The 144,179-nt window shown below is 37.8% G+C and overlaps 1 protein-coding gene across 1 annotated transcript; it reads right to left on the bottom strand.

Annotated features, from left to right (window-relative positions):
• Window positions 1-53,287: 53,287 nt before the first annotated feature.
• LOC149782707 (uncharacterized) lies at window positions 53,288-114,314 on the bottom strand. The gene is made up of 7 exons (XM_089935170.1): window positions 114,206-114,314; window positions 111,184-111,294; window positions 110,142-110,539; window positions 93,805-93,859; window positions 90,493-90,603; window positions 89,435-89,833; window positions 53,288-53,937 (listed from the first exon to the last, which is right to left on the bottom strand). The coding sequence occupies exons 2-7, from the start codon at window positions 111,257-111,259 to the stop codon at window positions 53,615-53,617; spliced, it is 1,362 nt and encodes a 453-aa protein (XP_089791296.1). The 5' UTR covers window positions 111,260-111,294; window positions 114,206-114,314; the 3' UTR covers window positions 53,288-53,614.
• Window positions 114,315-144,179: the final 29,865 nt, after the last annotated feature.

Here is a 144,179-nt window from a genome sequence, read left to right as displayed (position 1 = left end):
GATTTCGTTTACCAGCCGATTCCTTGTGGCCTCTTTACGATGAGTACTTACCACCTAAATGTCCTTAAATGGTCACGAAAAACTCCTTTTGCTCAAAGCCTTGCGTTTTCATCTGGATACTTCTTGACCTCAACAAGAAAAAAGATTCGTCAACTTTTAGCTACCCAAGACGTGTATGACGATGTGTGTGTAGCTTGTGACTTACACCCCCATTGGACAGATGTCCGTGTCTGGAAAAATGGGGGTTTTGAGTCTTGGACCCAAGAAGTGGCCCAGTATGCACGAGAGTTGTCCAAGGAAAAAAGTTACTTTTCAACCTGTGTTAGTGACAGTGCCAGAAGAAGAAGAAGAAGAACCCGTCATCCAGGACAGGACTGTCGTGGACATGCCTGAAAGACCCTTTCGGAAGGACACTTGTGTGACCTTACCCCCTATAGAACTGGTCAGATTATTACCCAAAACATGTTGTACAGACACTTGTTTCTATTCCACGTTGATGATTTTGATGTGCCTTTTATCGTTGTACTTAAGCCTTTGGCTTTTATGTATTTTTGTCTTTCGTATTCATGTTTAAAACATTCAATAAACGTGTCCTGAAAAAAGTATATAAACTCTTGTCTTGTTTGTTTTCGTGTGAAAAGTGACATTCCTCACACTATGGCTACCTCTGCTGTCTCTGCTCACTCTTCCTCTACTGTCAAAGTCATCGACGAACACTTAGATCGTTCCAGTTGGGAGGCTTTGTATCTTCGCCATCCCTTTAACATGCTCATTGCTGGACCTAGCGGTTCAGGCAAAACCGAATTCGTCAAACGTTTGATCGAACATAAACATCATTTGATCGATCGTCCACCTCAACGCATCGTGTGGTGTTACAAAGAGTGGCAATCGGCGTACAGCCTCTTACGAGAAAGTCAAGGCGATTCCATCGTGTTTGTGGAAGGCATTCCTAAAGAAGACGACGGCATCGTCTCTGACTCCCGTCAAACCCATTTGGTCATTTTCGACGACATGTTAGGAGAAGACGAAGAAGAAATTAAACTGTGGTTTACGTGCAAAGGCCATCACCGTAATGCCAGTGTCGTTTACATCACCCAAAATTTGTTTCAACAAAGTAAAGCCCATCGCACCATCAGTCTCAATGCGCATTACGTGGTCTTGTTTAAAAGCCCTCGAGATAAATCGCAAGTGCAAGTCTTAGCCAAATAGTTAGGAACGCCTTGGCTGACTCAGGCGTACGATGATGCCATTCAAACTCCACACGCCTATTTACTCGTCGATTTGAAACCTACAACCCCCGATGATTTGCGATTTCGTACCCACTTGTTTCACCACTGGGGCCAAGACGGAGGGCCTGTCCTGTACACGTCTCCGTCCTCGACTTAATTTCACTCAACAAAAAAATCTATAAAAACCTCAGACACTTTTCGTCTGTCTCACACACAGTTTGAACATGACGTCCCTTCAGTCGCATCTTCCAGTCAAATTGATTCGTGCCTTGTATGGCATCAGTCGAGTAAAAAATCCACAAATACGGGCTCGTATCTTAGAAGCTAGTCTCAAAGAAGTCTTACGATGGTTCACGGTGACGGCACGTCAATTACTACAAGGGATCATTCAGATTCCTCATCAAACCAAACGCTTTTTGATCGAAACAAAGTCGCTTTGACCCAACTGGCCGATCCTCGCATCGACACTCAAACCAAAAAAAAACAAATCATTTTGGAACCTGGAGGGAGCGGTACTCTAGGAGGGGTCATCATTAGCACTCTCTTAAGATGGCATCCTAATGCTCCCAAACTTCTCCCCAAGAAAAAAGAAGCCAAACGAAGCTCCAAGAAGAAGAAAAAGAGCCACGGTGTCAAGACCAAGTCCCCAAGGAGACCCGTGTCTCCAAGAACTTCTCCAGTGGCGGGACCCTCCTCTTACCAGTCACCCCGGAAAAAGAAAAGAAGCCCCCAGAAAAAGAAACAGAGAAAAAGTCCCCAGAAAAAAGAAGTCCACAGAAGAAAACTAGTCGTAAGAGAGGCACTTCGGCCTGGACGCAACCTTACACTCGCAAACCACGACCTGCAACGGCGGTGACAGCGTCTCCTGTAGCCTCAGGTTCATTCACTTCCCCGTTGATGACACCAAGAACTGAAGAGTAGTTGGAGACGTTGATCACACCAAGAACTTCTCCGTTAATGACCCCAAGAACTTCCCCAGTGGCAGGGCCCTCCAATTTAGCGGCAGTGGCCGCTGCTCACATAGGACCTTCTCCCAAAATCAAAGTCCAAGAATGATCAGGCATGTTACAAAGTTTACTGGATTTGTCCAAGCAAGAACTGGCTCGATTTAGTCCGTTGCGTACCCCTGCACGACCTGTCATGGCTGTCCTGAAGTTGATACGACGTAAAGACAATCAGTGCCGACGCGTTCCAGTATAAAAAAGACCTGTGACTAAGTAGGGGTATCAGTGTTTTGGTGCTCCTGAAGATGTCACCCTCCAGAAAACATCCCTCTTCTAAACAGCCCCAAGGAAAGAAAAGGAAAGGACTGCCTCCTCGTTTAGTCAAACATGGGAACATGTTATCTGTCCTGTCCAAAGCTTCTCCACCTCTACGAAAAAAACTCATTCAATCGGCCTCCAAAGAGGTCATCGATACCGTGTGCGAATGTTGTTTGAACGTCTTGAAAGGCACGATCCCTTTGTCCAAACACCAGAAACGATGCTTAAGCAAACATCGTCACGTTCTTCGCCAAATGGTTCAAAAGAAAATTCCCATTCGTCAAAAGAAGAAGATGTTAGTCCAACGTAAAAGAATTTTACCCCTTTTGCTAGGCCCATTGCTGAAAGGAGTCTTGGGAACCATGTTGGGAGGACTGGTGGGAGGAAGATAAAAAGGCCCTCTGGAGTCCCAAGATCTCAGAATTGACCCCTGACATCCCATGGAAGGACGAAAACTAGCTTTAGTGCCTTACAAACGATGGATTGAATACCATCGTTGGCAAGAACAACGCACCCCGCATTTACCTCCCAATCCCAATTTGAGCGAGATGTCCCAGTTACAACACGAATTGTAGTCCTTGATGGATCGCCAAGATTTGTCCGAAATAGAAAAATCGCAAAAGTACGGTCAACTCTTGCAACGACTGCAACTCTTTCACCAGAAAGCCTCAGACGGAGCAGCTCTTCCCACTCTGAAAGATTTTAAGACCTTGATGAAAAGTTCAGCACCATCACTAGTATCACTACCACCACTACCAGTGACCAAGACAGAAAAAGAAGAAGAAGAACGGTTTCAAACTCCACCAGAAAAAGTACGCAAGTTAACAACACCACCTACCTCCAGAATTGGATGGATTAAAAAGATGATGACCACCCCTTCTTCATCACAAGAGAAAAAGAAGGTGAAGACAGAAGTGAAGACAGAAGTGAAACAAGAACCGATATCCCCTGTTCAGACATCCTCCTCCTCGACACCTATTGCCGGTCGCACACGCAAAGCATTGCAATCCAAGAAAGTACCCCAAGAGAAAAAGAGTAGCATCCTCCAAGAGTGGGTGTCTTATTAACAAACAAACAAAAAAAAAATGGAAAAAGTGTTAGCCAGTATTTACTACGATCCCTCCCATCCTGCAAGGTTATGCAGGAGTTCAAAAATTGTATCGTGCTGCCAAAACGCGACTGAAAAGTCTCCGTTTACCTCAAGTGCAACGATGGTTACAAGAACAAGCTACCTACACTTTACACAAACCCATTCGACGCAAGTTTGCCAGAAGTCGCACCCGAGTGGAAGGCATCGATCATAATGGCAAGCCGATTTAGCCGATGTCTCTCATTTGGCCAGCTACAATCGTGGCTACAAATATTTGTTTTGTGTCATCGACGTCTTTTAAAAATTTGCCTGGGTCGTACCCTTGACTTCCAAATCGAGCAGCGAGTTAGTGCGAGCCCTGCAACGGGTGTTGAAACAAAGCGGTCGTCACCCTCTTTGATGGCAAACGGACAAAGGTGCCGAGTTTCTGAACCAAGCTTTCCAAAAAGAATAAAAGGAACGTGACATTCATTTTTTTACCACCGAGAATCCCGAAACCAAGGCCAGCATCGTTAAACGTTTTCAATGCACTTTGAAAGAACGCATGTGGAAATATTTTACGCATCACCACACTCTGAAGTACATGGACATCTTACCTCACCTAGTGCAAGCGTACAACCAATCTTACCATCGAAGCATCGGACGTGGCCCGCAAGAGGTGACTCCCGAGAACGAAGTGCTGGTGTTTGAGCGCCTGTTTGGTACGTCCCCAACGAGGGCTGTCCCCAAGAAAAGTGGAGTGTTGGCAGTAGGAGATTGGGTGCGCATTGGCAAAACCAAACACACTTTCGACAAAGGTTACTTACCTAACTGGACGACCGAATTATTTCGTGTCACTGGACGAGTGCATGGCCGTTATCCTGCCGTCTATAAATTGGAAGACATGAACGGAGAAGTGCTCAAAGGAACGTGTTACTTGCCCGAGTTCAACGTGTCACCAAAAAAGAAGACGACGTGTACGACATCGAAAGCATTCTCGAACGCAGAACCCGTAAAGTGGGCAAACGACGTGTCAAAGAAGTCAAAGTACGTTGGAAAGGATATCCACCCAGTTTTGATTCTTGGATCGACGCTTCGCAAGTCATCGACTATAAAAAGAAGTGACCACCATGCCCTTTCACACAGACGCAGCTACTACTGCTACGAATCCTTCACCCAGTTCTTCTCTGCAAGATTTGTAAAAACAACCCTTGTGGGTGTGGTGTGGAAAACGTGTGCCTAAAACGCAAATCGTCTTTTTCTGCCAAATCTTCGTGGTGTATTGTGTCATCGGGGCAGCCATCGCTAATTTGAGTTTGCAACAAGGAGACAAACAATTGTGGACCATTTTATTAAGCAGTTGCATCGACTACCTGCTTCCCAATCCCTCCCTGAAATTCTCTTCGAACGGGAACCACGGGAACCTTGTGTCCAGTGCCAGTGCCATTAACCACTCCAACAACAACAACAACTCCATTTTGGGTGGAGACACGCCTCTGACGTCCAGTAACCCCTCGGACAGCCACAGAACTCTGGAATTGTGAACAATAACAACCAATTTTACTTAACCTTACCCAGTGACAGTTCCATGGAGGTGTTTCCCAAGAACATGTTGTGCTGTTACACGTTCAAATTACCTCAGACCATCCAATTAGATCACGAAGCCCATTGGGAAGTGGCTTTAGTGGAAATCATTCACCCAAGCCAAATCCTCATTGTCCTTCCTAATCAAAATTTTTTTACGGTGGAAGTTCATGACGAACCCTTGCAAAAGTACTTGAATAGCCATGCCAAATATGATCACAAAACCTATGATGACAAAACTCAAAAGTGGTCCTACCACTTGTTCGTTCCCCCAGGCTATTATTTTAGTGGTCAACATTTCGTCAGCACCGTTACCTCCAGATTTAATGTCGTGTTTCTTAAAGCTTTGGAAAGTGTCAAAAAAAGTGTCACCATGGAATACCACAAAGCAGCTCGTCGCTTCTTGATGAAATTTGACGGTGGTAAATTCATGTCTTTTTTATTTTGTCCTGAATTGTTTGACATGTTGGGTCAGGACATGGACATGAGAATAACCATGATCAAGAAAAACGAATTACCCGTCATTTCCGACAACGATTCTTTGACCAAGTTATTTCGTTCCCCGGTAGAACTGAACCAAGGACGGAATTTGATTTTTGTGTACTCCGATGTGGTGGAGTACAAAGTGGTGGGACACACCTCTGTACCGTTACTGCGTGTCATTCCTTTCAAATTGGATTCTGCCACGAACGCTGACGAGGAAGGTGGAAACACTTACCACGTTCACCGCGAATTTGTACATCCTCACTATTTGTCTGTCAGTAAGTCTTATTTGGACATGGTCAACATTGCTATAAAAGGAGATCTGGGACAAAATATTTCATTCACCAAAGGAAAAGTCACAGTGAAACTCCATTTTCGAAAACGGTTCTCTCACGAGTTGTAAGTCATGTATCCAGTGTACCGAGGGGTTGCTCGACAGCGAGGACACGGTTTAGGAGATATGTTAAAATCGGCCTTTCGTTCGGTGGCCCCGGTGTTGAAACCGATGGTGACACGCGGATTGCACGCCTTGAAAGATGCGGCACTGACGCAAGGCAAAGAATTTCTCAAAAAAGTCATCATCGACAAACAAAACCCTAAAGAAGCCTTCATGAGGGCAGGCAAAAATGTCTTGCTGAAAACGGGCAAAGACCTTTTGGGCCGACGAGAAACACCTATAAATGCTCTGCACGCTACCGAGTCAGGCATTCAGCAAGGACAAGGCAGAAAGAGACGACGAAGAAAACACCCTTTCACCAGACTTTACACTTCTAAAGCTAGAAAGACAAAGAAAAGAAGAACCGTTCGAGACTTAGACGTTTTCGATTATTAAAGTATTGAGACACAGAAAAAATGATGCACCGAGAGTCTTGCGCCTGTTCCAAGTCGGAACTGGATCTATTTGCCATGCCCCCCACGATGATGACCATGCAAGAATCCCAGTCGGTGGAATTTCATCCCGTCTCCTCTTTGACGGATTCCGCTCCCATCGAGTTTGAAATCAAAGGACAACCCGAAGATTACATCGATCTGAATAGCAGTTACCTGTATTTGAAAGTCAAAGTGATCAAAACGGACAACACCAATCCAGGAGCCGATGCTAGAGTAGCTCCTGTCAACAATTTCATGCATTCCTTGTTCATTGAAGTGGACTTGAATAACAAACTGTTCAGCAGCAACATGGATACTTACCCGTATCGTGCCTTCTTGGAAAATCTCTTGACGTACGGAAAAGAAGCCAAAAATACTCATCTGGATGCTTGCGTGGTATGGAAACCTGACACGGCAGGTGTAGCCACGTTTAACGACACAGCCCTAACAGAAGATGACAATCCTTACAATGTGGGGTTTAACGACCGTCGTAAGAAAATTCTGCAAGGGCGAAGTTTAGAACTGATGGATCGTTTGCATTTGGACATGTGGTTACAAGAAAAGTATTTGCTAAACGGGGTAGATGTCCGCATGAGACTGAATCGTAGCAGTGCCGCTTTCCATGTGATGGCCCATGCCAGTGAATACAAAACCATCATTCAAGAAGCCCGACTTTACGTGCGTCGTGTGGAAGTGTTACCCAAAGTGGGAAACGACGTCAGTCAGACGTTGAGCAGAACGACCGCCAAGTATCCGATACGACGCGTAGAAGTGAAAACGTTCACCATTCCTGCTGGACAGCGATCTATTATCGAAGATCATCTGTTCCAAGGACAGTTACCCAAGCGTTTGATTGTTGGTATCGTCAGGAATTCAGCTTTCAACGCAACCCTCGAACAAAATCCTTTTGAGTTTCAACACTTTGGCGTGTCCAAGATCGAAGTCAGTCGCGACGGCAAGACCTTGTGTACCCGACCCTTTGAACCTAACTTTGGTGCCGCGAAGAATTACTTGAGATCGTACTTGTCCTTGTACGAAGCTACCGGACAGTTAGGAACCAACAACAGTCACGGTATTTCGTACGACGATTATGCAGGAGGTTATGCTTTGTGGGCTTTTGATTTCACTCCAGACCAAGGCAGCGACGAGGGACATTTCCACCCTATAAAATCGGGTCAGATTCGTGTGGAAATTCAGTTTGCAAACCGAGACCCTGATGTAACAGTAAACGTCATCCTGTATGCAGAATTCGATAATACGATAGAAATCAACAGTCTGAGAGAAGTCATTCTAGACTATTAGAAGCCATGGAAGATTGTTATCCCTCTTTACAAAGTGGAGAAACTTTGGAGATGAAATTTGAGGAGACCGTAGAAGAAGAAGTTATCATGATGAAGTCGAGATGGCCAGAACAAGAAGCCCATTTAGTCTCCTGTTTTGCCAAACACTTGGTCGAAAAAATGACGGAATTGATCAAGAAAGATTGCTATGGATGTCAAAACGATCATCCCAGTCAAATTCAACACGATAAATGCCTGATGCTGAGTCAAGAAGAAAAATTGGACGAGTATCTGGACGAAGCTTGGAGTCTTATCTCGGACGAAGTCGTGTTGCATCAGTGGTATAAAGACTTGCGTGAACATTCTTGTCCACCATTAACCACTCCAGAGATCCATCGTATCGAAGCTCTCCTGAATCAGAGTGGGGAGACGAAGCGAAGAAACGGTTATTTGTGAGACAGTTTCAAGCAAAAAGTCAGGATCGTATTGATCACTTATTATTACCTGTGAAGAAGAAAACCACACAAATCAATCGATACCTGGGAACTTTATTACCTTTTGAACCACAGCTCGTACACGGCTTCTTGGAATCCTGTCGTCTGTGCTAAAGATGAACTCCCTCATCGCAAACCTCAAGACCATTTAGCTTATGTGATCAACACGGACGACAGTCATCTCCCAGGAACCCACTGGGTAGCCGTCTACTTTCCTCAAGAAGGATGTGCGGAATATTTCGATTCGTATGGATTGCCTCCTTTGGAAGACGACATGATTGACTTTATGAGAAGAAATGCTCAGACCACCCAATTCAATAATGTGAAATTACAAGGCACAGATTCCTTGGTGTGTGGACAACATTGTGTGTATTTTCTGCATCATCGCAGCCTGGGCTATTCATTAGAACATTTAGTGATTGATTTTGATCCTGGTTCTTCTTCTAGAAACGATGTGAAAGTAGATAAATGGTTTTGTGACCATTATGCTTATCTTTTGTCTCAAGCTAGGAAACGTAGTGTCCATCAATGGCCTAATGACTTCCAACAGTGGAAATCACAATTTCATTCACAACGTTGTCAGCCTTGTCAAAAATAATGTGTTAGTTGAAAAAAATGTTTGATGTTATATTGTTGGATTGTTGTTAAAAATGTTAGAGTTGTTGTTAGTGTTAAGTGATTTTTGAATAAAAAATGTTGTGTTTTGAAAAAAAAGGGCCTTTGTGGTTTGTTTGGCTATAGGAATCTTGATTCATGCTCTTTGACTTCTTACTATCCCTCTCATGACACTCATTGAACGTTGCGGCTCGAAAACCGTGGAGGGATGTTTTCCTTCACGTCCGCGCTTTGACTTTAAAGCCGGGATAGCCTCCAGTCTAACCATCCATTGTCGACTCATCCTCCTACGAAGATGTGCTCCAAACTAGCTAAGCTAAACGAATCCTACGTGAATTTGCATAGGGTCAGACACAGTCTGATACCGAAGCCAGAAGAGATAGAGAATGTGAGAATGTTAAAGGTCACTGAAGACCTGATAGAAGAGCTCTTCAGAGAAGAAGTGAACAGGGAGAAAGAAGAATGGACAGAGAAGTACAGACTTCAGATACAACATAGAGAGCAGCAACAACAACAACAACAGCAGCAGCAGCAACCTGAACCTGACAGAGGCTTTGTCGATTGTCGTATCGACACCAAAGAGTTCTTCTTCTCTTTCCGATGAAGCAGACCTATCGTCAGAAAGTCTATCGTCAGAGGACGTCGCATTCTTAGAATATAAAAGATCGCCCTAGCTTCAACTTCGCACACAAAAAATCAGCCCTTTTCAGGGCTACCCCAATCTCTAGAAAAGAAATAACAATCGATTTGCCAATGTGTGTATTTAGAGTAGTGTGAATATAAACACTGACTCTTTTCTGGTGTGATTGTGTGTGTTTGTGTTTGTAAGCACTCAAGTACGTTTTTGTGGATAGTAGATAATAATTTTTGATGTTTGACGTGTGGTAATAGTAGATTTGGGGTTTGTTCATTGCTACTCCGCGTATGTGGATAGTATATTATTTTTAATGAAAATTTTTAAAATAGTAATGGGTAGTAAAAAAAGTGAGTGAGTTTTTCTTTTAGGTCCGCGCGTTGTTTGATTATAATCTAGGTAAGATAAATTTTGTTTTAGGGGATGTTTTCCTTCACGTCCGCGCTTTTAGTATAAATTGAAAACTAATCGTCAGTTGGGCTACCCATCGTTGACCTGTTAACAGTAAGACAATGAATACAACAATTGTAAAGCTTCTAGAACTCCAGATGCACCTGGAATATGCCAGGCGTATAGTGAATGAGCTGGCTGCAGAGGCCATAGTAGAAGAGGCAAGGATAAAGAAAGAAGAGAAGGAGAGAAGACAGAGGGAAGAGGAGGAAAAGAAAATAGGAGAGAGGATGTCGTACAATATTCCAGAGACAGAGGATTGGGGTGCTGAAGCCAATCATCCTCCCTCTGAGTTCCCAGTCAAAAGAAGAGTGAAAGGAGATTGGAGTCGGAGATGTGTGTGTGGTGCCAGGCCTGGAAGATGCCATCATTAACCAGGTGCCCTGGAGTTCTTAAAAAACAGCCCTTTTCAGGGCTACCCAAACCTTTAGAAAAGATATAGTAATCTATTTGCCAATGTGTGTATGTAGAGTAGTGTGAATATAAACACTCTTTTTTTCCTAGTGTGAGTGTATGTGTTTGTGTTTGTAAGCGCTCACGTACGTTTCTGTGGATAGTAGATTATTGGGTTTTGTAAGAGCTTAAGTTGGTATGTGTGGATAGTAGATTTGGGTTTCATTTTAATGCTTTGCGTGTGCGGATAGTAGATTTGGGGTTTGTTTATTGCTGCTTCGCGTATGTGGATAGTAGATAATATGAGATGAGAAAAGTAGGGGATGTTTTCCTTCACGACCGCGCGTTGTTTGGTCATGATCTAGGTAATATAAATTTTGTTTTTGGGGATGTTTTCCTTCACGTCCGCGCTTTAACTATAAGAACCCACAAAGTTCGTCATTCACACCATTCTGCAAAGAATAAAAAAGAAGATGGCTTCGAACCACCTTGATAAAATGAAAAAAATTGCAAGACGTCCTGGACAATTTGGGCATGATGGAGCAAATGTTAGTTAGGCTAAACGAGGATCACTATTCTTATAGTCCACATCGAGTGAAGATGGAGATTAACAACTTACGAAAACTAAAGGAAATCATCAGTGATCTGTTGAAAGAAATAAAGGAGGAGAAGGAGGATGAAGAGAAATGGATAAGGATGAGAGCATGGAACGAAAAAATTGAAAAAGAAGAAGAAAATGAGAAGAGGAAGAAAGAAGAGGAGGAGAAGCAGAAAGAAGAGAAAAAGAAGAAAAAGGAGGAAGGAAAGAAAGAAAAGAATAGAAAAAGTGTAGGACAGAAAATAAGAAGTTGGTGGTGAAATAGAAGAAATTAGAAGAAGAAGAAGAAACCCAAAGGCCCTTTTCAGGGCCACTCCAATCTCTCGAAAAGAGATAGACTTTCAATTACCTACCCCCCTTTTTATTTTTTAAAAAAATAGAGACCCCTCCCTGTTTCAATTTTTTTTCCCTGTTCCATTTCCATAGACCCATCAGGTCGGGACCTTATTAAAATAGGGTCCCGACCCTGTTCCATTTCCCCCTTGACGCTCAACAGACCCACAATTTATTCCCATGTTAATTTCCCATTGACACCAAAGTGACCCAGGGGTTTTCGTAATGTTAAATTTCCCATTGACGCTAAAGTGGCCCAGGGTGTTTTTCAATGTTAATTCCCCTTGACACAATGCCATGGGAACGTTGATGAAGGTTGCTGCTGAAATTGCGGGACTTCATAATAGATTCACTAATCATTCCATCAGAAAAACGACAGTTACCACAATCTCAAAAAGTGGAGAATCTCCAAATAAAATCATGCCATTCACAGGATACAAAATTATTCCATCAGCCATGGTGTACGACTAAGTGCAAATGAGCAGAAGGAATATTCTTCAATCCTGGCGCACACTTCTGTTCCAGATCTACCTTCCCCACCCCCACATGTACTTCTTTGGCTATGACAGCATCGTCTGAAAACGACCAAGTCAAGACAGACTACGTTTGAGGAATTTTTTTTCTGGCGGATCTTTTCGTATTCTTTCTTCAATTTCCATTGATGAAACGAATTATTTTTTCATCATGTAACTATTTGTTTCTTATATCAGTATTTCGTTGTTTTTCTTTGCCTACTTAACATTCCATTCTCTTTTGCAAGCTAATTTTTGTTCAATACTGACTCGCGCTTTCATAACATTAAAATATAAACATTAAAATATAGTATATTAATGTGCGGTTCTTCGGTTTCATTCATTTTTATTCGGTTTGTACATCATTTAAACTATTAAAAAATAAAATAATGTTATTGTTTCAATTGTATTATTCTTTTCATATTACAGAAAAGTTAATATGATTGTTGTTAAGTATATAACGAAAAGGTTATTGATGGACTATTAAAAAATATTCGGCCCTCTTTCATGTGGCCTAGGATGCCGTCGCCAGCTCGCACATTTTTAGGAACATGCACTCGGGACCAATATTTTTCAATACTCATTCAATAACACACACACACACACACACACACACACACACACACATATATATATATATATATATATATATATATATATATATATATATATATATATATATATATATATATATATATATATATATATATATATATATATATATATATATATCTGTTCGCTTCAATGGTGCGAGAGCAACTACAAGCAAAACAATTTTTACGCTTGCATATGGACATTTATGGAAGGGCTAATATATTTAAAGTTTAAGTTCTTCCTCATCTGCCATTCGCTTTTTGCGCACTAGCGCGAAGGTATATCTCCTTAGGTGCAATAATTATCGCACGCAAAGTTCTTAAATTGTAACTAATGCGGGTGGCAAAACTAGTTTTGATTATGCAATACTTACCTGTAACTGTTGTAAGTGTATCTTCTCCCACCCACTCTGATATCCTTCAAGTAGCTTGGATCAAATTTAAAGAGAATGGCTATACCGCGGAGGTCAGCCTGAGACAGTGTTCCTTTCAGTTTTATACTTCCTGGGCATTCCCATCTATGGGATGATACAATTTTATAATATGGAGGAGGATAATTCTTGGGAAAGGCAAGCAAGGCAATATTGACAGGTAAGTATTTAATCAATATAATTATCCAAATTCCCATTAAAGAAAGATCAGGAATCCCCACTAGCCTCATACGCTTGCATAGTATATGCAATCTAGATAATTCGAATAAAGCTCATTAAGGACATGCATACTACTGACCGTGATGTCTTGTCTTGGACTTGGCTATGAAATAGATATTCGGTGCGTGATCTTGGAGCCACGTAAGCATCACGTTTTATTGGATAACCTTTTGGTTTGAATATTTTATAAACACATTAGATTTTTAAATTAGCATCTGAAATGCCATCATAATAATAGTTCTAACATTCATGAACCTTATAATTAAATCGGAATAGCTGATAAATATAAACTAATGCAGTAGTATTTGAGAATGTTTTAACTTGTAAATCACACACATACTAAATATAGGAAACTAACCTTAAGCTTTTGCTTTCGAACAAAGGACTTCATCACCAGAATGATCTATTCTCCACTGACCTTTATCATCACCAGAGGTAATAGGGAGCGATATTCCCATATATTCGGCAGGCTGTAACCGCCCCCGTCCCTCTTGGAGTCTGTTTGTGTACATGGATGTCCGTTTGTGTACTTGGTGTCTGTTTGTGTACATGGATGTAAGTGGTTTCTTTAACCACCCGTTCATATTAGGCGGATTCTTGATCGAAGATTTTAACTGAGACCCAAGATACGGTATGTCCAGGACAAACATTGTGGGTGTACCCTGATAACTCACACTTGCTTGAACTTGGTCTGCTGTGTTAATTAAATCTCGCTTCAATGTTCTTCCGTTTTAGCAATACAGTCATGATGGCACTGACTATCACCCTGTTCTTTTTCACACTTAATATGATATATAGCTTCAAAATATATTTCGTATCAGTCTTATCCTTTCTGTGAATTTGCAACTGTCTTCGTCCCTGTATGTTTTAATATACAAATTAATCTTGTGTCCTTCAAAAACTCGTTTCATTCATTTTCATTTCCCTTTCACATATAGCAGGATGATGCTACATTTTAAGTTTATTTTCTAAGCTAGTGGTCGACTCTTCCTCGAAATGTCATTATGACTAACGTTCAGTCTGTTAGAAACCTTAACAATCGCCTATTCCGGATAACTACACCTCTTGAGGCTAGCACTAACATGACCGTTGTTGTTGTTGTTGTTGTTGTTGTAGGGTTTAACGCCATTTTTCAGCACACGATAGGCTATACATAGCGGCCAGTATTAATGGTGGAGAAAGAACCCGCGAAAGCGCCCCCCCCCCCCCCCCCCCCCCGCCGGAAAGAACCACAGACCCATGAGAGGCTACTGGCAAGCTTTATCATATACCCACATTGGTTGAATCCGAGACTCGAATCCAGGCAGACAGAGGTGAGATGGCAGTGATCTGTAACGGAGAGCGCTTTAGACCACTCGCCCACTCGGGGCCCCCTTACATGATTGAGCTCTTATTTCAAATCTGTGGGATCAGATGTAACGAATTTTGTTCAATGATGTAATGTGCTAGATGGTGCGAGTCAAAAGCGATGTACCGGTCAGTATGTGTACGTTTACAATAAACAGTAATTTTGAACGTGCCGTCGATGTTTCGGACGGTGTTTCTGTTCAAAAATGCTCATCCGCACTTTTCTCCTTCTGTATGGTTAAAGTGATATCTGGGTCAACGCTAATAATGTGATCCGTCTGCTCATGAAGGCCTTAACACGAGGACGAAAGCTTCAGGTTAGCTTTCTATATTTATTTTATGTGATTTTAAAGTTATAACATTATAAAATATGAACGGCACAACACAGTTAAATTTCTACGAAAACGTAAAGAGTACATATTGGTGGACATTTTTCAGTTCAATGATGTAAGTACTTCACATCTTGCACGGGAAGGGTCTGTCTCCATTCTACAAACGTGTATCGACCCTTTATAGTTAATTATTTACTTTCGTTTTCATCGACATTCTGCTTGAAAACAGAATGTTAATTTTTTGATGACGATAAATGTTGTGAATTATATATATATATTTTCTTAATCGCTTCTCCCACCCCTAACTTCATTATTATTGAAGACTCCTCTTTAGAATTATTGGGTGTTTTAATGGTCTTGAAATCACAAAGACATTGTATAGTCAGTAACAAAACAATGTACAGAATAATTAAAACGGTTATATCTAGCTTATAGTAATAAGCTGACAATGAAAGCTCAGCGAGAAAGATACCATGTGCAAAGGCAGACATGCAGGTTAGGTGTGTGTGTGTGTGTGTGTGATTTGGATTTTTAACGTAGCTTTAACAATGTTTTAGTCATATCACTATGATGCCTGCAGTGTGGCAGCTTATTGTGATGTCAAGTACTAGGGCATCATGCCACAGACATGTCGCATGATGTCCCACCCAGTCACATTATCCTGACACCAAGCTGACCATTCCTAGCACTAACCTCTTAATGCTGAGCGCCAATCGAGGCAGATGTTAATACCATTTTTGTAAGTTTTTGGTATGACGCGGCCGGAGTTCGAACCCACGACCTCGCGCTCTAACCACTGGACCAATGTAACAGCACAAGACGATGTAAAAGTCAAGCAAAGATTCACGTTTTCCAAAATATTATTTATTTTCCTACAATATAACATACTAAAAAGAAATAAAGTAAAATAATAAGAAACAACTTACCTTGTGTGAATTCCTAGCATATTATCATACTAATTTTAAATTGTCCTATCAAATTCACGTATTCGGAAACTGCCCATGGTATTCCAAATGAAAGTACTAATGCGATTATGTGCTAGAACAAGAATCAGAATTCTAAATTCTAAAGGTGTTAGTTCAATGTACATGTCAGTGAACGTAGATTACCACCAAAGTTCGGGAATGTTTCAGACATTCCAACATAATTAGTTAAATGTTAAAAGCCTTGAATAATTTCACATAATCCTATAGGTACTGACTGTTTAAATTACAGATTTTACGCTAAATCTAAGAAGCAATATTATAAATACATAATTATTTCTTCTGAACGATAAAAGTGGATAAATTGAAGAATGCCTACGCGGTGCGTGCATTCTCATTATATTGTCTCTAATTATGCACGCATTCATGAGATTCCAATTCACCTTATTATATTTTTTCAACATGATTCAAACAGTCGCATAATGGCCTTCTCAAACTATTTAACCAATCAAATGCTCTGGCGTGGCCTGATACGTTGGATCCAATCTATGGTTAGACTCTTTGTATAACGTGTTAAAATTGCATTTACATTCTCGAATGTAGGTTTAGTGCGCATATGCGTAACATACGACCTTGAGGTAATTCATTGGATTCCGGTAGTGCGTTCAAACATTGAATGACGTTTTTACAAACTGGAAAGTCTTATTACAGCGACTAGCCCATTTATCTATCAAACACATGTTTTATGGCAAGAGATAACCCCCGAGGAAGTGCAAATTGTCAAAATGAAAATCCCCATATGTCATCGGCAAGATTTACACCCCGATCTTTGGCCTGTATGGTGCTCTTCATCGTCAATATATTTTGCTCTTAGTCGTGTAATTAATACAGCCCAGGCCGGTATATAGTATTCAATATGTTCCAGTATGGCCAGCTAAAATTATATTTTACAAACCCATGCGAAAAATAGGCGTTAGCTGAAAAGAATGGTAGTATTTAGCATCATTATAATAAAATGAGGTACACCAAATCCATGATCATTTCGTTTCTTGTGTGGGAGACTTGACACTGTATATTGATATGCATAATCTTCTATGTTCGAATTGTTTGTTCCACCTTTGTACTCTGATTGAAGACTACTATTGTTGCGTTGCAGTTCTTGTGTCTGAGAAGTTTCCAAAGAAATATTTTGAGGGTTTGTTTGAGGGATTAGAGGGCATAGGTATAAGATATATAGCTGGGCCATGGTAGCAAAAGAACCTGGTCTTTAGGACTTGATTGTAATGGTGATATTACTGACAATATAGGTGTCAGAAGAGGAATGTAAGTATCTCGAAGTTGTCAACCCATAGAGAGGTCAAATAGATACATCAAACAGGTCGCATTCAGCGAAAGGCAGCATAGATAATGCAGTTTTATTTTGATTCCAGAGCAAGCGATCATTACATAAAGGGTGAACTGAGAATTCTCTGTTCGTGGTACTTTAAATACGATGGGATAAACTGATGTTTTAAGTTACTGAAGTTTATGTTGTCTGTATGATGATGAAACAGATAGTCAAGTCTAGAAAGTTCTAAGAAACATAGAAGTATTTTAGTAACATTAACATAAAGAAAATTGCGAATGGAGATGATGCTTCTTAACCCCATATTTGCTGCCTTGCATGCTTTCGTCACATGTAGGTGTAATTAAAGGGTAATTTTTAGACTGACACTTAGGTTTTGTATTGTTTTTGTGAATTTAATGTCTGTGTTCCTGATACCTATTGTTCGAAGTAAGGGACTTGAATGAGAAAATAATCTTGAGGTGATCCGAAATGCTTCAGTTTCATGATCATTAATTTCGGTTGTTAAATTTCGTACGTGACTTCATATCGGAAATGCATCTCTGCTTTCTAAATGATAACATCGATTTTAGTTGAGTGGCCCGAATTGTATATTTGTTTGTCATTTTATTGATGAGACGATGATTTATAGTAGTTGCGAGGGGTTGAACGAAGAGAACGAAGAAAACAGGTACAATAACAGAACATTGCGGAATATCAGAAACACAAATGAAATGGACTCGAATAGTTGGTGTGTGCGGATAACAATTTGTGTCATTTCTAGTAAGCACGAATTGATAAAACCAAATCCATACTGGAGACATGAAATAATATATCATGGTCTATTGAGCAAAATACTGCAGGTAAGATATAGAAGATAAGAACAGTTAATCTTTCCCCCTTCACAAACGGAGACAAGGTCATTGTCTGAAGCATATTTTCGGTTCCACAACAAGAGCGATATGCAGTTTGCCAATTGTTACATCGAACAGTTAGACAATTTGTTAATATAGATTATAAACATAAAAGAAAAATCAATTTAATTTCACGCAATAAAATTGATAAGTGTTTACAACTCGATACGTATTATGTTCTGTATAGTAGGGACCGATTAAGAATCATTTAAAAAGTCCACGTTTCGACAGGTTGCAGTCGAGAAACATCTGGAAAATAAATATTGTAACACGTGGTAGATAGCGGGGTCTAACATGCCGACATATATCACATTTACTTTTCAATCGGCTAAGGTTTGAGGATGTACTTAACACAATACATGAGATGATTATGCACATAGGGTCGTTTATGTATATGCGAATTACGCGAATACAATGGTGGTGGCTGTGGCCATTTTTCCACTTTGGCACACCAATCTAAGATACTTTATTTGAAGATATGAATGCAAGTCCGGCTTTTAGTAAGTATAATACTTTTTGGCAATCTGTTAAAACTATGAGAGCATAGTTAATAACAGATTGTATTGACAACGTTTAGTAGTCACTTCAACATTTGATTCTATATGATGAAAGAGAAGATACTATTGTGCCTCAAAATAGAGGTGACACAACGGATTTGAGAAGTGTACGCTCATTTTTGTTAGAACATTAGATCAAAGAATTATGTTGTTCCAATTATGTGGCAGATTCAACAGTATTATTGTCTCCGAGTAAATCTTGTATGTGATAAATTGGATGGGGTTAGGAGAGAGTCTGAAGAGTGAAACATCCGGAGAGGATAAGAAGTATTACTTAATAATGCCATCGTGTTTACTACATTACGTACAGTTTAAGCAGCAGAGAGGGCGAACAACCTCTAATTGACTCACTCTCTATTCGCACGAATAAGCCTTCCTGAAATTTGGAGAAAAAAGGTTCGCAATAATTGAAGGGAAGGATTTACCAATCGAGTGCCGAGTATGAGACTTCACCCTCTCTGCTGCTATAGTTAAATAAAATTATAACAAATAATTCCAGAGAGAGAGGACGAACAGATTCTGATTGACTCACTCTCTATTCGCAAAAATAAGCCTTCCTCGAAATCGTAAGAAAAGGGATTGCGGTGACTGAATGCCGAGTAGGAGACTTCATCCTCGTTGCTGCTATCAATTGAAAATTTTATCAAGACCGATTCGATCTCGTGACCGTGGGTCATGCATGTTTATCGTTATATAACCACGCGGGGATAACTGAGCCTCACTAAATAAATTTTTAAACTTAAGTATGTCCATTTCTCCGCTGCACCAAGTCTGATGAATATTTCTCAAAGTATGTGTATCAACTCCGTTAAACACAGCAAGAATATTACAGTTATCCCTGATCACTTTTGGTATTTGTGCATACCGCTGGGTTGCATAAATCACATCCGAGTTTTTATGCCTGCCTCGGGAAAATATCCGAGCAGAGTTTGCCTGTTTATCCAACATCACATCATCGTACACAACTAAATTATTAATAAACCCGTCAATATCATCTACAGACGGTGCTTCACTCATGTCCGTGATACATTCAATAACATCATCACCGTTTTCATTTAACGCCTTTGCGTTTTCATTAAAGTCTTTAAGTACATCATAGCATCGCTGATCATCAACTGACGGTACAACTATGTACAACTTATCCCATCTCATACACTTCATTATCAAATTAAGTAACAGCTATGTCTTACCATTTCCAGATGGACTTATGACAATCATTCGGATAGATGATGTTTAACCGGTTCTCGTTTTCTTACCGCCGAAAAGCCAGTGACCTCCATGTGATAGAAATATAATAAATAATATGGATTTATGTTGTGTGAAATGGAGGGCGCGTACTCCCACAAGTACACTGACAACTATTACAACAAAAAATAACAGATCAGCAGTTACAGGTAAGTGTGAACGATGCGGTGCAAAGAAATTTAAGTTTATTTCTGATCCAAACAATATAAAAAAGAGGAGGTCATATTGCCGCCCAGTTAGGCAAACTACCAGAAACTCCGTGGTCTAAGTACCCAGGAGAAAAACACATCTCAGGATATAATTACTGTGACTTTGGAACCCGACTTAATATCAGACTTGATAACCAAGACCAACCAAAACCAGGTGAATATCCAATAAATGCTATTGATAAAGCGTGTCATACCCATGATGTAGCTTATAAAATTAATGATCTGCAGCATAGGCACATATCAGCTGTGAAATTAATTCACGCGTTAAATTCCATAAAAAATAAATCTTTTAAAGGATCATTAGCTAATTGGTTGGTGAGATCTGCAATGAAGGGTAAGCTTGATTGGGAAAAGATAATTAATCAACCGATTATTGAAATAATGGAGTCGATTTATTAGTCCCCAAGAGGATACTGGAAAGGTAGAGCAGCGATTAGTAAACTCGCTGAAGCAGCAGGTGTCGAACGTTCAACTGCTGAAATGGTTAGCCCGAAAGGCAATGTGGCAAATTTTACTACCACCGCCTAAACAATACAGTACGCGCATTTTGATGTCAGCGTCCCTAATGAAGTTCATCTGGCTGATATTCTATTTTTACCACATGATACTATCAAAATTGAAAAACGCCAATTAACGTACAAATACGCGTTAACTGTCGTTGATATTGCAAGTAGATATAAAGAAGCAGAGCCGTTATCAACAAAGACAGCTGCTGCAGTAGCTTCTGCGTTTAATTGAATTTATCAACGTGGAAGGCTACGATGGCCACAGCTGCTACAAGTTGATACTGGCAAAGAATTTCAAAGCGCAGTATCATCAATGAAGAAGCAACATAATGTCAAAATACAAAATACGACGAGGACATACTGCAATTCACCGCGATTAGGCAATTGTTGAACGATTTAATCGAACACTTGCTGAGCCGTTATTTGGATGTCAATACAGCAAGGAAATCATTGAAGATACAAGATCTCGCAAATGGGTTGTTAGATTGCCAAATGTAATAACTGCATTAAATAGTGAAATTACTCGAACAACCAACATGAAACCTATTATTAATTACAAGCGCGCATATACCAGTTCAACGACGTGATTTTTCAAAGCAGCCAGTGCTGGGTACTGTCACTGTAAGATATTTATATGAACCCGGCGAACTTGAAGGCGGTAACAAAAGAGCGACTGATCCTATCTGGAGTATTACAACACACAAAATTTCCAGCGTGGTAAGATCCACGTGTAGACCTACAATCTACAGATTAATTCAACGTGGATTTACACGTGAACAGTTGCAAGACACGCAATTACCACCGCGATCACTTAACTAGCGCCGATACGTCGATTACACTCAGGATAGGTCAACATCGTATTTTCACGTGTATGACCGCGACTGCTGTCTTTTCTATCTACGGTAAATTGTTTTGGATTAATACTCGAGTACTGCCATAATATTATACAAGTACAGCTTGCACAGTGATTATTCTGCTGCTGCTTCAGCGCTATGACAAATTCAACATCTAGATCAAAGTCGCGGGGGTTTTTTTTGTCACTTTGTTTATAACCGGCTAATTGTTTCCTTACTATATCGTTGTCAATAAAATCATTGATGGTTTCTCTAATTCTCCACAGCTGAAATATTCTTCTGACTTGAGACACTGTGAGATAAACTAAATTTGACCATTCGACACAATCGTCGACAATCCAAACTCGAGTATCAGAGATGGTTAACCCTTGAGTTGAGTGAAATGTCATTGGGTATCCTAACGTCCACGGGGATTTATACGTACTCAGCGCATCATCAACAACATTGTCAGTCTGTCCTGTTATATCAACGTTGATATTCTGTCGCCGAGTATCAGCTGGTTTATAACACAATGGCACACATAGATCTGAAAACTTTTCTTTATGCTTTTCAAATAACCGCTGTCGATGTGTATCACGAACTATCTTTCTAATCGCCGCTATCAAATCATTTGGTCTCCACGTTTGTAGAAAGTCATTTACTGAAGTTTCTGAAATTATTTTACGCATTTTTTCACACTGAATTTTATTCGGTTGTAGTCTGATTAATTTTTTTAATTCTCTTAATTCTGCATCAAGAGATCTGTGATCATCAGTTAAATCCTCGTAATAATATACAAAATTCTTTAGCCAATCATGTGGAGATGGTCCAACAAACGGTGGTGGTTGACCGTGATCGCCGCATGCTATCACAGCTGTATTTTTCAATAACAGCCAATCGAGAAACATTTTAAATATATCTTTAGAAACTGTACATATTTCATCCCAAAAAATAATTTTTGGAATATATTTCTCTCCCATTCGGTCAGGAGTCCATGTGTCACCCTTGTGTCGAAAAAAGCTGTGATAAGTACATGATTTCACTCCTCGTGTTTTCATTTCTCTTGCGAGTCTGTGTGTAGGTATTAAAACAACCATATCATCTGAATTCTGTCGAAATAATTCGATCACCCGATTTGTCTTACCAAACCCCCCCCCCGGTACGCTTAGATAAATAGTCTTCTGTCTGGATACTGGATCATACACGGATGCCGCAGACGATAATTCTGATATCTGATTGCTGTAATAAATATCTTTAATCGCAACATCTGCGGATTCAAAATAATTATATAACATTTCTTGTTTTATTCTCCACGAACCCCTTGATGCATCAGTACTTGTAAAACGAGTCAGTAATTCTGAATATTTTTTATCGATATAAAATGAATCCGTTTCAACTCTGTAGTGTCAGGGAATATATTTGTCATCGATAATAAATTTATAGATACATAAGCGAGCATTGAAGATCTTAACTGAGTATACTGAGGCGATTCGCCACTGATATAACCAACAATTGTACCAAACCGTGTTCCGTCTGATAAGTTAGCGTTTTCTCGACTTACAAACATATTTCTCGCTGTTGCATCAGCGATTATATAATCATATTCAACATCATCTAGAATTAATCATGCATAATGTCGTTTGTGATCATATGATCCACCCTGAGTAAATTTACCGATTATTTTTCTACGGAGATCTTTTGCTGTTTTATCATCATTAGGTGTTGGTAACCAAACTTCGGTCTGCTTCCGATATGATATAATTTCCTCACTTACAATCAACGAAGCAGCAGAGGGGGCGAATCGGACATTTTGTCCAATCGTTATTTGGCTTAATTAATACTTTCTGCAACTCAACGATCTAGTGTCGTCAGCGCCTGGTAAAAAAAAAACGACGACGTCGTTGGGGGATCGTCCAATCGTCATTTGGTTTAATTAACACCTTCTGCGCGCCGATCCCCAGCGTCGTCAGCGTCCGGTAAGCACATCGACGACCGCGTCGATGTCATCGCCCCCTCTGCTGCTAAGTGGTTATTTACAATGATCTTACAAACAGAGTGATCACTAACTCCTCCTCCTGTAGATCAATTAGGTTATTTGACTGATCGGTGAGTTTAAAATTAATTCTCGTTAAAAACCGATCATGGCATCGCATATAGACCGGATTAATCGGATTCTCAACGATTAAAAATCCCGGAGGGGCTGTTGGTGAAAATGAATAAAGGATATATCCCTGTTGAGCTTGATTTGATTGATTGGTATCTACCTGGTAACTCCCTTCGATAACATCACACACTAGATTGATTGCTATCACCGATGCGATATTTACGTTGTATGGAGCAATATGCCTACCATCATCCCCGTTATCGTGTCTGAGGATATAAGTTGATGGACTGATAAAATCATTAAGAGACTTTCTTAGTTCTGGCGCGTTGTATCTTGGAAACTTAAAATCGGGTAAATCGGCTTCTGCGATATTATACTCGGTTAGGAATTTTTGTTTATCATTAGTTCTGCTAGCGGATATTACCCCGACGATTCGTTCATTGATATATTCCATGTCTGATATAAGTTGATTTAACACCTCAACGTGTTTTTGTGCTTTTGTTTCCCGTAGCTGTTCTAGTTGTGATTGGTAAATACGATTAATCTCGATAAAAAACCTATCGATATCATTTAAATTAACATCGGCCGTCGAGACCGATCTAGGAGTTTTCTCGTACCTAAAATGCCAATACATGGTATTCCTGTCTTGAAATGTAAACCAGTCGGGGGGTGACGCGTTTTTCATAATAAACAAAACATCTCGATAACTGGGATTAATCTCATGATACGATTGCTTGTCCGCGGGGTTTTCATGAGGTGGATTCTTAGGCCAACCTAGTATGGTTCTTATTGAACTGTTATAGATATCAACCATATACCCCGGTGTGCTTATTTCAATCGTCGACGATAACGTCGGTTCATGAACCGTAATAGCGATTTTTGATTCTTTTCCTGTGATCGATTTTATCCTGCGTTGAAATTCTTTATTGATTTGTTCTATTTGGTATGACCCAGTTGGTATTGTAACCTCCTTCCAGTCTGGGGTTCCATCGGGTTTATTTGTCCGTGCAAAAACCAGCGAGTTATTAGGTTGTTGTCCGTTAAATGCGTCCGCTCGAATATTAGGCCAACTGTGATATACTCGCAATTTTGCCAGCGCTATTTCCTTCACTGGAACCGGCGACGGGAAGTTCACACTGAATTCGGGTTTCGTTGACGTTATTGATATCATATTTGTTTGTACCGGAGTGGTGTTCTCCGCGATCCGCTGAAGTAATTGAAACCCTTCGGGGTTCAGCGACATTATTATTATTTGTTGTCTTTAGTGTTTAATATTAATAACCAGAGCCCATTGAGGTGGTTCCGGCTTCCAGTTGAAAATCCTCGATTTTTGACATCGCGGAGCTATACAACTGGACCATCGTGGAGAATTCAACATCGGATACGAACAAATTATCAATCGATAACGAGATCAACCCGGATAATTTCGAGTACGCGTCGGATACTATTTGATGTTTTACTGTGTACTCGTCGAGTTTTTTCTGAAAACACGATGATATCTTCCTAGTGATTGCGTTGGCGACTCCAGCAATTGTTGTCATTGCGGAGACAGCGATTGGAACAGCGATCGGGGCTATCGTGGTTACCGTGGATAAAATAACACCGGCGCCAGCTACTATGCCCGACACTGAGTACACGACCGCGTCGATGGCGGTTATTTTTCGACGGTATTTTTTTATTTTTGCACGGTATTGTTCGGAAAGCGTTTTTAAGTTCGCGGAGAATTCTTTTGCGGTATCGAATCGATATTGATGTGACGTCGGTGATACCTCTGATTCAATTTCCTTGGTGGTCATTTTTATTTTAAAAGAGCTAGTGTTTTTAATTACTTAGATTCGCTGCAAATTCCACATACCATGTAATGTTTGCCCCGGCTAGATTTCTATCAACGGCATAAATTGTAAACAGTTCAGTTGCGTTCTTGTCTATAATTGTTGATATTGTATTGTTAAACCCGGATGAACTCGACGATAATATATTAAACTGCATCATTGAAACCAGTGTCAATCGATAAATACCCTTAACAGTTGCGGTAATATTTACTGTATTATTCGTAGGAGTCCAATCGAATGATCCATGCCGAATTGTGTATACTGTGTTGATGATGTTCTCATGAGGGGTTTTTATTTTTTCAAATTGCTCTGCTACTCTCGGTAGTCCGTCTTTAATCGTTTCAACATCAGTTCTGATTATTCCTACTTCCCGCTAATGCGCGTCTATATTATTCTTGTTCGCTGCAACATTAGTTTTGATTGTTTCTATTTCCCGTGTATTCTCGGTTATACTTTTTTTGTTCGCTGCAACATCAAGTTTGATTGTTCCTATTTCATATGTATGCACGTCTATACCTTTTTTGTTCGCTGCAACATCAGTTTTGATTAATCCTATTCCCCGCCAATACGCGTCTACATTTTTTTTGTTCGCTTCAATATCAGTTTTGATTGTTCCTATTTCCTGTGTATGCGTGTCCATATTATTTATGATCGTTGTAACATCAGTTTTGATTGTTTCTATTTTCCGTCCATGCGAGTCTACATTATTTATGATCGTTGCAACATTAGCGCCGATTATTTCTATTTCCCGTTCATGCGCGTCTACACTCCTTTTGTTCGTTGCAATATCAGTTTTGATTGTTTCTATTTCCTGTCCATACGCAGTGATATCATTTATAGTTATTGTGATTTCATCCGGTTTGGCATTTTTTTTACCAAGGAATTTATCAAAGTTGTCATCGATCCTGTTAACATCTTTTCGTAACGAGGTAAATTGGCCCGACAGCGTCGTAAACTCCAAAATAGTATTTTTTATTGTTGCAAGATTCGGTTCGGTTACCGTCGGGGTTCCAAAAAAACTAGCGGTAGTGAGTTGTATATCGGTGACAGATTTTTTCACCTCGGCGACAGATTTTTTCACCTGCGCGTCAAGTTCGGTCACCGATCTATCTAACCTTTTAAAACCGTCCTGGACTAATGTTACCCTATCCGTCACCGCTGATATATGTCCACCCGGTTTGAGTCGTCCGTCGGCGGTATACAACGCGATAGCGCCCTCGTCGGTATCACGCTGTCGTATTAAAACGTCATTCAGTGACACATTACCGGATTTCAATTTACCCTGGCGGTCTTGAAATACAACTATTTCGCCCGGGTCAACACTTGTTAGATTCAACATATCAGTGATTTCATCCTCAATTAGTTTTTTTATGTCGGCGGCGGCCGTTTCCGTGGATTCTTTCAGCGCCGAAACCGGTCGCCCCCAGATATCAATCATTATTATTGTAAATGTTATTCTCTAAAATCCGTTGAGCTTCTACGACCCCACTAGTGTATTCGTTTACAACCACATGAGGTGGTTTCCGCGATGATGAAATCGCCGCGAGTACGTTCAATACCTCACGGCCACATATCGGCGGGTCACTCAATTGCTGTGTTGGCAGCGTGGAATAAAAAACCCGGGCTGAACACGCCCGGATATACCGCATGAACTCTTTCGGCGGGGCTAACCCGTATGAATCAAAATAGACGATTGCACGCGGATCAATCGCGTATGCAACCCAATGAGTTGCCGCTCCGGAGGACCCATCGAGGTTAATTATGCCTGTTTCAGTATTCCTTGGGTAATTGATCCCTCATAAAAACACCTCTGAAGTTTTTTATCGCTAACGCGCTTGCGGCGTCTATTAAATCAGAATTAGACATTGGAGTCATAGACTCTTGCGTTAATAAACGGTTCCCGGTAGTCTTAGACCCTTTCCCGAGTACCATGAATACGGGGTTCCCGGTAGTCTTAGACCCTTTCCGGCCACGGGTCGTTTTTTTTTGTAGCCTTTCCCGGTTGCCTTCTTTAATGCCATTCCCGCCGTGGTACCAACGGCCCCCAACGCCGCCGCCTTAGCCACTGCTGGTGCGGCCGCGGCAATCAACGCTGGAATCGCAGCTAACAGCGGAAATATCCCACCGGTCTTTTCCATGTTTTTAATCGCTGCGGCCGAAAAATCTATTTGAACACCCTTTTTATTCTTCATCGCATCATTGAAATGTTTTATTTGACGCGCCGTCAACGATATCTTATGATTACCACCCGCCATCTGTGACGGCTTCAGCGTTATTGTGGTCCCGCATTGTTTAGCCGACTTTGATCGTAATTTCTTGACTTGACCATCAGTCAACTCTACACTGACGACACTATACGACATTTTATTGTAAACGCGTTTGTGTTTTCAATTACATGTTTTCCACTGGCGCATCAACGATTCTCATTCGTCCACCAACACCTTCTAGCAGCATTGATTTATCGCTGAGAATGACAGCAACCGCTCTATAATTAACATTACCCGGGGCTATATGAGCTCGGAAGTGTATATCAACGACGGATTGTCTCGTTAAATCAAGATGTTCCAGCGAAAAATAATAAATCGGATACAGGTTTTTAAAATCAAGTTGTGATATTTGCAAACCAGTGTCGACGTTTTGATCACGACCCATATACGACAGCAATCGATGATACACACGTGCGATATGGTTGTCGCCGTAATTAAGCTGTATATCCTCGGATGGTTCCTGTTGTCCGTTTATTCTCAGCGAAACATCCCTGACTCCTAATTGATCAAATATCATATGGCTGCGTTCTTGACTACCCAATCGTTCCCTATTCTGTAGCGCTATGAATATATGACGCGGGGCTGAAACACCCTGTTTTGACGCCAAGTGCCATGTAAACGTATCGGCGACGTTATCCTCTTTAGCATCAGTTGTTACCGCTAGCCAACTCAACAACGATTTCCCTCCCTGTTCCATAAATGCTAACAATCGTGCTTCCGTGGTAACTGATGGAGTCAGCACCGGCATCCACAATGCCATTTTAGTTAAAATGACTTTACCGGCAGCGACGCCAGCAGCACGCCATATTGCATTGTTATCATCGCCCCTTCGCGTCAGCGCGATTGTATGCTTAGCCCCATAGACAACTTTTCTGACATTTCTGCAGAATCCAAATATGTGATGGAGTGGAATCGCGCATGAAAACTGTCGGCGTGGTCCTTGCAACATTCCTACTCGTGCTGCGAATCACATATTGTAATTACCGTTAAGATTTTTTATAATATTGAAATCAGCGCCTAGTTTTGCTCTGCGATCTGGATTGGCTGCTTCAGCCTGATCACCTGCGATATTTTCCTTCGCTAGCACGTTGATGTACTGAATATGGTCAGCGTTATTGGTGGTGTCCTTCGCAAACATCATAGATGGGCCAGCCGATCTTGTATAATCATCCGAATATCTCGCTAACCCAATTATCGTCGTTGCAACATCAACCTCGCGTTCTATTGATTCAATTTCTCGCCCGTCAATAAGATATCTGGCGCTCTCAAATAACGCCATGATACCGTTGTTAACGAAGCCAACTCGAACACGATGGTCATCTGCGTATGGTGCATTATCGGCGGCATTTGTCACGAGTTCTCCCTCGATTTCGATAAACGCTTCACACGGCAGAAAGTATTTACTGGTATCTTGGACCTGAAGTTCAATTCGCGATCGTAGGTCAGGTTGCGCTGCATAATAAGAATAAAATTGATAATCACGGACAGAATCATCCCTGCGCACTGGGGCGTCCATATCAAACGCGGGATCAGCGGTACGCGCAAACATTCTATTATTTATCATGTTGATGTTTTCAATTGCGATTTTTTCGTCGTAGACCACTTCCCGCTATCGCGTTCATGAGCGACTCTAATTTTTCTTCCACGGCGTTATTTATTACTTTACTGACATTTGCAGGCATCACTGTCGTTGATGGCATTACCGGTGGTTTCTGTTTTCTTTTTGAAAATCTCTTGGATTTCACCAATGACATTAGTTTGTTCCTCGCGGCTGAAAGCGCCTTTCCGGCAACATCTCCAATGGCACTAATACCCTTATCACGAATAACATCAATAGCCTTCATTCCTAATTGTTTGGCTAACGGCGCTACTTTTGGAGCCATTCTTGTAAATAACCCCGCAATGGTGCTACCGAGACCATCTCCATAGTACGCGCGGTAAACAGGCAATCGCGAGTTTACCACGTAGACGAGTATTGGTTTATCATGGTTGTAGTGTATGATCATCCTTATTAAAAACACCAGTTTTCCAATTAAGCATCCACGAGCTCGTCTATGAGCGTTCGATATGCATTAATGTCCATAATACCGCCTGCAAATAACCGCTTGCAAATATCAGCGGCCTCATTGATTATTTCCGGAGAGTTATTTCCGGCTCGTTTTCCTCCAATTAGTACCTCTAGCCGTGATATATCACTGAGAACACTACCAGGACAGGTAACGCCGTAGGATTCTTTACCAACAGAGTATCCTTTTCCTTTTTTTGGTTTTATACTTTTTACTTTATTGTGGAATATTATATATTTATTATCACGCAGTGGTAATGCATCTTTATATTTACTCGCTAAATACACCATTCTTGTCCAATCCTTTAACGACTTTATATTTTTCTCGTAACCGCTATTGATATGCTTCTTATCTCGTATGCTCTTAGCAAAATTGTTGGCAGCAAAATTAATTAATTCTTCATGGCTGAAGCCTCTAATTTCATCTATTGTGCTCTTCTTGAGTACAATACGGGGTATATTCTCCTCTTTTTCTTCCGGTATTTCTTCTTCTGGTATTTCTTCTTCTGGTATTTCTTCTTCTGGTTCTCTTGCGGTGGCGCCTAGTTCTTCTTCATCGGCCATTGTAACATAGGGTTCTTGTGGTTCGGTTATAGCGAGTGGTGGTGGCCTCCGTGTTGTAGCAGCCGCTATTTTTGCAGGGAGTGTTTCTAAAGACCTTTTTGTTAGTTTTGTCTCTGCCGCTATCTTTTCAAGCGCACCAAGAACGGGCACAGTTGCCGCCGTAACATCTTTGGTCGCTTTAGTTACCGGGGCAAAGAGTTGTTCGCTTCCAACAGTAAAATCGGTTTGCATTTGTTGTCGCGTTTGAAGTTTCTCTCTCACTCTGTCTCGTAACGGTATAAACTTTTTAAGCGCTGCTAGCCGCTCTCTGGCTAGCCGAGTAGTAAGTGATTCACCTACCATTATTGTAAATTGATCCGCAATTTTCTAATTTTCCGCCGAGTGTACCATCGGGGGCTCCACGGAGTTTTCGTCTATAATCCTTCTAATGTTTTTGATCTTACTAGAAATCTCCCGGCGTCGTTCATAAAAACGTCCGAGTTTTTTTCGTATTATTTCAACGGCAGTGAATAGTCCAATGAATGCATTTGCGTAATTGTGGTACAGGTTCTCATTAATCGTATGTTGTAATCGTTTTATAAAAAAGTACTCGCGGGCCAGGGTAAAACGCCCCCGTTTCGACTGTTCGTTAATAATCTCATAATCGGATAATATTTTTTCACTGTCGAGACCATCAGATAATTCAATTCCTTGATTTTTTAATTTTGAAATCTCAGTTAATATATTATTGATGTCTTGGGAATCCATATTCTTATAAACATCTTATTTCTAATATCAAAAATTTAAATAAAATTTAAGTTTAAAGTTTAATAAAATTATTGGGGGTCATTTTTGACCCCGTTTTTTGTATGGACAGTACAATGCCGTAAATCTCCACTCGAGTGTTGTGGCAGATTACAGGCATACATGGACAGTACAATGCCGTAAATCTCCACTCGAGTGTTGTGGCAGATTACAGGCATACACATATACTTAATTAAGGACATTCACATCTTGGAACCCCAAACATACATCTCCGGGAGGGAGGCCTAGGGTGACAAACGTCATCGTAGACCGCCCAGAAGATATGCTTGGGGGACATCACTACATGTACTTAATTAAGGATGAATATATTTACAATGAAATGATTGATGGATGATGGGACGGCACAAGACAGCACAAACATAAAACATCGGGGCGGAACTCTACGGCCAATTCAACCAATCAAAAGCAACCCAATTAAATTAACCCGGTTGCATGATTGTGAACAAAAGACAACCACACGCCCGGGTCAAGAGCGTGGGTTAGTTTTGATTAGTTGAATTGGCTTTCGAAAGCCCCAGGCTTATAACGAGTCATCTTATATATAAAGTGACTAATACAGCGGCGTCAGTCACAAGGTGTGTGTTAATTTGAATTCCCTTGAATCGTTAAACCCTTAAATACTTATTAATGGTGTTTCACGGCATTTAAATGAAACCAAATACTCAAATAAAACATTAAAAAAAAGAATACAGCTGTTAGATAACAGCGTGTATTTCATTAGTTTTCATCGTAAAATGATTAATTAATCGCAACATTAATTGGACTTCAAGGGACATAACTCTTGTCATGCGACGCTATCACAAAACGAGTTATCTCCCTTTGATGTTATATATGAAAATCGAATTCTGTGTCCGGTCCTTTTTGAGATCGCTGTTTGATATACTCGTTCTGCTACTCTTCGTATTGAGGCGATACAAATGTCAAAATATTTTCCTGCCTCATTCATCGACTGAAATATTTTTTCCTCGTGAGTTGTTGTATCAAATGACTTTACGGGTTTTGCTTTCTTTGAGTATTTACCAGTTTCCCCTTTTTTGGTATTTTGACTTTGCGAGATAGCTTGCAAGTTTGTAAGAGAATTATCAGTCTTATTATTATTAATATGATCAATAACAAGCCCATTCTCGATTAATCCGTTAAATGCTTCAAATACCGCCCTATGAACAAAATACTTCTTTTTTCCGACACCAAACATCAAATACCCCTGATTATTTTTCCATCCAACCGGCTTCTTCAGTCTGCGGTTTCTAACAATGCCGTCGCGAGATGCCTCGTAATTAACAAACACAGGGTGAGGTCTGAACTCTTGGTCCATTTGTATAATAATACTACTTGTCTAATTCATTATTTGGTTTAATTATAAACCTTTCAATGTAGTCTTGAGGAGTTTTGATGATTTTGTCTTTGACGGAGTCGGCGGTGGGGTCAATGACGGCGTTTTTAATTCGTTTGTCGTAATAACGCTTTAACTCTCTGTATCGCTTTTCGCCACAATTGATACACAACTGCGATTTTCCTCTTACACCAACGTGGCAAACCAAGCACGGGAGGGGGCCAAGAGAGCCATTACGAACGCTTTGTAAATGATACCCGCAGAATTCACCTCTGCATGATTTATTGCACGGGGTTGTCGACCCAATCATCAACCATTTGCATTTATTCATTATACTATATTCTTTTATTTAAATACTTGTTTTAATTATATCGATGAGTTTGAGAGATTAGCAGTAATTAAGCCCTGGAAAAATATTAAGTTCAATCTCGATAGAGTCCTCAAGGACACACCAAAAGCGTTAATAAACGATAAAACCCTGTTGAGTAAAATACGCGATTGTATCAATGAATTCAAACGTGATGGTGCATCTCATAGTTGGTCAACATTTCGAATTGATGGTGTTGTTGATGCTACCATGAACGACAACCGCGCAGCAACGATAATATCACAACTTGACGGTAAAAGGTATTTCTTCAGAGTAAAATTCATTGTCTGGGTGGAATCAGGCGATTGGATCATACGTGATAAATTTGAACCAGTTCTCAGCGACAAGAAAACAGTCACTGTCAGCCGCGACTCCAAGCCGGGGTTGTTAACCGGAATTGACAGACCATACTATGAACGAGTGTATCCTGAAACAGCAGTTGTTTATGGAATATACCCGTTAAATAAGAAACCTGATATCGGAAAACTGAAACCGATGAAACAGTCAACGGGGATAAATTGTGTAGCAGAACGAATAATAGAGCATTTTACAAATGCATGTCGAGGAAACAAATTGACTGATTTACGACGTAGCAAAATCAACCAGTGGGAACTAACCGTAAAAGAGCGTGGAGCAACCATCAGCGACATAGCGAGATTAGAAACATCGCTGAGATTTCCAATAACCGTTACAACGATAACCGGTGAAGTATTATACGAATCAAAGTATAAATCGAAGGGAGCCCCAATCAAAATTATTGATCATAACGAACACGCATGGACGCCCGCGATCACAATATTTCCACGGGATAGAACAGTAAAGTATATACCCGAAGAATTCTCCCGGGATGGTTTTCTCGCGGAGAGGAAACTATTTGATGCTATTGCCTACTTGTGTAAAAACGACCCTGTATCAGTGTGGTTACTTCGCAGCGCTGAAAACGATGCGGATACCTTTGATCAGTTTGTAAGACCAAACGGCGAATTATATCGCACTGAAGCATTTCACAACAGGATGAAAAAAACCGCCATGGAATTTGAAGAGCATGATGAACAACTGTTAACAAATTGTTTTACGATTCCATCGGTTGTAGCTCATGTTGCAGCAAGGAAAAATGCGTGGAGACCAACGCGCAGGGAATTTCTACCGGATGTACAATCCAGTTGTTTGGAATACTATCACGGTGGACTATGGAACACTGAATACAACCGCGACGCTATGATCTCGGTTGATATGGTTGCCTGTTATCCAGCGAGTTTTCTCGGGTATGGATCCGCCGCTGAGTACTTTAGACGATTTGGACACCCCAGTCATGAAATGACTCGTGTTGCTATTAATGGACCACTGCCTGATTTTGATTTAACGGGATTCGCTCGCATAGTATCATTTGAATTCGCGGCAGGACTCCATCGCTGTTGCTATATTTGGATCGGTAGACACATGGCTGAAAAGAAGTGGCTGCCAATAGCGCTGCTACGGTATGTGATTGATTGTAGCATGCTAGTTTCGTTGATTGTCAGTGACGCGATTATATCATACCGGGCACAGACTGAAGTCTGGTTACCAGAACCGGAGCGTCTAGATAGCATAATTGACGAGTCCAGAAAACACATTGATGCCGACGAGGAATATATCATCGAATGGTCCAAAAAGATATTCAACCAACGAAACCGCGAGGCAAAAGATCTCGGTAGAAGAATAATCGGTAAGTTCACACAAGGTGGAAAAAACCACGACTACAAACGATATTGCTCACGGCTGATTATAGATGACGCAGAATATGATTTCGTAATCAAGGACGCAGTGGCAAAAAATAGATACGTGAACTGCAAAACAGCTTTCTTGTCCAATGGAACAAAGTTGGGTACAGTTGTTACCTACAGCGATGGAGACAGCCCAGCATACCCGCATTTGAGGGCGTCTATGCTGGGTTATGCTTGCATAAATTTATTCTCGATGATAAATAAATTTCCCGACACCGCGGTTAGAGTAGCCGTTGATTCGTTTTATGTTGACGTAGCGTATAAGGAAAACGTAGCCGTGTTTACTAGTCCGGACGAGAGTTGGGGTACATGGAGAATTAAAAATGAAATACGACGCGATTATTCCCCGTCAGCAGATGTCACCGTTGAGAACAACTACTTACGCGGTGATAAATTGTCAGAATGGTCTAATGCACCATCGTGTTCTGATCCAATTTGTAGACATAAAACAGTTTATTTAAGCGGCTGTGGCGGGTCAGGAAAGACGACTCGGGCAATTGAATTATTTCGAACGCGGGCAAGTATAATCGTGCTTACACCGACCCATAGACTAGCGCGAGAGATAAAACAACGAAATGTTGACGCCGTTACTTATCACAGCTTTTTTCGATACAGCGGCGATGAGTGGACTCCTGATCGAATGGGTGAAAAATTTATTCCCGACATTATCATCTGGGATGAGATATGTACTGTTTCGTTAGATACTTTACAAATGTTTCTTGAGTGGTTGCTGCGCGCGAATACAGCGGTAATCATGTGTGGGGACCATGGCCAACCACCACCATTTGTCGGCGAGGGTCCACATGATTGGTTGAGCGGGTTCGTAGACTATTATGAAGAAACCGATACTGATTACCGAGCACTTGATGAACAACTGCGCGAGGTTAAAAAACTAATCAGATTACAGCCGGATAAAATTCAATGTGAAATAATTCGCGAGGTGATTCCGGAAACGCCGTTAAATGAATTCTGGGAAACATGGAGACCAAACGATTTGATTGTAGCGAGTAGAAAGATAGTCAGAGAAACACTTCAGCGGAAGTTGTTTGCGTTGCATAAGGAAAAGTTTCCAACGCGTCCAGTGCCGTTATGTTATAGACCCGCGGACACACGGCGGCAGAACATTGAAGTTGAAATCCCGGGCCCGACAGCGTCAGGGACAAAAAAACAAATTCTCGTGCTGAATGATATTGTGCTCGTTGATATCAGCGTCGTCGAGGACGCGCTACGTGCTAATAAATCCCCGTGGACGCTAGGATACGCAACAACAATACATTCCTCGCAGGGACTAACCATCACGGACACAATTGTTTGGATGGTTGATAATCGCATCGAATGGTCGTATCTAGTCTATCTTGCAGTGTCCCGAGTACGGAGAATAAATCAGCTTCGAAGAATTGTTGTTGACGAAGTCAGTGACGGAGTCACCAACGACAACGACATTATCGATGCAAGCGTCATTGATAGAAAACTCTCGGGTTACCGCCAACAGGATAAAAAAAAACAGCGGCGTTTTGATATTGATGCCGAATTAATAACTGCGTTACGACAACAACAGAATAATCACTGCGCGAGTTGTAATTGTGTAATGCGCTGGCGTTATTCGGATAAAGACGCTCGCCAATTTACCGTGGACAGAATCGATAACAGTCTCGGTCATGTTAAAAACAATGTGAGGTTGACATGTCTTGAGTGCAATAGACGCAACGGCGCTAGTTAAAGACCACGCGGGGGTAATTGAGTATCGTCAGGTATCACTTGTAGTTGCTCGCGTGTAAATCCGCGCTGAGGAGCAGTTGAATCCAGTCTGTAGATCGGTGGTCTACCAGTTGATCGTGTTATCGTTGATATGTTATGTGTGGTAACACTCCAAATAGGATCAGTAGCTCTTTTTTACCGCCTTCAAGCTCTCCTGGTTCATATAGATATCTAACAGTGACATCGCCAAGAATCGGCTTGGAAACGCTATTTATTTTTGATTTTCCGGGTATATACTCGTATTTAATCGCGTCGCTGGGCTTCATGTTGATTGCTCGGGTAATCTCGTTATTTAACGCTGCAATTACACCTGGCAACCTTTTAACCCATTCACGAGATCGTTTTTCTTGGATGAATTCCTTCGCGTATTGATATCCAAATAACCGTTCAGCGAGAGTCCGATTGAATCGTTCAACAATTGCCTGATCACGATGTAGCGCAGTATGACCTCGTCGTATCGCGACGCTATGATGTTTCAGCGTTGATAAAACAGCACCGCGAAATTCACTACCGGGATCAACTTGTAATAGATTTGGCCAGCGCAGAGGGCCTCTTCGATAAATTCTTTCAAACGCAGCGGCTACTTCAGTTGCCGACTTTGTTTTTAACGGCTCCGCTTGTTTGTATCGACTCGCAACATCAACTACGGTTAGCGCGTATTTGTAACCGTTGTCATGCGGCAAAAATAGTATATCAGCCTGATGAACTTCATTAGGTACGCTGACATCAAAGCGCGAGAAGTTGATTTGTTTAGGCGGTGGTAGATAGATTTGCCATATAGCCTGTTTGGATAACCAATTAGCCGCAGTGGTCTTTGTTACCTTTGCAGCGCTTGCAAGCTTACCAATTGCGGCCTTCCCCTTCCAGTATCCTCTCGGAGAATAATAGATGGATTCCATGTTGTTATTAATTACCAGCGCCCATCATTAATTTACCTTTCATAGCCGATTTTACCAACCATGAGGCCAATTTTTCTTTGACGGATTTATCAGGAATAGCATTTAATGCGTGAATTAATTTTACATCCGCGATATGACGCTGTTGCAGATCGCTACTTTTGTAAGCAACATCATGAGCATGACACGCCTTATCGATAGCGTTTATTGGATACTCACCGGGTTTGGGCTGATTTTGATCATCGAGTCTAATATCTAATCGTGTTCCGGGGCCACAGTAGCTATATCCTGGGAGGTGCTTTTCTCCTGGATACTTTGCCCACGGTGTTCCGGGGAGTTTTGCCAATTTGGCTGCGATGTCACCTCCTCGCTTTTTTTTAAAACATCTCCGGGTCTAATAGAAATAAATCTAAATTTCTTTGTACCGCATTGTACACACTTACCAGTAAGCGCCGATCTGTTATTTCTTGTTGTAGCGGTTGTCATATCATTTGTGCCAGTACGTACTCTACACTTCACACAATATAGATCCATAATTTATGTATAGAAATATGAATATAATTGATTTTTCGGCGACTAAAACAAGAGAACCAGTTAAGCATGTTGCAGCGTTACCAAACTCGATCCGGATGATTATCATCGGACCATTTGGATCCGGCAAGACGCAATTGTTACTCAATTTAATAATGAGATGGATGAAGTGGGATAAGTTGTATTTGGTTGCTCCTAGCGTAGATGATCAACGATGCTACGAGGTGTTGAAAGATTTCAACGAGAATGCATCAGCGATCGCTAAAAAAAATGTCATCGAGTTTATTACAGATATCAATGATGCACCGGGTATTGATGATATTGATGGCGACGTTAACAATCTAGTCGTGTACGATGATGTTATGTTAGACAATCAAAAAAACCCAGCTAGGATATTTTCCAGAGGCAGGCATAAAAACACTGACGTGATATATGTCACTCAACGATACACTCAGATTCCAAAAGTAATTAGAGACAACTGTAATATTCTTGCTGTGTTCAACGGCGTTGATACACACACGCTACGAAATATTTGGCAGACATGGTGCGGCGGTGACATGGACTTTAATGTTTTTCGAAACTTTTTTAGTCATGCTCAGTCGACCCCACATGGATTCGTAACGATAAATTTACATGATCCTCGGACACGATATCGTATCGGACTTGACCAAATATTCGGTTAGTTGTAAATAATTTTCATTGTAAATAACCACTTAGCAGCAGAGGGGGCGATGACATCGACGCGGTCGTCGATGTGCTTACCGGACGCTGACGACGCTGGGGATCGGCGCGCAGAAGGTGTTAATTAAACCAAATGACGATTGGACGATCCCCCAACGACGTCGTCGTTTTTTTTTTACCAGGCGCTGACGACACTAGATCGTTGAGTTGCAGAAAGTATTAATTAAGCCAAATAACGATTGGACAAAATGTCCGATTCGCCCCCTCTGCTGCTAACGATATTAATATTTTACAATCAATCATATATCGTAATAAAACTATTGGTGCCCAGCGTTTTTCTGAAAGTGTCTACTAAACCAAACATAACAGATCGGATGAAGACCTTTAGGTATTTCGAATGATACTATACGAGCGAATCTGGTTAGATCAAAATCAGGTAGTGGTCCATTTATCGATATTCTTGTCATCTCGTTTGTGGGATGTCCAAATCTTTTAACATATCCAGAACACTCCCCCAATCCAAGAAAACTTCCCGGATAACAAGCGACCATATCAATCGAGATAACGTCACTGTAACTACACTTGGTATTCCACAATCCACCTTGTCCGTATTCACAGCAACTAAGCTGAACGTCTTCGAGAAATTCAAATCGTGTTGGCTTCCACGAATTTTCCTCTCTGGCAGCGTGGGCAGCAACAGATGGAACTGTAAAACAATTATTTAATAATTGCTCAGTAATTCTCTGTTGAAAATTTCTACGCAAAATTTTTCATTTCTTCATGAAGAGATTCTTTACAATATATTTCGCCGTTAGGTCCTACAAATTGATCATATTTCTCATCATCTGAACTTTTAAATAACCATACTGATACAGGATCGTTTTTACTTATTTCGTGAATGAGATCAAACATATTTCTTCCAGAGTCTGGGTAAAATCTTACAGTTCGATCTCACGGAAATATTGTGACTGTGCTGGTCCACGCGTGCGCATTATGATCAATAATTTCAATTGGAGTTCCCTTCGACTTATTCTTTGATTCATATAAAATCACTCCGGTTAACGTTTTTACTTTTATTGAAAATTTTAATTTACTTCCTAACTCGGCAACATCATTTATTGTAGCTCTGGTATCTTTAACCGATTCAGCCCATTTGTTTATTCGCTCACGTCGTAGATTTGTTAACCCATTTCCACGCATCGCATTTGTAAAATGTTCGATTACTCGTTCCGCTACACAATTCAGGTTGGAAAATCTCATTGGTGCAAGATCATTAATATTGGGTTTATGATTTAGCTAATAAATTTTATAAACAATCGCTGTTATAGGATACGCTCGTTCGTAATATGGTCTGTCAATGCCAGTCAGTAATACCGACTTGGAATTTTTACTTAACACAGCGGTTTTTCCATTAGCAAGAACAGGGTCACGTTTGTCACGGATAATCCACTCAGCGGAATCTTTTTCTGCTAGCAGAATAAACTGTATTCTGAAAAAATAAATATGATCGTTGATATAATCGATAATCGTTTTCGCCCGCGTATCGTTCATTGTAGCATCAATAACTTCGTCGATGAATTTGTCATCCCATATAATTTTGAATGTCGATCACGTGTGAGATGACCCATCATCACGAAATTCTTATTTAGCATCCTTGATAATATTAATCAGATTAATCGTCGGATCAGTCAGAGTTCGCCTCCGCAAGTCAGGTGTTCTTCTTCTGTCAAGATCGAATCTGGAAATTTTCCAAGTCTCGATTGTAGATAATCTCTCAAACTCTTCCATATTATATTTCATACAAGTATTTAAATAAAAATATTATATATATATCATGACTCAAATAAGAAATCATTGCAAGTGGTTGACGGTAGGGTCTTCAACTAATTGTAACAAATCCTGCGTAAATGAATTCTGCGGTCAACATCTGAAAAGTGTATGGAGAGGGAGTATTGGTCCACAGCCGTGTTTAAGATGTGGTGTTTGAGTTAGACGAAAAACACAGCTGTGCGTGCGTTGTGGTGGTAAAAGATACAGAGAGTTAAAGCGTTATTATCATAAAAAATAACAACCCTGACATTGATACGGTTATAAGAACCCTGAAGAATATATAGCCAGATTTGAAGATAAATTATAATTTGTACAAATAATATTATATATAAATGGAGGAAAAAGAATTTGTCAGATATCCCATCATTAAAAATTATGAAGCATATCCTGATGGTGTAGTAAGACAATGACAGCGGAAAAAAACAGTTCTTGTAGTTGATAATGCCGGCTATCTTAGATTCACCACTGGAAAAAAGAGGCATCACAATCACAGGTTCTTTTTCGAGGTTTTTATGGGGAGATCAAAGACGTATTTGTGATCGATCATATTAACGGGAACAAACTCGACAATTCTCTTGAAAATTTACATGCTATTACACGGAGCGAGAATTCTACACAGGAAAATACTGTAAATATCCGAAAATTGCAAGACTTATCAAATCTTTAATTACAGAGACATGGCAGAGAAATAATATTTCAATCAATGGATGTAGCTGCCAAATATTTTGACATCTGCATGCCTTCCGTAGAACGTGTTGCAGATCAAATAACCAGATCGGCCTTTTCTCAGAAGTATAAACAGGGGATCTTATTTTGGTATTTAGATACAGGCAATGACCGGAGATAATTCTACAGTGGAAATGTAACGCACTTGATAGAATTATCGTCTTTTCCTGTACTGATTAAACCGCATCCTAGTTTCATTATCGCATAGTTGTATATACATTACACCAAATCAACTGGACTATTACAGTTTCTTAGACTCAACTGTAAATTATCATTCTTTTTCTTGATTTCAGAATGCCTCTGCAAGAAATTTTTTTGTGGTGACGGTTCGACAACACACGGTCGTAAAATAACATGGGTCTATCTAGCAGTTATCTCCGATAAATTCAGGTTGGTGTTCCAACGACGGTCCAGTCGGGGGTTCCATCTGGTTTATCTTTTTTTGCAAACACCAGCGAATTATTTGATTGTAACCTACCAAATGATTTCCATTTGATATTTGGCCAACTGTTGTATATTCGCAACTGCGCAAGGGCGATCTCGCTTACCGGAATCGCAGCTGGAAAATTAATACCGAATTCAGGGTTAGTGGAGTTTACTGTTATCACTGTGGTTTTCCGGGGAGTTGTATTTGCGGCTATCTGCAGAAGTAGTTCGGTCATTATTCTTTTCATTTTCTTCCAAATGGTGGTTTTCTAAATCAATTACTTCATTGTATATCTTCACCATGCTGGCAAATTCGGAATCTGATATCTTTTTGTCGTCGAGGCTGGATGATATCAGCAACGATAATTTAGAATATTCTGCTTTTGCCTTATGTAACCGCGTAGCATAATCGTGCAAGTTTGTACTCGTGCACGTGGATATCACTTTCGCGATAATATTAAAAACACCTGCTGCTCATGATGAAACACATATTGTTGCTACTGCTACTGTTATCGGATCAACACTGATAATACAACCCCGGTGGAAGCAACTAACGTAGACACCGAGTATACTACAACATCAATGGCAACTGCACGCCGCTTGTATTTATTTTACTTTCACGGTGTACTTATCAATGATGGTTTTCAACGCTGATTGCCATTCACGTAGTTGATCATATCTATATTTCTGAACACTTGACTCTGTCAACGCCATTATTATTTTACACAAAACCAATTGAGGCATTTCAGCAACAAATTCCAGACACCACCAGTAAGATGTTGCGGTTAATTTCTTATCAGCTACTTCCAGTATAAATGTTTCTTCGGTTCCGCTATTTAACACAACAGACACAACCCCAGAAAACATATTGGTTGAATGCCGCCAAGGATATGTAGTGTATATACTAAATTTTGAAGCGTTGAACACAGACAACATGTACACACCAGTAACTGTTGCGGTCTGTTTGATAGTATTATTTTGCTGTGATCATGTTGCGAACCCGGATGACACTGTGTATACGTTATTGATGATCTGGTTATTAAGAATGTTGATCAGATTAATTTTGTTATCGATATCAGGAATTCCACTTACGAAATATTTCTGTGTTCTCTTAATTGTATCAATATTTGTCTTGGTATCAGAGAGTTTCATGTCAGCGGTCATTGGAGTACCAAAGGAAACATCGTGGATAATTTACCATCAACAGTGCTGTAGTTAACGTCCACATATTTTTTGTTGCGGCATCTTCATCGGATGTTCTCCGAGGACTACTATTTTATTTTCGTTCATGCTGAGTTCACCTGTCATTGTGTCACCGGTATTCTTCAAACGATTAGCTGCGCTTCTTGCAATTTCATCTCTGATGGTTGTAAACGATATACTTGAGTCTTTGATTCTACCGCCGTCAGTAAACACATGTATGTTATCCATGGCAGCACAGAGAACTCGTTGAACTATAGCATGCCATTTGATATTGCTCGTTTTCAAAACGCCGTATTTATCCTGAAAAACAACAACTTCATCACGGTCAAGCCCAGCCAGGTTCATGAGATCATTAAGATCGTCTTTGGTCGCGTATTTTGATAAATCTATGTCAGATATTTTTTAACTCGCAGTAATACCACCGTGGGATCTTCCGTAAATATCTACCATTATTCATTTCTCGTTGATCTAAATTAATGATTAGAAATCGCAGATTTCCAGCGCTGACTTGTATAATCGTGCACAACTTTGTGAGGTTGTAATGATGATTTTGATGTAAACCCGAGTACAGCAATCGCTCCACGGCCGCATATTGGCGGATCGGTTAATTTTTGTGTTGGTAGTGTTGAGTACCAAACTTTTCGTGAACGGGTGTGACATACTTGATAAATTCCTGCGGTGGAGCTAACCCATACGAATCGAAATAAACAATTCCACGAGGGTCAATCGCGTATGATACCCAATGAGTTCCAGGTCCAGTGCTGTTATCGAGTTTAATAATACCGGTTTCAGTATTGTTTGGTTGTTGTGGTAATTGATCTCGCATAAAAACACCTCTGATTTTTTTATTTTTAGTTGTGTAGCAGCATCGACTAAATCAAAGTTTGACATTGGTTTTATTAAACTCTCCCGGGATGTCTTAAGCTTCCTTACGTGAAATGACTCCCTGGTAATCTTGGGCCTATCCCGTATGTAAAACGACTCCGTTGGTAATCTTAGGCCTTTTCCGGTTTTTTTTTATCCTTGTCCCGTTGCTTTTTCAATGCCATTCCAGAAAACGGTTCCAACAGCAACTAACGCGGCCGCCTTTGCAACAGCTGGGGAATCAGCAGCTATCAGCGCTGGTATTGCTGCGAGAAGTGGAAATATACCACCTGTCTTAGCAGTGTCGCTAATGACAGCAATGACAGCGGCGGAAAGTTTAAGTCGTACTCCGGTTTTGGATTGTTTAGCGTCATTGAGATGTTTCGTTTGGCGCGCTGTCAACGATATTTTCGCCGCCAGTAATTTGATCGTGCTTTAGCGTTATTGTGGTCCCACACCTTTTTGCTGATGCGGATTGTTGCTTCTTGATGTGACCAGGAGTCAGACTGACACTAACATGATGGTAAGACAGTTTTATAAAATACTTGTGTTTCAAAATAACGTGGATTAAGGTAGCACATTACGATTTTCCACTGGCGCATAAACGACTCTCATTCGACCACCAACACCTTCAAGTAACACTGCTCTGTCGCTAGGTATAATCGCGATTGCTCTGTAATTATCAACATCCCCAGGATTCACGTAAGCGATGAAGTGTAAATCAACGACAGATTGCCTAAATAAATCTAAATGTTCTAGTGAAAAGTAATAGATTAGATTCAATGTTGTAAAATCCAACTGTGATATTTGTAAACCAGTATCTACGTTTTGATCACGTCCCATATACGACAACAATCGATGAAACGCGCGAGCAACATAATTGTTTGCAAAATTTAAAATTATATCCTCGGATGGTCCTTGAGGTCCATTTATCCTCAAAGAAACCTCACTGACTCCAAGGGTGTGAAATATCATATGGGAGTGTTCTTGACTATCCACCCGATTAACATTTTGCAGCGCAACAAATATGTGTCTCGATGCAGAAATGCCCTGCTGAGTCGCTATTTGCCATGTAAATAACCCAGCAACATTACTTTGGATACTATCGGTGGACATTGAGTACCACGACAACAGAGACTTACCACCTGTGTTCATAAAAGAAAGTCATTACTGGCATCCACAGCGATAGTATAAAAAGTATATATTTAATAGCAGTATCAGTGGCTGGTCGCCAAATACAGCATTATCGTTACCTTTTCGTACAAGCGCTATTGTGTGTTTCGCTCCAAAGATAACGTTTCGGACATTTTTGCAAAATCAAAGATATGTGATAGTGGAATCATACATGAAAATCTTCTACGGTCACTTTTAGCGATAATTTACGTGTAGCAAATCCTATGTTGTAATTAGGGTTGTGACTATGTGGCATCAAAAATGCATCAGCAGGTATATCTATTGTTGTAGGTGGACCTGGTTGTGGATCAGTCGAAGTATTACGTGTCGCTTGTACATAACGAAATTGTTTGGGGTCAGGATTATCAGATGTATCTTATGGCAAACATCATCTCCGGACCGGTTGATCTTGTATAATCGTCAGAGTATCTTGCTAACCCTACTATTGTGGTGTTAACGTCAACGTCGTTTTGAATTGTTTCTATATTTTTCCATCAATCATATATGTGGCACTGTCAAATAACGCCATAATACCGTTATTAAGAAAACCAACTATGACATCAACTCCATATGGTGTATTGCGAGGAACATCTGTTATAAGCTCACCTTCTACTTCAGTAAAAGCCTCAGCGGGTAGAAAATATCTACTTGTATCATAGACCTGCAATTCAATCCTTCCTCGTGCATTAGGTACACGTGCTTCATAAGAATAATACTGACAATCGCCTACGGATTCATCTTTTTGGACTGGTTTATCCATGGCAGATGCTGTATCGGATATACGTTTGAACATCTGTATTATACTGCGCATTTTTTAAATCGTGGTTGCCTAGATCTTCGGGAAACTCCGCTTCCTGAAATAAAACTCGGGTTTATTTTTTTCATCTCCACGTTGATTTACCAAGGCTGCTAGTTTTTGATTTGCGGCTTGGTTTATTATTTTACTGACATCCGCGGGCATAACCTCTGTGGATGGCAAGTTTACTTGTGGTTTAGCAGTCTGACGTCTGCGTAATAGTTGAGCTATTCTGTCTTTGATTGCCGTGAAGGCTTTGCCAGTCGATTCTTTTTCCGTTTGTTGCAATGGAGGAGGAAGTTGATAGGAAGGATCTTGCTGGAAAGTTTTTTGTTGTCGTTCTTGTCGTCGTTTCTGTTGTTGTTCTTGTTTTTCTTCCCCTTTCTTTTGGATTTGTTCTCTTTTTGTTCCCTTTTCTTTTGTGTTTGTTCCCTTTCTTTTTGTTGTAGTTCTTTTTCTTGCTCTCTTTGTTCGTTTGGTGTTTTATTATGACTTTCTGCTCCTGCTGAATAAATTTTATAATCAACATTTTCTTTGTCTATATAACCAACATTTTGATTTATTTTAAACGCCCAATCGTTCCATGCGTCACTATTTACTTTTTTAACGTATTCTGGTTTTTTAAAAATTGATCTCTGAAAGGAAAACGTTTGGCAGCAAACTCACCAAACCTGGCTTTATCCTGTCTAGTTTTCATTTTATATTTTTGAATTTCTTGTATACCTTTTTAAGGAAATTTCTCCCTAAAATCAATTCCTCTTTTTCCTTTTTTTTTTTTGGTGTTTCACCAACATCACCTTCAATTGTTTCTTCACCTTTATCATCAAGTTGAGGTTGAGTTGCAGCTATCTTTGCAATTTGTTCGGCGGTTTGTTTAACTGATGGAAGAAGACCTTCATTAGCTGTTGCAACTCTTTCAGTAAATTTTGTGATGGGTTTAAACAATTGTTCTGCACTCTCTGCAAATTCAACTTGAGATTCTTGTCGCGAGAGAAGTTTTTCTTTGACAGCATCTCTTAACTGCCAATAGAGAATGAGTAAATTACGGAGTGACTCTCAGTAGAGTGTGAGTCAATAATCTGCTGCTGTTTAAGACGGTGGTGAGTCCTTACGCCTTCCACCAACATATTTAGACGCATTGCAAACATGTTACACAAAAAGAATGATATAAGTGCAGCAGAGCATAACAAACCACATTTCTAATTTAAACATCTGATACATTTCGAGACTGGACTAGGTAAAATATCTTAGATCGGTATGCAGATAGGAGAATGTATGTGTTTGTCAATAACTCGAACATTAATGGCGGCCGCTGTTGGGGTACCCATCTAAGATATGTTCTCTAGTTAACCATTGAATAGTATCAGATGTGATTTAATGTGTATTAGGACAAGCCGAAGTGAAATTTTCTACCGGTCGACGTCTTACTTGCAAAATATATTTTCCGTCTGCTTTTAATAAATAGTTTAAATGTTCTCTGCCATGATGTGGACGGGTGTAGGGGGCTTGCGTTAAATATAAGATACTTTTTGCGTTTGAAGACTTAAATAATGAAAAGCATATTTTTTGTTTGAAAAACAGGGAATAGATATAATAAAATGAAGATATTAGTCATCCTCGAAACATAAACTGCATGTGTATACTACAGCACAGCACACATAAGGACAACTGAACATCATAGAACAGTAGATAATCAGATACCGCATAACGTATAATACAATACTGTTACGTTTTAGGCTCTTTAATACAGCAACAAGAAAAAAAGTGAAGGCAACAAGCTTTGTCAAATTTAACAAATAATTTATTTTCCTAGAAAAACAAAGTAAAAATGAGAAAAAGAACTTACGGTTCTATGAATCAAATCCAAAATTAATCCAAGAATGATCCAAGAATTAAAAATTAGAAGTCCTAGAAATAAAAAGTGCTAAATGAATCTGAGTTGGAGTACTGAGAAAAAATCCAAGATGGATGACAATGACGTATGCAATAATTAGTGTTGTCCAGATGAGTCAACAGTTCCTTGTTGAACCACTGAAAATAAAATTCTAGTTTTGCGTTCAGAATAAAATTTCAATAAATTACTTTGTCCAAGAATTATGTATGGGCACTTAAATATTCCCAGGTAAAGAATTAATAATTCCATAAAATAGAATTTCAACTCAAACTGGTCACAACAAAACATCTTTAAGTGTGAATGGTTTTTATCACAACTAACTAAATTCTATATAGTAAAAGGTTATACACTAATTTAAGACGCAAAACAGATTCCCGTATGAGGGTCACGTGATCTCTTTCTAGAACAACATAGAAACTTTTTACATGCCTAACATCACGTATCCCCAGTATAGACCTGACTAAAACAAATGATTTTACTCTGGGAAAGAATAAGAAAAATGTTGTTTTCTTCATCTTTTACTGATTCTGAATCAAGTTCGGGAACTGGGTCAGCATTAAATACAAAGTTTCTATTATTAGTCTTTACGAAAAAAATAGCCAGGTCAAACTAATTTCTGGAAAATGTCAAATCCAGTAAATAAAGTTACATTACAATAGCATGTAATGGAATAAAACATTAAAACTAACAAACAAACAATTAAATTGAAACAAATATAAATTAAATCAAATATACATAACGATACGGACGTATCCATATTAATGCATATAGTGCCATTGCACAACACTACAGACATCAGACAAAGGAAAATAAAGATAATATAAACACGAAAAATTGGATAAGTACAAGACTTGTCATGAGGAATCTTTTTTCCACGATCACCTGTCCTCTATATATGGCTCAAAGATAGTGCGCACAGTGTTATAAGTAAAACCTTAAACTAATACCATGTGAAGTTGATATGGATCAAGAGCTGAGTATCAGATCTGGGACCCATCAGTTGTACTGTTCAAGTTAATTATGCAGGTTTGAATCATCGTTGTTTTGCATTCGCTAATTCACATTGTGTGCTATACTATATTACGCTACATAAATGGTCTCCACTGTTTAGTGCGATCCACGTCATCATTTTGGCGTACGATTTTCCTTATGTATATCAAAAAGAAATTAAGCCTTAGCATTTGATTCAAGAAAGTGACTTAAAATCCTTGATGAATGGTGTCAGATTCTAGGTTAGATGGTTCAATACTAAAACAAGAAATTTAAATGTAGTTACTGTCATATCAATAACTGAGTAATATTTAAAACAAATAGTCCAGACCGGACTTTAACGTTATGGTATATATGTAATCGTTTGATCCAAATGAACAACAGTCTAATGTGTATTTCCATGCAGTGTGGATGATGTACAAATCTGTCTGTGCAATAATCCTAAAGTGGTTGCGGCTACTAAAGGATGTGATGTACACAAAACGAAGGGTATTAATTTTAAGCTTCTGACCAAGGACATGTTGCAATTTTATAGCACCGAAAAAAATATGAGCGTTGAACGGTGAAGGTTAAGTGTGAAACTATAGAAACTTAGACAAATTTAAAATGATCCCCAAACTGTCGTTCTTTATCACTAAATACATTTTAGAGATATTGCATTTTCCTGATGTCAGTCCCTTGTCCAAGAACTCTTTGAAATAATTCCGTGGTTTTAAAATTGAAATCGGGTGATGTAAATTTATTTTCATTTTCGGTGTTAAAGGGTTTCAGCAAAGTCGGAAAAACTGATGATACGACATTCACGGCATCCCTCCTGCACATAAAATCAATTTTCAGGGAATTAAGGTATACCGAGGGTTTGGTTTTGCAGTGTTTTACATTACACGAATTCACATCAACAAAAGTACAACAATCGAATTTTAACAAATATAGTATCTCCGTGATTTGTTTATATTGATTTAAAATTTTGTGGGTGCAGGGTTCATGAAGTGATTTGTGCTTAGTATAAGAAATGATACAATTCCAGACGAAATGCAATAAAAGTTAGGCTTATGATTATGTGGAAATTTTCTATTAGCAAGAAAAACCTTGCAAATTCCCATTGTGTCGGTTAAATGTAAAACTTTAGAAACTCATTCAAATCTATTTTGTTTCAAACAGCTTCACAAATGTATTTCGTCATCAACACTTACTTCAAAGATAACATACTTTTCATGAATATTTCAAATTGCCCCAGCACTTTGGAAGTGTTTCTCAGCTTTCTCTAAAATATTATAATAACATATAACGTAGAAACAGCGAAAATATTTATTTTGAATAATTTGTATTGTAAGAACCTTCCTAATGCCTACAACCACCCACTCTACAGTGGTTGAAAATCTAAAGAATCGATATGTTTTTTCCTTATTCCAGTTTGGTAGAACCTTGAATCAAGAGCATCCCACTATACTTGCATTAAGGTCAGCACTTCTCCCATTACGGTCAGTTTAGATATAGATTTTTATGGCTCAATGCCAATGCGAGAAATCATTTTGTTTTATATTCGTATATGAATATGACTGTATTTCAAATGTACAACCGTGACACGGGGTATATCTTTCCTACCTTGCATAGCACATATAGCCTGATGGTGATATTGACGTAGTGCACACAAATAGCAAAGCGTTCCCGTCTTCATTATCACTTAAACATTCTTTCGCAATAATGAAGATAAACTTTAATTGCAACAGATATTACGACATAAAATAAACTTATTCGAATGTTAAGTCCTTCAGAAACAGGTGTGTTTGCATTGATCGTTCTAGGTATGTTTCCAGCTTCGTTTGTAATATTTCCGGTCTAACATGCCATTGAGGTATTAGTTTCATTGTGCAAGCTCGCTGCAGTACACACTTTGCAAGCGTATTACTATTCTAAGTCTTTGGTCTTTAACAAGAAAAGTGTTTAAACGTTACTTAAACTTACACTGAATTTTTCAGCGCAAACTTAACTTGAACAAAATGTGTTTAATTATTGTTTAACTTGTTGCGCTCTATCTTAAGGACATGATGCTTTCAGTTCAAGTTATTTGAAAAGTCACGTCATCATTCGCCATATGACAATGATACTTCGACCATCTATTTTCTATCAAGAATTTGCAAAAAAATAATTCTTCATGATGCATCTGTGCTACACATGAAAATTGAACTGCGTGGTAATATTGTCATGCCGGTTATATCAAATCAATGGCTATTATTTCAATATGTAGAAACAATCTTGAGAATCCCTTTTCTCCCCCTGTTATGTCTTTCGATGACTATATAAAAAAGGAATATTGTTTGTGGGAACAAATTAAACATGACATAGGTAATATACACTATTTAAAAATAAAGGAATCGTTATCCGAACTATCTATGTAACCATTTAAACGTAAGGAAGAAAAATGACTTTCCTATTGAAGGAATTATGTTAAGAAGCTTGGTAATGAATAACACTTCATTAACATGCAAGTATCTTTGACGGAGCTATCTATAAATGCAAGCCTATCTTGAACGTGCTATATTTCTTTGCGAAATGCACAGTGACTTAAAAAACGTTAACAAATGAGGGGACGATAGACGATGACGTTTTGAGTAACTTTAAAATTTGAAAACACGAATAAAGTTTCTGAATAAATATATTTTAAAGGGAAGGGTAAAAAAATTACATGAGAAAAGAAATCTCAAATATTTTTCCACTTAAAAGACAAAAATAAATATCTAATGCAAGGGCTTAAAAGAACAGTATAGAGTAGGATATTAAAATAGTTTGATAAACGTGAAAGAATATTGCAGATTGATAAGCATTCCGCCGATTAAAACTAGTGACCCTACAAATAGGTGTGTGATTAGGATTTTTAACGTAGCTTTAACAATTTTTCAATCATATCTTTACGATGTCTGCAGTGTGGCAGTTTATAATGATGGCTAGCACTGGAGCATCATGCCGCAATCGTGTAGCATGATATCCCACCCAGTCACAGTATCCTGACACTAGGCCGACCAGTCCTAACGCTAACCTTTTAATATTGAGCGCCTAGCGAGGCAGCTGTTAGTACCTGTTATGCAAGTGTTTGGTATGACTCGGCCGGGATTCGAACCCACGACCTCCCGCTTCCGAGGAGGACGCTCTAACCATTAGGATACCGGAGCGGTCCTAAAAATAGGTATAATGATGAATAAACGTATTATTCTTAATCCAACAACTGGAACACATGGAACGCATAAACAGAAAGTAGTTTCAAAAGTTAGGATTTCGACATTGAAGTATGTTTGTACTAAATACATTGTTTTCTAATTTTTCAGATGAGATTGCTACAATCGGACATTAATTTAAGGAGAACCTAATATATATAATTGGAAAGAGATTAACTGAGACAATATAGAAGGAATAAAGGACGGAACGTTATCATTAACCGACATAAACGCTGATATTCAATGCTGAGACAATTTTGAAAGCTGAAAAAACGGCAAAATTGGACGACTATGATTCTTTTAACAATTAGAAGCCATCAGACAATTTAGATTCTATACAAAAGTAATAACAAAACAATGACAAAATATAATTATGACACAAAAAGCCTTGTCTTATCTAATTCCAGAAGAATTTAGTGCTGGCAAATTCAGAAAAAAGGTCTGAAAAAGTGATACTGCAAACACTTGTCTCGAAAACAACAGTTGTGAAAAAAAAGCGTGATCGTACACGAATTCTCACTAAGTATGATCAAACAAAAATTCAGAATTTAATCTGATAAGGCAGAACCCAAAGTTTTTTTTTAAAACAACTGCTATATCAATCGTTTCACGTTAACTTACTACCATTGAAAAATCAAAAAAAAAAAATAATCAATTATTACCAGCTTTACGTAAGATTGCTACAAGACAGGATATTGATTTAATTATTTGTAAAATCTTTAAAAAACATTGTAGTAGAATATGCGCGGAATTTTGAAGAAAAATATACACGAAAAATAGATTTTGTGGAAAAATTAATAGAGAAATCGTATGATGCTGAGATGCGGATTAACGAAAGAGATTCCAATGTTGTTATATATATTTAAGTCATTTTGTGTGCTTCACCTTTGTCCATGATTTAGGGGAATTAGTACATACATACATACATACATACATATATACATACATACATACATCGTCAAAACTAGTATATATACTACATCACATCACAAAGCAAAAGGTTGACTATGCAACAATATCCATATATATATATATATATATATATATATATATATATATATATATATATATATATATATATATATATATATATATATATATATATATATATATAGAAATAACGCAGAACATAAAACGTGTTCTTATTTAATTGTGTTATTCTCTACGAAACAATATTTGCTCGTGTGTAACTCATCACCGATTAGATTCCAAGAAATGACAGAGAGGAAAATGTAGTAATATAAAGCACCGAACTCTGTCAGGCTTTAAATATTGAGACAAAAGAAAAGCAAAAATCAGAATGCCTCAGGTGGGATAGTATGTCTAATTAAATAATTATGAAAGCCTCTAGGATGGAAAGAATGGACTTGCTAGTGTTCTCATAACTGGTGTTCTGCAGGTGAACAAAATATATGTAGAACCCACTGAATCTTTAAATATTCACCTGAATTGATAAGCGTCGACTATCCATTTTAACCTGAACTGGTATTTTTTGATCAGTGTGAGACATACTACTGCAGTCGTTTTCAAACGGAAATCCTGCTAGCAATATTCTGCAATACTGATGCAGAAACCTCAAATATTCTCTAACGTTATGAACCTGGTATATTAACAAAACTATTTTTAATTATTCTTCAGCTGGAAATACCTCTATTTCAATTTGAGTTTATTAATGAGAATGGAATAAAACAATAATTTGTCAGAGAATGGTGTACTTGTAAAATATCGTTTAAGAGACGTATTCTATAAGATATCAATATTTTATTTCATGACTTTTAAGAAAGCACACCCTCATTTTTACTTTATTTTCCGTGTTAGGATAAATATTGTTGTATTTTTCTTTCTAATAATCTTCATCCAGATGATAGATCCGACTTTGTAGATCATGGACAAAGATCTGTTTAACACCTTCAGGAAATATAAAAAGGGAGATATTGCACGCAAGAAAATAAAAAAATAAAAAAATGACTGAACAACGTATACAACTTTATGCAAAATATTGAATGGATCACACAAGTTGCAGTTTGATGTATACGTGCAAAATTTATTGGCGACAGAATTTGCGACTGAAAAACAGACCCATTATCCTTTTGCTATAAAAACCCAAGCCATGGACATATTACAAGCATGGATAAAATACGCTGGTAAAATTTCGATGAAAAGTCGATTTTGTGTATTTGTCTTGAGGGTCATGTTCTTTTTCACTTTAGTCACGTTAATTGAAAGTCATGGATATGTGATGTCCACTCGTCCATGTCGTTGAAAGAAGACCACGGCCAGCGTTGGTGGTATTCACTTAGCACACTTTGCCATTACAGCACTTTCGTATGGCTGCATCGTATCCCGTGGTTCCACAGCACGAAGGTTGTTGTCCTGAGCGAGACTGAACTATTCCGGAGCAGCACATGTAAAATACTGCATCATATCCAACTGTTTCGCAACAACTAGGCCATAATCCTGAACGATACTGTATAGTGTCTGAACAACACATTTTGAATGCTGCATCATATCCTTTTGTTTCGCAACAAGAAGGTTGCAGTCCAGATCTTGACTGTACCACTCCGTTGCAGCACATATTCAGTATAGGCTGATAATGTGTTTTGCCGCAAACACCTTGAACTGTTCAGAGAAGAATAATTAATGGCATCATACAAACAAAATAGATGAATCAATGGATATAATTCACAAAAATTACTTAATCTATACCTGACGTTTACTCATTAACACAATAGTTGCATGCAAAAGAGTTTTTCAAAGGACACATGCTATATATCCCCGCTCTCTTTCTCTCTCTCAAATAGTTGAGAAAAGTTAAGTTTTTCGTCTTCAAAATATTGTCAGGCACAATAAGGTGAATTATGACAAGGCTCCATTACCATCATTGTCTTTTAGTTGTTGAATCTAATGTTCATGCACGAATATTTAAATATAGTACACGGGTTTCAGTGAAAATGATCATTACAAACCTCTGGAATATAAGTATGACTGGGTACATTACATTACATGTTCTTCATGCATCATTCATTAGGTTCCTTTACATTGGAAAAAAAATTAACATTGTATTTTTGTTACCTTAAAGAAATTAGAGATATATATTTATATATGTATATTAATTTAAAAAGTTGCAGAAATGGATATTAGGAAAATGCATTATGTTGTGTCCAGATTAATATAAAAACACACCTGTTTTGAAAGAAACAATTTACCCAAAGCGGAGAGACAACTTATATTTTGCATATTTTTCATAGTTCCCCTCATCATATAAATTTGTCCTCCTTTGAACGTTGAGTGCGATTAGCTTCACGTGGCTCTTTATGCAATCAATATATGTTTCCAGCTCATTCATGGGTGACCTCGTTCACTTCATTTTATACATATGGTGGCCTATGTGTCCAATGGTTGTGAGTGTTATAAAGGTTGCAATCTGATTTAATTTGCACAAGACCAGAACATGCTAAGAGCTTCTTGTCTGTCTTGAAAGCTTCATTTGGCGTTCACATAACAACGTATATGTTTTATTTTTATATTATCTTTATATGCTTTTCATGCCGCCTCTAAACTAGGCACAAATGTTTTAAAATTAAGTGTCGTTGGTACTTCTCATTCGTTTATATATACTTTAATTTCTAATTTCTATATAAGGACTGAAAACATTTTCTGTCTGTTTGTTAGCTAAGGTAACCAACTTTATTTGTATTAATATCTACAGCGAAGAAGTCTTATCCTGCAATATAGTTTATGATATCGCCATAATATTTCCTTTTCAAGAATCCGAGCATATATTTAGTTTATTTATTCAATAGTAATTTACAATACTAACATTTTAATTTGCTTAAAGTTTCTTATTGTCACAACTATTAAATTAATTATAGTAACATTCTTTTAAATCTGCTATTGATAACTATATATCACCCATTATACATTGTATTTGAAATCATCTTTTATAATAGTTATATTGCAAAATGTAAATGTTTTCCTTACTTCACAGGTGACAACAAAATTAGCATGTAGAAAAGCACCCGGCTTTCCGCTTAGTACCTTATTGCTAAGGATCACCTATTTCCGCGTATATACAGTCCAAAGCGCGTCTGAATCTATCTATTTATTTCTATTAAAAGCCTATGACATTTCAATGCAAAATGTGTGCTTAGAAGAAATGTTGCGATTTACAGTTATCTGAAATATACACATTTTAGGGAAACATGTACTAATAGTATTGTGTAGTGACATGTTTTCTAGGCTCATCATCCTTTTGTAGTATTTACTATTCATGTCGCATCTTAATCTGCTTATTTCTGAACAAATGTGTTAAGAAAACAGCGTAAAATATGCCTACAACCAGTGATGTTATCTGTATTTATCTGAAATAGCATCCAGTTTGGAGGTAAAATTATTGTTGATTAATGTTTAGTATTTAGATGACCTGTACCAATAATAATAACTTATAAATTAAATAATGTACAATGATTATGCATTAACTAACAATAACCAAATACTTACTGCTAATATCGTGTTGGAACCTCCACGGAACATTTAGCATATAAAATATGCTCGTCCATATAGTACAGTTATTTGATTATAAGTTTAGAATGATACCAAACCCATTAATATATTTTAACAGAGTCATATGAAACTCCAAAATATCAAAATAATTGAGAAAGTCAGTTCGGTTTCTGATATTCATCTTTTATGCTACCTAGGTTTTCTTTTTCAAGTTGATTTTAATCCATAGAAATAATGTCAAATGACGAAAGGTTGTTATGACTATATGACTGGTAAACCTCGTCCTGCGTCTAATCATGCTGATCCTCGTCCAATGCCCATTTCTGGTGACATGTATATCCATATTGATTGTCACTCCTGGTACATGAGTTCATCTATTATTTTATAATTTTTATTCATGATTTAAAATTGTACAGAATATCGTAAGTAAAATTTTGCATACGTGACCGGAGTCTCTTAAGAGCCTATTATTACACAGAATCGATAAATAGACTTTTGCATATGTGTTGATAATTATTTATAATAATCATAATAGCAATATGTAATGGTGCCTATGGCTTCAGTTCTCGCTGGTTGATGACGTATGTTCCGTCACCTGAGGTATATTGCGAAATATAGTCGCAACAGACGGTGTATATAAAGAGAGAACTGATCAATCAGTTTGATTCCGACTTTTGGAGTCATAAACTTTTCTTGTGTTCCTGTTGTAAATCTGCAGACGTGTTTTATGTTGTAGTTAGATATTATTTGAGAGAAGAAAAAAACCCATTTGTTTGGACTGTTAAGTGGAAATAGAAGTGTTCATTATTTGGACTTTAATATAATTCCGGAACTGTTGTGAATTATTGCAAGGTGTTCTGCACGACACCATCCTGACAACGTCACAGTTGTTGGCGGACCAGTACACTTCCGGTTTTGAAATGCATAAATAACTTTTTATTCATTTAGGACTTTCATAGAATTTTATCAGGATTATTCTGGAATCACATCATAATAATGTAAGTTTCTCTCACATTTTCATTTATGATTTTGAAATTGAAATTAATTTGTAAGTTTTAAAAAAAACTTGTTGGTTTTGCTTCTTTATGTTACTTAGTTTGTGAGAATAGAGTCGTAACACTGATCATTTATCACTATTTGTTAACCGTACACTACCTAGATCAACAGTTCATCAAATAATTATTGATCAATAGAAATAATAAATCAAACATAATTTTAAATAACATGAATAGGACCGGCCTTAGTTAACATTACTATATCATTATAAATGAAACACAGTATTAAAAAGCATATGATAATCAAGATATTCAATAATCTAAAATATATTCATTTAACATTATAGATAATAAAACAGGTTGGATTAAATTTCTGGAAGATATTGGTTGGAAACGTAAAGGACACATATGGAATAAGCTAGAAATAATTCTCAAAGGAAATGGTAAAATTCAAATATTGATTTTTAAACACAGCTGTTGGATTATTTATCACAGAAATGCAAGAGAATTTAAAAGAAGGGTAAAGGTTATTCTACGAATCCAATTAAAACATCCAAAAGTGACATAAATGTAAATGGTATCAGGTTGTTTATCGACGATTAAGAACATGTGCAAGTAATACTGATGTAAAGTCAGAAATATTAGAATGAAAACATATATCAACTTGATGACCGCCATGTACACTTTAAGAATTGGAGAAAAGTAACGAATTTATTCTTAAAGGAAAAGGTTCATCCAAGAAGGCTAAATTGTTTGAGATTTTGTAATTATAAATACGTCTTCACTACCAACTGCATTTTTCAGTCTAAATTTTGATTTATATATGACATCTTCTAGGCTACCACTTGTCTAGTTATAAGTTTCCTTTATGTGTATCAGTTCTATCGGTTCTATCCTCTGTGTTTTGTAATATTTTATATGCCCAACAACAACACTAATAAGAATCTTTGTTAAATATATTGAATCATAATGTGGTGGCATATTAAAATCACAAAATAATTAACATTTAATTAAATCTATATTTGTATTTCGTGTAATAAATAGTTATCAGGTGATAATGGTTTCGACTATGCATACAACATGTTTTTTTTGGTCTGAAAGTACACGTGAAACATTTGCCCTGCTTTTACTAACTCTAGTATCTTTTCCACAACAAATGGTAACAAGATGTTCCACGTCTCGCTTGTGTCATCCATTATCAAATTGAGTTTTCTAAAAGGTCATATCACACATTGTGCCTGTACCTATTTACTAAATCACTACTATCAGATTTTAACGTTAAGATTTTAAAATTGTTTAGTGAATTGTGTTCAATTTAGTTTCTGTGCTTAGGTCGGTGGTGCAGGCTGTTTGAAGGCCAGTTGCACATTATATGGGCTAGGTGTAAAGTTTGTAAGGAGTTGCCAACATTTAATACAAGTTGCCCGGGTTTTAAATATCAGTTTCTAGGTGAAATTGTCAGATATTTTATGGGACAGAACCTAAACCATATATTAAGTGGTTTATGACTCGTGCACTTTTGAAGGCCAGTGGTCAACAGTTATTTTAATAACATGTGTAGGTCAATGTCCATTCGTGGAGGTCAGATTTAGGGTGAAATGTTAAAGGTAAAAGGTCTAATTTCATGTGGTGCCTCTCTATCGTTTTTTTTTTTTCCTTTCCTGTAATAATTTAGTTGTGGGCCAGTTAACACAAGGGAATTCATAGTTTATAGCAACATGAAAAACATAACACACTGTCACCCAATAAGGATACTGAAGGTGTAATCCATGACAACAGGCCACACAGCAGGAGTAAATGAGATTTCCAGATTCCTTTCATTCTCTTCCAATTAGTATATTACAACTCTGAAGAATATTCCTGAAACTAAAAAGAGTTTCCATGAAAAATGTTTAAATAAATTCAGCATTTAAAATACCTCTACACCTTAATCATTAACCCTAGGAAAATATACGATTAAAGACGAGACATGTATACTTATCAAATGAAAATAGACTTTGTGTTTTGAAATATATAGAATTTGTAAGCCATGTGACCGACTTTCAGTCACCGTCAAGTGTTTTAGTGTTATAATTACATTAGACAAGTGCCGGAGGATTAAGGTTGGTACGCAGGGTCATGTGTCCGAACCCCGCTTGGATAAATTACATATATAAAAATAACCAAATATAAAGCATAACCCCCCCCCAAAAAAAAAACTGGCCTTTAAAAGCTAGTATAATTTATGCATATATATGCCAATTTTAAAGACAGCTTTCAGGGTCTACATGTTGATCTGTATCCTTAGTGTCCCTACCTTCAAAGACTTATCCGACCCTGCGTCAAGTATTGCTTGTACTTACCATACGTGGTGTACATTACACAGCAGTAATACTGGCTAATAAAATCTTTGTTTCAACTGCTTTCCGTATTATGTAATTTAATGTAGTGCAAAAAAAGGCACATAGTGATCAAATGTTTGATAGATTGGTTTGAAGTTTGGCAGTAAGCCATTACCGATTCTTTTTCATGTACCTGCACTCTCTGCAGGTAAATTCATTTTCTCCATCCATGCGCAACCATTAAGCGTGCGCGGAAACCTTTATAAGAACATTAAATTTCACTTACGTCGCGGATTTATAAGTTGATGGAATGATTGATGTCATACATCATTTAATACAAAAGGAAAGTTAACATCGCCTAGTTGCACGCTCCACTCATGAATAAATTGCCCTGTCTACAACACTTAGAGCTCTCATATTTTACATCGCAGTGGTTGCCTCTTGTTTGTAACAATATAATATCACCGTAACTCGATTATGTCTCTACTGATTTACCTGTGTTTGTCTTTTTTTCAAGAACGAATTAATTTGAAATTGGATAATATGAGGATGGTTGAAAAATAGCATGGCTGACTGAATCAATGAGGCATATCACGTTCTGAATGTATTCCATATAAAGCATTATTTATATTAGAACACGGGAGGGCGATTTTCAAAATATATCTAATTCATCTAATTCCTAATTTACAGTGGATTTGCGACACAATTACTTACAAATACGAGAATATAAAGAGGTGCCTTTCTATCTCGATTGATGTAGAAAGATGATGGCATTCGATTCTGTATGAGCGAAAATAGAGTTTTAGAACCGTTCCTTAGAGATAGAAAAGCACGGTATCAAATATGGCACATACGTGTGTGTGTGTGTGTGTGTGTGTGTGTGTGTGTGTGTAGACAAGGAACCAATATTCTTTAATTAAGACCGGGAAAGGTATGGTGCTGACTTATTTGCATCCCAACTTCCTCCCCAAGCCAGACCCCATCCAAGCCATGCTATCACGTTCAATGTACCCATAATATATTAAGACTGAAGTCTATGCCCAATATATCAATATATATAGGCCTATTACACTTCACTTGGCAATATACCATTGAAGGATAATACATGTACGGTGTTGCTAAAATACTCGAAAAACTGCGCTATAATTCAGCTACCGGGCACCAGTCCATTAGGGGCAGCAATTCAATTGTTCTATTTGTATGTATTGATTTGGGTCAATTTCTATTTGAAACATATGTAGACTTATCCTTTATTTGGTTAATGCTCTCACACCATATTTAGGAATACTGAATATTAAGTATGTATGCTTGCGAATATTTAGTAATATAGCATTGACGTAAGACTTATTTATAATAATGGGAAAATTATTAACATGTTGAACTATCACGCACTTCAGAAGTTATTTCGGATTTTATAAGTTAGGAGCTTTACAGGGAATCTTACTCTATATCCTTCTTGTATTAACCCGTCCCACGACTGATCTCCAAGCTGTTCAAAGAAATGCTATGCTCTTTGCCAGTAGTATGGTGTGAGGCATTTATGTATATGTGGGCAAGACTGGATTTCAATAGGATCCAATCATTACTTGCAAAAACTACTACTACTACTACTACTACTACTACTACTATTATTGTTATTATTATTATTATTATTATTATTATTAAACGTTTTGAATGGCTTGGACGTGGAGTAAGAAAGAAGCCGAATAATTTAATTTTTCACCCATGTCTCTTCTCCGAAGATTATGGCATGCTTAAAGCTTAAAAGTGTAGTAGTTTTCCCTTATGATAATAACAAAGCGATAGAATTTATTGCTTGAACTTCAAAGTTACACTGTACGAAATTCTAAGAGATAAATACTGGTTTCTGCATCATAACCTTAGTACAGCACTGCATGTATCAACTGTTTGGGCAATAATAAGTCAGCCATTTCCCAACTGTGATCCTTTAATTGTCACAGTATGGTTACGTATGCTACTACAATACTAATATTTCCCGTTTTCGTTTATTCATAGCTTACTTTAAAATATCAAACTCAACAGTACAATAGACTACAAACGAAGAGGTGATAAGAAAGATTTCAGAAGTTTTCAATTGGTCTAATTCGTAAGTAATGTTTACAAAACTTTGAATATGTTTACATGAAACAATTAATCAAATGGCATGCCAGAACAGGCAGTCTCTGGCAAATGTGAGTCGTTTTCAGTAAAACTACTAACTGGACATGAAATTCTTCCTAATTCAGTCTGAAAATAAGTACTTACCTCAAACATTCAGATTACATGAAAGGACAGTCAACTTCTTGACTTAACTGAGAATCGAATGTTGACGAAACAACGATTGTGTGTTTTTGTGTGGGATTTGGATTTTGAACGTATCTTGACCAATTTTCAGTCATATCGCTACAATGTCTGCAGTGGGGCAGCTTAGATTGATATCTAGCACTAGGGCATCATGCCGCAGACATGTATCATGATGTCCCACCCAGTCACATTATCCTGACGCCTATGCGACCAGTCCGAACACTAACATTTTAATGCTGAGCGCCAAGTGAGGCAGCTACTAGTAACATTTTTATGAGTCTTTGGTATGACTCGGCCGGGGTTCGAACCCACGACCTCCTATATATGAAACGGGTGCTCTAACCACTAGGCCACCCAAGCAGTAGAAAACAACAACTGCAATTGAAAGTAATTTACGGAATACAAACTGCTCAATTTACCAGATACTCCAATGGCTCGATCAAGTTCATCAATATTACCAAGATGTTAAAATAATAACACCTGCTCTTCCATATCCAGAGTTGAATCTGACCTGTTGCGTACATTTTTTCTCACACATCAGTTGCATATTAAGACAAAAGGTCCACCACAATGGTATCTCTAACTCCATGCAGAAATGTACAAATTCAGTCACCTGGAATTGAACAGTTACTGACACCGCATATTTCCTTTTAAGTGTTCAGTGTTCAATAGCATTAGGAAACTGAGCCATATTTCAGTTTGACAGGATTTATAAACTTTGGAGGAGGGCAACATATATTATTGTAGACGGATCAATTGATTACTCATATAAAGAACTCTTTCCCTGCCTACATTTCCTTACAGTATGTGGAGGGATTGATTTACACAAGAGAGGTCAGTACTTGCTTATCAATATATACATGGACCTGCACCAGAGTATCTTCTTTATTTATACAGGTATTAATAAACGCAATACCATTTGAAGTTCGAAAGACATGGATACTTTAATCCACCAAAAGGAATTTAAAAAATAGTCTAAGAAAAGCATTCAATACAATGGTAAAAGCTCTGCAATCAGATTTCACTGAATGTAGATTCTGCAGAAAATATTACAGCATTTAAGAAGGGATATCATCTGTATACTTATGTTACTAATTGACTATGGATTATAATATGGATTATAATATGATTAATTTTTAGTCTGTTTGTATAATGTCATTTTATAGTTTTCTTATTCGAGCGTCAATGGAATATTCCTTAAATAAACGAGTCGCCCTTTCTAATTGAATCAGTATTATTATTATTAACAGGTCGGATAAAATGAAATCAAGAAACGCTAATATCATTTTACGAAAGATAAAATGACTGACCTTTCTAGTATCCTCATGTTAAACTATGGTTTTCGCTCTGATCAGCAACGATCACCTCAAAATTTATCTTTGGTAAAATAATCTCTGAATACATATCATAACTCCGACTATTTGCCTGTTTCGTGAAAACAAAACCATTCTAGAAAGCTAACTATTGGTTTTGTAAACGTTTGCGGGACCAACGTAACACAGTGTTCTTTACACTGGTAAGCGTGTCTGTGGTACTAATCAGAACATTGTTTTAGTTAGTCAGCAACTACATACAGGTTGACAAAATAGTTAAAAACACACTGATGCCAAGACAAATCGAATTCTGAATTTGGTGTGCGGATTACACGCATACTAGGACAGTCTAGTTTCTCTGTTTGATGGTGTATGATGTACAGCATTTTCCCTTATCACGCTAACGACATAGGAAACAACTTATTGATGTAATGAAATGAACTACCTGTGGTTTGTATAGTACATATATTGGTAAAAGTTTGTTGCGTTAAAAGCTCTGCCACTATATGGGTATATAATTAGCAAAACACTATCTGTCCAAAATGGACATGGCAATATAAATATAAAAACAAAACATTTGCTTATTGAGCTGTTACGCACTTTGATGTAGCGAGCAACATAGAAATAAAGCAACATTACTTCACACTTTTCAGTTTATTGTTTACGTGTACTGTTTCCATGACAACTATTACCATGGAAAGCGAATCTAAAGCCTCCACAATATACGTTTTAGCCTTACATCAAATATAAATTATTCCGGTATAAAACTGAAACAACCTTGATCTGTGGTGAAATACTATCAACGTGGAACATTCATGACTCTAAAAAAGTGTTCAGTGGCTCCCTAGGGATATATTTGAACATTCATGACTCTAACGAAGTGTTCAGTGGCTCCCTAGGGATATATTTGAACATTTAGCACTTCTTGAAAAAATTCCAAATCCCAAAATGGGCGTCATAATTTGAGCGAAATTTACCAAAGTCATCGATGTTCAATTATTGGTGTATTCTGAGCGATTTATAAAGAACACATCCTTGAAATCCTCATCATAAAAAGAAAATAGACAAACGCCATCTTACCTGCATCCATGATTCAATGATGAACATTGATAATAAATTGACGTATGAGATTTGATCCAAGATTGTTTGCCATGCAACTAACTTTTACATGCAAATATCTGACTTAACATTAAGGCAGCTCGTCAATCATAGATTATGTCGTATAGCCAACGTTGCTCCTAAATCATTTAAACTTTGGGTCTCCGCTAATTCGTACATGTACATTGTAGTTTTTAAAGATCTGTTCAACCTTTCCATAACATATACTGTTTTGCCTGTGCAAGTTAAAAAGTATTCCATGTTTCTTTTTCGTAAATCTTTATTATTCCTGCTGTAAAGCCCATATCATTTATCTCACTGCATCTTTCTATGTCCTCTTTCTTTAAATATGTGTCTAACATACATGATGTAAGTAGTTGTATCTTTTGGTTTTACATTTTCATTCCAAAAATGTTTTTGAGTAAATGTATATCATTGTTAAAATGCACCACTGTAGGTTATTTGATATACTTGCATTGCAACATTATCTACTTTCTGAATAAACATGTTTGCAATTTTTTCTTCTGTTTGCTTGTTAATATAGATAATTCAGCAAGATATTCTTTCTCTTTAAACTTATTTTATTTGTATGTTCCCGTTTCATTTATTCCTACGATTTATCAATATTAGTGTCATTACCTGAAATGTCACATAGTAGAAACTTTATTTGTGAATGATTTATGCCTGATTTTATGTTTTAGTTGTTTCTCAGCAAGCGAACAGAAACAAATGGAACATCTATTGTCCCCATTTTCAAACATTTTTCCAAAATCAGATACGTCATTAATATTGTTTCTCAGTCCCCACAGTTTGAAGCATATGATCATCAGGGCTAATGATACGCTGTCACTGTTTTTACCACCAAACGAGAGGTCTAAAGCGTCAGCCTTTATTAACCATTGCCATTTAACCTCTGCCCGCGTGGGTTCGAGTCTTAGGCTCGGCCATAGCGGATATATGAGTATGCTTGACAGTAGCTTATCGGATCGATGGTTCTTCACAGAACGAAAATAGGAATAAACAAAGATAGAAACGACAATGCAAAAGGGCGAAAGATAAATTAAACTAATGTAAGAAAGAATTGAATAGCACTTTAGTAAAAGACCAAAAACATTCCATCTCATACTAAAGCTAATGGCACAATACGCTAATATATATATATATATATATATATATATATATATATATATATATATATATATATATATATATATATATATATATATATTACTGAAACATTTTATAAGTAAAATATAAAAAAATATTTTCATTTTTTCATTTTATGAAACGTAACACTGATATTATAATATTCCGAATACATTATTGCGTATTTGAGAAAGAGAGATGGTTTAAAATATATTTCCTAGGTTATTGGTAGATCAAGCCATGATATTTGAACGGTTTTTTATAAAATGTAATGTAATCAATATGTCGTAACGAAGACCATTTGTTTAGAACAGAGTTACACAGCTCTCTTGCCACCACCTACCTCCTCTCTCTGCGTTATGTATACACATGGATAAATAGCTGAAACTTGTGAGCGTCGCTTATCATCGCTGTCACTTTAACGATAAAAGGTCATATCCAGGTTATACTACACAGTTTAAAGACAGCTGTGGAATGACATACTTTAGTTAATGATGTCAATATTTGAGCATAATCAATACCCAATCTCATTACAGTCAAATTGATTTAAAGTATGCTAACGAATACACTATTTGGTATGAAACGTAAAGTTCGTCTTAGTATGCTATAATCAAGAACAATGACAAATTAGCTTTACCTTGACATGCACATACAAAAAACATACCTTGAAAACAAGCTGTTCCCTTTGAAACACACGGTAAGATATAGCTTTATGGTATAACAGTAGCAATTACATAAGCCCTAGTGACGGAGCTTAATGTATTGGGAACGTCGTATTCAGAAACAAACAATAAAACTAGCTGCGATTGGTTCATTATGCAGGAGTTGCTGTTTCTGTCAGGCTTATAAAATAGCTAAGGTTCTTAGCACTATGCAACGTTATGTTAATGCACATTTTTCGCACAGTTTGTATTTTTCATTTATTTTTAAATGCAATACACATCAGTGAAAATGTATCTGCTGTGACTGGATAACTCGTAACCTTCTCTAGTTCCGGGAGAGTTATCCCACTTACTTGCAATGGTGTATAGAGTTCTGTCGTTGACAAATTGACAAGCTAACATTGATCTCTATACAGTGTGTGGTACGTATGCTGAAGTTATCTTTGGGAGCTGTGGGAAAAAAAAGATTAGGTACCATGATACCAGTCTTCATTATTCAATGTGGATCTCTTTCCATTTGTTCCGATCCCGGCGATGTTTCATTTCAAAGGGCAGCTATGGACATATATTGTGATTAAACAAAGGACCTTCCAGCTAAAAATAGACGACTATGAGATATGGAATGGTAGGCCCGTTCACTAGTCAAGGAAGCTTGCAGCGTGAAGTTAAACTTGCAAGACTGTCTGAAAACTGTGCTTATTCACTCACAATTAGCAGCAAATTACATCAGAAATGTAATCATGAAATCTTCGAGGTATACATTGAAGAGGTCGAAACTTTAAATCTCAGAACCTAATTACATTTAAAATGCTTGAACAATTTAGAATCACGAATATTAAATATCGAACCACGTTTGATTCTAGGATGTATCTATGCATAGTTAAACATAATGCCTTTTGTATAAAATAATTATCTCATGTGTCCAGTTGAGACCTGTATCCCATTTTCTTGTTTGCTCCCTAAAACAACGACATTGTCATCATCCGCGTTTATCTCTCACTCTTTCTCTCGCACAACTTTTTTTGTAACCGCGAAATATTTTCCTGCGTATGTATAATAACCTGTCATGATAGAAATACAAATGTATACATTGTACTTGGTACTAAGTTTATGTTGATACGTTTGAAAAACTATTAGCATACGTGCTACAAAAAAGAATGTTTTGCTTCTCAGTATGTCCAAAAAATATTCTCTGTAGGTCTTTCAGTTCATATATGTAGTGCATCTTGGTGTGTCCTGTCTCGTGTGTAAGGACATACTATTAAAGGAAAATAGACTTTTGACAATGTTTTAAAATAAATTGATGAAAAAATCATTCAGTAACCTCGAGAAAAATATGTATCGCACACGGATATCCCTGCCAGTGTCACAATCTTTTGTCTTTAATTCACTGTACTCTATCCATTACTACCCTTCTTCGCACACGCAGGTGAGATGTTGATATTACGTTCTTGTAGTACTTCGACTAGGATTTAATCTATGAGTGTACACGCCTGCCAAAATACCGTTTTTATATACAAGCGATTTCTTCGTTTATTTATCGGCATCTTTTCCGTAATAAGAGTTTGTTATCCTAACCAAACACGTTATTGTTTAACGAATTTAGTTTTAGAATGGTTACTCATATGCAAATGTGTTTCGCTGTTAAAAGTGTATTAATATTTGATCGTCTGTGTCGTCACTGCGGAGAACTGTTTATTCGTAAAATTGATCTTTGCCAAGTAACAATAGAAAAAAGGAACATTAGATTGTGATAGTTGATGACAAATGGATAACCTTTGCTGTTTTGTGGTAGAAGTATAGTTTTAAAAGAACAAGGATATTATAAGTAAAGTACTGTGGAAATTGGAAGAAACAGATGTGCACGAAGAAATGGAGATCATAAGTATGACATCAAACGTGCATTTAATTAATGTCTTGTAATGAGTATTTTCTCAGAGAGTAAAGCTAGGCGGTAATAGAGGTTATTGTCACAAAATAAAGTGTATGGAGAGAGCACCAGAGTTATCTATAAGATGAAACCACGAGACCATATTAATAGTACGTTGCCATGTAGTCGTGCCTTAGGAAATAACATTTTAAAAAGTGATAATTCATTTTTTCTTTTAAGATAGAGAGACACACAGACAGAAAGCGACTGAAAAATCAACATTCATATATTTCGCCATACAGACAAAAACAGCATGGCAAAATATTCAAATTAGCTGGATATTTCACAACCTGAAAACACGTTTAAATGTTGTTTGATGATTTAAAGGTTCATGTAATTCAAGGAAAGAACCTGAAATCGATTTATGAATGATGTAAAATTTATCAACAATAAATGACGTCATTATTGATAAAGGAAGTGGATTAATACAGACTTCAAAGTGTTGCTAATCCAAAGATTCCTTCTCGATGGTGAAATAATTTTCGATATGCTTCCTTAACATTGTATGGTATATCACACTGAATGTTCCATAAAATTCATTCCTCTAGCATTAATTTACTCCAATACCCCAACATCACTTGCATTAGAATACTTTTAAATGGTTGCTTGAAAAGCCTTATATGTTTGAAACAACTAAACTGGATGATTTTTAGTACTCAACAATTGGTGAGGGTTCAGTACTTATGGAAATGTTTGAAAATATTTTCCGATAATACCAGCCATACTCAGAAATTTCTTTTACTTCCAGGCACTGCGAATTTAGAGATAGCCTTAATCTCAACGTGTACAGTTTTAACTTGAACGGGTTCCACAGTATATTCTAACAATGTTACACAAGCACGGCAAAAAGGCACGTTTACTTAAGTAATTTGTCAAATCTGCACCACTGAGTCGATTAAGCAATTCACGAATGGTTTCCAAGTGTTCTGTCCAGGTGTCGTTCTAGATGATGACGTCTGGCAGGTACTGCCAGCACATTGGCAACTCAACTTTGCTGGTGGTGACTAATTTGTAGGGGTTGGTGGCATTGACTTGTTTGAACGCTTCTACAAGAAAACGCAGTTAGTGTATTTACAGTACCGCTCTTGGGCAGCACCTATCCTTAGGATGCCTACAACATAACAAAGGAGAGTTTTGGCACTCCATGACCGCCTTCGGCAGCTACAATATATGAGTGTTGCCTCGTTGGCATAACTGCAGGCAGCTCCCGAACCCCACTCAACACTGCGATTGTAGAATCGCTCTCGGAAAGCAACATTTTATGTATCTACTGGTGATAATATAATCGTTCATTCTGACCTCGCTACACCTTAAAGACACACTGTGTATAGCCAAGAGCTGAGTCACTGCGCCCATGAATGCCAAGCCTTGGTAGGCCTTCAGCTGATTAGGCCCCTTTAGCGGCCATGTCTAGTACATACGTGTCGTAGAGTGGGAAACATTGGAAGTCTTCTTCGTTGGGGAATCGTTCATTTTTGTCTCTGCTACACTAAATGATGTCGGTTTGGAAGTGGCAAATCTCAGTTCACATATTAATTATGTCGATGCCATGAGTGCTTTGAAGGCTGGTGGCGCGATGTTGAAGAACAACAACTTAATGAAAAACAGATAACATGCTATCAATAAGCAGGATGCTGCTGCTAAATAATCCTTCGCTTTTCAAGTAGCAGGCAAACCAAATGATGCAGTGGCAAGGTCGTACGTACTAGTATCCGATTGCGGCTTGGTGTCTGCCTTCTAAGAAACATGAACACTTGAGTTTCCTTTAGCCAACTACTTTGGTTGAATCGCTGACCATCGTTATATGCCTTTCCGGAAAGTGATATTGAATTGGTTCCATGAATCGAGTCGGTCCAAAAGGTGCAAGATTGATGCTACAATAGCAAAATAATATTTTACTGTAGCTCACATCCGTTAAAGGTGTCGAGTATTTACATCCCTCCATTAGTCATCTCAACAATCAATCGTTTTGGCCAGGGAAAAAAGCTCAGCAAAATCACAGACCCGTATCTGAAGTGATATGTGACATCAATAAAAGGACACCAATAAAAGGAAGACGAGCTCTATCTTATCCTAACTAAAGTCAATAAAAACATAAACAAGGAAAATGAAATTCGTGTTGCAGGCATAAGGCATGCACTTTAAAGGATTAAGTGGCAAAACAAATTATATACCCCCTTGCAGAGATAAACGTCGCAAGGAGATTTTTAAATGTTTGTTGGAAACTCATTCTGAGTTATGCAAGATGTTTTTGATCCGGTGCTCCTTCCCAAACCAAATTCAGCGTGGCGTATTGTTTTCTTCTCAAAAACTGGAGGGCAACAAATACATTTTCAAAGTAGCATATATTTGCCTTATTCTCTGATTGTTTTAAAGTAAATTTAACAGTATAATAGCCACCCCTCACACATCATCATCCTTCTTATCGATTATTGAATGCTAATCGTTATGACAATGTTGTGAACTACCAAACTCACAATCGATAGTTGTTGAAATAAATGACGTCTTTAATGCGTAAACAAAACAAAAAAAACAGGCTCAATCCAGGCTTCTAAATCCGAGTCATCAACGGCATAAATAAAATCAAGAACGCAGGCTGTGCACATTTTCACCAGCGTAGTACTCTATCTATATGCTTAATGCAATATAATTGCACCAGAAATCTGCATTAAATAGATAATTGCAAGTATACTTAAATACTATATACAGAGCTCAACCTTCAAGAATCTACTAGTGAATCAATTTCAAAAGGAGATATAGTTCTAAAAGAATCTTTAAAGCGAGTGAACAAAGCAGAATCATAAAAAAAATCAGGCTTGAAAAACATGTCGAAAATATATTGCCATGGTCTAGGAAGAATTTAAACTTCATCCCGATTGTATTCAGAAACTCGTTAGTCGTATGACTTATTACTTAGCATCACCATTTCCAAAAGAACGTTCGCATATGTCTTAAATAAGTAGACAAAAATTATCAAATGTCTGTATATACAATCAATCACGCCAGCTAGCTATTATGTTTAGTGTAGAAACGGTTCAAAAGCCTGACCAATTCAAGTGTCAGCAAAAGGAATACTTTCCTTATCAACATCATTCTCAAGAGCTGTCTTTGCCTTAGCTCTGGTAACTGCACAAGGATGTGAATAAATCAGGAAATTCGTTTTCAATTGGATCTGCTTTCTGATCCAAGCAAGGCTTGTCAGTTACAAGAAGATTAACCACAACCTTGTCTCCAGCTAGGTCATTGCCTAGCAATAAATGAATGCCCTCAACGGGTAACACAAACACTCTGCCGACTGTCACGGGTCCTGAGACTATGTCTTATGGCAAATTTACAAAATAAAGAGTAACAATAACAAAACAGCAATATATTCCCTGAATAAGAACATTCTCAGTAGAAGAAGACTTCCCAGAATAAGGCAAAATACCTGACAACAAAAGACTCTGAGAAGCTCATGTGTCCCTTACAATATGAATAGAGATAGGATTCGTCGAATCACCCAAGAATGATATAGAACCCTTCGATATGAATTGGTTCATAATTCACCATAATAAAATCAGACTGGGGTTTATTTGATCCAAAAAGTTTATTGCTTTTAATACATGACCGTGGCCTTGACCTCTTAAAAATACGAGCATTTGGAATTGGTCAGTCTTGTTCAATATGTAGCAATCAGAAATAACGTGTCCGTTTTTCTTGCAATAGGTACACGTAGGAGGAGACAAGGGTTTTGAATTAAGCTTATCAGAAGCTTGATATTTAGAATTTGTGCCAGTTTGAGTTTCAAAAGGGCTTGTATTAGGCTGAAATACCTTTCTGCTAGTAGACTGTTGAGCAGAAGTCTTATTTACAAAAGGAACTTTATGAGTTACAGAATACTGATCAGCAGCTTGAGCAAGCGTTTCCCAAGTTTTCAATCTGATGTTCGTCAAGATAAGGTTAATGACTTAGTGTATTTATTGACAAGGTTTCTGAAATCTTCAAGTAACACAAATTATTTAAGACTGTCATAATCTCGTTTAACCTTCTTTGCTAAGCACCATTTATCAAATAACTACTCTTTGTCCCTTGGGAATCCGACATGAGTTTGTCCATTTTCATTTCTTTAGTTTCTGAATTTTTGCAGATAAGCTTCAGGGACTAACTCATAACCACTTAAGATATATTCTTGAACCACCTGATATGTACCAATTTGGTGATCTGACAGTGAATTGTAAATATCACTAGCCTTACCAGTGAGTACACATTGTAATAATTGAGTCCAATGCTCCCTTGGCCATTTCAAAACGAGTACAATATTTGTCTACTTCTTTTTCTCTTAAAGGGGGCACTTATCTAATATTCTTTGAAAGATAAGGCAATGTTGTTCGTAAAGCTGATGATTTTTTTTTCTTGACTCGCAAAGTTTCATTTTGTAAATAAGTCTTCGTCTCTTTACAATTTTGGTAACAAACCTCTATCTGATATGAGCACTTACAATCTCAATCTCCCAAACGTTTTAGGAATAAAACTGATGAGACTGATCAGAGATCATCTCTTCCTACGTGCACTTATTGCAAGAAGAAAAGCGCTTTTTCTGATTGCTACAGTGAGCTGTTGAATAGGTCTTCCCAAGTCTCTTCGAAAGGACATTATTAGTCTGGCCCATCAAACTACCTTTGTCTGTCATTCAGAGGGTAATAAGATTTATTACAATATTCTAAGTAATTTATATTAGCCTAAATGCTAAACGTGATGATTAAATTACTGTAGATCTTGTCAGACTTGTTAAATGGTAGGAACACTCGATCAGAAAATACCCAAGGCTCATGTGCAACCTATCCTTATATTTGACTTTATAACTAAGAGTATTACAGTCCATTAACTAAGACCATGTCAGGCAACCAATACTTATTGTCCATAATGCTTGAGTTCAGGAGATTTCCAAAGGTTAATAGTTGAGGAATAATAACATTAAAGCTATAATAATGTTTCGATCAAGTTTTCTGCAATTTGTTGCCTTCCGAAATTTTTCCAATCTGATAATGGGTCAAATTTTTTGTCTGGAATTTTCCAGGAAGTTATACATGAATTATGCATTCAAGAGCTCAAATCTTTTAGTACCTTAAATCTTTTAGCACCTTAAACATCAAAAGGCTTTGAAAAGATTTCAAAAAGCTTCGAATACGATTCGATCATATTGATTTGATACAAGATATTAGGACGAAAGTCATCGTAAGGGAAATAGTTTTAAAATCAACATGTTTTGACCCTTTGAACCAGTTTTTGGACATACTATCCGTAGGCTATTTTATTAGCAGAAAACTTCTTTCAACCGAAGATTCTGAGATTAGTCTTCTTGATGTATCCGATTTAACGTACAAGTTGTCAAATGTCTGAAATAGTAAGAACTAACCTTTCCTCGGTCAAATTATTCTTTTTAGTTACGACAGACATACCAGGGAAAAACGTTTTCAGTCTGATGATAAGAGTTTTGTCTCTCTTGCCCATACTTCAGAATCCTCTTCAGGTGAATATGATGCATATTTGACAATTTAAGTGACATTTGGCGTCATTATGTTATATATTTGGGACATTTCAGGACACAGTCAAGTTTTGTTCAAGGTATATCTGCGTTCCTAATACCTATACATAAAAATCAAATGCAATTTTTTGGTATGGCTCAACGTTGTCGGTAGGTTTTTACAAATTGCCGAACCCTTGTAATTTACGAAATTAAAGCTTAATTGGTCGGTGAAATGTCTGGAGGCTATTGGAAAAATGAACGCCATACTTCCGGGTGCGCCGATTCTTTTAGTTCCAGAATTCAGTCCATCATTTACAATGGCTTTTGATTAAAGTGATGCTGTGTTGCTCGAATATTGATTTACGACAAATGGCGTGGATCCACATTATACTATTTTTCTAAAAGAGGATTAAATAAGCATCAGAGAAATGGCTGGACAAACAATCCAGAAGGATTATTCGGCTTCAATATTTGCCTTTTAACACTTGCGTGTTTTAATTCAGGTCCTAGGTAATTATATTCAGTATCGTAACGCCTTCTCTTAAGTAAGATAATGAAAAACTCGGATTATCAATTAGATGTTTGATATTAGATGAATATAAGGATGACATCGGGCAAATAAATATAATATGTAATCTAATCAGAGATGCACGTTCACGTGTTTAGAATTATGTTTTTGTTTCACGAGGAATTTTGATTTTGTTTCATAGAATCATATGTTTGACCAATATGTATGATAACGTTTTATTGTATAAATCTGTCTTAATGAGGTTAGTCTATATTTAATTGGTATCTTGTGGTTTGACCTTTATCCATAATTGAGGGTATACTTTACTAACGTCTTTTTACTTGGATTTGAATTCTTAGACAGCCCGATTCAGAAAATGATTATTTTGACAAATCTTTGCTTATTTTCGAATGTTTCTAGTTAAGGATTCTTATTATCTAACGTGATATTAGTCGTGTCTTTGATCATAATTTGGAGAAAATATATTTTAAATTAGTCTTTTAATATCCCAAAGTGCTCATGGATACGTTTGGACAAAATCATGTTTGGAAAATTATTATCGTTCCATGACATTCTAAAAAATCTGATTCTGAGACATCAAGTTTATTAGCACATGGAACTATTCCTGTATATTGGTTCATCATCATATTCAGGGTTGTAATTCATTGGAATCACTACTGAAGTTCATTCGAAAGAGTCTATAACGTTTGGACTCTTGATGGAAACTTTAGGGCTATTTGCGGATTTAACTCTCAATAATCAAAGACTTTTATAACTTTTCACTTTGTAATCTACGGAAATTAACTCTTTGCCTAATTTTTGAAAACTCTATTTTTGCTCTTTTATGTTCCTTATTTTAAAGATCATAGAATCTTGCATTACTAAAAAACTTTGAAGGAAAATACGAGATAGGAAGTGTCATTAAACAGATCCATAGATAGCAAACCTCGTACATACAAATTAAACCATAATTGTGGGTAATATAGATTGGCTATCGTCATTCAACCTACTTCTTGATAAAGATGTATCTTTATCAGCAGACAAACAAACATCACTTTCCCGCGTACAAAGAAAAAGACACCTTAATTATAAAAGTCACATTTCTATTTTATAAGGAGTACAATTCAGTTTGTTACAATTCCCGTTAGGAGTTTCTATTATTTTAACCGTTTCTTTATATTAAGAGGGAAATGAAACGTGTGTGTGTGTGTGTGTGTGTGTGTGTGTGTGTGTGTGTGTGATTTGGATTTTTAACGTAGCTTTAACAATTTTTCAGTCATATCGCTACGATGTCTGCAGTGTGACAGTTTATAGTGATGTCTAGCACAGGGGCATCATGCCGCAGACATGAAGCATGATGTCACACCCAGTCACATTATCCTGACACCAGGCCGACCAGTCCTAACACTAACCTCTTAATGCTGAGTGCGAAGCGAGGCAGCTGTTAGTACCGTTTTTGTAAGTCTTTGGTATGACTCGGCCGGGGATCGAACCCACGACCTCCCACATCCGTGGTGGAAAGTTTGTATCGGTGAGAAGGTAAATTTTATTTCAAGATACAAAAATGTAAAATAGAAACATTTCTTGTCGTATGCAATCCAGTTTGTTTCTCCCAGAATATAAAAATCAATGATGTGATGAAACGTAAAATTTCCTGATAAAGAAAAAATGCAAAATCATGATAGAAAGTACTGAGAAAATGACCGCTGAAAATTATTGCTCATTCATTTCGGATTTCCTCCAACTTATTTTCAATCGTTTATACATGGATATTGATATGAGTAGGAGCTGCATTGGTAGACCACAAGAACTACAATGTTCCATTTTTAGAATCAGTGTATATAGTATTGTGTTTCTGAAAATGAGATTGATTCCGAAATTGACTCAGAAAATAGAGAAATTATAAAAAGAAAAGGACACTTATTATATTCATTCACTATTAGGTCACATCGTTTGAAAATTAATCAAACACTTCAAATAGGTATTACGGAAACGAGTGACGTATTTATATATGATTATCGCTATAGCAAGTTGTAACTTTGTTTTAAAAATTGAAAGAGAGATTATATCAACCATTTATTAAACGTAGCACTGCTGCATGCTCTATCTCATGTACATTTTCCAAATATTATACAAAATTATGTTACTGATCCTTGCCATATAAGTGCGATTAGTTGCTGCAATAGATTAAAGTTTCTTTAAAAAGACAACTATTTCTGTTTAAGTTTGAAAACTCGAGACAATGCATATTTATTTTTTGTTTTCTTGTTAGCAGTGTGGTCCTTTATAGTGATATATTGCACTGGGGCATTGTCACGCAGACATGCAGCATCATGTCCCACCCAGGCACATTATGCTGACAACAGACCTAATAGTCCTATCACTAATTCTAGTACCATTTTGGTAAGTCATTGGTACGACTCGGTTTTAGTTCTAAAGCGCGACCTCCCTTATCCGAAGCAAACGTTCTAACCAGTTAGTCCACCGGAGCAGTCAGAAGGCATTATAGAAAAATTGAGAAGTGTGGCAAATTTCCTCAAAAAGTCTGAACTATTGAAGGAGGTCATTCATTTTACTATATTCTGATGAAGTTTTGCCTATTGAAACCTTGAATAGTTTTTACCCAGCTTAGGAAAAACAGATGATCATTCCACACCGCTCTTCATCTCATTTTCCTAATATATTAAATCTGAATGATTAACAACGAAGCAGTTCTCATTACACGAGGACTTCTGACAATGCAAAATCCATAAATTTCATCCAAATACACAAATAACAATTCAATGCATGAATCAGTACATGCAAAGTAATTTGAACACAAGTTGTAACGTACAAAATCTCAGACCAGAACGAGACTGACAAAAGCCAGAGCAGCACATGTAAAATGCTGCATCCTATACTTGTGTTGCACATCAAACCGGTTGCAATCCCGAACGAGACTGAATAGTGCCCCAACAACATATGAAAATTGCTGCATCGTATCCTCGTGTTCCACAGCACGAAGGTTGCAAACCTGAACGAGACTGAATAGTGCCGGAGCAGCACATGTAATTTGCTGCATCGTATCCTCGTCTTGCACAGCAAGACGCTTGTAACCCAGATCTAGACTGAATCAATCCATTGCGGCACGTACAAAATGTAGGATCGTATTGGCTCAACCCGTAAGTACCTTTAAGTCTATAAGAATGTTATGTAAATTAATTTGCTTCAAATTAATAACATTTTGTTATGATAAACGATTGCACGTCACTATAATCTTCCAAATCAAAACGGCGCGTTCAGTTGCTAATATCATAAAAAGAAAATAACAACAATGAAACGTTCTATATACTTTCTCTTACCTAACTCACCAAGAAAAACAACTTTCTTTCAAAATATTAAAGCTGAAAGTTAAACGAGCTAATTTTATTTACATGTTCATCGGATTAGAATCATTACAAAATTCATAGTACCAATATAAATGTACATTGTAGCAGAAATTATCATCACATTTCATACGTCTGTTTTTCACACTACCGACTATTGAATAATAAAAGCATATATCTGACGGTTTTGTGACAATTCAATTAGAACCTCATATTTTCCATATGTATTCTATTGTCCTGTATCATATGTACAAAAGCACTGAGTTTGAATGTTTTAGTTCAGCATTTAATAAAGTATTGCCATTGAGTGGATCTGAAGAGTATGAGTTCTAATTTCACGCATTTGCATGCGTTAAATGTTTCATTATATATTGGTCTAAGTTGCTTGCCTTTTACATTGTCCTCTATTGTTTTGTGTAAACTATTTTATAAGGAATGGTAACGTTTGCATCCATATAGTATGGTCTATAACGAAAGACAATTTTTGTACGAGTCTTCTGATACGTAAACACGTATTCACCTTGTGTAAAGGATTTTACTATACATGTATGAATAGTTCCTTTAAGAGTCAACTAAGTTTGTGGCAATGTTTGCAAAATACACAATTCCTTACAAACAAGATGGATATTTCCACTTTATTATTTAGAAACATCCATAAAAACATTCCAGCACAAACACCACATGCTACATTTAACGACACCCATTTAATATGGGATAAATTTATATTAACTGAATAACGCCACCATAAAAGATATACTGAATATACTGTGTAAAAATCTACCACTATGTATGTTCATTCTGAATGTGGTTAAATGTATTTTTATTAGTCTCAGCTATTTTCTGCTATGTATATTCTTGGGAATTATAACTTGGTGGGTCTCTGTCACAAAATAAAGAAGAGTGTATGGAGATAGCACCAAAGTTATTGATAATAGGAAACCAGGAGACCACAGGAATCGTAATGATGCCATGTAATCGTGCCTTATGAAATTTCATATTTATAAAGTGATATAGAGTATTGTCTTTTTAGATAGCGAAACTTATAGACAGAAACCTACATGCATAAATTTCGTCATACAGACAATAACAGCGTGACAAAAATATTCCAATTAAGCGAATATTTCAAAATCTGAAAAGGCGTTTAAATGTTAATTGTTGACTTGAATATTTCATGTTATGCAAGTAAAGTACGCGAAATCAATTTATAGATGATGTGATATTTATCAACTGTAAATGACGAATTCACTGAAAAAGAAGTAGCGCCAAAAGTAATAAAACATCACCCCTCACCCCATCTCTCTCTCGCTCTCTCTCTCTGTGAATTAATATACACTTCAATGTTTTGCAAAGGCAAATATTGCTTCTCGATGGTGGAATAATTTGTGACGAGCTTGTTTAAAGTGTTAGAACATTCGTTCCGCTAGAATTAATATACTCCACTACCCCTACATCACTTGTATCAGAATACATTTTAAATTGTTGATTGAAATTTTGGACGTGAACTAACGGGTACACTCGTAAGAATGGCATTTAATTTATAAAGAGCCTCCTTATATTTTGGAGAAAATACACTGTTTTGACTTGACTGTTCCACAGAATATCCTAAAATTGTAACACAAACACATCAAATATCACTTTTATTTAAGTTAATTGTCAAATTTGCACCACTGAGTTGATCAAGCAGTTCAAAAATGGTTCTCAAGTGTTCTGTCCAGATCTCGCTGTAGATGATGAAGTCAGATAGGTAATGCACATTGGCAGCTCAACTTTGCTGGCGGTGGCTTTCTTATAGGGGTTGGTGGCATTGACTTGTTCAAACGGCTCATGAAAGAGTCTCAGTTATCGTATTTAGCTAGGAAAATGGCCAATACCCTTCTGCATATTAATATGCCGTAAAGCCTGAAGCAACCGTATTAAGAGCTCGAACAGCCCACCTGCGAAAAATAAAGGAAAAGGAAACATCATGTCTGGATAAACAAACGGAAACGCCTGGTGTGACATTAAAAACAACAACGAAAAGAAATACGTATATCGCTGGTGGGCCCACATACTTAGCTAGGCCGACCCATTAGAGATTCACTCGAAAGTCTTTAGCGGTATGGGAGAAAGGCCCAAATGTGAGTCCTTACTACAGCCAGGCAAGAACATTGTAAAATCCAGATGCCATATGCGATTGTAGTACACCATATGCTGATTTTAAGGCACTAAACCTGCCTATAGAATATCCTGCTGACAATCCAAAACATTCAACACGCATAATCGTCTGCTAGGTCACTTGTTGACGTTTCTACCTGATTCCCTGGAACTAAAGCGTTTCACTGCGTTATACTGCTTCAAGTATGTTATTACCGCTTTCATTCATAGCTTTGTGTGTGACGCGGTAGAGAGTTTGTAGGATTTTCTTTAAATGGCTGGGATATTTAAGGCTGGAGACGGTCTCAGTACTTGCCAAAAAGGCAGACTCTGTTAAGGTTTGTAGCTGAGAGTTAGGCAACGAGAAGGTGGTTTACCGTACCTTGTCAGTGGCGAGCATCGCAGTACCGACCTTAAGCACCAAATCTCCCGACCTTAGGCACTACCTGTTTAGGGTGCCTCCAATATTAAATGACCATGACCGCCTTCTACCGCGGCGATATGTGAGTATACTGCATTTAGAAAACACGCCTAAGTCCGCTAAACTCCAGTATGACGCTTGCGTCAGAGAGTGTTATGACGCGGATATATTTCCACCACCCAACCGCACAAAAGCAACTGTATCGAGAAAATCAATGAGCTCTTTCATTTAGGCCGTGGATAAGAATGCTCTTAGCTGGTAGCTGAATGCATTTAGGCACAATCTGTGGTTCCTCGTGAATAAAGGTTCTACACGAAAACTACTACACAAAATATAATATAGAGATGACATGACTGGGATATCAAACCTATCAATCAGGGTAAATTCAAGAAGAGACACCAAAGAGTGGGTGGCGCGACCAACATTCCTTCTCTCTCTGTTCTCATTGGTACCATTCCGAGGTATTTGATAGCAGAAATTGTCCGTCCAGATCGACATTTCGTATCAACGATGTTGCATGCGTAACCCATACCACCGTTTTGACGTATAATACCTCAACTGGTTTTCAATATGTGAGCCACGCTACGTCAACGTTGCCTCATCGGCATAAATGCAGGCCGCCGCCGAACCCACTCAACACTGTGCTTGCAGTAGCGCCCTCGGAAAGCAACATATTCTGCATCTACTGGTGTATAGTAGAACGCGCTCGCTGAACTCACTACACCATAAATAGATAACCTGCATAGCCACGATTTGAGTCAACGCGCCAATAAACACCCAACCAAGTTAAGCCTTCAGCAGATTTGGCCCCACTTGCGGCCATTCCTGGTACATACGTTCTATAGCGTGGGTGACATTGGAAGTCTTCTTATTTCGGCAATCGTCCAAGTTTGCCTCTGATAATTTGAGTGACGTCGGTTTGCAGGTGGCAAAGGTCAGTTCACGTATTAACGCTGCCATACTAATCTTAAAGGCCGGTGGTACGATGTGATAAACAACAAATTAACAAAAAACACAAACACACACTATTGACCATACTGCTAAATAAAATCCTCGCTATTCAAGTACCGGAATAACCAAATATTGGAGTGACAAGGCTGTAAAACTTGGAGTCAGCCTATTAAATGTGAAAACCTGAGTCTTGTTTAACCAATCACCATTATACCTTTTTGGATAGTGCTATTGAAAGGGTGTCAGGAAACGAATCGGTCCAAGAGTGGGCAAGATTGCTGATACCATAGGAAAGTAATTTTTTGCCGGTATCACATCCTTACAGGTTGTATCGAGTACTTAAATACCTTGATCGCTCGTCTCAACGACCACAATATCATTAGTTCTTTTTATTTGTACACAAAGCAATATGTTTTTATTTTATACAATACAATCTACATCATATATGAATTGAACCAAAAGGCCGGCTTAAAGGGACTCTATTTATGAATTTATAGATAATACTATTTCATAATATGGTGATTTCCTGAAAACATCAGCTTCAATGTATCAACAATATCAAAACATACATGATGTTTGCCTTAAAGTGGATAAGCAAGGATGAAAATGTCATTGTTGCGGAAGATCTATACGACAGACACAATCGCTCAATACGATAGACATCAGCGCAATGTAAGCGCGATGGATGGCATTTAAAGCACGCAAACGGCCGTGTCTCTGATCACCTGTATAATATTGTCAGCAATCATTGCTGCCCCTATTGCGAGTAAAGATTGAAGTAATTGTATGTCTGCAGGAATTACTTGTAATTGTTCCCGTAGAAATCCACGCTGAGGAGCAGTTGAATCTAATCTGTAGATTGTAGGTCTACATGTGGATTTTGTCACACTGGAAACTGTATGTGTCGTCATACTCCAAATAGTATCAGTCGCTCTCTTTTGAACAGTTTCAAGTTCGCCAGGTTCATATAAATGCCTCACAGTCACATTACCTAGTATTGGTTGTTTTAAAAAGTCATGTCGTTGTATTGGTTTATGTCATTTTGTGATCGCATTGGTATGTGTCATATAAGTTGCACGAGTAATTTGATTATTTTTATAACAGCTATTACACTTGTTAGTCTTACTACCTATTCACGAGGTCTCATATCTTTCTGAATTGTTTCTTTTACATACTGATATCCAAACAATCTCTCAGGAAGTGTTGGATTAAATCTTTCAACAATTGCCTAATCGCGATGAATTGCGGGATGTCCTCGTCATATTTGACGTTATGTTTTACATCAGAGATGATACCGCACCACACAATTTGTTTCCAGGCTCAACCTGTAGTAAATGTACCCATCGCAAGAGACCTCGTTGATAAATTCGTTCAAAAGCAGATGAAACTTTAGCTTCATCTTTAGTTGATAATGGTTCTGCTTCCTTTAAACTACTTGCAACGTCAACGACAGTCAACGCGTATTTGTCTGAACGTGCTTAACGTCTACCAGTTTTAACGGTATTCTTTGGTAAAAAACATAATATCTGCTTGATGAACGTCATTTGGAGTGATGACATCAACATATGCATCTTGAATTTGTTTAGGTGGTGGTAGATAATTTTGCCTTATTAATTGTCGGACTAACGTTGTTTCAGCAACAGAACATGTGACATATCGTGCATCAGCAAGTTTACTAATCGTTACTCTACCTTTCCAATATCCCCCTTGGGCTGTAATAAATCGATTCCATTATAATAATAATAATTGGTTGATTAATTACCGGCCCCTTATACCTTTCATCGCAGATCTTAGTAGGAAGTGAATAAGTTTTTTTCTGAGAGATTTATTTCTTTATGGAATTTAACGAGTGAATCAACTTGACATCTCCAATATGTAGTTGTTGTAAATCATTTTTTTACGGTACATCATGCATGTGACATGCTTAATTTATCACATTTATTGGATACTCTCCAGGTCTTGGTTGATCTCGTTCGTCAAGTCGGATATCAAGTCGAGTTACAGGACCACAATAATTATATCGATGAAGAGGTTTTTCTCCTGTTTATTTAGCCCATGGAGCTTTTGGTAATTTTCCCAGTGGAGCAGCGACATTTTGTTATCATTGTTGTTAATCCACTTGGAAAAGTGTGTGCTCTGAATCGTACGCAATATAAATCCATATTATTTGTTATATTTCTACAATAATGATATCATTGATTTCTCAGACACCAAAGCAAGAGCCAGCAAACTATCATCCATCGCTACCAAATTCCATCAGAGCAATTATCATAGGTCCATCTGGGTCTGGTAAGACGCAATTATTACTTAATCTAATGATGAGGTGGCTTAAGTGGGATAAATCATTTAGTGGCACCATCCGAAGATGATCAGCGATTCTACGATGTGCTTAAAGATTTTAATGAAAAGGCAAAATTATTGGACAAGGATGGTAATGATATTATTGATTTTATCACCTATATCGATGAAGCCCCCTCTTTAAATGACCTCTGTGTATTTATTAATAATCTAGTAGCATACGATAACATAATGCTGAACAAACAGTAAAATCCAGCTAGAATATTTTCTCGAGGCAGGCAGAAAAATAAAGACGTGATTAATGTTACTCAGCGTTATACACAAATACCTAAATTGATCAGAGATAACTATTATTTTAGCTATGTTTAATGAAGTTGGTTTATATACTCTGCATAACATTCACCAGACGTGTTGTTCAGGAGATATGGACATGGTTAAATTCAATAACGTCTTTTGAAAAGCACAAGTTACCCCACACGGATTTATAACAATAAATTTACACGATCCTCGGTCGCGATATCGTATAGGTCTTGCTATAATCTTTGGTTTGAATCAGACATTAAGTTTTCATTATTTTTAGACTTCTCATTAGCATCTTTATAAGTCGATTAGCTCTATCTAATTTAGAATCATTTTGGACTCGTCGTATTATTTCATTTATACGAAGAGAAATATAAAAGTAATGAAAAATTAATTATCTGATTTAACCAAAGATTATATCAAGACCTATACGATATCGCGACCGAAGATCGTTCTTCGCTTCACCTATAAAATTTTTAAATTCAATTTCTGTTTTCACGTTTTGGATTAAGAAACAATAATTCTTAATTCGAATTCTTTATCTAAACAGAAGCACAGAGCGTGGAACCAAACATGGGTGTCCGACGGGTAAAGATAAACACAAATAAAAATTTGAAAACACGAACGACAAAGACAAAGATGAAGTAACAAAACGAGTTAACTCAAACTCGGGTTTAGTTAGAGGCTTCGGTTTGGGGTTATTGACCTTATATTTTTCATTTTTATCTTATTTAGTTTTATTTTCGAAGAAGACTTCTAGAAAGAGGTCCGTTCACTCTCCCTTCTGCTGCAACTCTTTAGGATTTACCTAACAATGCTATCGAAATAAATATTTCTTTTTAATTCTACTAAACTTGTTGGTTCTCTATCTGTTCATTTACCTTGTTTTAGGGCATAGAGTTGTACATGTTACTTGAGGCAAGCATCTGGATGCAATTTGTTAAAAAATATTTAAGAAAATTATAATTTTCATTTGAACTGAAAATTCGCTTTGTTGACGAATTGTGTCTGTCCATGGTATTTTAATTTGACATATTTTAAAAACCTTTAGTGACACCAATACACTTTCAAATGTTCATCAACAGTTGCGAACTTTGTTCTCAAATCTACCCCGGAAAACTTGGAATCATTAATAATGAAATAGCTGATAGAACGTGCCAGAGATTATTATATTTCGGAAGTAAAAGCATCGTTGGTATAAGAAGAAATAATACATATTTTTATGAAGTAATTGGTGGAGAAAAAAAGTTGTTATAAATATGCTTTAGGCTTGATTGATAAGTATCTATCTAGCTCTGAAATGAAACTTAAAGAATTGAAATTAAAACAAACGGATGGAAATATCGTTAAGAAAACTGCAGTATAAAATTGAAATGATTGATAACCAAACTCAGAAGAAAGTAAGAGAAAGACAGAGAGAGAAGTGTCTGTGTGTGTGTGTGTTCTGGACTTTAAACGTAGCTGTAAAAAGTTGTATTTCATATTGCTACGATGTCTGCAGTGTGACAGTTTATAGTGATGTCTTGTATTGGGTCATCATGCCGCAGACATGTATCGTCATGTGCCATCCAAATACATTATCCTGCCATCAGGCAGAAAATTCCTAATACTAACCTCATAATGTCATAATGTTGCGCGCCATGCGTGGCAGCTGGTAGTACAATTGTTGTTAAGTCTTTGGTATGATTCAGACGGGGTTGAAGCCTCGTCCTCCCGTATCCGGGGCTGACGCTCTAAGCACTAGGCAATCAGAGGTCCAAAAGAGGAAATAACCTAATGCAAATGCAAAAAGGAAAGGCATTCCTAAATGCCGCTGAACTGAAGAGCAGTACAATTGAAAATCGGAAAGCACCCTGATTTTTTCACGCAAGTTTATGTTTTTAATGTACCAAAATCGAAAGCGAAGTAGACAAATATGTTCCTCATTCAGATAAAATTGCAGAAAATTTGTATTTACCAAAGGGCAGTCGATTTTATTATTACAAATTATGGTTATTGACAAAACTCATGAAGTTTATACTTCACTGACAGCATCAGGAAGTACTATTTATGATGTGCTTAAAATATATCGTGAAGGGTTACGAGTTGTTACCTGAGACATATTACTAAGGGGTTTTGTAAATGTAAGAAAAGTCTACAGATCCATTCGACTTTGCAAGTGCAAAAACAAAAGCATTTGATAGGTGGTGCTCCGTTGAAAAAAAATTATAATGATTCTGATAATCATAGATAATGCGTCAAATTTAATGTCTGGAATTTTCCAGCAAGTTATACATGAATTAGGCATTCAACATTTTAAAAAACCTTAAACGTTTGAAGGCCTTGAAAATATTTCATAGAACTTTGAATATGATTAGGCCATATGCTTTGATATCGGATGATATTGGGATGAGAGTGATAGTCTACTGTTTGCTGTTAGGGAAACGATTCCAGAATCATTACGATTTAGACCTTTTGAACTAGTTTTGGACCTATAGTTCATATGCCATTTATGAACCAAAGACTTCTTTGAAGCTTAGGTTCTGAGATTAACCTTGTCAAATGTCTGAAGTAGTGAGAACTCATCTTTGCTCTGTCAAAAATGAAATTTAAGTATGACAGACTTACCGAGAAAGAAGTTTTCAATCTGATGATTTAGTTTTGTAAATTCTTGCCGATTCCTCGGAATCCTCTTAAGGTTAAGTATTGTGGTCCTTGTAAAGAAGAAAAGGGACTTAAATTACATCATTAACGCTGCCGATAGGTGGAAGCAGAAAACTTGTCCATATAAACATGTTACTAGGATTATGTTGATATGGGTTATCTCTGTTAATAATTAAATACATTCAGTTGCACCTGTCTCTTATAGTACATTGTTTTAACATTCTTCGGAATTCAGAAATATTCAAGAATCTGGACCATAACCCTTCACAACTAAAGACACAATTAAAGGTTGTATTGAAACAAATATGTGAATGTGAGTATTTGTTTTTAGATATTGAAAGACGAACTTATTTAATCTAACATGTCGTTAAAGTATTATAATCTACTCGTGTGAAGTAACATCTTTACAGGATGAATCCTTTAGGCGGTGGTGTTTAAAAAACAATATTTGCTGTTTTATGATTTAATCGCACTAAGTAATAGCGAAAGATGATTACCCATATTCTTGTTACGAGATCCGATAATATTTTCCGTATGTGTGCTAACTATAGAAAGTTGAACAGTGCCACCATAAGATGTATATCCAATGAGGATGGTCAGGGACTGCATTGACAAAATATGAAATGCAAAATATGTCGCCAAGTATTTCCGTGTTACAGGACTCTGGCCACGTCCAATGATGGCAAGTGCAGAAGAAATTTCGGCTTTGGCAACTGCAGATGGATTTTGTCAATACAAAGTGATGCAGGTTATGAAAATGTCTCCCTCAATTTCAGAGCTTAATGAACAGGATACATGGTTTAGATCATCATGATGCTTATATAAATGACTTCATCTACAACGACCCCTGGAAAGATTTCTTGGAAATAATTCGGGATGTCTTCGACTCTGATGCACTTTTTGCAATTTAAGTTAAGTGATTTTTGGTGTGCTTTTGTTAAATTTTTGAGACATTGTGAAATGTGGTCAAGTTATGTTCAAGGCATATCTTGGTTCCTAATCTGGGTTCTTAATATATATATCCGTAAAAATCAATTTTTCGTATGGCTGAACGTTGTCGGTCATGTTTCCAACATTGTTGAACACTTGACATTTTGTAGAGTACGAACTCTACAGTTTAATTGTGTTGTGAACTGTCTGGAGGCTATCGAAAAACTGAAGGTCTAAATTCGAGGTGCACCGATTCTTTTAACTCCAGATTTAAATATATCAGTTAGAATGGCTATTGAATCAAGTGATGCTGGTGTTATTTAAATCTATCAGTTAGAATGGCTATTGAATCAAGTGATGCTGGTGTTATTTAAATCTATCAGTTAGAATGTCTATTGAATCAAGTGATGCTGGTGTTATTTAAATCTATCAGAATGTCTATTGAATCAAGTGATGCTGGTGTTATTTAAATCTATCAGTTAGAATGGCTATTGAATCAAGTGATGCTGGTGTTATTTAAATCTATCAGTTAGAATGGCTATTGAATCAAGTGATGCTGGTGTTGCAGGAGTATTGGGTTAAGAAGACAAATGTCGTGGCTCCGCAGTGTACTATTTTTCTAAAAAACTGATTAAATAAGCATCGACAGACAAATATTAAGCTTCAATATTTGCCTGTTAACACGTGTTTTAGTTCAAATCCTCGTTTTTATATTTAGTATCATTACCCTTTACTTTCATTAAGATAATTAGGATTGTCCAGTTAATGTTTGATATTAAATGAATATAACTTTGATATTGGACATATAAATGTAATGTGCAATCTAATGAGATGCAATTTACTTGTATAGAACTATATTGCTTTACAAATTTATATTTTATGTCATAGCATCATATGTTTCAGCAATATGATAATATTTTATTGTAAAGATCATTCTTGAGGCTAATCTATATTCAAGTGTTATTGTATGATTGACTTTGTCCATAATTGATGGCATAAGTTACTATCGTTTTTAAAAGAAAATAAAACTAATTGGATTTTAAGTTTTAAGCAGAGTCTCGATTCAAACAATTGTTACTTGGACGACTGATAACCTCATAATTATTCAAGTTATTCATTCCTATTATCTCTAAAGAAATTAGTCTTATCTTTCTTTATAATTTGAAAAAATGAATTTCAATTAGTCATTTAGAATTCCAAAGTACTCATATTTGGACTAAATCATGTTGTAAACATACTAGTTTAATGATGGTCTAATACATCAAGATTATTAGCAAATTGAACTACCAATGGCTATTGGTACATCAGCATATTCAGGGGTGTAATTCATTCGGATCACCACTGAGTTCGTTCTGAAGTCTATACTATTTGGACTCGCAATGGAACTGTTAGGACTATTTGCGGATTTAACACTCATAACTCTGAAAGTCTTCTCTAAATTTTTACTTTGTATTATAGGGAAATTATTTACTGAATTTTTAAAAACTCTATTTTCGCACTTTTCTGTTAGTATAAGATCATATAGTCTTTGCAATACTAACAAAACTTATCAAGGAAAATAGGGGATAGGAAACGTCATTAAAACGGATAATGGAAATAAAACCTCGTAAATACAAAACAAAAAACCGAGTGACATGATATGCAGAAGATTACTATTGCAGGTTTTAAATTTTTAAATTGATGATAACAATTTATTTAACGTAACATTATTGGATGTTCGATCTAGTGTACATTTCCAACGTTAATCATCCCTGCCACACAAGTGCCCATTTTTGCTGTGATACATTAACGTTCCTTTTCAAAAGCAACTTGTATTTAAGTTTAAAAGCTAAAGACACTCGTTTCTTTGGGTTCATGGCCTTGTCTATGTTGAATCTACCAGATCGTGCAGAAGGACAATCAAACCCCGATTTATATGCAATAAATATTTTGATAAGATATTCTGTTAGAAAGGCATTTGGATGAATTTGATTTTTTTAACGTAGATTTTAACATTTTTAGTCATATCGCTACGATGACGGCAGTGGTAGTTTATAGTGGTGCCGGCACTATGGAATCACGTCCCACCTATTCACATTATAGTGACACCAGGCCGAACAGTCCTAACGTCGCAACGCTAACTAGCGAGACAGCTATTAGTTAAAAAAATTTTGGTACGACTTGGCCGGGGTTTGAATCCGCGACTTCTTGTATCCGTGTGGGACGCTCTTACTGCAGAAGCAACTGGAGAAGTCAGCAGGAATTTTTGAAAACACGAGAAGTTTGGTAAATCTCCTCAAATGGATGAAGTATTGAACGTATTCATTGAACTGTATTCTGTTGAGGCGTGGCGTACTGAAACATTGAATAGCAATTACCCAGCTGAGGAAAAACATATTTCATGGCGATCTTCGTCTCATTTTCTTAATACATTAAATCTAAATGATACACCTCAGTACACGAGGACTTTTTAAAATACATAATCGATATATTTTATCCAAATACACAAACAACAATTTTAATTCATACATCAGTGCAAAGTAATTGAACACATGTTGTAACGTACAAAATCAAGATCGGACAAACACATCCTTTCTGCTCTCATTTCAAATTCCAGCCATGAAACTGGTTATACAATTGGACAATCAACATTGGAAAACTGAATTTGTCAAGTACATCTAGAGGTATGGCGTAGAAACAAATATCCATGTTTCATCAATTATGTTCATAAAACTTTATTGAAACACGTTTACTATTCCATTACTTCAACATAATTAAACAAATTAAACCGTGTTGGTAAATTGTCACTTAGCACACTCGACCATTGCAGCATTTTCTGAAAGCGGCATCGTATGCCACTGTTCCACAGCAAGACGGTCGTAGTCCAGAACGAGACTGAATAACGCCAGAGCAGCACATGTAAAATGCAGCATCGTATCCTCGTGTTGCACAGCAAGACGGTTGCAATCCTGAACGAGACTGGATAGTGCCTGAACAACATATGTAAAATGCTGCATCGTATCCTCGTGTTCCACAGCACGCAGGTTGCAATCCTGAACGAGACTGAATAGTGCCCGAGCAGCAAATGTAGAATGCTCCATCATATCCTCGTGTTCCACAGCAGGAAGGTTGTAACCCAGATTTCGACTGAATCACTCCATTGCAGCACATATAAAATGTAGGATCGTATTGGCTAAATCCGCAAATACCTTTAAATATATATGAATGTTATATAAATTATTTCCTACCATTTTAATATAATAGTTTCTATGCTAAGCGATTACGTCTAACTATAATCTTCCATATCAAAACATGCGCTTTAAGTCGTTAATGTTAATATCATACCAAAACAACATTTTGCGAACGAAACGTGCTGTACACTTTCTCCATTTTAGTCTCATGTTCATCCAGTTAGAATCATTACAAAAATCATAGCACTAATATTACGTACATTGCAGCACAAATGATCCTGATGTGACATTTCTGTTGTAAAGACTGCCGGCTATAGAATAACAAAGGCATGTCATGTTACCAATCATTTGAGAAATCTAAATTGGGCAGTTGTGACATATCAATTAGAACCTCATACAATATGTATTCTATCGTCTATTATCATATGTACAAAAGTCTTGAATTTGACGGTTTCACTTTAGCATTTCTATATGTATTGCCACGGAGCAGATCTGAAGCGTAAAAGTTCACAGTTCCAGGTATTTACATGCGATAAATGATTTATTATATTGTGGTCCGAGTTGCCAACCTTTTTCATTGACATCTATTGTTTTGCGTAAACCATTGAACTGGAGGCCTATTAGTCAAAACTTAATTTATAAAAAATTAACATTTAAAACGAAATTAAAGAACTCACTGCTACTAAAAAGGCACTCTGCTGGTAAAATCCAGGCGCACAGACCACACAGGACTAGAAGGCTGGATTTCCACATTCCGTTGATTCTGTTTGAATTGACTTTGAATATTCCTAAAAAGAGAATGTTTTCATCTTCAACCTCAGGAAAAAACATGCATCGAAGGAAACCATTGTTCCCCATGTTTAGTGTTTACGAAACGAATGTGAAACTTGAACAACTGTCAGTCCTCAGCCAGAGTTACGAGTGTATAGTTACGTTTGATATTATCTGTTCGCGTTAAATCGCCGTTTATATCGTCTTTTCATTTGGCTGGCATATAATATATTGGCTTAAGATGCTTTTTGGCGTATACAATTGACCGTCATACAAAGAGGTCACAGATAGATTGATCCCATCATCCGATTCTAGAGCAGGTGCTTGTAACCTATCTAGGAAAATTCATTTTCTCTTGTTAGGAAACTTCGTGTAAATACTGCCAACAGAAGTAGCAGAGAAGGAAACGTCTTTCAGTCTGAGAGGTACATAAAAGTTGTCTTTCAGTCTGAAGAAACATAGAACGGAATAGTATCCACATCCTTCATTCGTAGACCAGCCCGCCATTACGTAGCAGTTGTCACAGTTCGCATTACTATAATAGTTTAATTTAAATATCATACATTTACCCATTTCATAGTTTGTGCTTATTTCATACAATGATTGGTTGTTTTATTATAAACTATTCTAATATAATGTTTTGTTCTTTTGAATCATTTACGTCACGTCACAAGCTTTGATTTGTCACCATTATTGTTCTACACCAGACCTGAGAAAAGCCCAAACACCTATTGGCTAATAGAAAAACAGGACACCTTCACTTCACAGCACAATACAGTAGAGTAAAGTAGAGTACAAGATATATTATGGTATTCATTTTATATGGAATGGTGTCGTTGACAGCAATATATTGTGGTCGATAAGGAACGAAACATTGTACGAGTCTTCTGATATGTAAGACTGTATTCACCTTGTGTAACGGGTATTACTGTACATGTACGGTATAGTCCCTTTAACAGTCAATTATGGGGGCACCGAGTGGCCGAGTGGTCTAAAGCGTTCGCCGTTACGGATCACTGCCATCTCACCTCTGTCTGCGCGGTTCGAGTCTCATATTCAGCCAATGTAGATATGTGAGAAAGCATGCCAGTAGCTTCTCGTGGGTCGGTGGTTCTTTCCGGGGTTTTCCCGGGTTCTTCCTCCACCATTAATACTGGCCGCCATATATGGCCTATCGTGTGCTGAAAAATGGCGTTAAACCCCACAACAACAACAACAACAACAGTCAATTATGTGTCAATTGACAAGAATGACAATATTCGATAAATACGACATTCCTTACAAACGAGATGGATATTTCCACTTCATTTCGGAACATCTACAAAAGCGTACCTACACAAGAACACCGCACGATACATTTAACCCTATCCATGTAATATGGAATCAATTTATATTATACAAGGAACTAACAAATATAAATTCTAATTACTTAATCTTTAAACGTCTTGGATACTAGCAGTTGTAATTAAGTACAAAAAATATTTAATTTACAATCGCTATGAGAATAACACATGTACATTTATATTTTGTGCATAATTTTAATAATTTTGTAAGGTCACATAATTGATGATATTTTAAATACATTATGATCGTAGTTTGCACGTTACAGATGAGTCGTGTATAGTGCTCAACGTGAACCATTCTTAAATTTCCAGGGCTGACTTCCAGGGTTGAGATGTACTATATAGTTCATGAAAACAACATTCAATACAGTTCCATGACATTTCAGCTTTCATCTCAGCTTTCATCTCTATCAAAACAATTCATTTAATGACTTTTTGGGAATGTATCAGTTAATCTTCTGTATTATTGATATATCTTTACAATACATGGCCTCATTTGGAATGTCGTTGAAACTTGCTTCAGAAAACGTTTTGAATTAATATTACATTAATGAATATAACAATTCACCATAATGTTCAGTATTAATTTTTGTACCTTTATTTTAGGGAAATAAAATATATTTTTGTAAATTATACGCATTATATCAACATACAATAAGCAAGCTACGGTTATTCTAGTATAAATGATATTGGCTTAAGGTGATGTCGAGTTGAGGAATGCATACAAGTGCCACAATGTTTGCACGAGGACCAAATCATCCAATAAGATCTAACTGGCGTTATTGGATCTTGCGATTACCCATGAATATTCCGCACCAATTTATTGACTTGGCTCCAAAACAGTTATACCGGGCCATGTCTTGAATCTTTTGACTAGTTAATTTAGCACATTTCACCTAAGGTTCTAAACAGCTAGATTCTGCGTGGCGAAGATTCGAGAAAGAAATTCGTCAAAGGCTACAGTTTTCCGTTCTAGTTGGGCCACAGGTAATAATTTAACGATTTTTGATAATTCAGAGTAAGATGAACTGTTCCGAACTTTTTCATTAATATTGACAACCTAATGTTTCTAGTCTATACCAAACGTGTTACGTAAGCTAGCATGCAAAAGCTGGAATTATGTGCTTGCAAAATACGACATCCGTCACATGACCTTCATCGAGACGGAAAGACTTGCAGCCTGGGAACGGAAATCTAAAGCAGTCCATTTTTCTGAACCACATAAAACACGTTTTCAAAATCAATATTAGATTTGAGTACTTAACACAAATATTAAGAAGGGGCCGGTATATGCAGCTTCATGAACCTTACTTTTTCGTGCAAGGAGAGGTCACCACAGTGCATGCTACATTTTGCGTAGCTAGGAAACTAGAGGTGTCCACCCAAACACAGGAATTAACCTAATGAACGAAGAACAGTGCAATTGCGTGTCATTTTGGCGTGCTGTAAACCTTTATTTCTAACTAATCAAACCCTAAGCTTTTACATGAACCAACCAGGGCTACATGTTTCTGATCATGAAGTAGTATATTTATATCGCGGGGTTCAATTCCTTCCATTTTCAAGGAAAAGCGTCACGTCCATCGTTATTAATCTGTGGCAGATATTTGTAATCCAAGCAAGACAGAAAAAAGCGATAGACCTGAAATAAATTGAAAATGTTCTTGTCTAGCATATGTGCATACCAAATATGTTAAGTGCATTACAACCTGACAACACATATTTGCCCTAAATAATCAGATATGGATTTGATATTAGATTAGACCAGATGGAACAAAATATTGTATAATTAGAAAAATAAATTGCTGCACATTATAATGTAGTACATCAAATTTCACAAAAAACATACGCATTCTTATCTAATACATCACTAACCTGCCAGGTAGACTCTAGTAGTTATGAATGTAGAAATATTTTTCAAGAATGAGAGCTTTAGTTATACAAGCAGGGGCTTTTACAATGTACATAATGCGCACTCACTCCATGTGCTTGTTTTGCATTAGTGCACAAGCTGTGTCCAGCCCGTGCACGTGATCCTCCTGCTGAATTACCTTATGTATCCAAAAAGAGTTAAACCATATTTTCATGTATGGTATGTGACATAAATTTCCATATGAGTGACCATGTCAATTGGTTTTACTTAGAACTAGTATTATATGTGATATTCTTCCCCGAATATTTTGTGCAGCTAATAATAAAACTAAAAGAAGCTCACTGTCTCTCATATAATCTGGAATTAAAAAATAGATAGTATCTTTCCAATACGAGACAGCACTCTGATGAATTTCAATGTGGAGCAATATAACGCTAACAGAAACTAGAAAGAAGTGACAACATATGTACAAACACATAACAATGTCATAGACATAGATAGCTGTATCGCTACTATATGGGCCTTTGATTATGCTTTCCAGTAGTATGTAAATGATGGTTTTACCTCTTTTTCTTATTGGGTGTCGTTCATTTGTCCCGTTCTCCCTCTACCCCATATGACATAACTATCCCATAGGTAGACCGTTGTCTTTGGCTTAGGCGTTTGTTCCGCTGGATGCGGAACCTCCAGGTGCAAACACACACGTGACGTTAGTTAGTGACGGGGCTTAGAGTCGCTCACATGTCTTCAAGGGTGACGAATAAGGCAAACGCCCACCCTCATAGTACTTTAGTCTGCAGTGACTGTGGAAACGAAAATACTGCACAGAGAGAGAGAGAGAGAGAGAGAGAGAGAAAGAGAGAGAGAGAGAGACAGCGTGAGAGAGAGGCGTGGCTACATGCTCATACAGAAAAGTCTATGGTAGCATTATTTAAACACTCTGTGCGTGAATAATTCCTTTTGACTCTATTTTTCTGTCTGTAAATCTGCAACTGCACGTATTCTTATTTGTGATTTGTAGTGTCTGTGATTTTCCATTTCCGCCAGGGCAGTTTCACACTTGGCTGCACTGATTATTTTGTCCTCGATTGCAACTGAGTACAATTTACGGGATCGTATTGATAAAGTTTTTGTGTGACTGCAAGCGATGCAGAATAAATGCATACTCGGGTACATAGTCGCATCGAAATAAACTTGATCGCACCTCCGGAAACATCTGTTGGTATAGATGTAGTTTCGACAACAACACATATTGGGGCGTCCACAATGTTTGATGTTGTTTTCATTCCAGTCTATCTAAGGTCAATATTTGCTGCCACAGGAAGACCGCAAATAAAATGTGCGACCAAACATGCGCATTTGTATTTCACGTCAGGACGGTTTTCATGTAGATTTCATTTGGCAGCTGTAGTTTATATTCGAATATTTCTTCACAACGGTAAGACTGGTGGTCTGTCATAACTCTTCTATTAATAAGTAATCGCGTATTTTAATTGCACGACAGGAAGATAGTGTCCGATCTCATCATCACAAACAGGCGCAATACGCACACGCACATCTAAAGAGTTATTCTTTTTTAACTAACTGTCATGCTGTTAAAACCAATCTACCTCGCATATATTTAAATATCTGGCGATGTTGTGTTCTGGTGGCCTATTACCCCTCTCACAAAATCACACCGATTACGCCAGAACCTTTAACATCCAACGATCATCTTTGTCCAATAACTGTCACTCGAACAAGGGCGTTTTTGTTGAATAACAGTTGAGACCTTTCTTTTCTTAGTTGAGTCAATGTTGTTTTAAAATATTCTTTAGTGAATATAACTGGGGTGGATACAATTGGTGAATGTTGCGTCGCTATTGTAGAAACGATCCCTGCTTTTGCGTCTGCTGCTTCAGTTTTGTTCACGCACAAAGATTCCATGCTGACATCGACTAATTTGTGGTATATCATGATGATTTCAAATGGAAATTTCTACTTGACAAATTTATATGATGGTTCATACGATGGCTTGGTAACATCGTTTTGACGTAGATATTCCTCGAGATGCCGAGTCAAATTCTTTTTTATGTTATTATGCTGCCAGTTGGTTCAGCACCTCGTTCTTGGTGAACACTTCATCACCACGGACAAATTCCATTACCGTTATAATAATGAAACAAACATAAACTTGAACAAAAACGCCAAAGACAGTAAAGTTACCCTCTTGATAAATGCTGAGTGTTTCAAGCTGAATTTCACCTTCAGTGACCAACAATGCTGGCAATGTCAAAGTGTAAAATTATACAGCAATGCAATCCGGCCAGGATATTTGTAATTTCAGTGGTACGAAGTAAAGATTAAAATGCTGCTTATCATTTATCCACCTTGCTATTCTATCTCACGTGCCATTAGTTCCAGTGTTAATAAACGAAGATGATCCAGACTCGCGCAACATCAAAAGTGACTTTCTCAGTTCTAACGAAACTGTTTTTAATAAAAGAAATTAAACAACATCGGCCATTTTCCAAGGTTGCGACAGTGTGTTCCTCTTCTTCTTTGATTAATATTCCGCCTATTAGGATCCTTGAAGTCACTACGCGTGGTTGTGCATGCATCTTAGTGACGTGTTCATCCGCGTATTGCTTCCTCCCACCATTAGCTCTATCGACACAGTATTTAATAAACGCTACTGTCTTTGATTCCACCTCTGTTAGTGAGTTCAACCAGACTCTTTTCCATAAAGTTGCAACTAAACTTCATGATGATATCTTGAATTTCCGCCTTTTCATGTTTTAATTTTGCCAGATTGATCTTCAACAAAACAACAAGCTCGTCTGGAACGACGCCAATAACAACACGACTGTTAAACTTGGACAAATCCGTTTTGGCGGCAAATCGCCTCGGATTCACATCTGCAGCGTGTCATCAAGCAGACTAACAAACGTAAATGTTGAGAAACATGGTTGTATAATACTACTGCACACCCTTTAGGGTGAAATCAAACGGTGTTTGCGGGTCGATGAAAGCTGCAGTACGTGCACTGACTCAACGACAAGATAGCCACTTCAGGACCATCCAGCCGCATTTGTGCTGACATACTTGACTGAAACACTGTTTATTGTCTGCGCTTGGATAAATAACTAACAACGTAGACTGACGGTGCAAGTCCATAAAGTCAAAATACAAATCATGATGTGGTGTTACCATATATGCGACCAAGCGAGTGTCAACACTTGCTGATGAATCCAGATTGCCGATGCCTGTTCCACTTGTGCGCAACACCATCGATGCAAGTTCATCTAGCATAAACACACCACGAAAATATTTGATCGAATTTGCCGTCGCGAGTAAATCAAGATTGGTCAACGGCGTGATCTTCTGCGACCGGGTAATTTAACCTTTGCCTGATGGTATAAGTCAACTCGTAGCTGGCAATCGATGACCTCTTCATTTTTTATGCGTCCACCAACCGTTTTTTCAAAGCCATTACTGATGCAGTTCCGACAGCTCCAAATGTTGCAGCTTTTGCAGCCACTGGATCTGATGCCGCCAGCAATGCCGAAATCACTGAAAGGAATGAAAACTCTTTCGCCGGCCTTTACGTTTGTGCCACCACTAACTTGGATAACTGGAATGTTACTGAAGTGTATAGTGTTTGGCTACATCATATTCAATGAGCCACCCTTAGATCAACCAAACAGGAACATTTGCAGTCAATTTTGCTGCAGACTGTTTCATTGTATCCCCACAATTGTTTTAATTGCCTGTTTGATTTTCACGGCTGACTTAGAGAAGATCATATGCTCGTTCTGTGATTGAACATTATTATTCCAATACATAAAACGTTCAGTTATGTATGTTCCTCAAGTACATCTATGATCTTTATTTGATCACCAGCACCCTCCAACAACGACGTCTTGCCTAAAAGTATCTCAACACGGTTTTTGTACTTAGCATCACCAGCGTTACCGACACATGTATGCAACAAACCTACAACGGATTGCCTGAACACCTCTAGATGCTCCAAGGAAATTTGATACATCGGATAAAACGTATGAATGACTTTGTTGAGAAATTTGCAGACGTGCATCACTGATTGGACGTTTGTCCTTGTACGACAAACTATTGTGATATGCCCATACAGTATGGTTGGCTTCTGCATAGACAAGCCGTATTTCTGTCGAAGGATTATAATGACCATTTCTCATCCATGAGACCTCAATCACTTCTATGTTGGCAAGTATAATTTTACTCTGTGTCATGTCGAGTGAGTACTCTGCAAGTAAATGCTTCAAGAGCACTTGTTTTTTTGGTAAAGTAAGACCAATGCTGAGCACTTATTTGACAAGTAAACAGACCCACAATGCCATTAGGTTGGTGTGCGTCTGAGGTATGTACTCGATACGACAACTTTGATGTGGGTTCCGATTGCATAACAATAACAAGCGTGATTCTGTTTTCAGTGAATGGCATAACAGTGGCATTCATAAAATCAGTGCAACTAATACAACTTTACCGGCAGCAGCACCTGCAACACTCCAAATGGCATAGATGAAGTTGTTTTTACAACACAAGGTGACCGTGTGTTTCACCCCAAATATCACATGTTGAACAGCTCTGCAAATAACAGAGATTTGACTGAAGTGAATGGTACACGAGAATCGTAATGAGGCTCCACAACGTTGTGCTCAGTGCTGCGCAAACCCAAGATTTTAATTTGGGTTAGGACCTTTCACCAATGGAGCGCCGGTGCCAGGTCTGGTATCCATGCCATCAGGTTGTGGTTCCACGATATAATCCTGTACAATTTGCTGAAATTTAAGCGGTCATTGGTCTAAGTAATCAGCTGCATCTTTTGACAAACATCATGGCTGGGCCGGCGGTTCTAGTGTAACCATCGCTATATATGGCGACTCAGAGAATCGTCGTTGCAACATTACCGCTGTTCAGAATGACTTTGATTTCTTTTCCATCGATGGGTAAGGTGCACTTTTTAAACAACGCTAGTATGCAATTGCTAAGAAATCCCACGTGGACATTGGCTTTGTAATTGGCATTGTTTTCGAGTACCAATTTTCACTCCACTGACAAATAAAGCTTCACACGGAAGGATAAAAGAAGAGGTATGTTGCAATTGGAACTCATTGTTTAATTGATTGGAATCTCTGGCTGGATATGAGTAATACTGGAAATCTAGTTTCCTTTGATCCACTTACAAACGCTGCTACCACATCAAATGCCGGGTCAAATACATCTTTCAATTGGGTCATGGGATTTACATTATTGATTTGTTTTCAATACCGTGCAAATCCACTCACCATGGCCAGATTTGCAGACGTTGAATCAGGAAATCGCTGTTGAGCGGCTTCGTTTCTGATTTTACTTACTGCAGGTGGTATTGATTTGGTCGATGGCAATGTAGCTGGAGGTGTCCTTGGTGATCGTACTAGTGATAGCTATAATCGATCTTCAGAAGTCTATGCTGCGTACGAACAAAGTTATTTTAACTGATATACAGCAGTACGTTTCTCACTATCCACAACCCTTGTGGTCACTTGTATAGGGTTGAAAGAAGTGTGCGATGTCAGATCCGTGATTTTTTATTTCGCTTGCAAATTATCCACGAACAACGGCACCAAGCCCGTAATAAGTTACGTACACGAGTTTTCTTGCGTTAAGTAAGCGAATAGGCTTGATACATCCATGCATGACAGTCATTCGTGTTGTTATAATTATTAAATGTAATGCCGATATTTAGGAACAGTTGTATCGTCAATATTTCTCCTTGCAGAACCGCTTAGTGACCAACTTGATCCACTAGGGAAACAAGAATATGTGTCAGCCGATTATTATGGCATATCGAATACACAGGTGCTGCAAGCGTAATCGAGATCAAGTCACACTAATTACATCAGAAGTTAAATTCACTTGTGTTGCTGAGGTAATTCTCACAATGTCACTCCAGATATGATACCCTGTCCCTTTAGGTCCTGCATACTTTCGTGAAGACCTTGGAGCCAAGATAACACAGCTCTCAACGGCTGCTGTTTATTGCTGACTAGATATTGTGTAGAGACAATGACAGTAGCAAAGATGATTTTATGCCTGTGTTCGCCAATATAAATTGTATTGTTCTTGTCAGTCAACACTGAAAATCTTCATGGAACCGCATCAATGATTGACGTAGTACCGAATGCCTTAGAGGGAAGTTCAATGGTGTGCCACGCGGTACCATTATCTGACGACAACACAGACGAATATTTTTGCCGACAGACCACCAAGGTGATGAAATCCAATATAAGGCCAACTAGAATACGCTCACAACGAGTCAAGTGCGATCTCAATAGTGCGTGAGTCACCGGTGATCACATTTGCAGAAAACTTCACTCTGAATAATGGCTTGGCGGATGAGATAGGGAGCATCAAAGTCACGCTCTGGATTGTATTTTACAACCGTCTGTTGCATTGAAGCATATATTTCACGTACCACACGATTGGATTAACCATGATGCATCTCTCTTCGAACCGTTTCAGTTGTTTCAGAAATCTTCGTTGCTTTTTTTTCTATTTCATTGAAATCTCGAAACCGTTCGTGTATTAACGTATTATATCTTTCTCTATCCATGGGATGATTAGTCAGCAGCCGCTGAAAATCGATATGGCTTAATTAATAACTTCGGGGACGTTGTTGCACGAACCGATCACACAAGTATTTCCAATTCATCTGCGATATCGTTAATGTCGGACATTTCACCACCACCAAGCCTTCTCATCCTTTTAGTTGTTTCTCCATTTACTTTTATTTATGTTTCTTGACGGCGTCATGGTTTTACTTCTTTCATAGCCCATTCATATTTTACTCAGGGTGCAAGTGTGAATGGAGGTGTTTCGTGTTTCGACCGCATTTGTACTTTATCGAGTTTCTTCAGACCTTTTTCCTTTTGGGAGGTTGAATATCAGCTGACGAAAACGTTGAGCATTTTTTAAAACCCTTCTTGCTTTTGACACTTTGTAAATTGTTGTCTTTCCCACTCGTCATTTTCTCCCGTTTTGAGAAATTGTGGTGTGTGTTTTACGTCTAACCACTTTTAGACTGGCTCAGGCCTTTTTTCTTCCTCTCCTTTGTGTCAAATGTTTTCCTGTGTCTCGTATTCAATCGCAGTATCTTCTTCATCTTCTTCTTTAAGAAATAAATGTGGCTGTGGTGGTTATTAGTCCCACCTTTTCTTAAGATCTTTCCATAAATCATCACCTCGTTTTCTTTGTTCTGATATGCCTGTAACGCATTTACAAAATGCTCCCAATTTTCACCCATGCCAATTTTCTTTCCTGTAAACTCCCTTAGTCCTATTTTAGGCCATTCATGTATTTGTCTTTGTTGATACTTTCATCGTGCACTCTGTCCTGTCGATAATTTATTAAGAATGAACTTCATATGATTTGTGGGAATGTTATCTCAAACCTTTTCGTTACAAATTTGGACCATGTTTTCTGCTATGACTTGTACTCGATTGGTACGTCTAGACTTTTGCCAAGTCCGTGACTCACGTCCTCGTTAAATGCATGGTACCATTGTCCAGTATACGCTGGGCCTCTGTAAGTTCTTCAACGTTTTCTTTGATTTCCTCAATCCTCCTTGGCGAACGCGCAATCGTCTCTGCAGTTGATCTTCAACCTTTTTGATATCCTTCGAGCATTTATCATCTACTTTACGAACAACACCAGGTGCCGCTTCTCTTGCTTTAAGCGCAACCATTTGTTGCACAATTACTTTGGTGGCCTTTGTGATAGCCTTTGACGTCAGCAATTTCTTTGCTGGGCTAAATCGGTGGTGCAAATGTTTGTTCAATCCCCGTTGTCGCGAGTGTAACATATGATTGACATTATTTGGCCTTCTATTGCATTTTGAATTAATTATTGATGTTTAGGAGCGGCTTGACGGCGTCGTCTTCGTACGATTCTACGGTATTGCTACCGGACATTTTTAATTGTTAAAGTATTGTTTGTTACATTGACGCGTTCGTGTGAAACGTATTAGTGTGAGGGTTATGTTCGTGTCGAGACCCGCACGATACTAGCTTGACCCACCAGTCAAATCAATTGTAAAAAATAACTATGCGGGTTCGAGGTCATCCGCGCAAGCATGTCTCGAAATTGATCCTACTTGTACTCAGCGTCACATCAAAAGTCAAATGAACGTTTCCAAGACCAAGCGCGTCAAGACCGCGAAATATAAGTACATTTTAGAGTTGTCACGGATGACTTTGGTACATGGGCGGATCGCTAGGCAATATAATTCTTTGGTGTTTTTATGCCGGCCTCGTGAAAATATTTGTGCGGGATTGACTTGATTCTCGAGCATCACTTCGTCGTACAAAACCCGATTGATTTGTTTTGCGTCCAAATCATCAATGGTAGGGGCTTTGTCGCTGGTGGAAATTGATAGAAGCATTGTTGCCGCCACTTAACGCTTTTTGAACATCTTTGAGCACACTATAACACGGTTGATCAGCAGCTGATGGTGCAAGCATGTATACTTGATGTCAGGTTAACCGTATGGTACAGCCATATTTGACAACAGTTGTTTAAACGGATTTAGCAGGGCCTATGGCCAATAGCCAGTTGCGCAAATGAGCATGAAAACGCGGTTCCGTCACCATGCGTAAGTGGTACAGGTATTACTTGTGCGGATAGATCGATGACGAATGAGTCATCTGAGAATTTATTTTTGCGTGATACCACTGAATAATTATATGTCGTTATAATACGATCATGTCTTTATAATCTATAAGATATCGTACCAAAAGACGAACAAGATATCCAACTCGACTTCAAACACGTAATGGACGAGCAACAATTGCAGGATCTTGTGCTCAGTTCGGAGGAAAGAAGTCTACGTATGTTAGAACTTCCAATGAAATGGCGTGGACGCGCAGTGTCTGGTGTAAAAGACGTCGCTAGAGGCCATGATATCTTGGCTGCATTAACAAAGTTGCCAGACACACCGTGGAGTAAATATCCCGCCGAGAAGCATCATTCTGGCTACAATTACTGTGGACATGGTACGCATCTGAATCTACGACTTGATTCTCTCAACCACACAAAGCCAGAAGAAGCACCAATCCATCGCCTGGATGTTGTTTGTTACCGACATGATATCCGTGGGAGTCAACGCGCCGGAGTGGATCTCATGCATGACGTTAATACAATAAATCGAACATAGAGAGAACGAATCGCACGGTGGGTCGTGAAAGGAGGTACGAAAGCAGAAATTTCATTGAATGGCGGTGGATAGAGTCCACCTGGGGGCAAACAAAAGTAAACCGGTATGAACAATATACACATAAAACCGCACATTATCTAAATTTTTAATGGTCTGCACGGGAATTGAAGAGGAGAAGTCGTTGCAGAACTGTTTGCCGGTAGAGAAATGGTCACTCATGGGGTTGATCTAATACGTTTGGCCAAACAAACTCTGTGGTAAATATATTTGACAGTACCAAGAAAGAGTTCTCGTTTTTGTTTCGATGGGTAAATTCCTAACAAGTTTCTTCAGGCATATTTGTTATTTCTTTCCCACGATCGTGTCAGTGATCGTCAAGGCAAGTTATGCACCTTGACCGAACGCGTGAGAGGTAATTCCGTTGGGGGCTTTGCCAAATCCTGGTATCCATCGGAGACAAACTCGCTTTGGTGCATCGGTATACACCCATGCAATGGTTCTTGGATCGGATCATATTTGCCGTGTGCTCAAACTCAAGACGGCCATGAAGATATTCCACGGTTCAGATCTTTCTGAACAATCGTCCGTGGAAAATATGTTGCCGTTTTATTGTTTTTAGGCCCGATCACAATCGATTATATTTGGGGTCGTTGTCATACTATTCGCTCGGTTTACGCTAGCATTTGTGTTTGAATTTGCCAACCACCTGTTTTGTTGGCTTTCCTAAACAATGAATGTTCTTTCAATCACTCGCCGGCATCAAATGAGTCATATTCGGTGTTTGTCATCTTGACCCCATCCAGTATGATCATGCCATTGTTAGACTCATCCATGAGCAACTTCATTAAGTATTGCACGGGCGATCCCACATCGATTGGTTTCGTCAGTCTGAGATTTTATTTTTGTACTGTGAACGGCAACAAGTCCACCATCAAAGATATTTCGGGACCCAAAAGCCGAGTCCACAATGAGTCTTTCATGTCTGTCCTGCTCGCATTTTTACGGACAAAATCGACTAAGATTTGTTTGCACATTTTCTTCATTGTTCTCCCAAACACTGCGTTATACATTAGCTTTTAAAAGTCCTTTTCAAAATCATGGGTGGTCTTTGTGCGTAGGACCCTATCCATCTGAATATATGGAACCATCCAAGATTGCTGGCGAAACACTCTGTGAATCTTGATCACACGCGATCCCTTGATGCATCCGGTGCTCATGAAGGAACTGTGATTCGCTACATGATTTGTATTCTTTATTCATGCACATACTATTTCTGGACACAATGACAAAATTTTTATCAGAAAAGACTTAGTATATTATTCCACCTGGCCAAGATAGAAGGGGCCTCGAGTGGCCGAGTGGTCTAAAGCGCTCTCTGTTGCGGATCACTGCCATCTAACCTCTGTCTGCGTGGGTTCGAGTCTAGGATTCGGCTAATGTGGGTATGTGAGAAAGCTTGCCAGTAGCTTCTCGTTGGTCGGTGGTTCTTCCCGGGGTTTTACCGGGTTCTTCCTCCACCATTAATACTGGCCGCTATGCATAGCCTATCTTGTGCTGAAAATGGCGTTATAACCCACAACTACAACACCAACAGCAAGAAAAAAGAAAGAAGTGTGTTAATTATGTTCTAAAAGAAGCGAGGACATTTGAATTATGTATCATCACTGGCAAGAAATTCCAAGTAAAATTTCGAGTCACAAAGCCCATTCATGTAATTAATATTAGTTTCAAAATCATATTCCTCTTTTTAGATTAGTTCCGATCAAAGATGAATCTAGAATTGAATATGTATTGTCTGTCTCCAATCATTGGTTGATAAGAGTGAATTTTATGTTTAGTTTAAGTTTTGATTCATGGCGAAAGTTATCTACATTAAATAGTTCAGACACTGTGTATGACCATTAACGTAGAGGTCTATATACTTCTCCTTCAAAGATAAACTGCATTTATAAAACATCATTTAAAGTCCGTTTAAATCAAATGGTTCCTATCAACCTTGAGGTCATGAAAGTTTCTTTGGCTGTTTCTGTTCCAAAGTCAAGTCTGTATTCATCATTCACCACGTTGGCTTTGACTTTCATTTCTCGTACAGGAATGTAATGTTCCAAACCTCCTGTTTTACATAAAACTGATCCTTAGGTGGAATAGTCTTCACCGACGCATATGAAAGATTATATTATACCAGTCATGTTTGATATGTCCATTTGATATTGTACCCTATTTTGTGACCACGCATTTGAAAGTGGCTAATCACGCCACCCATTATTTTGCAGGCCCCATGTTGCAGGGCCAATTAAGTAAATATCAATATGAATCAATAAGCCATACTACATAATTATTTTCTTTTTTGAGTAACAAAACATGGAAAAATATCATTAAAACTTTGCATACGTCTTCCTTTTGTTTTCGGTGAAATTAGATATCATCATTCTATAGATGCATACAGACATACATAGCCCGGATCTGCCTAATTCTGACAGCATACCCACGATATTTAGACCACCCTGCTTATGCAACCACTTCACGATCGCTAATTGTTTCCATAGCAAATGTTCATTGCATATATTGCCATTAGATGACACAGGTATTACCGTTGAACAAAGTATACACAAACCACGCATGAACGTAGATCGATTAAGAGTCTGACGAAAGTAACTGGGAATAAAAAAGGTTCTTCTTTTATTTTGTTTTACCCACACTTTTATACCTTTAGCATGTCTTTCAATTTTTCCAGAGATTATGCCCTACAGGTACGATAGTGGCTTGTACTGTATCTGTGCAAAAAGGTGTCGCCGGTAGGATGCAAACTGTATGCTGTCGCCCAAGCGTCGGATGGCAAGGTGTGTGACATGTGGTGTGCAAGGACATTGACTATAGCGAGGTGTTAAATCCAGCATTATATACATTTCGTTAAAAGTAACAAACTTTATCTTAACCAAATTTAAAAATAACGACATGACTAAGCCGTCCAGTGTACTGGTTTAATTTTACCAATGATTTAATTATGTGTTCCGAAAATAAAGATGAATGCATAAATTATAAGAACAAGAAGCTTGATAAGAATCTTCGGTCTTTTGATTTTGTAAACCAACTGTTTACGGAATGCTTCAGCGTGTTTCGGAAGTTTATTATGAATTTCTGTATGTCTCAGTAAAGACATTATTTTATTTGCATACTGTCTTCCGTGTCATGTTTATATTTGTATAATACATTCATCATAAAATATTTGATTCACTTACCATTTTGCTGTTAGTAATTGTGTTTCATGTATTATTATTTTCAAGGAGCGTAAAGACGCAAAATATATCAACTATATCAGCATATTGATAATGACAATGCCTTGTACCATTTATGTACAAAGTACGTCAAATAAGAAAAAATTTAAAATTCCAACGATGGATATTGCAGTTAAAGTAGGAGGCAGACAAAGATTAAAGAAAGTCATTGAGGACCGGGCTATTGTTGATTAATACGGAGCACTAGCTTATAATGATACACATCGACAAAGCTTCTAGAAATGTAATGAAGTATTGAAAAGATCCGGACTATGCTAGAGAAGTGAAAAATACAGTTAACACGATTATGAAATAAACCATATGCACTATATTTGTTTGACATTGATCAATAAAATCACACTATTCGTTCAGATCAGAAGTATGTAATTAAATTATTAATCGTCTAATTTGAGAAGTTTTATTAATGAAAATGAGGGTACAACTATCTTATTTGCAGCAAATAAGAAAAAAAAAACAGGGAACCAATTGAAAATAATCTGTGTGCGTGTAATTTGGATTTTTCACGTAGCTTTAACAATTTTTCAGTCATATCGCTACGATGTCTGCAGTGTGGCAGTTTAAAGTGATGTCTAGCACTGGGGCATCATGCCGCAGACATGTAGCATGATGTCTCACCCAGTCACATTATCCTGACTCTAGGCCGACCAGTCCTAAAACTAACCTCTTAATGCTGAGCGTCAGGCGTGGTAGCTGTTAGTACCAATTTTGTAAGTCTTTCGACTCGGCCGGGGCTCGAACCAATGACCTCCCGCATCAGAGGCGGGCGCTCTAACCACTAGGCCCAGTTGAAAATAAAATACTTTTAGTGAAATAGATCTTTGGGAAAAAAGACTTTATCCATAAAGTACAGAAATCGGATAAAAAGACAACATCTCTAAACTTGAAAAGGTTATCAACAACAGTGGTATGCGATTGGACATAGAGTCAAGTGATTTGAAGGGGAAAAAACATGAACATATATGTTTGAGCCTTAGAGACTAGACATTCTACAAAAGAAACAATTAGTAGGATAGGAACTTCAGAATAAAATATTGTATTAGATCAAAGCAAACTTATAATGAAATGTTTAATGTTTGTGGTAAATTATATTCAGAATCAATGACATTTCATTTGTCGACTTGGGCCAACTACAAAGTGTAGATAAATGGATGAATTATGACAGAGCTCCATCATCTAATCTGTTTACGATATTTGTTTTCAAATATTTCTGGAATGACTTAAAATTCTTCACCGTGATAACAAGTAATGAAAAGTATGACATGAACTCTTACTCAGTCAGAATAATGTAATAGCTAATGTTTACCAACAGGAAATAAGCCAAGAAGGTTTTCGTTAAACTAAACTGGCGTTTTATTACAATTTGCAATGCAGAATATCATGGGAGATATCGGTCAATTACTTTACCTTGATGTTGAAGGCTGAGCTGTAGTCAAATAGGTCCCTTGCAATTCCTGTTTATGTTGAACCGATACTCATAACTTCCTGATAAATGCCTGTCGTGCCTCAATTAAAAAACCGAGATACCTATATTATAGAAGTTTTCGATTAAAAAGGATGGTCTAATTTTTCAGTCACAGAGTGAATGAGGTGTTTAAACGTTAAAATTGTTATATGTGTCGATGTAACAGCTCGCCCTGAATTAGTGTCTTCATGTTTTCGATACTACGATCATTAAATGAAATTTCTTGTATCGTGTATTTTGTATCCTGGAATTCCAAAGTTTTTCTTTTGTGTACAAAGTATCGTCAATAACAGAACTGTTGATTTATCTACCTGTCTGCAGTATGTTTTATTTATACATGCATCATATAAACTATCAGTTTAAATCATAGATATTAACATGGTTGATTTATAATTGGACTCTTGCATTGCTTTGTACCATTTGTACTAATATACTCACCATCACGTTGGTATTAAATTTTTCACTAAGTACAAGTTAATATTATTATTATTATTATTATTAATATTAATATTATTATTATTATATTTATTATTATTATTATTATTATTATTATTATTATTATTATTATTATTATTATTATTATTATTATAGTTGTTGTTGTTTCGGTGTTTCTATTATCCTTTAAATAATAATAATAATAATAATAATAATAATGATAAAATGATAATAATAATACTAATAATAATAATAATAAGAAGAAGATAATAATAATAATGATAAAATGATAATAATAATACTAATAATAATAATAATAATAATAATAATAAGAAGAAGAAGAAGAAGAAGAAAGAGGAGGAGGAGAAGGACAAGAAGAATAGAAAGCTCATCATTTAACGTGTGTGTGTTTATTTTGGACTTTTAACGTAGCTTTAACAAATTTTCCGTCTTATCGCTACGATGTCTGGTGTGTGGCAGTTTATGGTGATGTCCAGCACTAGGGGATCATGCCGAAAACATGTGGCATTAAGTAGCACCTAGTCCCATTAACCTGACATCAGGCCGACCAGTCCAGACTCTAATCTCTTAATACTGAGCGCCAAGCGAGGTAGCTGTTAGTACCATCCCTATAAGTATTTATTATGACTCGGCAGGGGTTCTAACCCGCGACCTCCCGGATCCGATGCGGACTCTCTAACCAATAGGCTACCCGAGCGCTCCTTTCAATAGTCTGTTTTACGATATATATATATATATATATATATATATATATATATATATATATATATATATATATATATATACTAACATACACACAAAAACGGAGGGAGAGTGCGAGAGATTCACGTAAACATTCACTCGATAACACGCTGTAATGAGGTGATGACCTCTATGATCCCTGTGCTCAACAAATTTGCTTTTTTAATGGATCACATTACCATGTTTTAAAACCATATCATCTATCTGCGACAGCAGAAGTTTTTTTTTTTTGTTTTTTAATCAGAGATATTACTGGCAGGGGATCAACATACTCCTCGGGACATAAATGTCATTGTACCTTCGTTTAACATTTAGATGCGTAACGAGACTACATTACGTGACTCAGCCTCCACTTTTAGTAACTGATACCATTAACGTAGGACAAAGATTTACTTTATGATGACAGCAGTGGTAGTTTATAGTGGTGCCGACACTATGGAATCACGTCCCACCGATTCACATTATAGTGACACCAGGCCGAACAATGGTAACGTCGCAACGCTAACTAGCAAGACAGCTATTAGTTAAAAAAAAATTTGGTACGACCTGGCCGGGGTTTGAATCCGCGACTTGTCGTATCCGAGACGGACGCTCTTACCGCAGAGGCAACTGGAGCAGTCAGCAGGAATGTTTGAAAACACGAGAAGTTTGGTAAATCTCCTCAAATGGATGAAGTATTGAACGTATTCATTGTACTGTATTCTGTTGAGGCGTTGCGTACTGAAACAATGAATAGCAATTACCCAGCTGAGGAAAAACGTATTTCATGGCGATCTTCGTCTCATTTTCTTAATACATTAAATCTGAATGATACACCTCAGTACACGAGGACTTTTTAAAATACATAATCGATATATTTTATCCAAATACACAAACAACAATTTTAATTCATACATCAGTGCAAAGTAATTGAACACATGTTGTAACGTACAAAATCAAGAACGGACAAACACATCCTTTCTGCTCTTACCTCAAATTCTAGCCATGAAACTGGTTATACAATTGGACAATCAACATTGAAAAACTGAATTTGTCAAGTACATCTAGAGGTATGGCGTAGAAACAAATATCCATGTTTCATCAATTATGTTCATTACGCTTTATTGAAACACGTTTACTATTCCTTTACATCAACATAATTAAACAAATTAAACCGTGTTGGTAAATTGTCACTTAGCACACTCGACCATTGCAGCAATTTCTGAAAGCGGCATCGTATGCCACTGTTCCACAGCAAGACGGTCGTAGTCCAGAACGAGACTGAATAACGCCAGAGCAGCACATATAAAATGAAGCATCGTATCCTCGTGTTGCACAGCAAGACGGTTGCAATCCTGAACGAGACTGGATAGTGCCTGAACAACATATGTAAAATGCTGCATCGTATCCTCGTGTTCCACAGCACGAAGGTTGCGAACCTGATCGAGACTGAATAGTGCCCGAGCAACACATGTAGAATGCTCCATCATATCCTCGTATTCCACAGCAGGAAGGTTGTAACCCAGATTTCGACTGAATCACTCCATTACAGCACATATAAAATGTAGGATCGTATTGGCTAAATCCGCAAATACCTTTAAATATATATGAATGTTATATAAATTATTTCCTACCATTTTAATATAATAGTTTCTATGATAAGCGATTACATCTTACTATAATCTTCCATATCAAAACATGCGCTTTAAGTCGTTAATGTTAATATCATACCAAATCAACAACATTATTTTGCAAATGAAACGTGCCGTACACTTTCTCCAGTTAGAATCATTACAAAAATCATTGTACTAATATAACGTACATTGCAGCACAAATGATCCTGATGTGACATTTCTGTTGTAAAGACTGCCGCCTATAGAATAACAAAGGCATGTTATGTTACCAGTCATTTGAGAACTCTAAATTGGGCAGTTGTGATGTAGCAATTAGAACCTCATACAATATGTATTCTATCGTCTAGTATCATATGTACAAAAGTCTTGAATTTTACGGTTTCACTTTAGCATTTCTATATGTATTGCCACTGAGCAGATCTGAAGCGTGAAAGTTCACAATTCCACGTATTTACATGCGATAAATGGTTCAGTATATTGTAGTCCGAGTTGCCAACCTTTTTCATTGACATCTATTGTTTTGCGTAAACCATTGAACTGGAGGCCTATTAGTCAAAACTTAATTTATAAAAAATTAACATTTAAAACGAAATTAAAGAACTCACTGCTACTAAAAAGGCACTCTGCTGGTAAAATCCAGGCGCACAGACCACATAGGACTAGAAGGCTGGATTTCCACATTCCGTTGATTCTGTTTGAATTGACTTTGAATATTCCTAAAAAGAGAATGTTTTCATCTTCAACCTCAGGAAAAACATGCATCGAAGGAAACCAATGTTCCCCATGTTTAGTGTTTACGAAACGAATGTGAAACTTGAACAATTGTCAGTCCTCAGCCAGAGTTACGAGTGTATAGTTACGTTTGATATTATCTGTTCGCGTTAAATCGCCGTTTATATAGTCTTTTCATTTGGCTGGCATATAATATATTGGCTTAAGATGCTTTTTGGCGTATACGATTGACTGTCATACAAAGAGGTTACAGATGGATTGATCCCATCATCCGATTCTAGATCGGGTGCTTGTAGCCTATCTAGGAAAATTCATTTTCTCTTGTTAGGAAACTTCGTGTAAATACTACCAACAGAAGTAGCAGAGGAGGAAACGTCTTTCAGTCTGAGAGGTACATGAAAGTTGTCTTTCAGTCTAAAGAAACAGAACGGAATAGTATCAACCTCCTTCATTCGTAGACCAGCCCGCCATTACATAGCAGTTGTCACAGTTCGCTTTACCATGCTAGTTTAATTTAAATGACAATCATACATTTACCCATTTCGTAGTTTGTGCTTATTTCATACAAAGATTGGTTGTTTTATTATATACTATTCTAATATAATGTTTAGTCCTTTTGAATCATTTACGTCACGTCACAAGCTTTGATTTGTCACCATTATTGTTCTACACCAGACCTGAGAAAAGCCCAAACACCTATTGGCTAATAGAAAAACAAGACACCTTCACTTCACAGCACAGTACAGTAGAGTAAAGTAGAGTATAAGATATATTATGGTATACATTTTATATGCAATGGTGTCGTTGACAGCGATATATTATGGTCGATAAGGAACGAAACATTGTACGAGTCTTCTGATATGTAAGACTGTATTCACCTTGAGTAACGGGTATTACTGTACATGTACGGTATAGTCCCTTTAACATTCAATTATGTGGCAATTGGCAAGAATGACAACATTCGATAAATACACCATTCCTTACAAACGAGATGGATATTTCCACTTCATTTCGGAACATCTACAAAAACATACCTACACAAGAACACCGCACGATACATTTAACCCTATCCATGTAATATGGAATCAATTTATATTATACAAGGAACTAACAAATATAAATTCTAATTACTTAATCTTTAAACGTCTTGGATACTAGCAGTTGTAATTAAGTACAAAAAATATTTAATTTACAATCGCTATGAAAATAACACATGTACATTTATATTTTGTGCATAATTTTAATAATTTTGTAAGGTCACATAATTGATGATATTTTAAATATATTATGATCGTAGTTTGCATATTACAGATGAGTCGTGTATAGTGCTCAACGTGAACCATTCTTAAATTTCCAGGGCTGACTTCCAGGGTTGAGATGTTCTATATAGTTTATGAAAACAACATTCAATACAATTCCATAACATTTCAGCTTATATCTCTATCAAAACAATTCATTTAATGACTTTTTGGGAATGTACCAGTTATTCTTCTGTATTATTGATATATCTTTACAATACAGGGCCTCATTTGGAATATCGTTGAAACTTGCTTCAAAAAACGTTTTGAATTAATATTACATTAATGAATATAACAATTCACCATAATGTTCAGTATTAATTTTTGTACCTTTATTTTAAGGAAATAAAATATATTTTTGAAAATTATATACATTATATCAACATACAATAAGCAAGCTACAGTTGTTCTAGTATAAATGATATTGGGTTAAGGTGTTGTCGAGTTGAGGAATGCATACAAGTGCCACAATATTTGCACGAGGACCAAATCATCCAATAAGATCTAACTGGCATTATTGGATTTTGCTTTTACCCATGAATATTCCGCACCAATTTATTGACTTGGCTCCAAAACATGTCTTTAATCTTTTGACTAGTTAATTTAGCACATTTCACCTAAGGTTCTAAACAGCTAGATTCTGCGTGGCGAAGATTCGAGAAAGAAATTCATAAAAGGCTACAGTTTTCCGTTCTAGTTGGGCCACAGGTAATAATTTAACGATTGTTGATAATTCAGAGTAAGACGAACTGTTCTGAACGTTTTCATTAATGTTGACAACCTAATGTTTCTAGTCTATACCAAACGTGTTACGTAAGCTAGCATGCAAAAGCTGGAATTATGTGCTTGCAAAATACGACATCCGTCACATGACCTTCATTGAGACGGAAAGACTTGCAGCCTGGCAACGGAAATCTAAAGCAGTCCATTTTTCTGAACCACATAAAATACGTTTTCAAAATCAATATTAGATTTGAGTACTTAACACAAATATTAAGAAGGGGCGGGTATATGCAGCTTCATGAACCTTACTTTCTCGTGCAAGGAGAGGTCACCACAGTGCATGCTACATTTCGCGTAGCTAGGAAACTAGAGGTGTCCACCCAAACACATGAATTAACCTAATGAACGAAGAACAGTGCAATTGCGTGTCATTTTGGCGTGCTGTAAACCTTTATTTCTATCTAATCAAACCCTAAGCTTTCACATGAACCAACCAGCGCTACATGTTTCTGATCATGAAGTAGTATGTTGATATCGCGGGGTTCAATTCCTTCCATTTTCAAGGAAAAGCGTCACGTCCATCGTTATTAATCTGTGGCAGATATTTGTAATCCAAGCAAGACAGAAAAAAGCGATAGACCTGAAATAAATTGAAAATGTTCTTGTCTAGCATATGTGCATACCAAATATGTTAAGTGCATTACAACCTGACAACACATATTTGCCCTAAATAATCAGATATGGATTTGAAATTAGATTAGACCAGTAGGAACAAAATATTGTATAATTAGAAAAATACATTGCTGCACATTATAATGTAGTACATCAAATTTCACAAAAAAACATACGCATTCTTATCTAATACATCACTAACCTGCCAGGTAGACTCTAGTAGTTATGAATGTAGAAATATTTTTCAAGAATGAGAGCTTTAGTTATACAAGCAGGGGCTTTTACAATGTACATAATGCGCACTCACTCCATGTGCTTGTTTTGCATTAGTGCGCAAGCTGTGTCCAGCCCGTGCACGTGATCCTCCTGCTGAATTACCTTATGTATCCAAAAAGAGTTAAACCATATTTTCATGTATGGTATGTGGCATAAATTTCCATATGAGTGACCATGTCAATTGGTTTTACTTAGAACTAGTATTATATGTGATACTCTTCCCCGAATATTTTGTGCAGCTAATAATAAAACTAAAAGAAGCTCACTGTCTCTCAAATAATCTGGAATTAAAAAAATAGATAGTATCTTTCCAATACGAGACAGCACTCTGATGAATTTCAATGTGGAGCAATATAACGCTAACAGAAACTAGAAAGAAGTGACAACATATGTACAAACACATAACAATGTCATATACATAGATAGCTGTATCGCTACTATATGGGCCTTTGATTATGCTTTCCAGTAGTATGTAAATGATGGTTTTGCCTCTTTTTCTTATTGGGTGTCGTTCATTTGTCCCGTTCTCCCTCTACCCCATATGACATAACTATCCCATATGTAGACCGTTGTCTTTGGCTTAGGCGTTTGTTCCGCTGGAGGTGGAACCTCCAGGTGCAAACACACACGTGACGTTAGTTAGTGACGGGGCTTAGAGTCCCACACATGTCTCCAAGGGTGACGAATAAGGCAAACGCCCACCCTCATAGTACTTTAGTCTGCAGTGACTGTGGAAACGAAAATACTGCACAGAGAGAGAGAGAGAGAGAGAGAGAGAGAGAGAGAGAGAGAAAGAGAGAGAGAGAGAGAGAGAGAGAGAGAGAAAGAGAGAGAGAGAGACAGCGTGAGAGAGAGGCGCGGCTACATGCTCATACAGAAAAGTCTATGGTAGCATTATTTAAACACTCTGTGCGTGAATAATTCCTTTTGACTCTATTTTTCTGTCTGTAAATCTGCAACTGCACGTATTCTTATTTGTGATTTGTAGTGTCTGTGATTTTCCATTTCCGCCAGGGCAGTTTCACACTTGGCTGCACTGATTATTTTATCCTCGATTGCAACTGAGTACAATTTACGGGATCGTATTGATAAAGTTTTTGTGTGACTGCAAGCGATTCAGAATAGACGCATACTCGGGTACATAGTCGCATCGAAATAAACTTGATCGCACCTCCGGAAACATCTGTTGCTATAGATGTAGTTTCGACAACAACACCTATTGGGGCGTCCACAATGTTTGATGTTGTTTTCATTCCAGTCTATCTAAGGTCAATATTTGCTGCCACAGGAAGACCGCAAATAAAATGTGCGACCAAACATGCGCATTTGTATTTCACGTCAGGACGGTTTTCGTGTAGATTTCATTTGGCAGCTGTAGTTTATATTCGAATATTTCTTCACAACGATAAGACTGGTGGTCTGTCACAGCTCTTCTATTAATAAGTAATCGCATATTTTAATTGCACGACAGGAAGATAGTGTCCGGTCTCATCATCACAAACAGGCGCAATACGCACACGCACATCTAAAGAGTTATTCTTTTTTAACTAACTGTCATGCTGTTAAAACCAATCTACCTCGCATATATTTAAATATCTGGCGATGTTGTGTTCTGGTGGCCTATTACTCCTCTCACAAAATCACACCGATTACGCCAGAACCTTTAACATCCAACGATCATCTTTGTCCAATAACTGTCACTCGAACAAGGGCGTTTTTGTTGAATAACAGTTGAGACCTTTCTTTTCTCAGTTGAGTCAATGTTGTTTTAAAATATTCTATAGTGAATATAACTGGGGTGGATACAATTGGTGAATGTTGCGTCGCTATTGTAGAAACGATCCCTGCTTTTGCGTCTGCTGCTTCAGTTTTGTTCACGCACAAAGATTCCATGCTGACATCGACTAATTTGTGGTATATCATGATGATTTCAAATGGAAATTTCTACTTGACAAATTTATATGATGGTTCATACGATGGCTTGGTAACATCGTTTTGACGTAGATATTCCTCGAGATGCCGAGTGAAATTCTTTTTGATGTTATTATGCTGCCAGTTGGTTCAGCACCTCGTTTTTGGTGAAAACTTCATCACCACGGACAGATTCCATTTCGGTTATAATAATGAAACAAACATAAACTTAAACAAAAACGCCAAAGACGGTGAAGTTCCCCTCTTGATAAATGCTGAGTGTTTCAAGCTGAATTTCACCTCCAGTGACCAACAATACTGGCAATGTCAAAGTGTAAAATTATACCGCAATGCAATCCGGCCAGGATATTTGTAATTTCAGTGGTACGAAGTAAAGATTAAAATGCTGCTTATCATTTATCCACCTTGCTATTCTATCTCACGTGCCATTAGTTCCAGTGTTAATAAACGAAGATGATCCAGACTCGCGCAACATCAAAAGTGACTTTCTCAGTTCTAACGAAACTGTTTTTAATAAAAGAAATGAAAAAACATCGGCCATTTTCCAAGGTTGCGACAGTGTGTTCCTCTTCTTCTTTGATTAATATTCCGCCTATTAAGATCCTTGAAGTCACTACGCGTGGTTGTGCATGCATCTTAGTGACGTGTTCATCCGCGTATTGCTTCCTCCCACCATTAGGTCTTTCGACACAGTATTTGATAAACGCTACTGTCTTTGATTCCACCTCTGTTAGTGAGGTCAACCAGACTCTTTTCCATAACGTTGCAACTAAACTTCACGATGATATCTTGAATTTCCGCCTTTTCACGTTTTCAGTTTGCCAGATTGATCTTCAACAAAACAACAAGCTCGTCTGGAACGACGCCAACAACAACACGACTGTTAAACTTGGACAAATCCGTTTTGGCGGCAAATCGGTTCGGATTCACATCTGCAGCGTGTCATCAAGCAGACTGACAAACGTAAATGTTGAGAAACATGGTTGTATAATACTACTGCACACCCTTTAGGGTGAAATCAAACGGTGTTTGCGGGTCGATGAAAACTGCAGTACGTGCACTGACTCAACGACAAGATAGCCACATAAGGACCATCCTGCGGCATTTATGCTGACATACTTGACTGAAACACTGTTTATTGTCTGCGCTTGGATAAATAACTAACAACGTAGACTGACGGTGCAAGTCCATATAAGTCAAAATACAAATTATGATGTAGTGTTACCATGTATGCGACCAAGCTAGTGCCAAAGCTTGCTGATGAATCCAGATTGCCGATGCCTGTTCCACGTGTGCGCAATACCATCGATGCAAGTTCATCTAGCATAAACACACCACGAAAATATTTGATCGAATTTGCCGTCGGGAGTAAATGAAGATTGGTCAACGGCGCGATCTTCTGCGACCGGGTAATTTAACCTTTGCCTGATGGTATAAGGTAACTCGTGGATGGCAATCGATGACCTCTTCATTTTTTATGCGTCCACCAACCGTTTTTTCAAAGCCATTACTGATGCAGTTCCGACAGCTCCAAATGTTGCAGCTTTTGCAGCCACTGGATCTGATGCCGCCAGCAATGCCGAAATCACTGAAAGGAATGAAAACTCTTTCGCCGGCCTTTACGTTTGTGCCACCACTAACTTGGATAATTGGAATGTTACGGAAGTGTATAGTGTTTGGCTACATCATATTCAATGAGCCACCCTTAGATCAACCAAACAGGAACATTTGCAGTCAATTTTGCTGCAGACTGTTTCATTGTATCCCCACAATTGTTTTAATTGCCTGTTTGATTTTCACGGCTGACTTAGAGAAGAGCATATGCTCGTTCTGTGATTGAACATTATTATTCCAATACATAAAACGTTCAGTTATATATGTTCCTCAAGTACATCTATGATCTTTATTTGATCACCAGCACCCTCCAACAACGACGTCTTGTCTAAAAGTATCTCAACACGATTCTTGTACTTAGCATCACCAGCGTTACCTACACATGTATGCAACAAACCTACAACGGATTGCCTGAACACCTCTAGATGCTCCAAGGAAATTTAATACATCGGATAAAACGTACGAATGACTTTGTTGAGAAATTTGCAGACGTGCATCACTGATTGGACGTTTGTCCTTGTACGACAAACTATTGTGATATGCCCATACAGTATGATTGGCTTCTGCATAGACAAGCCGTATTTCTGTCGAAGGATTATAATGACCGTTTCTCATCCATGAGACCTCAATCACTTCTATGTTGTCAAGTATAATTTTACTCTGTGTCATGTCGAGTGAGTACTCTGCAAGTAAATACTTCAAGAGCACTTGTGTTTTTGGTAAAGTAAGACCAATGCTGAGCACTTATTTGACAAGTAAACAGACCCACAATGCCATTAGGTTGGTGTGCGTCTGTGGTATGTACTCGATACGACAACTTTGATGTGGGTTCTGATTGCATAACAATAACAAGCGTGATTCTGTTTTCAGTGAATGACATAACAGTGGCATTCATAAAATCAGTGCAACTAATACAACTTTACCGGCAGCAGCACCTGCAACACTCCAAATGGCATAGATGAAGTTGTTTTTACAACACAAGGTGACCGTGTGTTTCGCCTCAAATATCACATGTTGAACAGCTCTGCAAATACCAGAGATTTGACTGAAGTGAATGGTACACGAGAATCGTAATGAGGCTCCACAACGTTGTGCTCAGTGCTGCGCAAACCCAAGATTTTAATTTGGGTTAGGACCTTTCACCAATGGAGCGCCGGTGCCAGGTCTGGAATCCATGCCATCAGGTTGTGGTTCCACGATATAATACTGTACAATTTGCTGAAATTTAAGCGGTCATTGGTCTAAGTAATCAGCTGCATCTTTTGACAAACATCATGGTTGGGCCGGCGGTTCTAGTGTAACCATCGCTATATATGGCGACTCAGAGAATCGTCGTTGCAACATTACCGCTGTTCAGAATGACTTTGATTTCTTTTCCATCGATGGGTAAGGTGCACTTTTTAAACAACGCTAGTATGCAATTGCTAAGAAATCCCACGTGGGCATTGGCTTCGTAATTGGCATTATTTTCGAGTACCAATTTTCACTCCACTGACAAATAAAGCTTCACATGGAAGGATAAAACAAGAGGCATGTTGCAATTGGAACTCATTGTTTAATTGATTGGAATCTCTGGCTGGATATGAGTAATACTGGAAATCTAGTTTGCTTTGATCCACTTACAAACGCTGCTACCACATCAAATGCCGGGTCAAATACATCTTTCAATTGGGTCATGGGATTTACATTATTGATTTGTTTTCAATACCGTGCAAATCCACTCACCATGGCCAGATTTGCAGACGTTGAATCAGGAAATCGCTGTTGAGTGGCTTCGTTTCTGATTTTACTTACTGCAGGTGGTATTGATTTGGTCGATGGCAATGTAGCTGGAGGTGTCCTTGGTGATAGTACTAGTGATAGCTATAATCGATCTTCAGAAGTCTATGCTGCGTACGAACAAAGTTATTTTAACTGATATACAGCAGTACGTTTCTCACTATCCACAACCCTTATGGTCACTTGTATAGGGTTGAAAGAAGTGTGCGATGTCAGATCCGTGATTTTTTATTTCGCTTGCAAATTATCCACGAACAACGGTACCAAGCCCGTAATAATTTACGTACACGAGTTTTCTTGCGTTAAGTAAGCGAATAGGCTTGATACATCCATGCATGACAGTCATTCGTGTTGTTATAATTATTAAATGTAATGCCGATATTTAGGAACAGTTGTATCGTCAATATTTCTCCTTGCAGAACCACTTTGTGACCAACTTGATCCACTAGGGAAACAAGAATATGTGTCAGCCGATTATTATGGCATATCGAATACACGGGTGCTGCAAGCGTAATCGAGATCAAGTCACACTAATTACATCAGAAGTTAAATTCACTTGTGTTGCTGAGGTAATTCTCACAATGTCACTCCAGATATGATACCCTGTCCCTTTAGGTCCTGCATACTTTCGTGAAGACCTTGGAGCCAAGATAACACAGCTCTCAACGGCTGCTGTTTATTGCTGACTAGATATTGTGTAGAGACAATGACAGTAGCAAAGATGATTTTATGCCTGTGTTCGCCAATATAAATTGTATTGTTCTTGTCAGTCAACACTGAAAATCTTCATGGAACCGCATCAATGATTGACGTAGTACCGAATGCCTTAGAGGGAAGTTCAATGGTGTACCACGCGGTACCATTATCTGACGACAACACAGACGAATATTTTTGCCGACAGACCACCAAGCTGATGAAATCCAATATAAGGGCAACTAGAATACGCTCACAACGAGTCAAGTGCGATCTCAATAGTGCGTGAGTCACCGGTGATCACATTTGCAGAAAACTTCACTCTGAATAATGGCTTGGCGGATGAGATAGGGAGCATCAAAGTCACGCTCTGGATTGTATTTTACAACCGTCTGTTGCATTGAAGCATATATTTCACGTACCACACGATTGGATTAACCATGATGCATCTCTCTTCGAACCGTTTTGGTTGTTTCAGAAATCTTCGTTGCTTTTTTTTCTATTTCATTGAAATCTCGAAACCGTTCGTGTATTAACGTATTATATCTTTCTCTATCCATGGGATGATTAGTCAGCATCCGCTGAAAATCGATATGGCTTAATTAATAACTTCGGGGACATTGTTGCACGATCGTCATTCCATGGTATATAATAAAACGAGCAATCACTGTATGACATAAGCACAAACTATGAAATGGGTAAATGTATGCTTGTCATTTAAATCAACCTATTATCGTATTGCGAAATGTGGCCAATGCTATGTAATGGCGGGTTGGTCTACGAATGAAGTTTGTGGATACTATTACATTCTATATTCTTTGGACTGAAAGACAACTTGTTATGTATCTCTCAGACTGCAAGACAACGTTTTCTTCATTGTTACTTTTGTTGGCAGTATTTACACGAAGTTTCCTAACTAGAGAAAATGAATTTACCTAGATAGGCTACAAGCACATGATCTAGAATCGGATGATGGGATCAATCTATATGTGACCTCTTGTTTGACAGTCAATCGTATAATCCAGAAAGCAACTTAAACCAGTATATCATATGCCAGCCAATGAAAAGACGATATAAACGGCGATTTAATGCGAACAATGCCAGACGTAATAGTAGACTCGTAACTCTGGATAAGGATTGACGATTGTTCACACGGTTCGCGCTCGTTATGTTTCGTAAACTCTAGGAGGGGTCATCATTCGCTCTCTCTTAAGATGGGATCCTAATGCCCCCAAAATTATCCCCAAGAAAAAAGTCCAACGAAGCCCCAAGAAGAAAAAGAAAAAGACCAGGTCCCCAAGGAGAACTTCTCCAGTGGCGGGACCCTCCTCTTATCAGACACCACCCCGGAAAAAGAAAAGAAGCCCCCAGAAAAAGAAAAGTCCACAGAAGAAAACTAGTCGCAAGAGAGGCACTTCGGCCAGGACGCAACTTTACACTCGCAAACCACGACCTGCCACGGCGGTAACTGTGTCTCCGGCAGCCTCACGTTCATCCACTTCTCCGTTGATGACACCAAGAACTGAAGAGTACTTGGAGACGTTGATCACACCAAGAACTTCCCCGTTGATGACCCCAAAAAGAACTTCCCCAGTGGCAGGACCCTCTAATTTAGTGGCAGTGGCTGCTGCTCACAAAGTACCTTCTCCCAAAATCAAAGTTCAAGAAAGATCGGGCATGTTACAAAGTTTACTGGATTTGTCCAAGCAAGAACTGACTCGATTTAGTCCGTTACGTACCCCTGCACGACGTGTCATGCCTGTCCTCAAACTAATACGACGTAAAGACAATCAGTGGCGACGCGTTCCAGTATAAAAAAGGTGTGTGACCAAGTCAGGGGTATCAGTGTTTTTTTTGGTGCTCCTGAAGACTCAAAGATGTCACCCTCCAGAAAACCCCAAGGAAAGAAAAGAAAAGGACTACCACCACGTTTAGTCAAACATGGGGACATGTTATCTGTCCTGTCCAAAGCTTCTCCACCTCTACGAAAAAAACTCATTCAATTGGCCTCCAAAGAGGTCATCGATACCGTGTGCGAATGTTGTTTGAACGTCTTGAAAGGCACGATCCCTTTGTCCAAACACCAGAAACAATGCTTAAGCAAACATCGTCACGTTCTTCGCCAAATGGTTCAAAAGAAAATTCCCATTCGTCAAAAGAAGAAGATGTTGGTCCAGCGTGGAGGCATTTTGCCTCTCTTGTTAGGCCCCTTACTGAAAGGAGTCTTGGGAACCATGTTGGGAGGACTGGTGGGAGCAAGATAAAAAGACCCTCGGAAGTCCCAAGATCTCAGAATCGACCCCTGACAACCCCATGGAAGGACGAAAACTGGCTTTAGTGCCTTACAAACGATGGATGGAATACCATCGTTGGCAAGAACAACGCACCCCGCATTTACCTCCCAATCCCCATTTGAGTGAGATGTCCCAGTTACAACACGAATTGCAGTCCTTGATGGATCGCCAAGATTTGTCCGAAACAGAAAAATCGCAAAAGTACGGTCAACTCTTGCAACGACTGCAACTCTTTCACCAGAAAGCTTTAGACGAAACAGCTCTACCCACTCTGAAAGATTTTAAGACCTTGATGAAAAGTTCAGCACCATCACCAGTACCAGTACCAGTACCAGTACCACCACTACCAGTGACCAAGACAGAAAAAGGAGAAGAAGAAGAAGAAGGGTTTCAAACTCCACCAGAAAAAGTACGCAAGTTAACAACACCACCTACCTCCAGAATTGGATGGATTAAAAAGATGATGGCCACCCCTTCTTCATCACAAGAGAAAAAGAAAGTGAAGACAGAAGTGAAGACAGAAGTGAAACAAGAACCGATATCCCCCGCTCAGACATCCTCCTCTTCAACACCTATTGCCGGTCGCACACGCAAAGCATTGCAATCCAAGAAAATACCCCAAGAGAAAAAGAGTAGCATCTTCCAAGAGTGGGTGCCTTATTAACACACCAACCAACACAAAAAAATGGAAAAGGTCTTAGCCAGCATTTACTACGATCCCTCGCATCCTGCAGGTTACGCAGGAGTTCAAAAATTGTATCGTGCTGCCAAAACGCGACTGAAAAGTCTCCGTTTACCTCAAGTGCAACGATGGTTACAAGAACAAGCTACCTACACTTTACACAAACCCATTCGACGCAAGTTTGCCAGAAGTCGCACCCGAGTGGAAGGCATCGATCATCAATGGCAAGCCGATTTAGCCGATGTCTCTCATTTGGCCAGCTACAATCGTGGCTACAAATATTTGTTTTGTGTCATCGACGTCTTTTCCAAATTTGCCTGGGTCGTGCCCTTGACTTCCAAATCGAGCAGCGAGTTAGTGCGAGCCCTGCAACGGGTGTTGAAACAAAGCGGTCGTCATCCTCTTCGATGGCAAACGGACAAAGGCACCGAATTTCTGAACCAAGCTTTCCAAAAAGAATTAAAGAAACGTGACATTCATTTTTTTACCACCGAGAATCCCGAAACCAAAGCCAGCATCGTGGAACGTTTTCAACGACTTTGAAAGAACGCATGTGGAAATATTTTACGCATCACCACACTCTGAAGTACATCAACATCTTACCGCACCTGGTGCAAACGTACAACCAATCTTACCATCGAAGCATCGGACGTGCCCCGCAAGAAGTGACTCCCGACAACGAAGTGTTGGTGTTTGAGCGCCTGTTTGGTACGTCCCCGACGAGAGCTGTCCCCAAGAAAAGTGGAGAGTTGGCCGTAGGAGATTGGGTGCCCATTGGCAAAATCAAACGCACTTTCGACAAAGGTTACTTACCTAACTGGACGACCGAATTGTTTCGCGTCACTGGACGAGTGCATGGCCGTCATCCTGCCGTCTATAAATTGGAAGACATGAACGGAGAAGTGCTCAAAGGAACGTTTTATTTGCCTGAGTTACAACGTGTCACCAAAAAAGAAGACGACGTGTACGACATCGAAAGCATTCTCGAACGCAGAACCCGTAAAGTGGGCAAACGACGTGTCAAAGAAGTCAAAGTACGTTGGAAAGGATATCCACCCAGTTTTGATTCTTGGATCGACGCTTCGCAAGTCATCGATTGTAAAAAGAAGTGACCATCATGCCCTTTCACACAGACGCAGCTACGTCGACCACTCCTCCTTCACCTAGTTCTTCTGTGCAAGATTTACAAAAACAACCCTTGTGGGTGTGTTGTGGAGAACGTGTGCCTAAAACGCAAATCGTCTTTTTCTGCCAAATCTTCGTGGTGTATTGTGTCATCGGGGCAGCCATTGCCAATTTGAGTTTGCAACAAGGAGACAAACAATTGTGGACCATTTTATTGAGCAGTTGCATCGGTTACCTGCTTCGCAATCCCTCCCTGAAATTCTCTTCCAACGGGAACCACGGGAACCTTGTGTCCAGTGCCAGTGCCAGTCACCACTCCAACAACAACAACCCCATTTTGGGCGGAGACACGCCTCTGACGTCCAGTAACCCCTCGGACAGCCACAGAACTCTGGAATTATGAGTCACCAAAACCAATTTTACTTAACCTTACCCAGTGACAGTTCCATGGAGGTGTTTCCCAACAACACGTTGTGCTGTTACACGGCCAAATTACCTCAGGCCATCCCCTTAGATCACGAAGCCCATTGGGAAGTGGCTTTGGTAGAAATGATTCAGCCTACACAAATCAAAAACATCACTGAAACTCAAAACACTTTTGACGTCGAAATTTTGGACCCAGCACTGCAGCAAACCATGACGGGCAGTCCTCAACGTAACTCACATCTTGCAAAGGACCTATTACCACGCAGCAGTGACTCTTCTCCTCCACTTTTCGTTTATCACTTTAAAATTAATTCAGGCCATTATATTAGTGGTCAACATCTGGTGGAGGCCATCGCTGACAAATTCTACGCAACCTTTGACAAAGTTCTGACCAAAGTAGATAAACGTGTCACCATTCAGTACCACAAACAGTCTCATCGTCTACTCATTAAATTTGATAGTGAGGAAAGAAGTATACGTATTAAATTTTGCCCTGGATTGTGTGACATTTTGGGTGGAGACCTCAATTTGGTTACGGATAAGCAGACCAAAAAAATTAAAATGGCAGAGATTGACAACGGCATGCATTTTGCAAGGTATTTTCGTTTCCCGGTAGAACTGAACCAAGGACTGAATTTGATGTTCGTGTACTCCGATGTGGTGGAGTACAACGTGGTGGGACACACCTCCGTGCCGTTACTGCGTGTCATTCCTTTCAAAGTAAATTCTGCCACGGTCACTGACGAGGAAGGTGGAAACACTTACCACGTCCCCCCGCGAATTTTTCCATCCTCACTATTTGCCTGTCAGCAAGTCGTATTTGGACACGGTCAACATTGCTATAAAAGGAGATCTGGGACAAAATATTACATTCACCAAAGGAAAAGTCACGGTGAAACTCCATTTTCGAAAACGGTTTTCTCACGACTCGTAAGTCATGTATCCAGTGTACCGAGGGGTTGCACGACAGCGAGGACACGGTTTAGGAGATATGTTAAAATCGGCCTTTCGTTCGGTGTCCCCGGTGTTGAAACCGATGGTGACACGCGGATTGCACGCCTTGAAAGATGCGGCACTGACTCAAGGCAAAGAATTTCTCCAAAATGTCATCATCGACAAACAAAACCCTAAAGAAGCCTTCATGAGGGCAGGCAAAAATGTCTTGCTGCAAACGGGCAAAGACATTTTGGGTCACCGAGAAACACCTATAAATGCCCTGCACGCTACCGAGTCAGGCATTCAGCAAGGACAAGGCAGAAAGAGACGACGAAGAAAACACCCTTTCACCAGACTTCAAGCTAGAAAGGCCAAGAAAAGAAGAACCGTTCGAGACTTAGACGTTTTCGATTATTGAGAAAAGAGACAAAAAAATGATGCACCGAGAATCTTGCGCTTGTTCCAAGACGGAACTGGATCTGTTTGCCATGCCCCCCACCATGATGACGATGCAAGAATCCCAGTGGGTGGAATTTCACCCCGTCTCCTCACTGACCGATTCCGCTCCCATCGAGTTTGAAATCAAGGGACAGCCCGAAGATTACATCGATCTGAATAGCAGTTACTTGTACCTGAAAGTCAAAATTCTAGATAAGACTGGAGGTGCTATAGACGATGAAGCAGTAGCTCCCGTCAACAATTTCATGCATTCCTTGTTCAGTGGAGTGGACTTGTACTTGAATAACAAACTGGTCAGTAGCAGCATGGATACTTACCCTTATCGTGCCTACCTGGAAAATCTCTTGATGTACGGAATAGATGCCAAGAACACTCATCTCAATGCCTGTGTGGTATGGGAAGCTGACGAACCTACCAAGTTTGAAATATTGGAAACTGATGAAAAGAAAGACAACAATGATGGATTTGTAGAACGAAGAAAGAGAATCACGGGAGCCGACACAAGTTTAGAACTGATGGATCGTTTGCATTTGGACATGTGGTTGCAAGAAAAGTATTTGCTGAACGGGGTGGATGTCCGCCTGAGACTGAATCGTAGCAGTGCCGCTTTCCATTTGATGGCTGATAGTGACGGTTACAAAACCAAAATCCTAGAAGCCAGACTCTACGTACGCCGTGTGGAAGTGTTACCTAAAGTGGGAAACGACATCAGTCAGACGTTGAACAGAACGACTGCCAAGTATCCGATACGACGCGTGGAAGTGAAAACCTTCACCATTCCCAAGGGACAGCGATCCATGATCGAAGATCATCTGTTCCAAGGACAGTTACCCAAACGTTTGATCGTTGGTATCGTCGAAAATACAGCCTTCAACGGAGCTGCCGAAAAAAATCCTTTCTACTTTCAACACTTTGGCGTGTCCAAAATCGAAGTCAGTCGCGATGGCAAGACCTTGTGTACCCGACCTTTCGAACCTGACTTTACCAAGAAGAATTACTTGAGATCGTACTTGTCCCTGTACGAAGCCACCGGACAGTTAGGAACCAATACCAGTCACGGTATTACGTACGAGGATTATGCAGGAGGCTACGCTTTGTGGGCTTTCGATTTCACTCCAGACCAAGGCAGCGACGAGGGACATTTCCACCCTATAAAATCCGGCCAGATTCGTGTGGAAATTCAGTTTAAAGACCGAGACCCTGATGAAACGGTGAACGTCATCCTGTATGCAGAATTCGATAATACCATAGAAATCAACAGTTTGAGAGAAGTCATCCTAGATTACTAGAAACCATGGAAGACTGTTATCCCTCTTTACCTAGTGGAGAAACTTTTAGTGTTGCATTGTTGTTAAAAAATGTTAGAGTTGTTGTTTAGTGTTAAGTGATTTTTGAATAAAAAATGTTGTGTTTTGAAAAAATTGTTTGATGTTATATTGTTGGATTATTGTTAAAAATGTTAGAGTTGTTGTTTAGTGTTAAGTGATTTTTGAATAAAAAATGTTGTGTTTTGAAAAAAAATGCCTTTGTCTTTTGTTTAGCTATAAGAATGTTGGATTGATGCTCTTTCATTTCTTACTATCCCTCTCATGACACTCACTAAACGTTGCGACTCAAAAACCGTGTGGGGGATGTTTTCCTACACGTCCGCGCTTTGACTTTAAGAACCGGGTTGTTTCCAGTCTAACCATCCATTGTCGACTCATCCTCCTAAGAAGATGTGCTCCAAACTAGCTAAACTCAACGAAGCCTACGTGAATTTGTATAGGGTCAGACACAGTCTGATACCGAAGCCAGAAGAAATAGAGAATGTGAGAATGTTAAAAATCACTGAAGACCTGATAGAAGAGCTCTTCAGAGAAGAAATGAACAGGGAAAAAGAAGAATGGACAGAGAAGTACAGACTTCAGAGACAGCAGCAATAACAACAACAAGAGCAGCAGCAGCAGCCTGAAGCTGACAGAGGCTTTGTCGATTGTCGTATCGACACCAAAGAGTTCTTCTTCTCTTTCCGAAGAAGCAGACCTATCGCCAGAAAGTCTAAACTCAGAGGACATCGCATTCTTAGAAACTAGAAAAGAATGCCATAGCAAACAAAACAAAAAAAACAGCCCTTTTCAGGGCTACCCAATACTCTAGAAAAGAAATAACAATCGATTTGCCAATGTGTGTAGGTAGAGTAGTGTGAAAATAAACACTAACTCTTTTTTAAAAAAATGTGAGGGTATGTGTTTGTGTGTTTGTGTTTGTAAGTGGTTAAGTAAGTTGGTATGGACAGTAGATTAAAATGATGTCTTTTTTTTTTTTTTGGTGTTTGAGGTGTAAATTTGGGGTTAGATTGGATTGCTTTGCGTATGTGGATAGTCTATTGAAGTGATTTATAAAAAAATTTAAAATAGTGATGGGTAGCATAAAAAGTTAGTGAGTGTTTCTTTTAGGTCGGCGCGTTGTTTTATGGTCATGATCTAGGTAAGATCAATTTTATGTTTTTAGGGGATGTTTTCCTTCACGTCCGCGCTTTCACTATAAATTGAAAATCGTTCGGCAGTCCAGCTACCCTTGTTGATTGATCAACACGAAAAATGAACACGAGACTGGAGAAACTGTTGGAACTTCATGTGCATCTGGAATATGCCAGGCGCATATTAAATGAACTGGCCGCGGAAGCCATTGTGGAGGAGGGAAGGATAAGAGAGGAGGAGGAAAGAAGAAACAAAGAAGAGGAGGAGAGAAGATATAAAGAAGAAGAAGAAAGAAGATACAAAGAGGAGGAGAGAAGATACAAAGAAGAGGAGGAGGAGGAAAAGGAGAGAAGAAGAAGAAATTTCAGAATCCCAGAGAGCGAAAATTGGGATTCTGAAGCGACATATCCTGCCTCTGCTCTCTCCCCCAAAAAGGTAAAAAGTAACTGGGGGACAAGATGTGTATGTGGCGCTAGGCCTGGAAGGTGCCACCATTAACCAGGTGTCCATGAAGTTCCAAAAAAAACCCCAGCCCTTTTCAGGGCTACCCAATACTCTAGAAAAGAAATAACGATCGATTTGCCAATGTGTGTAGGTAGAGTAGTGTGATTATAAACATTAACTCTTTTTTAAGATAGTGTGAGGGTATGTGTTTGTGTGTTGGTGCTTGTAAGAGCTCAGGTATGTTTGTGGAAATAGTAGATTATGGGTTTCTTTATTGTTTCTTAGCGTAGGTGAAGAGTATAGTTAGGGTTCTGTAAGCGCTCACGTACGATTGTGTGGATAGTAGATTATGGATTAGTTTATTGTTCTTAGCGTATGTGTTTGTGTTTGTGTTTGTGTGTTTGTGTTTGTGTGTTTGTGTTTGTGTTTGTACCCGCTCACGTACGATTGTGTGAATAGTAGATTATGGATTTGTTTATTGTTCTTAGCGTATGTGAAGAGTATAGTTTGGGTTTTGTAAGCGCTCACGTAAGATTGTGTGGATAGTAGATTATGGATTTTGTTTATTGTTTCTTAGCGTATGTGGAGAGTATAGTTTGGGTTTTTATTATATGAAATGAGAAAGTATAGTTTGGGTTTTATTATATGAAATGAAAAAGTAGGGGGATGTTTTCCTTCACGTTCGCGCGTTGTTTGGTCATGATCTAGGTAAGATCAATTTTACGTTTTAGGGGGATGTTTTCCTTCACGTACGCGCTTTAAGTATAAGAGCCTATAGTATTCGTCGTTCAAACCATTCTGCAAAGAATAAAAAAAGAAGATGGCTTCTAACCAAATGGACAAAATACAAAAATTACAAGACGTTTTAGACAACTTAGGAATGATGGAGCAGATGTTAATAAGACTAGTTGAAGACCATTATTCCTATAGTCCCCATCGTGTAAAGATGGAAATTAATAACTTAAAAAAGGTAAAGGACAAGATTAGTGGTGTCATGAAAGAGATAAAGGAGGAGAAGGAGGATGAAGAGGAAAGAATAAGAATAAGCAAATGGAACGAAAAGATTGAAAAAGAAGAACAAAATGAGAAGAGGAAGAAAGAAGAGGAGGAAGAGAAGAAGAAAGAAGAGCAGGAGAAAAAGAAAGAGAAGAAGAGAAAGAGTGTTGGAGATAAAATAAGAACTTGGTGGAGAAAAAGAAGAAATTAGAAGCAGAAGAAGAAGAAAACCCAAAGGCCCTTTTCAGGGCCAGCCATATGTCTCGAAAAGAGATAGCCTTTCCATTGCCTACCCCTTTTTTTAAATTTAAATTTAAATTTAAATTTAAAAAAAAAATCCCATATTCAATTCCCCTTGTCCCTAGACAAACCCAAACTCTATTCCCATGTTAATTTCCCCTTGTCGCTAGACAGACCCACACTATAGTTCCATGTTAAATTCCCCTTGTCGCTAGAGTGACCCACGATTTTTCTCCATGTTAATTTCCCTTGACGCTAATCTGACCCACGATTTTTCTCCATGCTAATTTTCCCTTGACGCTAGAGTTGCCCAAGGGGTCTTGTAATGCTAATTCCCCTTGACGCTAGGGTGCCCCCATTTACTACTTATAGGTCCATAATCCGCGGCAATGGGTAACGATTGTTCATCTGACTTCAGAGTATGGTGATGATGTTCTGAACATTTGCATTGATTTATTGATTTATTATTATTCTGAATTATGATACTTTGGTATAACATATATACCGCATTATAGAGTGTACTGTGTTAAATCAAAAACATGCAAGGACCACGTGTTTCAAAGGCTGGCTTTGTGACGTGCTTTCATAATCTTTTAGGAATATTCAACATCTCTATCAAGATACAACCATGAGTGAAATATTAAATTAGTACACCAAGTGGTTTGGCTCCAAGACTTTTCTTGACGAAAAGTAAATGGAATGATCCATACCGTAGCTATCCTAAAATAAATCCCATCTAATAAACGCATCAATCCCACCCTACCCCCTTATAGTACCCCCGAATGTGCACTATTCAAATTCTACGTGTGTTTCATTCAAAGTGTATTTGTCTGTCACACCATGTAAATACAAAACTTTAAATTTCACAGAACACAACTGGTTTGGAATATATGAAAGAACTGATTTTAACAAGGGAGTTCTTATATATTAATTGATACATGCAACTGTACAAAGTTCTCTATAGTCTTTGTTCAGCACATTGCTTTTTAAAAGTTGAGAAAAGAATGTCAAACTTTGTATATGTAACATTAGGTTACCAATATTTTCAATGCTTAAGATTTATTGATACATTCATGGAAGGATGCTATATGCAAGTGATTACTTTTCACAAACAAATTTCTAAAATTATCAAACGAGCATTTTAAATGTCTCAGTCGATTTTTATCAACATTCACACAACTCAGGCTGTTGTGTGGGTGTGTGAGTGATTTTTAACGTTGCTTGTACAATGTCTACGATGTCTGCAATGTGACAGTTTTTAGTGATGTCTAACACTGGGTCATCATGCCACAGACATGTAGGATCATGTCCCACCCAGTCACATTATCCTGATATCAGGCCGACCAGTCCAAGGACTATCCTTTTAATTCTAAGCGCCATGCGAAGCAGTTACTAGAAACATTTTTTATAAGTCTTTGGTATGACTCGGCCGGGGCTCTTACCCGCGACTCCCTAACCACTAGGCCACCAGAGCGGTTCACATACTGTTGTTATATATATGTAAGAAAGGTATGTTGATACGACAGCTGATTGATCGAAATCTAGTTGTTGCAGTGATATCTACCTTTTCTTTCGACCAATCAGATATTTTCCATTTGATGGCAGCCGTCAGTTGTTCTCTGAAAGGAAGGTTTGGCCAAAATAAATAATTTGGTTCGAAACTTTGTGGAAATTATAATTCTTCTTGAAAATGGAAGTTCCTAACATATGGCATATGAGATGTGTTTCGTCAAGAATATGAAACCCGGAAATAAAAACCACTGTGTCAAAATCCAACTTCCAACTGGCTATTTCATAACGCACAGTTAAATGAAATTAACATCGAACAACTAACCCCCAGTCTAATTAACATTGAAAATATAAGTGACGGGATGTTAACGCGAGAATAATAATAAGTCAATAAAGAACAAACTATAATGATATTATAACGGAGGTCTTTGGACTCGTCGCTTCTGTTGACGAGAGCATCCTTTGTTGTTTTGTTGCTTTTTGCACATGTTGCTTATACCAAAGACAATATAACTAAATTAGACTTCACAAAACATGATAAGTTTGTCATACTTACCGATCAATGCGTCCAACTTTTTACAACGAAATATGTGATCGCTCTGTTGTCTTTCTTCGTACCTAGTTGAAAACAAGATGGAAAGATATGAAGAGACTACATCTTGACTAGAGTATTTATAGATAAGTGAACAAAGCGGTTTGTAGTTATTTGTTATCAACAATTCGCTGACAGCTTGCATCAAACTACAGAACAATACTACTACACAAATCGATACTTTCAACATAACCCAAATCCTAAATCAAACACCATGAAAGGGGTCATTAATGGAGCAAATCACCAAACGACACTGTAAATGCAAGCTAATTTAATCTCTTCAACATACAAAGACATGTATGAAACGTTGGCCCTGAATTTTCATTATAGCTACATATATTCAAACCAATATATTGATGATATAAACTTTGAATAAAACCAAGTCAACTAAAGTTTATATGTCTTTAAATTACTTAACAGGTCTGGATAAATGTATTTCGGAACAACCAGCCACCATGTGAAAGTCAATTTTTTTAAAGAAAACTAAACTTGTTAATAGGCGTAGAAACTCAATCAACCATTAAGTCTGTATACAATAATTTGACAATCGTCTTTCTTGGTATGCTAGAAATAAACACACTGTGTTAGGAAAAGCGCAGAAATTGACCTTAGCAGGACCTATATTGTGCAAGAGAAACAATCTGATAGTGTGAAATAAAGGATCAAATGTTAAAATAAATTGCTCGCAGATATGTAATTGAAGAATGTCGTATAAATGAATAACAAATGTACTGATATGTGTGCCGTAGAGAGATTTTTGAATTTAAATCAGTGCGGACTTAATACGATTTGTCTCGTACTCTCTCGTCTGTGTGTCTGCCACTCTATCAATGTTTAAGACTTCCCCGCAAGCAAGTACCTTGAAATCTTGTTTGTATCCGTTGTTGTGATTGACAGGCGATTATAGTTGTTATAAAATAAATGAATGTGAAAGCATAAATATATGCACACACACACACCGTGGATCATCACTCGTTTGCGTTTTTGTTTACCTTTCTTGTATATTTTCTATGGTGTTTATTTGTCCTTCCCGAGTATTTGTTTTGAGTGGCGTTAGAATCACATTTCTCTGAGGTGTCCAGTTTCTAAGCATAAACATTAACAATTTACAAAATATAACTTTCATTCATGCAAGTGTTGGTCTCACTCTTGTGATTGGCTATCATATATTTATGAAACCACGTTAATAATTTCTATAGGATTAAATGATCATAGCTGTGTAATTATCGATGTGTAACTTTTACCTAATCACTCACAAAGATGGTACAGTCCGAAGCACTTTCTGTTAACTTTTTATGAGTGATTACGTTAAATTTACACATCGATGAATACCTAACCATGATCCTTTAATCCTTACAATTCCAATTTCGTCAATTCGATCTTGAAATCAACCTAGTGCATCAACGATGTATTCAAATATAGGTAGCACGTACCTTCTTTTCATTCGTCTCTCCAAATCGCCCATTAATACATAACCTGTACAGAATCACACGAACATATTGACTACTGTCACAGTTAGGTTTATTCAGAAACTTTATACTTTACATCTTAGGCAATGGCTACCCATGTTTTCAACACATTTCCTTCATTTGCAACATTCTTGTTCAGTTTTAGTCAGTCCCATCTGCTACGTCAGATGACCATGATCTTAGATAATAACACTATCGATATGGATAGAACAATTGTGTTAAATGAAATCTCCAAGCAAACCTTGAATCATTATGGATTTTGTCGATGATCAACATGGAAATATGAACACGATTATGTTATCCCTTGCCAAAATAAAGGTAATAATTTTAACAAAATTGGAAAGAAATGTGCGGTTGTTAAAGGTAGAGCTGATCGCAAAACCAAACATTCGACTGTACTTTTTTACAGACTCCTCAGGTTTGTCGTCTGTGATAAACAAAATATTGATCTTTGCAAAGCCAGGATTACTTATCGATAGATTTGTTGTTGCACTGAGAAAGTGACCAGTATATCGTTGCATAGGCTATTTGTCTGTTTTATATATGACCCCTATATCCGCTGTTCAAAAAGCAAATGGTCAAAATTCAAAACAAGAAGTAAAACGGAATATATTAAGCTTAAAATGAATTTATTGATAGTTTTCCATTTGTATCTGTTTATATTCGGCTTTTTTGGTTACTTCAGGAGATGCTTTATATTAATTATAAAGAGCGCATATATACCCCTTTGTATATATGCATACTTCCATGTGCAGTTTTGGCTGCCTCGTCCGCATGCCTGTCTACTTCACATCGCGTCATGTATGTACAACGTTAATGTAGCTAGGTGTTTTTATTAGTTCTGTATTAGATCCTGTCTCATCCCTCTGTGTTGTATATTGCTGATCAGAGTTTTGTTCTTTCTAACAAGAGGGTGATTTGGAGAGAAATTGTTCTCCCATTTCTCTATACAATGCATGCTTGATAAAGATGTTTACTAGCTAGTTAAATCAAAATCATTACAGGATGAAAAATCAAGCTACCACCCCTTATTGGTATGATCTTTCAAATTTCTTCCCCTTTAACTTTTATTATTCTTAAATATTTAATTTGGAGGTATTTTATTATCCTTAAATTCAGTTAATATAGGATATTAAAAGTATGTAATATTGCTTTTTAAAACTATCATCACTGTCATGTGTTTTCGTATTATAATAATAGTGTTTTGTCTTTTGATTCATTAAACATTTGGCTTATTTTTCTTTGATTTGTATTTCATTTATTTTTTTTAAATTTACTTTACATAAGATTTTAAATATAATTTAGCTTGCTTTTGTTAGGGGACATTGTTTGGATTATAGTGTTTGTCTTGTTTAATCGCTTATTAAGTGTTGGTGCTGCGGACATACTCGGTCGTGACCTGTAATTCATTGTCCTCGCTGTGATTTGAAATTGGTTCATCATTAAGTTCCACTTCGTTGCTTTATTATATGTCCGATTCCTCGCTATCCTTATGATTATGTCCATTGTCGTTACTTTTAGAACTTCAGTTAATTTTTCAATTGTGTTTGTCAGTCTTTCCGTTACTTCCTAGCCAGAGTTAATGCGCCTTTTTGCGCGTGTATTGCTCTATAATAGGTTTTTCTTTAAGGAATTTGCAAATCAGTGTCATCTTCCCTTCGTTTGGGGTTTTGCCCGCCCCCACGTCACCCACTTCTTGAAACTGTTCACTATAGCTTTTAATTTTCCTTTTGCGGCTGGAATTAAAATTTATGGAAGTAATTGGTACTTTCTTTGGGTTTTATGGGTCATTCGAGTAAGGTAATTGGTTATCTGGGTCTAGTTCCTGATATGATTCATTTTTTGTCCATTTTGCAAGACATAATATATATTTGTGATAACATTTCCTACACTGAATCTTAGGCGCTTGAGTAATATCTTTTGCTGCACAATCCCTAGATTTCTTCTTCTAGATCGAGTGTTTCCGAAGTACCCTTATCAATTTTCTTTTCTCCTGTCTCGGTTCCACTTACATTCGCTTCATCCACAATTTAATGTGGTTGTTTCTGACAGTTTTTCTCCGTATTTTGGTTATTCTAATAAAGCATTATTCTCAGGTACAACGTGAGACACATAAAGTACCTCTATTGAAAGGATTTGGCAGTCTGGGAGCGGCTGGGGCATCCCTAATATCTGGCATCTACAACACTTTTTCTCATGCTCAAATACTCGATGTCACGTCTTAAGCATAAAGCCTAAGATGTAAAAGAATTCTGGTAGCAGTTTTTCGTCTTCCTTTAATACGGAGAGTACTCTCACCCCTAATTGTATTGTTTGAAAGTCTCCATAATGCAGTGGATCTAAATTGCTTACATTTTAGTTCATTTAATCTCACTGTTTTATATTATTTCCCCAGTGACAATTTCTGTAGGAAGCCCTGATGTATAAATGAAATGGATGATGCGTCACCCACTGTAACTACATTCCCCTTAACGTTACACTGACCTTTGGAACTATTGTTTCTTTTACTCTTTTGCATGTAGGTAAACTTACCTCGTCCTCCATTTTGGAGAGCATCTGATATCTTCAAATTTTGTTCTTTTGACGTTAAGGCAGTAAGAATATATATCTATCTATCATTCCAAAATCAGTCAAATGACATTTGGCAGATGATAAGCCACCAATATTTGAATTACCATCCTCTTCACGTTTTGTTTGAGTTTTGACCCCATATTCCTTCCAGATTATAGCTAAATTAATATAAGTTGCTATTTATGAACTACACAGTAAAATAATATTTTCTCGATCGACCGTTCTAGTGGTCTAGTGGTTAGAGCGTACGAGTCATACCAAAGACTTATCAAAATTGCTCTAACAGCTGCCTCGCTACGCGTTCAGCATTAAGAGGGTAGTGTTAGACTTGGTCGGCCTAGTGTTCGGATAAATGAGACTGGGTGGGACATCATGCTACTTTTCTGCAGCATGATGTCCAAGTGTTATACATCACTATAAACTGCCTCACTGCATACATCATAGTGATATGACTGAAAAATTGTTGAAGCTACATTAAAAATCCAAATCACACACACACACACACACACACACTTTACTCTATCTTGCTAGGATTATGTTTACCAAATAATTGGTCTCCAGATGTGATTATTGGTGAGGAACATTGTATCTATTACTTGTCACAACGATCACTGTGTTCTTATATCCATAATGAAATGAAATCGTCTGTGTTTGAAAAGACCATAAAAATCTCCGTATGGACCAAATTACAGGGGGTGTTAATATTTGATCTTGTGCTAAACAAGCTGCAGTCAATGGAATGTGAACAATTACAGTCCGTTCATAGGTGATATGTGAGACAAGAATCCTTGAACCTTTTCGTTGTTGCTATCAGATAAGAATTCTTTTCTTTCAACTTACCAACACCCAAAACCAAACTGGATATATATGTTAATGCTTCTTTTCGCAACAAGTTAAAATAAATGCATATTTGTTGAATTATATTCTTTTATAACATAAGTTTATTCCAAATGTTCTACGCAATCATTTTGAGGGTGGAAATACTATGATATTTGCATTAGTTTCAGCTTCTCTCTTACTATTAAATAAAACTAATGAATTATATTATTAATAATTATGATCTTGACATTGGCGAGATGAATCATCACAACCGTTTGACAATCCGAATATTTAACAATCGGTATTGACGGTTCATTGTGAGGTCACAAACTTCTCTTGGCCTGTAAGAATATGAAAGCCACCAAATCTATTTATCCTTTCACTTACGATGGTTAAAATAGAAAGCACACATTAATGCTTTAATATTTATTTTGATATACCTATATGCCCAAAGGTAGTTATCATGTACAACCCTGCATTGTATCGGATATCGGTCATAACTGTGGGTTTTATTATTCATGACAGCGCCTAAATTGTTATACAGCCAGTTCGTGTTTATCTATTTTGTCTGGTTTGATTTTGTTTACATTTTCTTTCGTTGTGGTGTTCACATACTATCATTGTTGTTATTGTCGTATAGTGCTGTCCTTTGCATATCAAGTGGATTGAGATTACAACTCGCTGAGGCTTGACTGAAATGTATATACTTCACCTTTCAAAATGGATGTAATTTATGTTTGACACTGACATTAGTAGTAAACAAGACTTCTATTGAAAGGATTTGGCAGTCTGGGAGCGGCTGGGGCATCCCTAATATCTGGCATCTACAACACTTTTTCTCATGCTCAAATACTCGATGTCACGTCTTAAGCATAAAGCCTAAGATGTAAAAGAATTCTGGTAGCAGTTTTTCGTCTTCCTTTAATACGGAGAGTACTCTCACCCCTGATTGTATTGTTTGAAAGTCTCCATACTGCAGTGGATCTAAATTGCTTACATTTTAGTTCATTTAATCTCAATGTTCCACTTGTATAGACTTTCATATATTACTGACCATCCCCATCACTAACGTCAGGAAATGATGTTCAACTTACTACGCCAGTTAGGACCCTCTAGTCAGGAAATACAACTTTAAGTATTAATGGGGACGAAGAGAACAGTGCTATCTGGACCCTAGTGAAATGTTATACTGTGCGTAGACCAATGTATCATTTATCAAACCATTGTCTGACAGTCCTGGAGAACTTGAAAATTGTCAAAAGCAAATAGAATAGTCTCTCATTTGTCCAAAAATGTGTGTATAATTTTCTGATTAAAATTTCTGAATTGTGCTATTTTCAGGAACTAGTACCCTGTTTGTTCCTGAAACTGATTCTTTCCAAGAATCCAAATATGTATAAGTACGTAATTTATTTCTAAAGGCTTGTAATGAATATTATTCCTATACATCATAAGGCTTCATTGGAAAATTACATTTATTTCTTTATTTTGTTTATTTCTGTTTATTTACAACACCTGTGTATATACTATATGTCCAGAACCATCCCTTGAAAGCGAATCGTTTAAAATTATTCAAATACTGAATCAAGGGACTACAAGTATGCGTAGAGTAACAGCAAACAAACAATACATATTACTTGCAAATGTGAGTGATACAATAACGATAACAGTGACAAAATGTGTAACATGCAAGCAAAAGTGACCAATAAAATAATATTATCGAAGGTACCTTTACACTCATTAAGTGCTAACTATTCAACTAGTATTTGAATTGTTTGCATTGTATTAGTACCATTCTTTCGTTAGAATGAGAATTTTCTGAACTATTTAGGAGCCGCTGTTGTTGATGATGGCACAGTGTATCAGTATCTATACATATTCTCAAACTGTATCCAGGTTAACATAATATAACGACACTATTTCTAACCGTTTCTGTCTGTGCCTGAAAACAAGATGCAAATAAAGTAAGAGAGAAACCTTTGACTAAGTTATTTAGTTACATAAACATAGAAGTTAAAATGTTGGAATAAGAACAGTTCTTTGAGTGCTTGCATCAATGCATATTGATAATACTGAGCCGATACCGTACTTTCAAATTAACCCAAATCATAAATCATAAACATAATGGGGTCATTAATGGAGCAAAGTAACGATCGACACTGTAAATGCAACCTAATTTAATCTCCTCAAAAACACTATAATTATATCCTGAATTTTTGTCCCATCTACATTCTAAATATATATATTGATAATACATTTTAAATTAAACAAATAAAAGCATTGCCGCCCCCAAAGCTGATCCCACTTTAAATTACTTTCGTAGTCCTGGGTAATATGTTTGATATTAAACTTCGGAACAACCAAACAACTTATGAAAATTATTTCCCTGAAAAGAAATTTTCTGATTATTGAAAAGAATCAGGTAACTATTAAACAATGATTTTACATTCGTTTTTCTTGGTATGAAAGAAGTATAGACACTTTGTTGGGAACAATTACATACATTGGCTTTGATATGAACAATCAGGTGGAATGAAAGCGTTTTATAGTACATCAAGCAAAATAAAGGATCAATAGTTTCAAACAATCTCAGGCAGTTCTGTCATTGACGAATGCGTTATATATAAATGAGCAAAACAAATTCACTGGTATATATGTCGTGGAGAGATTGCATAATATATAAATTGCTGAAAACATAAAGCAGTATGCACTGAATAGTCTCTCTCTCTCTCTCTCTCTCTCTCTCTCTCTCTCTCTCTTATATATGTCTTTCTGTCTCTCGGTGATTTGGGTTTGTCTGCAAGCATGCACCTTGCAATCTTGAATTTTCCATCGCCGAGATTAAGCTTGTTACTGCTGTTATAATATGCTGGATAGATAGATAGATAGATAGATAGATAGATAGATAGATATATAGGTAGATAGATAGGTAGGTAGGTAGGCAGATAGATAGATAGATAATTCTAGCTTAACTAAATTCCCGATTAAAAGTTGTTACGTTATATTATTGTCTGTATTGTATCCATTGTTTTCATTAAAGTATTGCTTTGTCCTGCTGTGATGGAAAACTGCATTAGTTTTGCAACAGAGAATAGCTTATGTTTCCTTTTGTGGAGCAGTTAAATTGATTTGAAATATTATTTTACGCAGACATGATCTAACCGATTTTCAGTTTTATGTTTTATGTCTAATTTGTCAGTGTTGATAGAAATCATGTTAGACACCTATCACTGTCAGACATATATATGAAAGAAGCAGTTAGATACAGAGCTCGTAGTTAACCTTTTTTTGGTTTACGAGCACTAGAGGCAGTGAGACAGATATGTAGGAGAGATAGAAGGAGCGAGATATGTGACTTAACGTAAATATTATCGCCATAACAGGAGATAATTCCTAGGAACGTATTGTTGTATAAAATCAACTTTCTAACAAAACACACTACTATATATTCAAACTGTTTCATTCCCTCTGCGACAGCAGGTATAGTGTTTTATTAAAGAATATTAATGAGAAGGCATCAATTCACACCCTCCCTTTGACTATCACTTGTACATTCGTTTACCTTTCGTGATGGATCTTGTAACTATTTTCGACGTAGTCGACGTCTAGTTTTGAACCACGACATCCATTACGTATTCTAGGTTTGGCCTTCTTCAAACCTGAGTTTTAGCCTTGTCCTTTTTACATTTAATGCGAGTTTCATTTCAATATTGTTTGACATTTTTAACCAAAACACTAAACCAGCCCCAAAAAGTACATAATCATTTATTTATTACTGCTGTAATACTGGAATCGGTTCACCCTTTATATCGCCTGCTGCAGTATAGCTGGTTTGCATTCTCACCCATTTAACGCTTGCAAAATTTCCTTTTCCTTTCTTCCAGTGTAACAATTGCTTTTTACTATAGCTAAATATTAAGGATAAGGCCTGAATAAATGTGTATATTATGTTGTTGTTTTATGTAAATAATTAAATGCAAGATCTGCCTTGTCAAAAATTATTTCTATAAAAAGGAAGATTTTTGACTGACGAAAATGAACGGTAGCCATTTAATTCTGTAAACAATGCTTTTACACTCATCTTAGATTGGAACGATAGACATATATAAAATTTGGGTCGAACAGGCGATAAATATATAACGTGTAAATTTGAGAATATTTAATACAATCAACCAAATTGTTTGCCACCAAAATCGATGTCTTTCACCAACAATGAAATGAAATCGTGTACTTTTAGAAAGACCCTAAACATCTTTGTATTAACATATTTTAGGGCGTAGTAAACAAGTTGAAAGACATGAAAGTCCTTTCATAGGTTCAGTATGGGACAAGGCGTTGTGAACTTTTTGTTTTTATTATATATTATGAATTTGTTCAACTATCAAACACCATAAAGCCAAATCGCTTAGTGCACTAAATTAAGTTTATGTATTCATAGGTGAAGTGTGGGACAAGGCGTTGTGAACTTTTTGTTTTTACTATTACTAATTCTTTAAATGTTCAGCTATCAAACACCCTAAAGCCAAATCGCTTAGTGTACTAATTTAAGCTTCTGCGCATGTATGTGTATGACTTAAGGGAATAGATTTACCTATATGAGATTAAATCACATCACGAAGACTTGACAGTGACTGACTGGTGTACTTCGTTATATGCTTTGGTACTATTTTATCGTTATATACTTATTTGTCTGGCACATCAAACTATATAATGCGATATATATATATATATATATATATATATATATATATATATATATGCAATAGGCGGTATTCTTAAAGAATTGCCTTTGTAAAAACGTTTCAAAGACTCCCATATTTACTGATTTCTATTCTTTATATCAAACGTATGGAAGTTCATAGAATATTTTATGCAAAGTGTTGGACAGACAAGAGACTATGGCATTTGCATTGGTTTTATGGTCAACTTCTCACATGCTACAAAGAATTGATATGAATTCTATCTTAACACTTATCAGCTTGAAAATGGCAGAAGAATCAGACAGCCAATTATTTAAAGTCAGCATTGCTGGATCGTTCGAAGCTCACAAGTTGCTATTGGTCCAGGTACGGATATGTCAATCGTATACTTTCACATACTATGAATAAAATATACTCAATAAATTAATACATTAATATGTATTTCCTATTTCTATAAATTTGCTTTAAATTGTACATCTTCACACTAACATGTATGTGCGATGAAAGTGCGAAAGCAACAAGTTGCAGATGAAACAGTTTGTTAGTATATCATGTATTCATAGGTGAAGTGTGGGACAAGGCGTTGTGAACTTTTTGTTTTTACTATTACTAATTCTTTAAATGTTCAGCTATCAAACACCCTAAAGCCAAATCGCTTAGTGTACTAATAGCGTTTTAATTTGTGTTTGGCTAGTATGTGTTGATCTCATTTGTTTGCGTTTTTGTATTGTTTAGCATGTTTTCATTCTTGTGTTGGCTTTCATGTCCTGTATATGTTTGTTTTTGCATCGTATTGTTGTCTTTTGTTTATCAAGTGGATTAAAATTGTATCTCACAGTGATTTTATTGAAACGTATATTCGTATGTTTTCCTTTTAAAGTGGATTTCAATTATGTGCGACACAGGCGTAAGATAAAACAAGTCTTCGCTTTTATTCATAAGGTTCAGCTCAAACTGAAAATGATTTTCTCGCGGCCATGATGATAATCCCATCGCCATTGAACTAGCTGTGTGTTTGGTTGCCGAATTGAAGACGTCGTAGCGATATGACTGAAAAGATTTAAAGCTAAAAATCCAAATCGCATAAACACACTGTTTCGAGCGCTATTGTTTTGTATTTATTCCCATTTCCGTTTGTCTTTGGTGTGATGATAGAATTCACTTGTCCAGGTTTGCAAATAGATTTATATAGTCTCGTGTTAGAAGTAACAATATAGTGAATATTAAAATTTTTGTGATTTTTCATATGGTCAGGCAGTTACCCCAGTTCACCGGTAGTTTCAAGACTGGAGTTTCATTAATGCGACTGAACAATTTTTAAAACTACGTTAAAAGTCAAAATCACACACACTAACACAAGTTGCCAAATGTAGGATGTAAGCCGATAAAGCAAAATGTAGCCAACATTTATACCAAATGAGTATTTTAAGCGTCTCAGTCAATTCCAGTCAGTATTCACACAACACATGATGTTGTAATCTATTAACAAAGCAGATATTTCGAGAGAGGAGCAGATTCGTCAAATCTTTTTGAATCATATAGAATTTAACAATGATTTCAGAAATCTTCCTTTATATGTTACCAGTGTATGGAAGTTTCACCAAATTTAGTATGTACGTTGATCGAAACTTAGACGATTAAACTTTTTCTTCTGAATGTAATTTACTAACCTTCCTTTTTTGAAACTTAATTGCATACTTACATAAAGTCATACTAGAATCTAAATTGTCCTGACCGTTTGTTTGAATAACCATACAGACATGAAAATACTGGACGAACTGGTGTGAACGTTTCCATGGCTGATGAGATGAAATACAAAATACATTTTGACACTATCTGACTCTCAATTTATCCCATAATTAACTCATAAAAGACTAGTCCAGGGTATTCCAGTGGTCTAAAGTGTTCACCGTTGCGGAACAATCCCGTCTCACCTCAGTGCGCGTAGGTACGTGAAAAAGCTTGCCAATATCTTCCCGTGGGTTGGTGGTGGTGGTTATTCTCCCACTATTAAAACTGGCTTACTTGTAAAGCATATCAATAACAAAAAGTCAACATACAGTCATGCATATATGTTAGTTCACTGCATAAAGAAAACTTACAATACACAGATTACTGTAGACGTGAATACCAGAAAGCGACCAAGGCTATATTTGCA

This window comes from Sinohyriopsis cumingii, chromosome 15, assembly GCF_028554795.1.
Source record: "Sinohyriopsis cumingii isolate HCF-2022 chromosome 15, ASM2855479v2, whole genome shotgun sequence".
NCBI lineage: Eukaryota > Metazoa > Mollusca > Bivalvia > Unionida > Unionidae > Sinohyriopsis > Sinohyriopsis cumingii.
This window is presented reverse-complemented; position numbering and strand designations above follow the sequence as displayed.

Bases quoted from the DNA above. Each gene is read 5' to 3' on its own strand.
- LOC149782707 (XM_089935170.1), bottom strand. From the start codon at position 111,259: ATGTGGAAATCCAGCCTTCTAGTCCTATGTGGTCTGTGCGCCTGGATT. The intron at 89,834-90,492 runs GTGAGTTCTTTA...ATATATTTAAAG, and splicing joins AGAGTGCCTTTTTAGTAGCA to GTATTTGCGGATTTAGCCAA. The intron at 53,938-89,434 runs AAGTGACAATTT...TTCTCTGAACAG, and splicing joins CTGCAATGGTCGAGTGTGCT to TTCAAGGTGTTTGCGGCAAA.